The 144,179-nt window shown below is 42.0% G+C and overlaps 5 protein-coding genes across 8 annotated transcripts in view; 3 read left to right on the plus strand and 2 right to left on the minus strand.

Moving 5' to 3' along the window:
• The first annotated feature begins 5,596 nt into the window (after window positions 1-5,596).
• On the plus strand, window positions 5,597-45,675 carry LOC143039439 (uncharacterized). Of its 2 annotated transcripts, XM_076209487.1 has the most exons (11): window positions 5,597-5,677; window positions 10,376-10,552; window positions 16,435-16,560; window positions 21,582-21,683; window positions 30,279-30,378; window positions 30,901-31,090; window positions 31,979-32,114; window positions 33,399-33,765; window positions 35,555-35,835; window positions 39,038-39,124; window positions 44,277-45,667. In XM_076209487.1, the coding sequence occupies exons 2-11, from the start codon at window positions 10,448-10,450 to the stop codon at window positions 44,436-44,438; spliced, it is 1,656 nt and encodes a 551-aa protein (XP_076065602.1). In that variant the 5' UTR covers window positions 5,597-5,677; window positions 10,376-10,447; the 3' UTR covers window positions 44,439-45,667. The 2 variants fall into 2 exon arrangements, with proteins under 2 accessions (XP_076065602.1, XP_076065601.1); XM_076209486.1 differs by lacking the exons at window positions 5,597-5,677; window positions 10,376-10,552; window positions 16,435-16,560; window positions 21,582-21,683 and adding an exon at window positions 27,763-28,387 and having other exon boundaries at window positions 44,277-45,675.
• Window positions 45,676-54,000: 8,325 nt separating this feature from the next.
• LOC143039443 (HAUS augmin-like complex subunit 1) lies at window positions 54,001-77,838 on the plus strand. 2 transcript variants are annotated; one of them, XM_076209490.1, is made up of 10 exons: window positions 54,001-54,090; window positions 59,741-59,790; window positions 60,546-60,720; window positions 62,226-62,326; window positions 64,745-64,819; window positions 67,526-67,617; window positions 72,199-72,322; window positions 74,455-74,544; window positions 74,985-75,136; window positions 77,332-77,838. In XM_076209490.1, the coding sequence occupies exons 2-9, from the start codon at window positions 59,770-59,772 to the stop codon at window positions 75,117-75,119; spliced, it is 813 nt and encodes a 270-aa protein (XP_076065605.1). In that variant the 5' UTR covers window positions 54,001-54,090; window positions 59,741-59,769; the 3' UTR covers window positions 75,120-75,136; window positions 77,332-77,838. The 2 variants fall into 2 exon arrangements, with proteins under 2 accessions (XP_076065605.1, XP_076065607.1); XM_076209492.1 differs by having other exon boundaries at window positions 54,074-54,095.
• Window positions 54,128-58,550, plus strand: LOC143039444 (GTP-binding nuclear protein Ran-like). 2 transcript variants are annotated; one of them, XM_076209494.1, is made up of 2 exons: window positions 54,128-54,245; window positions 57,314-58,550. In XM_076209494.1, exons 1-2 carry the CDS (start codon window positions 54,218-54,220, stop codon window positions 58,000-58,002), a joined length of 717 nt encoding a protein of 238 aa, XP_076065609.1. In that variant the 5' UTR covers window positions 54,128-54,217; the 3' UTR covers window positions 58,003-58,550. The 2 variants fall into 2 exon arrangements, with proteins under 2 accessions (XP_076065609.1, XP_076065608.1); XM_076209493.1 differs by having other exon boundaries at window positions 54,157-54,260.
• Window positions 77,839-83,677: 5,839 nt separating the features above from the next.
• Window positions 83,678-105,685, minus strand: LOC143039441 (uncharacterized). Its single transcript, XM_076209488.1, has 6 exons — window positions 103,139-105,685; window positions 95,382-95,662; window positions 89,422-89,539; window positions 88,286-88,519; window positions 85,300-85,582; window positions 83,678-84,144 (listed from the first exon to the last, which is right to left on the minus strand). Exons 1-6 carry the CDS (start codon window positions 105,476-105,478, stop codon window positions 83,909-83,911), a joined length of 3,492 nt encoding a protein of 1,163 aa, XP_076065603.1. The 5' UTR covers window positions 105,479-105,685; the 3' UTR covers window positions 83,678-83,908.
• The window catches only part of LOC143039442 (uncharacterized), a 138,605-nt gene continuing 99,946 nt past the window's right edge, over window positions 105,521-144,179 (minus strand). The window contains exon 2 of the mRNA XM_076209489.1: window positions 105,521-107,503. Within this exon, the coding sequence (XP_076065604.1) occupies window positions 105,714-107,492 (1,779 nt within the window). The 5' untranslated portion in view covers window positions 107,493-107,503 and the 3' untranslated portion in view covers window positions 105,521-105,713. The remainder of the gene's footprint in view (window positions 107,504-144,179) is intronic.

Genomic DNA, 144,179 nt, shown 5'->3' on the forward strand with positions numbered 1-144,179 from the left:
CCCGTTCGTGATGCTGCAGGCAGGATTTTTAGGGTTGATTCACACTATCGGTCCGGTCGCGCTCCACTCTCGCTCCGCTCTCGGTTCTGAGGTATTCAGGGTTGATTCACACTATCGGTCCGGTCGCGCTCCGCTCTCGGTTCTGAGGTATTCACACTATCGGTCTGCTCTCGTTCCCGTCATTCCCCCTCCCTCGACACCAGTAGAAGTCTTACCATCAGTTACGAAGGATGTATGACTTTTCTGACGCCGAGTTGGCAATAATCGCTATTGCACTTGATGAAGAAGAAGAAGGAAAACAAAATAGAAAAAGAAAGAAATTGTGGGTTCATCCTATGTTGCAAGATAGGAAGACTGTTATAGTGACGACGTTACAAAACTTGAGTTGTGACTACACACCATAGTAGGATGAAATTTGTTTGGATTTAAGTCATAAAGGCGACTCGAACTTGAGACATCACTACTACCTCACGAGTCTTTTACCGGTAAAGTACCGGTAATACCGGTAATACCGGTAATGGCATTGTTGTTTACCGGTAATTCCGGTACTGAAATTAGCGGTATTTGCCTAGCACTACCACTTGCACAGTGCCGAAGTGAACTGACTTTCTCAAACGTATGTACGAAAACGTATAGAGGTGATGAACTTTTATTGTTCGACTCTGGGCCAACTGAAAATCGCATATTGATTTTTGCTACCACACGGAACATTCATCTTTTGGCAAATAGTGACCATTGGTATGGTGATGGAACGTTCAAAACCGTCCCACTGTTATTCTATCAGCTCTTTACATTTCATAGATTCAAGGGAAATATTGCAATTCCGCTCGTCTATGCCTTACTACCCGATGAATCGGAAACAACTTATAGTACACTACTAGAGAAAATTAAGATCAATACACATTTTTCGTCTCCTTCCACGATAACTTGATTTTGAACCCGCATTGATGAAGGAATGCAAACAAGAATTCCCAAGCGTAGTATTAAAAGGATGTTTCTTCCATTTTTCTCAGTGTATCATTCGTGTCATATAAGCTAATGGACTAAAAACAAGATATGAAGCGGATACAGATTTCGCTCTGAATCTCCGTTATTTGCTGGCATTAGCATATATGCCTGTTAATACAGTTGTCAGTGCATTTGAGTTACTATGCGATACTGAAGTCTTTACGCGTGGAGCTCAAGCTGTAGTGGATTATTTTGAAGGTACGTTTTACATTCTTTACCAAAAATAGATAATATATATATAATATACAAAGATGGTATGTGGAACAAGGAGGGTGGGAGGAAATAGAAGGAAGGGTAGTGAGTGGTGGGATGAGGAAACAAAGAAGCGTGTAGAAGAGAAGAAACAGGATTTCATAGACTGGCTACAAATTAGGACGAGGGAATCGTATGAGAGGTACAAAGTAAAGAGAAGGGAAGTTAAGCATAATATAAAGGAAGCAAAGAGGAGAGCAGATGTGAAATGGGGTAAGAGTATGACAGAAAATTCTGAAAGTAATAAAAAGATGTTTTGGAAAGAAATTAAAAAAGAGGAGGTAAACCAAGTAGAAAAGAAAAAGTAAAAGGTTCAGATGGAGAGATGATAATGGAAGAGAAGGCAGTGAGAGGAAGGTGGGCAGAGTATTTTAGGGAGTTACTAAATGTGAAGGAGGATAGGGAGGGAAAGGTAGTTGCAGTGGGAAGCGCTAAGAAAATGAGAGTGATGAGTGAGGAAAATGGAGGAAAAAAAAATGAAGTGAAAGCAGCTGTTAAGATGATGAGAGCAGTTAAGGCACCTGGGTTGGATGGATGCCATGCGGAATGTCTGAAGAAAGGAGGTACATTTATGGTGGACTGGCTGGTGAGGTTATTTGATGTTTGTTTAAGAGAGAGTAGAGTGCTGGAGGAAAAGAGGACAAGTGTGAGTGTAGTAGTTTCAAAGGGACCAGCTTGTTGAGTGTAGTTGAGAAGGCTTATGGGAGGGTCTTGATTGAGAGGATTAGGAGAGGAACAGAGGGAGCAATTGGTGGGAAACATTGTGATTTTAGGGCAGGTAGGGGTTGTGTAGATCAGATTTTTGTGGTAAGACAGATATGTGAGAAAGCTATAGGAAAAGGTAAGGATGTTTTTTGGGTCTTTATGGATTCGGAAAAGGCTTACGACAGGGTAGACAGGAAGGCACTGTGGGAGATATTGCAGATATATGGGATAGGAGGAAAGCTGTTAAGAGCAGTCAAGAGTTTTTACGAGAGTAGCAGAGCATGTGTTAGGATTAGAAATGGAGAGAGTGAGTGGTTTGAGGTAAAGGTGGGACTTTGTCAGGGATGTGTTATGTCGCCCTGGCTGTTCAATCTACATGGATGGGGTGGTGCGAGAGGTGAATGCAAGGGTAGTGGGTCAGGGGTTGGAGATGGTTAAAGAAAATGGAGAAATGTGGGAAATAAGCCAGTTGTTATTTGCTGACGGAAGTTAGTGACAGAGTTTGAGGTGTGAGAAAGAAGGAAGCTGAAGATAAATGTGGGCAAAAATAAGGTGATGAGATGTACAAGGGGAGAGAGTGACAGCATGCTGGAAGTGAGCATTAAGGAAGAGAGACTGGAGAAAGTGGATAGTTTTAGATACCTGGGTGCGAATGTGGCAGGAAAGGGAGGAGTGGGGGTGGAGGTAGAATATAGATTGAGAGAAGCAAGTAAATGCCTTGGTGGATTGAAAAGTGTAATGAAAAATAGACATCTGGAAATGGATGCTAAGAGGAGGTTATATGAAGGAGTGATTGTGCAAACAGCACTGTATGGGGCAGAAATATGGAACATAAGAGAGGAAGAGAGAAGGAGTTTGAATGTGTTTGAGATGAAATGTCTGAAAAGTATGATAGGGGTTACTAGGGTAGATAGAGTGAGAAATGAGGAGGTGAGGAGGAGAACGGGGGTGGAAAGGGAGTTGGGGATAGGGTTAATGAAAGAGTATTAGGATGGTTTGGACACATGGAAAGAATGAGTGAAGAAATACTAGTAAAAGAGGTATGGAAGGCAAAGGTGGAAGGAGTGAATATGAGGGGGCGTCCTGGGATGAGATGGATGGATGGGGTAAAAGGGGCATTACAAAAGAGTGGAATGTCTGTTGAGGAAGAAAGGGAGAGGACAGAAGATTGTACTGTGCCTCACTGCAGAGTGTTCGAATATCTGTAAGCAAACAAGATGCAAAGGAACTAACTGGAAGGGTACATATATGCGATATGGACCAAAAGGTCTCCTGTCGGCATGCTCCGCCTTTGTAAATACAACTATAATTCGACTGCATATGAAACAGGAAAATATCGAGTAATGATTGCAGAAAGGTGATATTTGAAGTATTTACAGCGTGTTTGAAAAATATTTTCAGATTTGATTTGGGAAGGAATAGATTTAAACACCAACGGGGAATATTTCAGTCACCTTGGATCTGTGGGTAACGTTGTTCATATTTCAGATACAGCGCAAAACTTGCAATATATAATGAGCAATCTGTACAAGGAAAGTCTTAAAATCAGATTTGAAGGTGAATAAAAGTAAAATAGAAATATATTTAAACTCCAGTGTTCAAAGCAAAGGAATTATGATATATGGTAAGAATCTTGATAAGACATAATTATTTAGGTCAACAACAACAACAACGAAAAAACTAACGATAATGAAAATTAGATTTGAAAAAAGGTGTGTCACAATTGGAAAATTGGAAAATATTTAGTAAATGTAGTAACATCAGAAGAGGATATCTACATCTATGTCTGAATCGCAAAGTTTACAATAAGTCTGTAATACCTATGGAGCGATGGAGACGAATGTGAGGAATACACGGGAGAAAAGTGTTCAAAGTTGGGAACAACAACAAAAACAACAACAACAACAACAATGATAGTAATAATAATAATAATAATAATAATAATAATAATAATAATAATAATAATAATAATAATAATAATAATAATAATAATAATAATAATAATAATAATAATAATAATAATAATAATAATAATAATAATAATAATAATAATAATAATAATAATAATAATAATAATAATAATAATAATAATAACAATGATAAAAATACTAATAATAATAATAAAAAAACGGTGAAATGAGCGAGAAAACAGACAGGAATGGTATATACTGTAGATGCGATAAAAAAGAAGAGTGGCTACCTCCCTTATAATGGTGAAGAAGCCCTTGGTATATAGATACATAGATAAATAAAAGTCGAATTGGGCAGGAAACTTAGCCAAAAAAGAGGATGGGAGCTGGAGGGATTACGTTGTTGACTGGACGCCTCGAGACAGGAAGTTTGCAAAGGGAAAACCAGATAAGTGGAGAGACGAGATAGAGAAGTTTGCAAGAGTGACGTGGCAGATGTTTGCGAGAGCCTTATGCTGCAGTGGACTACGAATGGTTGATTGATTAATTGATTGATTGATTGATCGATCGATTGACTAATTGATTAGTTGACTGATATAGTGCACTGTACTGTACAAACATGTAGGGTGGAGAGGAGTCATTTGAGTGTTACGGCATCCTATATTTCGTCGAGATAAAGAAATGATAAGGACAGAGAGATATGTGCTGGAGCACAGTGCACGTTCACAATGTACCAACATGGTCCGTTGGGGCGCGACCTCGCCTCTCTATCTGAGTAACGTATATGTACTCAGCTGATTCATGCACTTCTTCAACCACCTGCATCCTTCCAGACGGGGCTGGGGGGAGGGGGGGGAGTTAACGATAAACTTACACCATTTTCCTGTTTTCTTTACGTGAAATCTAGTTTCACAGTTGTTGTTTTTTTCTATCAGAATATTTTATATTGTGCATCTCTTTCGCCGTAATGTTGAGACGTATTTTGTATCATAATCTGCCACGGCAGTGGCGATACTCTCGTCTAAATCACATATACATGCAGACTCCATTATGATTCTACTTTAATTAAGAATATTTGTGGGCTGTATATACAGTATATATATATATGTGTGCTAATAAGAACACGGGTACGTGTGTTCACTTATGCAAAGTAGACCACTTGGAAAAAGAAACTAACGAAGCAGAGCGCTTTCGTATATTACACCTAATGTCGCCCGACCATCGTAAGATAATTGACAATGACCTTCCGCTCTCTTTGCGACTGTGACCTGATGTCGCCCGACCATCGTAAGATAATTGACAATGACCTTCCGCTCTCCTTGGCGACTGTGACCTGATGCCGCCCGACCATCGTAAGATAATTGACAATGACCTTCCGCTCTCTAGGGGGTAATTGGTCGGTATGCTTATTCAAAACTGTCCTGGTTCCTTTGTATTATGTATATATTGTCTATGTATTCCTATCACTATGTACTTGTTGCACTGAAGATGTAATATACGAAAGCGCTCTGCTTCGTTAGTTTATTTTTCCAAGTGGTCTACTTTGCATATATATATATATATATATATATATATATATATATATATATATATATATATATATATATATATGTATGTATGTATGCATGTATGTATGTATGTATACTAAAGTATCTTGATCACAAAATAAAAAAAATGAAGAAAAATAATGGTCATTCCTCAAGGTTTTCTTTTGTAAATCCCTCTGGTGTCTCTTCCCGACACTTCAGTTGTAAACACCGTCTCCAATAGGTACTTTGCTCGAAGGACTAGTTTCTAACAAGGTAAATCCGTGGTAGTGCAATTATTTATCATTGTATTTTAGGTTTTCAGTGTGAGGAGGTGAATGTATGTGGAATGTTTTCAGAATAATATTGAATAAAAAGGAAAGGGCGTGGATTACCAAGAAATTTCCTAGCCGAGCCTCCACTAGCGGAAGTGGGTCATACATATGTTAAACATAATGTTTCGATAGTTAATTTTTGCGTCAGTAGTGACAGTTGAATTAGTTTACTTCGATAATGTGATCTACTGTTTTTATTTTTTATTTTACAAAGCCAGTCACAATTATGACGAGGCACTTGATTGGCAGATTGCTCCATTTAATTGGACTCCATGACATGAAATGATAAATCACGTCTCAAATTAAGAAACAAATTACATTATTAGTGAATCATGTTCATGATAACTTTGATAAGGTGACCATAATAAAACCAAGGGATATTTGTTCAAATATTCCCAATTTGCCCTTTAAATATGAGTGCAAAAGAAAAGGGCACTATGACTGTGACTCTCACTTGTCAAAATTGATATAACCAGCAGAGGAATTCTTAGAGTGAATACAACCTTACAAAGGTGGAACCTCTCATGTAAGAATAAATAAATAGTAAGACCTGTATTTTCAGCCCTTGATTTGTAATAATGGGCTGTGATTCATAAGTGCAAGATTCATTTTAGAGCGAGGGAATTAATAAACTAGAAAGGTGATAATCATAATGGGTTTTGTGAGATGTCATAATGATGATTTTACTTACAAAACATGAATAGATTTTATAGGAGCTTGCATACTAACATGGTAAAGAAAAGTAAGATTTTTTCTTCATGCATTGCTGAAAAGAATGTATACAGTAGGTTATTGGTAAATATAGGGTTTGAGACTAATTATGCATATCAATTATATATGTATTGCTTATGTGAAATCTTTTTTTTTCAAGAAAATATATTTAAAAAAAAAAATCAGGTATAATTTTATTTGTGCACACCTATGCGACATAGTATTAAAAAGTTAAGTATTAATTTCGTAAATCATAATACACAAATGTAAGATTTTCTTTTCTTGGCAGAAATAAAACACAAAACATTTACTAGCAAATTTACTAATGAATGAAGCTGCTAGGACATGGTCCAGATGCCATGCCAGTCCAGTCATTATCAATGTCTTTCACGTTGTGGACTGAGTGTTCATCAACTCCAGGTGATGTTAATGAGCACTGTTACAAAGACAATAGGGCTTCCTTGGACTTTATGGAGGAACATGGAGTTCTGCTGTTGTCTGTTAATTGTCTGAGGTACAATAATAATCAGGGTGTTAGCATCCATGATGATGACGACTCAGATGATATTTAGAATTTGAGGTACGGAATTACTAAATATTAGGTAAGTAGGTTATGTTAGAATAGACTAATTCATCCTTTCATTTCTTTGGTCTCGACATCTATCAAAACAAACATGGCATATCATTCAACCGCCACGACTTCGTTCGCTAATACAGACGCTCCTCTACTAACGTTCATTCATTTTACGTTTGAACTGACAGTAATTTTTTTTTTTTTTAATTTGTTTTTGAGTGAATTTTTTAGTTCACCGCGCTCTCCGTAGTTCAAACGATACTTGCGCACGACGCTGCGTCCATTGTTTACATTGCACAGACAACAAACTGAAAATGCCTTGACTCCTCCACCATCTCAATTTATGTTGCTTGAATTTAATCTATTTGAAATTAATGTTATTATTTTACAATGTTATGTGTTTAATTAATGATTTAGGGGTGTTTTATAAGATATGGTAATAGAATTTACCGATGTATAGTACAGTAACAATTTAAGTTCATTTTCAACTTACGTTTGGCCGTTCGGAACGTAACTAAAATGTAAGTTGAGGAGCGTCTGTAGATAAGTTTGATCAGCATTTTTGTTACTGATTGCCACCAAGAAAATCACATATGTTGATGTATTATAATTTACAAAATAATTAATTTTCTATTGCTATATCGCATAGGTGTGCACAACTAAAATTTTACCCTTTCCTCTTCACTGCCATCATGTTTACTTGGATTGACATACATTGTATAAAATTATACAGCCAAAGAAAATTTATATCATGAATATCATGCATATACAGAAGATCTTTGTACAAGAAAAGTTGGTGTAATTGATGAGGTGAGGTGATCTGGAATAAAAAGAGATGATGAGGGATGTGGTTGACCTCTGCAGAAATAATGCCCTAAAACTTGGTAGTGAAATAAAAAAAGAAAATTATAGGAAAAAATATTGCATGTTTGATGGTCCTTTGACCTTAAAATTATGAAATTACAGTGGAAAATGAATATAAAAGCAAAGCTGTTTGGTATAAAAGATTGTCAAATATGGTGATTTCATGTGAATGATGTACAGAATTTATTTTAAAGATCAGTAGCCCTGTTGTTATTAGTTTCTGGCACTATGTTATTTAATTTGTTTTTGATGATGATATGGTGTAACGTCACAAACTCCTCCCTACCAGAAGGCTAGGACAGTGCCCCTCATGGAGGGCTTTGTAGCTTTGTAGTTTTTAGGAAATCAATTATTGAGAGCAAAACAAATGGTGAAAAAAATTCCCATTCAAGACACTATACATACCGTTCACCAAGTAGGTTACATGTATTTTGTTTTTAAGATACAATTTTTCATTAGATTTTTTGCTGATTTGAACAGTTCTGACATTTACCTCAATTGGAAATCACTCCTGTTGTAGGAATCCCTTTTTGTTTTGTAGGAAGTTGTTGAAGGATGGTATTAGTGTTTTATTGTTTTAAGATTTTATGTCAATCAATCAATCAATCAATCTGTTGCCCCTGGTCTTGTTTGCAGAAGACTCCTGGCTTCCCAAGAAACTGGCAGTAGCACCCTCTCATGACCATAAGTTGCTTAAAGAAGAGATACAATGTTGTCTGGGGATTGCTAGTGTGGGGTATTGTAGTATGAGGTATTCTGTATCTTCTGTATGGTGGTTGCATCAAGGGAGTTTGAATCTGACCAGATCTATTCTGTGTTAGTACTGTTTTATTGATGAATGGTGTCCTGAGCTCAGGCATACTAGTGTAGTTCTTGTCAATTATGGGGGGAGTTTTTCTCTTTGGAGCTTAAATCTGTGGGTAGATGTTGGGTTATTGAGTTTGGTGGTCTTTCTGAAAGAGCTTGTTTAGTTATCTGGGTGTGGATGTTTTGTGTGGTTTGGATGGAAGGTTGTGGTACATTTTTGAGTAGTATGCTGCAGATGTAATTATTTTTTGTTCTGTTGGTGGTGCTTGTGATATGTATTGTGAATGGTGGGTGATGTTGACGGTTCTTGCATAGAATTATGCATCTGTTATTTTCAAGTGGTCTTCTATTGGGATGATTATGGGTTCTGCATGTAGGTGTCCTTTAGGGATGGTTTTGGTGCATCTTCTTATTATTCTCAGTTTCTGCAGTGTTAGTAAATTTTTAGTGTTCCAATCATGTATAGATAATTATTTTATGCAATTGAATGCCACTGGACACCTTTGGACACTACTGGATGCATTTTAGGATGACTGGTTTCAGTCTATATTCAACTGAAATTCTTTAAGGTGCCAGAAGTGTTTTGTGAACAACTTCACATACTTGCACATTAGGGGGACAATATAAAGATGAGATAACAGCTCCCAACAACACACCGGCTACAACAGGTTCATCCACACTACTATTCAGGTCAGACAACCCTAGTTGCCCTTTTTGAGAAATGAAGAAAGGGATAAAGGCAGACTTGAAAACTAACTAAGAGTTTTAGAGATTGCTCTTGGCTACTCTTGCGAGGGAGAATGGACTGACTTGGTCGACTTGGGCCCAGCCACTAGCTAGCCAGAGACTAGATGATATTCTGGACCTCTTTTCAAAAACAGATAAACATGAATTACCTTTGACTTGATGATAATAGAAAACACAATATATATTGTCCTTACAGAAGCACACTTAAGGAATGAAGTACATACATATACCAAAGGCTTTTTCCCCCTACATGGTGGGGGAAGAGAATACTACCACCACGTCTTTCCACTTGAGTCGTAAGAGGCGACAAAAAACGGGACGGGGATGGGATTAGGAGTCCTACTACCTGTAGCCCCGAAAGGGGACATTCCTAAAAAGAAAAGGAATGAAGTGATAGACTGAAATAATTATAGACAACTTCAACCTATACATAGCAGACAGGAAACACAAGAAGTGCAGCAGTGTATTAGAAATAACCTTGAATGTGATGCATAATGTCAGATGGTCAAGTAGAAGCAGATGCCATTCTAGTTAAGTTAGAATAACCTGCTATTACCCACCTCAATGTGATCCTATGAACTTCAAGACAACTTTAATCTTCTACATCAGTGATCCAGTTTTCTAATCTCAAGTTTAGCATACCTAGCCTCAAATTAATATTTATTTCCATCTTGGTTTATGTATTTAATTTCTAATTACCATATTTAGATTTTAATTCATGTATTGTTCTAGCTTGGGCTATATCACCTTCTAACCTATGCCAAGTATTATGTATCAATTTGGAAGATTGTATTTCTTCACAACCTCTAGCCATGCAGTCTTTCTTAATTTGTTGTAGACCTCGTGAAGTTCTCCTAACCCAAATCAAGAGATATCATTGTGTGTGTGTGTGTATAATGTATTTTTGTTGATTATTGTTTCTTTATTGTGTTTCAGTGTTCCTTCAAAGTGTTGATGGGAGGCACACTGTAGTTTAGAACAGCTTGAAGAACAAGCAAGACAGCAAGAATGAATGCATCTGTAAAGAAGCCCGTTCCGAACAACAAGTCTTCCACCCTTCTCACCAATGAGGAAAATGACACCATCTTTCGTCTTCTGGGCAACAGATGCGTGGTGAGGAAGTGTTTGCATTTGTTCTGGCTGCTCCATTGTTCCTTTCTTCATTTTCTCCTTCAGGAACTAATGGCTTGTAGTGAGAATGCTAGATGGATGTTGTGGAGAATAATTTCCTAGCCACTTGTGTTCAGCTCCCATAAACAACAACTCCCTTCTTCAGGAGGTGTGCATTCTGTCCTCCAGACTGCTTCATATATATATATATTCTATAAATTATGAATTTCCATCACTTTTTCTCATAAACAACTGACAGCCAGCAACAGCTGATCTGCTGGTTCTCCACCCCAACCTCCTCCTCCTCCCTTTCTTTCCCCTCTCCTCTCTCTTCCCACTCCACCTCCTCTCCTTTTCCTTCTTCCACATTCTCTTCCCCGTCATCCCTCTCCCCTCGCGTCCTTTGGCCCACTTTCTCTCCACCTCTCTCCCTTTCCCTCTCCTCACCCCTTCTCTCCTTACCCATCTACTCCCCATTCCTCCGTGTTCCCAGCCTTTCCCTCCCCTCCCTTCACAAAGGCCTAGCATCCGGACGGGTTAAGAGATATCAGTTGACATCCTCCAATTTTTCTACAGCTTTCCTCCATGTTAGGAGCTGACAACGGGCGACAGCTCTATCTCATACGAGCCGGCGAGTACAGAAACACCTCCGTTTTATACACATCATATTCCAGCACTACTTCCTGGAGAGATGTATGGAAGGGTCCGTTGACGGCTGGCGTGGGGCTGGGGGCGGGGGAGACAGCATGTTAGCTCTTCATACGCCCCCGTCTCCTACTTTGGAAAAACAAAACAATTTTCTGTCACGTACTACAAAGAAAGAAAGAACCTGCTTCCTTGCATTGTTCTTACGTCCACGTTATCAGCTTCATCATAACGCTTTTATCTGTTCCCCTCACCTACGTCCTCTTCTCTATCCACTCTCCCTTCCCATTTTCACTTCCGCTCCCCCTTCCCTTCTTTCGCCTCCCATCATGGCCCAAGTTATGAATGTTCAACCACAAAGTATGCGCTCCAGTTAGACGCCGCCAGCATGTGTGACAAGCGGGACGAGAGGACGCACTGGCTGACGTGACGACTCGTGAAGAGGTTATCATTCTGGGCTATTTTCCCTCCCACATACTACCTCCAACTTCCATTTGAATACCTAGAATATGACTTCGCTCTTAGAAATCTAGACTTCTCTAAGAACATTAAATTTCAACAGTATGTCCAGCATTCTTATAGCACATTGTCTTGGTTCAGTATTTAGCTTTGCTGTTTATAACGGGAATATATAATTTGATATTTGGAGAGTTGAGAAATGAAATATTATAACCGAAGTCTTTTTTACACAAAGTCCAATGTGATTACCCACTGTCGCAGAAACATTTAAAAATGTAGCAAAATAATGCATTTCTAATTGCTTTTGCGACTTCGACTACTAAGGTGACATTACTCTGAATTCCGTAAGAACATATCGGTGTCAAATATTCGTTAATTTAATTTTCTCTTAGTACTTCATTCAGCTTCTCACCATATGACGGAAAAGTTATTTGACATTTGAAAATTTTAAAAACGAAAGATCGTAACCGAAGTCGTTTCTGCTCAAATGAAATAGCCAAAGAAAGTAGCATGCTAGCTAGCGAGAAATGCCAGTCTGCGAGTAAAATGTCCAGTTTGAAAACGACGCAGTAGTCAGCAAAGCAGTGGACAGGATGTCTTATCATAATTGTAATAATTAAAATTATTTTTGTTATTATTATTATTATTACTTATGATGATGATAATTATAATAATAATGAGAACAATAAAATAATGATATTTGTTGCAATTATTATATACATTCCGACCTAATATATATATCTGCGTGGTCCACTGACGGAAAGGAGTGGAATGTGTTAGAGTACTTGACCTTTGATTTGACTACCTCTCTTGTAAGGGAGGAAAACCTTGGTAAATAATAATTATTATTATTATTATTGTTGTTCTTGTTTCCAGTTTGACTTACAGGAAACCTATTGGACTGATGTTGATCTTATTAGTAAGTCCCTCCACTGCCTAATTTCCTCACCCTCCTATTTGGGCTCCAGTCGAAATGCCAAGTACTGTCCTGCCTCCCTCTCGACTCCCACCTCCACTTCCTGTCCGTCCATATTACCCAGTATGACTCGTATCGCACATCGACTTTTAGCCGTACGCCGTCCACGACAGGACGTCGTACTATAAAATAACTATGGGTGTCTGTGGACGCTTTCACACTTTTCGACCACGACGGCGTGTGAAAGCGTCCATAGACCCTGGTTACTTGAGAGTACGACGTCATGTCGTGGACGGCGCACGGCGAAAAGTCGATGCGTGGGTAAGAGGCAGTAACGATGTCGACCTTTTCTCAGAAAGTCCAGTGAAACCTAGCCGTTTTTCGTCGGAGAAAGTTCGTGGTTCCCACGTAGTTCAGTAACATTGGCAAATAAACCGTCGAGGTTACGCAGGGAGGAGCTGAGAAAGAACATGCGCAGTCGCCTTTGCCTGGCCATGAATATTTTTGTGATCAGTTCTCAAGTTCGACCATTGACGAACAAAACCACCTGACGACATCAGTAATATATATGTACAGTACTTCAGTCTATACACACGACAGAAACTATGGAGTGTGAGGGACGTCCCTGGCAACGTTCAAAATAACGATGGGTCCCTATCAAAATTTTAGTTATAACTGGATCTTATATCCGTTGCTATAATGACATGTAAATATTTTATTTTGAATAATACTAGGCGATTTTATTTTAGAAAATTGTGTGAATGTGAATAAACACCGAAGAAGTGTACCTGACGTCATCACCAGTGGTTGGCGCCATCACTGTGACGTAGTAGTTTGTTGAGTCCAAAAGGGTATACCACTATACCAGCAGTAATTACGCCCAGTTTATGACAGTAATATATATATATATATATATATATATATATATATATATATATATATATATATATATACACATATGTATATATACATATATAATATGCACTCACGCACACACACAACATGACAGAATAAACTGGATGCGGGAAGATACAACAGCGGATAACTACGAGCATAGCTCTCCTCCCACAACATCACGATCACGATCACGAATCCCTTAACCCCCCTGGGTCGTAGGGGCACTGCATCGATGAACAATTCAGTAGTGACCTCCATCTTTCACGGTCGTGGGCGCCTGGGCCTCTGCAGATTTCTTCCTTGTCCATTCCGTGATATTGTCTACCCACTTCTTCCTCTGCCTGCCTCGTCTCCTCTTCCCCTGAACTGTCCCTTGGAGGATGGTTTTTGATAGTCCGCTGGACCGTGTCACATGTCCATACCACTTCAGCTTTCTCTTCTTCACTGTGGTCAGGAGGTCTTCATAGTGCTTCACATGCTGTGAGATCGTCTTGCGCACTTCTTCGTTTGTGATGTGATCTGTGTATGAGATGCCAACATACAACTAGGTAAATGCATACATAGGGATGACTTACTAAATCGGGACGAGATAAACACAAGAGGACATGATATAAAAACTCAAAAAGGGTAGTTACAGAAGAGACCTGAAAAAGTTTTTCAGAGTGGTAGACATCTGGAACAAACTGGACAAAACAATAGTGTGTGCAAAAAACATACACAAATTTTGAACAAACTGCGAGCTCCATTTCACGTAAGATACAACTAGGTAAAGGCTTCTTGCTCCAGGAAAGAGGGTATCCATCCAAGGCATGTAACCCCCCCATCCCACTCCCATCTATTACCCATTTTTCCCTTTCATTTTAGCTCCATGTGGAGAAATATGCCTGCCCCCCCACAAACTGCGTGCAGTGTGTGTATATAAGCGCTACAATGGAAGTTCAGATTTTTTTTCAATGTGAACATACTGATTTTACAAATAGATTCTGTTCAACTTCCAATATAATTGTCTTCACATGGATCGTGTTAAGATTGGCCATGACGTCCCAGGCTCGCGTAACAAAGATGGCGACGTCGACAGTAGCTTAGCCCGATGTTGAAGCCGAGGTTTCACCTTACGGAAGTCGTAGGTGACGCGTTCATTAGGGTTGAGAGCGGCAACAAGCATATATATATATATATATATATATATATATATATATATATATATATATATATATATATATATATATATATATATATATATCTATATATATATATAATTGTGTACAATAAAAACACTAGAAACGTGCGTTCACAAATGCTGGAGTAATCACCAGGAAAGATGAACTAACGAAGCATAACACTATATTTAGATCTGCAGCGTTTCTAGTACAACAAAGAAAATACAATAGTAAGCATACAAAAATGCTCTGCTTCGTTAGTTTATCTTTGCGGTTATTTCCGCATATATGTATATATATATATATATATATATATATTATATATATATATATATATATATATATAAATATATATATATATACACACACATGTGTGTGTGTGTGTATAAAGTGTGATTAAGTGAACTAAATAAAGATACGTTAAATGTCATCTGTGTCTTGACCAAGCGACTTTCTCCTGCCTTCTCCCTCCTTCGTCCTACCTCCTACCTCCTCCGTCCTCCCTCCTTCCTCCATTCTCCCACCTTCCTTATTCTACCTTCCTCCTCCCTCTTCTAGTCATCCTCCCCTATGCCTCCTCCTCCTCCTCTCCCACTCCTTACCCTATACCTTTTCCTTCTCCTCTCCTCCTCCTGCTCCCCACCCATCTTTCTCTTCTACTCTTCCTTTGCCTCCTCCTCCTCCTCCTCCCCTCTTCCCTCCCCTTCCTCCCCACCCCTCCCATTCACCTCCTCCTCCTCCTCCCCCTCCCTCGCTGCTTCCTCCTCCTTCTTCTCCTACTTTCCATTTCTTCCTCATTCTCCCCTCCCTTGCTCCAACTGTTTCCCTCTTCCTCCTCATCTTCCTTCTCTTCCACCTCTTCCTCCACCCTCTGTACTCCACCCACCTTACACTCCTCTTCCCATTCATCCTCCTCCTCCTTCCTCCCTTCCCCTCTCTCTGTTCAATTTCTTGGTCCTTATTCTCATAAACTCAACCTTTTGTTTCATGACGTAATCTTCCTTTTTCTCCTCCTCCTCCTCCTCCTCCTCCTCCTCCTCCTCCTCCTCCTCATCTTCCTTGTCCTCAACCTCCTCCTCTTCAACTTCATCCTCCTCCACCTCTTCCTGCTTGGTTTTTTACAGGTACCTTCTGTACTTTTTAACCTTATGTATTTTTATCTTTTCTTCATAGTTTTAGATATTCCACATTTTACTTATGTTTTTGTTGTATTTTTCCTCAAGTTGATTGTTTTGATGAGGTGTAAGGGTAAAATGAAACAGTCTTGCTGTGAATGTGCTGTGTCTTGCTGCGTTGCTTCTGACCCAGGGCAATGGGTGAGATGCAGGAGGAGGCAAGAAAAGAGGGAGGGAAGGGTGGAGGGTAGTGGAGTATGTGGGGATGAAATTATGCCTTTTTGCTTTGGCTACAATGAGTCCTCCTTATATGGTAATTCTTTAGCCGGTAAATTCACAGTTACGGTATTTGGTAATTACTACCCTTGATTCTAATTATGGTAAGAAAAATTCACAGATACGGTATCCGCTCGTGTTTTGGAGGTAAATTTAGATATTTTGAAGAGTAAAGAGCATGGAGAAACTTGGGTTCGGTATACGGTAATTTCAATTTGTGGTAAGGTTTTTCAGGAACGCATATGTACCGTGTAACGAGGACTCACTGTACCTCCTTTGTAGAGGGGAAAGAGCCTATGGTATATGTATGATTAAGGGTAAAAGTGCTTGACCTTGTTTTTGTGTCGAGACTTGCCACGGCAACTTTTGTAACTTCTTTACGGCCATCTTGGTTTACTCATGTTCTTTCCTCTACAGACCTTGGCCACAGCTGTTGTCCAAATGTATGGAACTGAGCCGCCACGACACAACCAGTGGCATAAGCGACATTGTGGTGTTGTCACTTTTACCAAAGACAATGTGCGGAGATCATACTTTATACAGGTAAGGAAATTGAAAAAAAAGGTGAGATATATATATATATATATATATATATATATATATATATATATATATATATATATATATATATATATATATATATATATATATATATATCATCAGACTGATGTCACATGATTCTGTGCAACAAGACGGTGTCTTTAAAAGTCAGGACCTATTTTTCACAATTTACAACTAAATAGCATTATTTGCCAGTAACTAGAAAACTTATGCAGTATAGTTTAATGGTGAAGGAATAAATTAATTTGGCTATTAAAGTTAATTTGACCATCTTGCAACAGATAAAATTCTTTTATTAGTAATGAAAACTTAGGTCATGATTCAGGGCTGAACAAAAATCCTCATAGTTGCACTGCAAGGCGGCACTGCAAGTGTGGTGGTCAATGGAGACATGTGGAGTCAACACGATGTGTGGTGTAGTGGTAGAGTTCTCGGCTGCCACGACGGTGGTCTGGGTTTGAATCCCGCCCAGGGCTGAAATAATTTCAGTATTGCTAAGCTGCGAGTTGTTACTCCAGCTCTTGTGGGTGGGGAGTTGGGGTGCGTGTGTGTAAAGTCACAGCATTACCCATAGATTGGCCATATATGAGCTCTGAGCTCTCTTCCAGGAGGGAAATAGCTGTTGATTATTTGTCCAACATGTGATCCAAGACCCTGGGGTGAATCTCTCTCTCTCTCTCTCTCTCTCTCTCTCTCTCTCTCTCTCTCTCTCTCTCACACACACACACACACACACACACACACACTTCAACGAACGGACGGCGTAGAAGACGTTCTGAAGAAAAAGTGAAAATTCGAAGATACTAAACCAAAGGAAGTACCTATTGTATTTACAGGGCGGGGGGGGGAAATTGCTCGTGGGGTAGTGGGAAAGTAGGGAAAGAGGAGAAGGGGAGGGATTACTGAGGGAAATGGAAGGAGAAGACTTGGCCCCGGCAGACAGACGTAATGGAAACATGAAACGGCCCCCCGACCAGCTGAGTGACAACGAAATGTCTAATAAAAATGTAAAGATCAGAAACATAGATAAAAGCAGTTCAATGGAAGGTGAGGAGGATAATTTCAAAGGATTTAATGAAAGGGGGGCGGATACCAACCTCCCCCGACTGAAAAAACTGGAGGAAAAACTTGAACAAATGTCTGACAACTGGGAAGTTAGGTTTGGCAAGATGACTAAAATTGCTGAGAGGTTTGAAAAATTGGAAAAACTAGAGAAGGCGAACAAAAACTTAACTGATGAAATAGAAGACCTAAAAAGACAGTTAAGAGAAGTAAAGGTGGAGAATGAGGAATTGAAGAGGAATAGTAAAGAAAACAGAGAAACCATAACTAAAGAAGCTAAAAATTGGAAGACAACCCAAGAAGAAAACAAAGTTTCATTCACTGACATAATCAAACAGCAATTGAAAGAACATACTGAAGACTCAGTTATTAAAGTGATGAGACAAAAGGAGAATATAGTAAGAGATTTAGCAGACAAGAAGAAATGTATAATTATATTAGGAATGGAAGAGAAACACAACCCAGATAGAACCACAAGAATCAAAGAAGAAAACGAAAAAGTAAGCCAATTACTAGAATCAGTACAGGAAGATGAACCAGAAATTATGAAGCAAATCGAAGAGAAATTTAGACTTGGAAAGTATAGCACAGACAAGACCAGACCAATTAAGATTAAATTCAAGTCACAAACGACGGCAGAGAATATCTTATCCAAAACAGGGAAACTAGCAATAAGTGATCAATATAAAAAGGTATGGATAAAAAGGGAAATGAATAAAGAGGAAAGAGAGGAAGAAAAACAGAAAAGACTTGAAGCTAAGGAAAAAAACGAGAACAGAACGGAGTCAGAAAAAGAGATTCTATTGGAGAGTAGTGAATATGAAACTAAAGAAAGTCGACATACAAGAGAAAAACAAAAGAGAAACAGAGAACACAATGGAAGTGGCAGAAAACTAAGAGTGTCTTACACAAATATAGATGGATTGATAACAGGATTGAATGAGCTGAATGATTATTTGAAGGAAAAAGAACCAGACATAATGGGAATTGTAGAAACAAAATTAAAAGGTCCACTACCACCCAACAGTGTAGGACATGATGCATATAATTATTGGATTAGAAACAGAGAGAAAAAGCAAGGGGGTGGAGTTATGTTCCTGACTAAGAAGGATATAAACGTGAAGGGTGTCACATATGGAAAGAATACAGTAGAGATGATAATGATGGAAGTAGAAGACAGAGATAAGAAGAGCAGAAAGTTTGTGATAAATTATGTGCCCCCGAAAACAGCCTCATGGGAAGAGAGTGAACATAAAAGTATGTTAGAGAACACAAAGATAGCATTAAATAAGATAATGGAAGATGGAGGAAAAATAGTTATGATGGGTGACTTTAATTGCAAAGAAATCTGCTGGGAAGAAATGACAGTAAAGGGTGGAGACGGCTCATGGGGAAACGCTCTACTTGAGATGATTACTGACTATACAATGATACAATGGATACAGGAGAACACTAGGTATAGAAATGAAGAAGAGCCATCGAGACTAGACCTAATAATTACATCTGAACCTAGAATAGTGGACAAGATTGAATATAAAACACCAATAAGTAAAAGTGACCACATATTGATTGAACTGGAACTTAATGATGAAAAATATATGAAAAGAAATTAACAATATAGAAAAGGAAGAATGTATGAAAAAACAAACTTTGATAAAATAAGAGAATTCTTTCAAAAAGAAAACTGGGAAGAAATATACAAAGAAGAAACAACAGTAGAAGAGAAATGGAATATTTTGACAAAAATATACAAAAAAGGAGTGGAAAAGTATGTCCCAAGACAAAAACAAGAAAAAGAATATGTAAAATGCTGGTACAACAAAAGTTGTAGGGAGTTAAAAGACAAAAGAGACAAAGCCTGGACCAAATGGAAAAAAGACAGACCTGAAAAATGGAAAATATATACCTGTTATAGAAATGAATATGTACAAACGTGCAGAGAGGAAAAGAGAAAATATGAAAAAGATGTCATAGAAAAGTGTAAAGATCAACCAAAACTATTCTACAGATTTGTAAACAATAAACTGAAAAACAAACAAGACTTGGAGAAATTAAGACAAGGGGGAGTTGAATACACTGAGGAAATGGAAATGGCGGAAATTATGAACAAACATTTTCAATCAGTGTTTACAAGGGAGAACATACAACCTGAAGAGAACGAATGGAAAGAGAAAGTCCCCCCTATGGAAGAAATAGAAGTAACAAAGAATGAAATATTAACACACTTGAGTAATCTTGATGTCAGAAAATCGCATGGACCAGATGAAATAGCAAACTGGATTCTGAAAGAATGCAGGAATGAACTGGCAGACAAAATACATAGCATACTAAACAGTTCCTTGAAAGAAGGAAAAGTTCCAGAAGATTGGAAAAAAGCAAATATAGTACCTATATATAAAGGAGGAAATAAAGAAGAACCTACCAACTATAGACCAGTCTCTCTAACAAGTACAATAGCAAAAATTTGTGAAAGAATTATCAAAAGTAGATGGGTAAAATATTTAGAAAAAAACAAAGTGTTAAATCCAAGGCAATTTGGATTCAGACAAGGACGATCATGCGTCACCAATTTAATATGTTTCTATTCAAGGTTTAATAGATATAATACAAAAAAGAGATGGATGGGCGGACTGTGCATTTCTAGACCTAAAGAAAGCTTTTGACAAAGTACCACATAAGAAGTTGCTTAAGAAATTAGAAACTGAAGGAGGAATACAGGGAAAACTACTAAATTGGATGGAAGACTTTTTACAAGAAAGAAAAATGAGAGTAGTGATAAGAAACCAGCACTCAAAATGGGATGAAGTAATAAGCGGTGTTCCGCAGGGAACAGTTCTGGCCCCAATAATGTTTGCTATATATATTAATGATGTGGATGAAGGAATTGAAAGCTATATGAGCTTCTTTGCAGATGATGCAAAACTACTGAAAAGAGTGAAAACTGAAGAAGATTGTGAATCACTACAGAAAGATCTAAATAAAGTACAGGAATCGAGTAGGAAGTGGGAAATGGAGTTCAATACAAAAAAGTGTAGTATAATGGAGTTTGGAAAAAGCAAAAACAGAATAACAGGAGCATATAAATTGGGAGAAGAAGGAATAAAAAAAGTAGAAAATGAGAAGGACCTGGGAGTCATTGTTATGAATAATATGTCACCTGAGAAACATATAAATAAGATTTTTGGAGAAACTTATAATTTAATAAGAACAATCAAAGTTGCATTTACATACCTGGATGAAGAAATGGTGAAGAAAATCCTAATCACCCTGATATGACCAAGATTGGAATATGCAGCAACGATATGGTCACCAAGTACAAAAAAAATGTATAAAAAAACTTGAAAGAATACAAAGAGCAATTACAAAATTGGCACCAACACTCTCAAAACTATCATATGAAGAGAGACTAGAAAAACTTGAACTACAGACACTAGAGCAAAGAAGAGAGAGAGGAGATTTGATAGCTATTTACAGAATCATGAAAGGCATGGAAATTACTGATAGAGAGAATCTGATAAAATGGGATGACAGAAATACAAGAGGACACGGAAATAAAATAAAAAAAGACAGCTATAGAAGAGATTTGAAAAAGAACAGCTTTCCTCACAGAGTAATAAACAGTTGGAACAAGTTAGATGAGAAAGTGGTGTGTGCAAAAACAATACATGAATTTAAAAATAGTTTAGATAAAATGAGATATGAAGACGGGACCCCACGAGCATAGCTCCCCTTCCCATAAAATACAACTAGGTAAATACACACACACACACACACACACAGTTCAAGATTTTAAGAAAAAACTTGATGCTGAAAGATACAAAGACGGGTCACCACGAGCATAGCTCCCTTCCCGTATAATACAGCTAGGTAAATACACATATAATGCTACTAATAATGAAATTGCATTGTTGTAATCAAAAGTGGTATTTCTTGTTCATCAGGTATGGGATCTTATGGCTGGTCAGAAGGTGTTTGAGCAGGAACAATACAACCAGTTCACCTACCATGACTCCAAGTCCTTTTTTCATCAATTTGAAGCTGAGGTGAGTGACTGCAAAGTGAAGCTGCTTTTTGAATGTTTACCTTTATTGGCACTATTCACAGAGAGTGGTGGTCTTGGAGGACAAATGTCAGAAAAGATCATCCCTTAGCTGCCTGTGTGGTACACCCTTGGACAATACCCCATTCTGCTAGAATGCTCAACCTGTACAACTCCTGGCAGCAACCTCCTACTCTCCTACTTCTCTTCTTAGAAAATAATCACACTGCACCTGAAACAACATCCCTCCATAATTTGCTAAAGAGACTGGAATCTTTTCCAAACTATATTAAAACTGTCTAACATGACACATTAATATCCACAAAGCTTAAGAATTGTGTACACTCGTATATGCTTTTGACTTCAAAAGTCCATCTTTCATTAACAAGCTATATGAATCGTTAGTTCGTCCACATTTGGAATATGCGGTTTCCGTATGGTCACCGAATCTCATTAAAACATTGACAGATTGGAAAATGTACAACGGCGAGACACAAAATTATTCCAAATATCAAAAATAAATCATACGAAAATCAACTAAAACATATGAATCTGTTTTCCCTAAAAAAGCGTAGACTCAGAGGTGACTTGATACTTTAAGATTCTAAAGGGAATTGACAACATCAGAAGTGACAAAATTATTACACTGAATGAGAATCCGACAAAAAATAATGGCCTAAAACTGTCAGGAAATAGATTTAATTTGGAAGTGGGTAGAAACAATTTTGCCAACCGTGTAGTAAATGAATGGAATAAACTTCTGCAGAGGGAGTGCAATGTAGTTCAGTTCGAAGCTTTAAGACTCGTTTAGATATATACCTAAACAATATGCTGTAATACCTGCCATTTATTTTATATTATTTGTTTTTTTGTTATTATTTGTCTGTTTATTATTATTTTCTTGATTTTAATTTATTATTATTTATCTGCCAATTTATTACTATTCACTATTTTTCTGTTTGTTTATCGATTAATCATTCCTATTCACTTATTTTGTTTACTATTATTTATGCTGTTATCATTTTTTTTTCGCATCCGACCTAGTTATGGACCAAAAGGTCTACTGTCGGCATGCTCCTCCTTTGTAATCCTTTGTGATCCTTTGCTTGTAAGATCCAAACCAACACAAATTATGTAAAATATCTCGGCAGTAGTGAGGTAATGTACCATGTTGGATGCTTGATGATATACTGACAATTCAGATGATTCACAGTTAACACAGAAAGGCATCACTTTAATATGAGTAATACTGGTAATCACTCAATATATGATACACACAACTTTCACATAAAAAAAGATGTTACTGCAACAGATGGTAATCTACAAATGGCATTACCATATCATGTGCTAGATAGCTTGCACACAATTGAAGTGATCTAGTGGTAATGCATGAAATCACTTTACTTTGGATGATACTGGTAACCACTCAAAATGCGACACATGTAGCAGCACGTTTTGTGAAACAAAATTGGTCACAACTTCATGAAACTGCCATTGCAGATATTAATCAACACATGGTCTATCTATCTAGCTACCTACCAAGAGCCTCTTTCCTCTTATAAAGGATTAAGCCAGCCAAGGCAGACACCCATTCCTATCCATTCTGCTATCCACCACCCACTTGTTTCCCTCACATCTCTGCCCTTGATGGATGAAGGGTCCTCACCATCCCTGGGTCAGAAGTAATACAGCAAAACACAGCACATCTAGAGTAGGGCCTAGTAACCCTTCCTCCTTGTCCCCTAATGTGGAAAATAGAGGAAACAGGGTCAGCCCTTCAGGCTGTGTCAAGATATCATCTATACACAACCATTCTCCACTTACACCTTTCCCCTGCCTTTTCCCTTCCCTGCTCAACAGGCATTCCTCCCTAGCACAGAGCCCCTTTCACCATATCCATCCATCTCATTTTTTGTCATCCCTTCAGTTTCACTCCATCCACGTCTCCCCTTCACGCAACTTTCCACATCAGAAACTGCTTATGTAATAATAATATGTGAATGTTAAAAGAAATAAGCTATCATAACAAGAAAAAGACAGCTTCAGCAACAAGATTATGATATCACAAATAAAAAAAAAAAAACAGGAAAAATTGTTATTAAAAAAAAAAGAGAAAAAAGATGGAGTACAGTAGGAAAAAAAATAAGAAATAAAAACCAGTAACATTAATCCTCCACACAATGATGATGCAGTTGAATTAATACCAAACAAAATGCCATCACCAAAACAATAATGCACTATCATAAAGAAGTATTTCTCCAAAACAAGCTTCAAACACATACATCAGAAAACAAGAAAACCAATAAAAAATATGTAGATAAAACTAGATATAGAAGCTACCCCAACTCTTCTCTAGCAGAGGCACAGAAAATGCCATCAAGAAACAAAAGCTCACGCACAGAGGACCCAGATAAGATAACAGACTACTATCGGAAACATATGGGATCAGTAACAATAAAAGCCCTAACAGATATATGTAACAATTCCGTGTTACACAGTAGCATCCCAGCAATCTAGAAGAGAGCATACATATCCTCATCTTGAAACCAAATAAACCACTAGAGAACACAGCATCTTACATCTCTCCTCTCCATTATCTCGTCTGTGATGATGATATGGTTTAACGTCACAATTCCCACCATCCCCCCTTTTTTTGAGGGGGAGGCTAGGACTGCCCCATACAGAAAACTTTGTGCCATGGTATTTTATGAACCTTGCCCTTGATTCAACTTTACCTGTGGCAGGGTTCAAACTGCCAACCCCTCAACCTTCACTGCAAGTAACAGCACACCAACCCTCGTCCAGCGAGCTTCCTTCTACCATCTAAATTGGTGGAAAGAATCAGAACACTTACATCTATTTCACTAAATTAGTATGGATTCAAAGGCCACTCCATCACACTGTTCACAAACCTTACCCAACAAATATTGGCAGTACAGTAATACTGGTAGTAGATATTATTGAGGCATTTGACAGTCTCTAGACATAACCTGTCTAAAAAGATCATCTATTTATCTAAATGCCAAGTGCGTCTTCCCCTTTATAAGGGAGGTAGCCAAGTCAGAAGTACAGACCCACTCCCACCCATTTCACCCCCATCCACAACCCTTTCCTCCCTCTCATCTTAGCTCCTCATGGATGAAGGGTCATCTCTGTATCCTGCCTACTGCCAAGGTCAGAGGCAGTGCAGCAGGACACAGTACCTCCACAGCAAGGCCGCTTTAATCGGCAATCCTCCCCCTGTCCCCTCATATAGAAGATGGGGGAGAAATCCCTTCATACACAATCATTCTCCACTTACTTGTATCTCCTGCCTTCTTCCTTCATTGCTCAACAGTCATTCCCCTCTTGCTTGAAGCCTTTTTCACACCCATCAAAAATCAAAGAAAATGAAATGTTCAGCAATGACAAAAAATGGTTGACAAACTTTGGAGCTGGCAGAGAATGTAGTGTATCTCAAAACAACTATCTGTTGGGAATCAAAAGATGGTACAATGGAGTCCTCCAAGGTGTAGTACTGTACTGTCAGCAATGCTATTTGATCTATTCACACATGATCTGTCCCACCACAAACCCAGAGCAATATATATAATTTCTCACATATACAGATGACTTAACAATAATATCCTTGCACTGCAACTACAATATATCAGCCAGAAACACATGACTTTACCTCAGTAAGCTAGAATTATGGCTGACTTAAAACATATCTCCATCATCCAGTCTTCAGTGATGTTGCTTACCTCAGATTACCATGAATCTAAAGAACACCCAACAGTCATATTAAATGGTTAACTTCTATAGTTCTACTTTACAAGGGAAGAGGGAAGAAGTAGTGTAGTTGGGAAGGCTTTTAGGAGGGTCTTGATTGAGAGGATTAGGAGAGGAACAGAGGGAGTAATTGGTGATGAACAATGTGGGTTTAGGACAGGTAGGGGTTGCATAGATCAGATTTTTGTGGTAAGACAGATATGTGAGAAAGCTATAGGAAAAGGTAAGGATGTTTTTTTGGCTTTTATGGATCTGGAAAATGCTTATGACAGGGTAGACAAGAAGGCACTGTGGGAGGTATTGTAAATATATGGGATAGGAGGAAAGCTTTTAAGAACAGTCAAGAGTTTTTACAAGAGCAGTAGAGGTAAAGGTGTGACTTTGTCAGGAATGTGTTATGTCACCCTGGCTGTTCAATTTATATATGGATGGGGTGGTGCGAGAGGTGAATGCAAGGGTAGTGGGTCAGGGATTAGAGATGGTTAAAGAAAATGGAGAAAAGTGGGAGATAAGCCAGTTGTTGTTTGCGGACCATACTGCGTATCTAGCAGAATTAAAGGAGGGATTGAGGAAGTTAATGACAGAGTTTGGGAAGGTGTGTGAAAGAAGGAAGTTGAAGATAAATGTGGGTAAAAGTAAGGAGATGAGATGTACAAGGGGAAAAAGTGACAACAGACTGGAAATGAGTATTAAGGGAGAGAGACTGGAGGAAGTGGATAGTTTTAGATACTTGGGTGTGAATGTGGCAGGAAAGGGAGGAGTGGGGGAGGAGGTAGAATGTAGATTGAGAGGAGCGAGTAAATACCTTGGGGGATTAAAAAGTCTAATATGAAATAGACATTTGGAAATGGATACTAAGAGGAGATTGTATGAAGGAGTGATTGTGCTGACATCACTGTATGGGGGAGAAATATGGAACATAAGAGAGGAGGAGTTTGAATGTGTTTGAGATGAGGTGCCTGAGAAGTATGATGGGGGTTACTAGGCTGGATAGCGTGAGAAATGAGGAGGTGAGGAGGAGAATGGGAGTGGAGAGGAGTTGGGAGATAGGGTTGATGAGTGTTTTGATGGTTTGGACACATGGAAAGAATGAGTGAAGAAAGATTAGTAAAAGAGGTGTGGAAGGAGTGAACATGAGGAGTCAACCTAGGATGAGATGGATGGATGGGGTAAAAGGAGCATTGGGAAAGAGAGGAATGCCTGTTGGGGAAGGATGAGAGAGGACAGAAGATAGGGGTGAATGGAGAATAGTTGTGTATAGATGATGCTGTGATGTATGAAGGGAGTGGCTGGGGTATAGAGGGTGAGGTAGTATGTGTGAGAAATAATTTGACTCAGCCCAAAGGGATTTCTCCCCATCTTCTCCTTTTCTGTATGAGTGGAAGGAGAGGGGTGGTTGCAGATTTAATGAAGTGGCCTTGCTGTGGATGTGCTGTGTCTTGCGACACTGCTTCTGACCCAGGGTAGTGGGCAAGGTGCAGGGATGACCTGTCATCCAGGAGGTGCCAAGATAAGAGTTGAGGGGAGTGGAGTAGGTTGGGGATGGAATGGGTGGGAGTGGTTTCTATTCCTTTGTTTTTTGGCTGGCTATCTCCCTTGTAAGGGGGAAAAAGCCTATATATATGTAACTTCTATAGGACAAAAACCCAAAAGTACTTGGCATGACATTTGATTCACACTTAACCTTCATCAGTTACATTAAAGACCTCACAGCTTGAAGGTATAAACTGAACATGTTTGTAACAGTGGCAGACAGGATTTGGACAGCAGAAAAAATGCTATTATTGTATATAAAACAATTGTAAGAGTATGCTTAACTATGTATCCAAAGCTTGGTATCAAACAAGAAAACAAAGACATCCTAGAAGCAACACAAACTAAAGCATTAAGAATAATAACTGGCTGCATTAGAATGATACTAATAGAACATCTATATTCAGCAACCAAAGTCCATCCCATAGAGCAGCACATGAGAATGTTAAGCAGTTTGATGGAAGAGCCCTCACATCCACCTACACCTTCACATCACGTCATATAAACTATACCTAGTAAATGTGGCATGAAAACAACCCCAGCAGTATTTTACAACTTTCCATCCGTACTTTACAATACATCCATATAATAATCACTGTAGCACCTTTTTGATTACATTATCTGGATATTGTTTGTGTGCATTGTGAAACAATGAGGAAGGACCACACAGATAATATGTAGGTGATAATGTCAGCAGGTCAAATTAGTCTGGTGATAAGCATATAAGAGAATCATATTTCAGATATTGATTTGGCATTACTGAATGAGTGTTTGTGAAGGATACAACTCATAATATGGAAGTGAATAATTTGTGAACATATTGGTATTGTGCATAGTATTAAAACACTAAATAACTTCAGGGTTATTTGAGAAGGATTTGCATTCACTGGAGAGGAGCAAATTAAATTGTTCAAGATGCAGAGATCAAAAAGTGACAGTTCTTTAGCTTCTAAAAATGAGGCTTTGGATATTATTGATGGTGCAAAATTCCAGTTTGTTGTAGATGATGTGATCCAGTGGCAGGTAGATGTGGAAGAGAATTCCAAAGATGGAAATGCAAACAGTTTTACCCACACTTGCCATAAAGAGCAAGAGAAATTTGGCACATTCCAGAACTGCGAGTGCACATGCGTGTGTGAAACCTGTAAACCTGTTTATACTATACCTTGCACTGATGCTGGTCCAGATATGAAGACTGCAAAGCATAGGGCAAGACACCACACCATAAGAATGTCACGGGAAAAAAGTTCAAGTATGGATAGTGTACTTAAGTGTGGGGGTTGCTTTCCTCTGCTGTCAGGAACTAGAAGATGGGCAGAGATGCAGAAGAACTGGGAAATTGATGGGAACCTTGAAGGTTCATGGAAGTTTGGCCGCAAGGTCAAAGTCCAGTACTCAGAAATGGTAAATACAAGTACTTATTAATTCAAGATATAAAACAGCACATGAAAAGGATAGGTACAGTTCTACACAAGAGCTGTCAAACCTAACCATCTTTCTCAATGCATTACATAAGCACAGCTAACTGAATTAAACAAGAGAAAAAATCATAGTATTACTCCAACATCTACAGCACCCCTCACAACATGTCCATTAAAAAAACATAGATCACAAAGTAGCCATCACTCCAGCAGAGAAATCCCATCCACAAGCAAGAAATACACTGGCATTACATTCAGTCTATCACCCAGCATTGAAATGGTACTAACACAGAATAGCCCACATACTTTAATTGCCATAGATGGGATCACCACACAAAAGACACACAGTACCTCATCCTGCACTGCTCCACTCTCTCTACCAAGACACCTAACACATTATCTCTTCTAAAGTGACTTATGGGCCAATCTGATGGCCATTGGGGCAGTGGAGTGATTGATGGTACATGTATTATTTCATGTAGTGATACATATACTAAAGACTTTTTTCCCCCTTACAAGGGAGGTAGCCAATGTCAAAAAGGCATAATTCCTCTCCCACTCATTACATCCCCATCCACTCCACTACCATTCACCACCCCTCCCTCCCTCCCTCCCTCTTTTCTTGGCTCCTCATGGATAATGGGTCATCCCTGCATCTTGCCCATTGCCCTGGGTCAGAAGCAATGCAGCAAGACACAGCTAAGCTGCTTCATTTAATTGGTGACCCCTCCCTTTCTGTCCCCTCATGCAGAAAAAGAGAAGATGGGGAGAAATCCCTTCAGGCTGCGTCAAAATATCATTCATGTATAACCACTCCCTCCCCTTTCCCCCCATTTCCTTCATGTATCACAGCATCATTCATACACAACCATTCTCCATTCACCCCTGTCTTCTGTTTTCTCCCTTCCTTCCTCAACAGATATCCTTTATTTCTCCTCCTTTTTTATATGAGAAGAACTGATAGCTGACAACTGCTTTCCTACCTCCTATCTTAATACTACTTTCAGCTGGTGACAGAAACAGTTCTACACAAATACAACACAGACAGTCCAGATTTTCCTCCCAGAGAGATATATGGGAGTTCTTGAGAGCTGTTACTAGTAACTATGGTGCTGCAGGGTTTGCATTAATGAAATTATTATTGATAATAGTAACTGTTGGCCAAGTTTTACTGTGCTTGAAACTTATAGTCTTGCAGTTGCCAGGAGTGGTCCTTGCACCCACAGTACCCTGCTGGAATCTTCAGGCCCTCAGATAGATTTCTCTCAGAATAAACACTGGTTGTCCCAATGTATCAAGCTCATTGTAGGAATGGGGGAAAGAAAAGGGGAACATCTTTTCACTTGCAAAAGGTGGGGTGGGGGGAGATAGTTTAATTTCATAGAAAGATATCCAGGGCCTAGTCTGGAAATAGAAAGTTTCATGGATTCTCCCAACCATCTTGTAGAACCACCATATGCAGCTACTGTTGGTGTCTCTTGGGAAAGAAAGGATGGCTGATGTCTGTTGTGTATTTGTGTGGGTATGTGTATGTTTCACTAATTAGTAGGAAGAGGAGAACAGTTGCTGGTTGTCAGTTTTCATGATGTGAAAAAAAAGGAGGAAAAATGTTTGTTCAAATTGGTGGAGAGATATCTTGAACTCTGTCCAGAGACTGAATACCAGTCCCTTCAGATGGAGTTTAGTGTTGGAGGTAGAAGATTCTCTCAGATTCCTTTCCATAAGACCATCACTTTCAGGTACCTGTTGTTGATACCTAGCCCACTCCCCCCCAGAAAAAAAAAAATAAAGCAAGAAAAATGCTAAAAGATGAAGCACTGAATTGAATGTAGATGTATGGAAGGTAACCTTATAAAATGTACTTCATATTTCAGGATCAGATGATTGGGTTGAATTTTGCTAATGAACAGGAGGCAAAGTTATTCCATTCAGCCATCCAGGAACGAATTGGTGCTAAACAGCGAAAGAAAGAAGGTAAGGGGTAACTAGTGATAAAAATGAGCATTCAATATTTGTATCAAATTGCAGGTTGCAAAGGTAATAGTACAGGGATGCACTTGAGCTTGATGGGGAGTAGCCTCAGAAGGATAATGAAATAGATAAATGAAAAATGAAATGAATAAAAGATAAATGAAATAGTGAAAATATATGCATTTTTCTGTTGAAATAAAGAGGAGATACGAAGAACATTGAAAGTGGTGAAAGCTGGTAAGGTGTCCGGGTGAGATTGGTGTCACATGGAGTGGATTGACTTGTCAGATTGTTAAATGGATGCCTCAGGAAGAGGAGTTTGCCAAAGGACTGGAGGAGTTCTGCTATGCAAAGGAATGAGAGGCAAATATGAGTGTAGTAGCTTTAGAAGGATCAGTCTGTTAAATGTAGTTGGAAAGGTATATGGGATGGTGTTAATCAAAATTATTAGGAAATTAAAAGCATTGAACATGCTTCTCTTATCAGCATCTTGTTGCTCTATGTTTTGTGCTTTTACTTATACAGAACGACGTAGACAACAGCAGCAGCAACAGCAGCAGCACCAGCAGCAGCATTCTCCACTTCCACAACAACAAAAGCCACAGTTCCAGCTGCCTCAAACACAGAATCAGGCATACCAATCCCAGGGAGATCTTGAACCCAACAAAAGCAAAAAGAGTACTAAAGGAAAGAACAAAGGAAGAGCTAAGCTCAGGTAAAACATTCAGGATGTTTTTCTGAATATATTGAAAGGTACATACATATACCAAGGGCTTTTCCCCCTTTACAAGGGAGGTAGCCAAAGTCAAAAGGCATAATTCCATTTCCACTTGTTTCATCCCCACCCACTCCACTCCCATCCATCACCCCTCCCTGGCTCCTCCTGGATGACGGGTCATCCCTGCATCTTGCCCATTGCTCTGGGTCAGAAGCAATGCAGCAAGACACAGTACATCTGTAGCAAGGCTGCTTCATTTATTCAGTGACCCCACCCCCCCTCCATCCCCCTCATGTAGAAACCTCATGTTTATTAAAAGGTAATCATGGAAATTTATATGTACATTTTGCACCATTTCCACACTATATATGTATGTATGGAACTTGGGGATGCAGTTGTACAAGGAAAGAAGTTACAGAGAGTAGATATTTGGTCATTTATTTCATTGTCATTCACGGGTTGTATATGGATGATGTTGTGACTGCATGAGGAGGAATGGGCGGGGGGGTGGGGTAGTATGTGTGAGTAAATTTTGACGCAGCCCGAAGGGATTTCTCCCCGTCCTCGCCTTATATGCAAAGGGGGACGGAGAGGGGGGGTCGCCGATTAAATGAAGCGGCCTTGCTGTGGATGTGCTGTGTCTTGCGACACTGCTTCTGACCCAGGGCGGTGGGCAGGGTGCAGGGATGACCCGTCATCCAGGAGGTGCTCAGATGAGAGGAAAGGTGGGAGGGGTGTGGAGGGTATTTAGGGATGAAATGGGTGGGAGTGTTTTTATGCCTTTCCCTTTTTGGCTACCTCCCTTGGAAGGGGGAAAAAGCCTTGGTATATGTATGTATTCACGGGTTGAATTTTCTTTAATTCATTGTATTATTTCATTTACAGCAAGGATCAGATTGGTATGCCAACTGATTTCAAACATGTTACACATGTTGGATTTGACCCTGACACAGGATTCTCTCAATTCAACACAGGATCCTCACAGTTCACAGATGACAAACTGAAGGTCTTTTTCAATATGGTGAGTGTGTTATAGTGTAACGTATACTGTTATATATTAGTTATATATAGTATTATATGTGTTATATTGAGTGGTTTATATGTGAATATTAAGAAATAGTCATTGACAGTACTATTTTAAGTACTGGAAGCTTGCTGGCTGAATGGGTTAAGGCGTTGTTACTTGTGGTGAAGGTCGACGGGATAGCGGTTCGAATCTTGACACTGGCGAGTTGAACCAAGGGCATGGTTCATTAAATTCCACACTACAAAGTCCTCTGTGAGGGGCACTGTCATAGCCCTCTAATATGGGAGAGTTTGTGATGTTAAACCATATCATTTAATATTTGTTCATAGTTGTGATATATCTTCTTGTGTTGCTTCTGACCCAGCAGTGGGCAGGAGACATTGATGACCCTTTATCCACATGGTTGGGGTTAGGTATATGCCTTGGCTGGCTACCTCTCTTACTAGGGGAGAGGGGAAATATTTATAGCCAAACTGAAATAAACTGGCTTAAAGTATCACTTTATAATTTCTTAGCAAAACCAGTTACCTCATCAACAGAGGGTTCTTGATGATGATGATGATTTGGTTTAACGTCACAAACTACCCCCCTATCGGGAGGCTAGGATGATGCCCCTCACAGAGGACTTTTTAGCTTAGAATTTAAAGAACCATGCCCTTGGTTCAACTTTGCTGGTGGCAGGATTCGAACCACCATCGCCACAGGTAATGATGCCCAAACCCACTTGGCCAGTGAGTTTCCAACAGAAGGTTCTTACTTTGCTATAATGGGCATGGAGGAGCGTCATTTAGGTCAGTGATCCACCCGACCCAACTTGAAACATGGACAAAGGAGTCTAACAAGTGTGCAAGTCGTTGGGCATACTAAACTCGAAGGGGAAATGAAAAGGAAAGGCCTCCTCTAAGTTGGTGATTCATTTGACAACAGGGGTTCATTGGTTAAATTATGGCTGAGCAGGTTAGGGCATTGTTACATGTGGCGAAGGTCGAGAGAATTGTGGTTTGAACCCTGTCACCGGCAAAGTTGAACCAAGGGCATGGTTCATTAAATTCCAAGCTACAAAGTCCTCTGTGAGGGGCACCATCCTAGCCTTCTGATAGGGGGGAGTTTGTGACGTTAAACCATATCATCATCAATCATAACGATTCCAGAGTATATTTGTACATTATTTGACTTGTCATAAGATTTGCATAGTTGAACCCAGGAAGGGCAACAGAACTTTTGTCTTTCAGACACAGAGAATCATCAGTTTTGTAATGATTCTTGTACAATTTCCAGGTGGGTGTCAGCCAGCAACAGCTGTCCGACTCCAGAACACGAGAATTTATTTACGACTTCATAGAGAAGCATGGAGGTATAGAAGCGGCAGTAAGAGAGACGGAAGCCCAACGGAGTCTTTCCACAAACTCATCAAGTGCGTTACCAACACCCCAGAGCAGTGGGTCTCCCGCTGTTACACCACCCACACTACCTTCAAGAAATGCTCCAGTTCGTGCTGGTGCTCCGCCTCCACCACCCAGAACAACTGGTGCCCATCCACCTCTGCCACCCACCTCGGCTCCACCTCTGCCTAGTGCTGCCGCACCTCCTACATCAACATACCACAGGGCTCCAGTTCCTCCGCCACCAGGAGTAGTTTCTGCACGTAAGAAACATCTATTAGTATATATATATATATATATATATATATATATATATATATGTATATATGTATATATATATATATATATATATATATATATATATATATCACATGAAAACCACTGTTGGAGTAAAAAAGACTGGAGACGGGGAATCTATATATTTCGATTGCAAGCTGCAATCCTCTTCAGTAGATACAAAATTGGAATATATACATGTATGCATGTATATACACATATATACATGCATACATACCAAGGGGTTATTCCCCTTTATAAGGGAGGTAGCTAAGTCAAGGCAGTCACCCACTGCCACCCATTCTGCTCCCCTCCATCATCCTCGTTTCCTTCCTGTCTTATTGCTAATAGTGTTTGCCTGGAGTAAATATTGTTACCATTGATTTCTGACGTGAGGCTTTCAGTATTTTGTTTCTGGACTATTGTTTTAATTTGTCTAAGTATGTGTAGGTGAAGAAATATGGCAGGTGTAACAAGGGTGGGTATAATGGGAAATGTGGAAGTGAGGTGGAGAGCAGGGTTGGAAAGAGAGTTGACAAGGTAGATCAGACAGTGCACAATGGTTTAACCTTGTGCAAGAGTAAAGACTAGCAAAAAGAGTACGGAAAGTGGAATTGGATAGAGGGAACTTAAAGTGAAGACCAAGAATAAAGTGGATGGACAGAACAAAGGCAGTATTGGATGCAAGGGGAATGTCTGTTGGGCAAGAAAGTGAGATGGCAAAAGATAGGAGGGAATGGAGGGGTTGTGAAGGGATGAAGAAATGGAATGAACCAAAGGATTATTCTTCTTGTCAGCTATGTAAATTAGGCAGGTCCCTCACAGAAATTTTAGGGGAAGACGCTCCTCTGTAGTGGGTATATGAGTTTTTATTTTTATTTTTTTTTTTTTTTATGAATTTTAAATCTAACAAGAACTTATTTTAACAGTATTTATATTTTAACCATATTTATACTCTTAACCATATATCATGACTCCTCTATATCAATAAATTCAATACTTCTTTGTGCTCAGTGGTCTCCCAACTCCGGCACTCTGCTTTGTGCTGTGAAGTTCATAAATTCACTCATTCAGCTATGATTGCTCGATTGGATGAGTGGGGGAATAACTTGTCATAGAATGAAGCTGTGGAGTTAGTTCAGTTCCAGCTGTCAGGCTTTGGTGTGGAAGTGCTCTAAATTGTTGCATTACTTTTGATCTGAGCCTTGTGGTTGGAGACAGATGACCTTTCTTCCACAAGGCACTAAGATGGGAGGGATAATGAATGGGTTTTGGACAAGTATAGGGTGGTTGTAGGGTGTGTATGCTTTGACTTGAACACTTCTCTTATATAGCGAAGAACCCCTTTTTTACATACATACATACATATACCAAGGCTTTTTCCCCCTTACAAGGGGGGTAGCCAAAAAGAAAAAGGCATAAAATCATTCCCACCCATTCCATCCCTGAATACACTCCACACCCCTCCACCCTCCCTCTTATCTTAGCACCTCCTGAATGACAGGTCATCCCTGCACCTTGTCCACTGCCCTGGGTCAGAAGCAGTGTCGCAAGACACAGCTTTTTACTTTTATATATTTATTTTTTGTTGATGTATATAAAACCAGTGTTATTCAAACATTTTTATCATGACCATACATCATGAAAAAATTTGTCTTCTCTTGCTTTACTCTTTTTGAATTCTGCATCCATCTCTGGCTTTTTCTGCAAACACATGATGTTTTCCATATAATCTGTTTTAATGGCAATGACATTTCTTTTCCTGTTCTACCACAGATTCTCCAGTAAGTCATAAGGCTGCTCCACCACCACCACAATCATCGAGTTTAGGTGCTCCACCACCACCACCGCCGCCTCCTACAAACACTATACCTTCCCATCCTAAGGGTAGGGGGGCCCCACCTCCCCCTCCCCCACCACCACCTTCCTCTTCAGTTCCTCCTCCTCCTCCACCTCCATCCACTATGCCCAAGCAATCCAATGGTCCCGCCCTTCCTACAGTGCCAAGTAACAGGGCTGCGCTAATGGATGAAATCAGAATAGGAGCTAACCTGAAGGTACAGTATCTATTTATTTATCTACCTTAACTATTTATTTATCTATCCATATTTTTATTGTTGATCAATGATGGGTACATGAAGTTGTGGTTCTGGAAGACAGACAATATCAGAGGAAGTCTCCGTGCTTCCCACTTCTAAAACCCGCCCTCCCATCCCAAATTAAGAGACCACCTCTGTCACTGTAGTCCACCCCTTTTAGAGACTTCACCACTGGAATTCGGTTGCTTCTTTCTCTTCAGTCTGTCAGTGTTGGCAGATCCAGTGGTTTTAGTGCTTCATCATATGGCTTCTCTGACAGACTGGGAACCAGTTGTTGTTGTTGTTGTTGTCGTTCCCTAGACTGTCTGTCCGAGCAGTCCCGTCTCCCCAAGGAAGGCCACAGCCGAAACTGGGTTTTCCCACAAATCCTTTATAGAGTGTATGTTGTGTTGTTTACGTGCATGATTGTGTATAATGCAGTCTTCCATTATGTGTTGTATGGTATGGGGTGAAGTGTTACATCCTGGGCAGCTGTTCACAACACGGTCGTCCAGCCTCTTCTGGTAGCTTAGAAGTGCTGGGTGGTGACCGCATCGCAGTCTGGCCAAGTGGACTCTGTCCTTTCGTGGGAGAGAGGATTCAGAAGGGTGGATATCAGGGGGTCTGGCATGCAGCAGTGTGTTGTCTTTCAGTGTGTTAATGGAGCGGTGAGTGATATGATTATGAATATGTTTCCGGAGGCTGGTATTTGGTGGTTGTGGAGGAAGAGAAGAGATTATCTGTGGGTAATAAAGGTCTTTGGGTGTAGTTTTAATGTTTCTTGGTGTGTGGGTGTTCTGCTATGTAGTGTAGCGGGTGTGATGTGTTTGTGGTGGCTGCAGCAAGTGTTTGTGTGCCTCTCATGTCGAGGTGGTCCTTGACTTTGAGGACTTTTGTTTCATGGTGTAAATGGTCTGTAGGTGTTGTATTTGTGCAGCCTGTAATTGTTTTGAGGGCTTTGTTTTGTATGATTTGAAGGGTGTTGTGGTGTGTCTCACTGAGATTAGGAGCCCATGCAGGACTCGCATAATTCATCACTGAGCGTATGCATTGTTTGTATATTGTTATATTAGTTTCTTTGTTTTGTCCAAATGTTGTTCCAGTGATTGACTTAAGTGCGTTAAGTCTAGGTGTGCATTTGTTTTTTATGTTTGTGAGGTGTTGTTTGAAAGACATGGATGTATCGTATGTTACACCAAGAATTTTCGGTGTGTTTGTGTGTGGTATTAGAGTGTTGTTGATGTAGAGATGAGGTATGTATTTGTGTTCTTTTGTCCAGTTGGTGAGAAGTGTTGCTGTAGATTTGGTTGGAGCTATTTTGAGTCTGTTTGTGATGAACCATGTGTTGAGTGTGTCAAGGTAAGGCTGGATTATTTCTGCAGCTTTGTCTGTGTTACGATGTGTGCATGTGATTGTTATGTCATCTGCGTAGGAAGAGATTTGTATTTCTGAGGTGTCTGGTGTGGGTAAGTCATGCATGTATAGATTAAATAATGTGGGGGATAGAACTGAGCCCTGTGGTACTCCGTTCTTAATGTTTCTGATGTGCGATGATTGGCCATTATATGACACATGAGCATTCCTGCCTGCCAGATAATTGGCCAGCCATCTTTTGGTGTTATTGTGCATGTCTGTGTTATATATTTTATTTGTTAGGTTGTGGCGGGGGATAGCATCAAAAGCTTTACTAATGTCCAATGTTATAAGAAGTGTTCTGTGGTGGGGCCTATCTGAATTGATGCCATCTAAAATTCTTTGTGTGAGGTTTGTCAGAAGAGTGTTTGTGGAGTGTAGTGGCCTAAAACCGTGTTGTGAGTCAGCAAGGGGAATATATGGTGTGACAAGTTTAAGTATTAGGCGTTCAATGACTTTAGAGGGGATGCAGAGAAGTGTGATTGGGCGGTGCGATGTTGGGATTGTTGGGTCTTTGTTCGGTTTTGGAATGGTGATTATTTTACCATGCTTCCAGATGTCGGGTATAGTGTTGTGTGAATAGCTGTAGTTTGCAATGTTTGTGAGTGCGTGTATACCTTGTGGTCCAATGTGTTTTAGGTGGATGTTGCTTATGTTATCAGGGCCACAGGCAGATGAGTGCTTGAGATTATGCATTATGAGTTTTGTCTGACTGTCTATGAAGGGTGTATAGTCTGAGTCTGTGGGGAAGTCTTTCTTACGTCGAATGGTGCGTCGGTCGTCAGGGTGAGATGTAAGATGGCTCGTCTGTGCAAAATGACATATGAGTGCGTTTGCTTGTTGTCTGTTTGAGGGTAGATTATCTGTTGTTGTGATTATTGCTGCGTGAGAGCGTGTAGTGTTAGTGTTGGATAGTGTGATGCTGTTGAGTGTTTTGTACAATTTGCTGGTGTTTGTTTTGTGATCAAGTGTATTGATAAAGTTTTGCCAATTTTGTGTTTTTTGTTCATGTATTTTATTGGCAATCACAGTGTTTAGTGTTTGTATTTGGTCTGCTATGTTTTGAGGGATAGGTGTGGGGGTATCGTGTTTAAGTGTGTCACGTTGTCTGATGAGGCCTTGAATTTCTGGTGTGAAGTTGGGGTTGTGTGATTTTCTGTTGCCTCTAGGGATGTATCTCTTGTCTGCGTTTTGTATGATTGTATTAAAAGCGTGCACAGCATTGTTTATGTTTGTGATTGGTGTACTGTTAAGTGTTTCAAAATGTTGTTCTGTCTCTTCAGTAAAAGCTTCCCAGTTAGCTCTCTTGTAATTGGTGTAAGTGTGTCTGTGGCCAGCTGGGGTGCATCTTGTTTTGGTGGTGATGATGATTGGAAGGTGGTCAGAGCCAAGGGCTCCGACCACTCTCCATGATGTTGTTGGGGTTAGGCAGGGGGAGCAAAAGGTGATATCAGGAGAGGAGGGAGTGTAGAGGGCTTGGTATGGGATATGTGTATGATTATGCGTGTCGTTCATGATAGTCAATGAGTCGAATTGAGTCTGTATATCAAGCCCTCTGTCTGTGACTGGGAACCAGTTTAGTTGGTCTCCTGTGGTTGAAGTCTGTACTAAGATTGTACATACATACATAAACCAAAGGCTTTTTCCCCCTTACACAGGGGGTAGCCAAAAAGAAAAAGGCATAGAAACCACTCCCACCCATTCCATTCCCTATATGTTTAACTAAGATTGTATAGATATATAATGAAATTTGTTCTTTGATTTGCAGAAAGTTTCTCCAATTGAGCAGACAGCCCCAGTGGATTCACACGACAAGTTGCTCTCAGAAATTCGAGAGGGGATTCAACTTAAAGCTGTAAGTGTTTCATAATGGAAGTGCACATATTCATGGCTGACTCAGTATGTGTTGCTGAAAACCCTTTGAATTGCTTTAACTCATTCAGTATGATAATGTATCCTGGATTTTATCATACATATACCAATACAGTGAGTCCTCCTTATACAGTAATTCTTTATCCACTAAATTCACAGTTACAGTATTTGGTAATTACTACCCTCGATTCTATTTACGGTAAGAAAAATTCACAGATACAGTATCCGCTAGGTATTTTAAAGAGGAAAGAGCAGGGAGAATGTACGTCTGCCATATCCTATTATTACATGTTATAATGGGTTTGGTATATGGTAATTTCAATTTGCAGTAAGGTTTTCAGGAACGCATATGTAGTGTATAACGAGGACTTACTGTAACTTTTTCCCTCTTACAAGGGAGGTAGCCAAAATCAAAGGCATAAATCCACTCCCACCCATTTCATCCTCTCATACTCCACTCCCATTCACCACCCCTCCCTCCCTCTTTTCTTGGCTCCTCCTGGATGACAGGTCATTCCAGCATCTTGCCCACTGCACTGGTCAAAAACAGTGTAGCAAGACACAGCATGTCCACAGCAAGGCTGCTTCATTTAATCAGTGACCCCCCCCCCCCTTCTCCTCTCCGTCACTAATGCAAAAAAAATTTGTTTAGCTAAGGGAGGTACTGTAGCAGAGATTTAGACCAACCTGTCAGTGTCACTCCTCTTGTTGGGGTCTGTGAGCTGCTCTGAGCAGTGCCTTGGTACATACATACATACATACATACATATACCAAGGCTTTTTCCCCCTTCCAAAGGAGGTAGCCAAAAAGGGAAAGGCATAAAAACATTCCCACCCATTTCATCCCCAAATACACTCCACACACCTCCCACCCTCCCTCTCATCTGAGCACCTCCTGGATGATGGGTCATCCCTGCACCCTGCCCACTGCCCTGGGTCAGAAGCAGTGTCGCAAGACACAGCACATCCACAGCAAGGCCGCTTCATTTAATCGGCGACCCCCCCTCTCCGTCCCCCCTTGCATATAAGGAGAGGACGGGGAGAAATCCCTTCGGGCTGCGTCAAAATTTACTCACACATACTACCCCACCCCCCACCCCCCCCACCCATTCCTCCTCACACAATCACAACATCATCCATATACAACCATTCTCCATTCACCTCTGTCTTCCGTCCTCTCCCTTCCTTCCTCAACAGACATTCCCCTCTTCCCCAAAGCCCCCTTCACCCCATCCATCCACCTCACCATAGGACGTCCCCTCATGTTCACTCCCTCCACATCTGCCTTCCATACCTCTTTTACTAGTCTTTCTTCACTCATTCTTTCCATGTGTCCAAACCATCCTAATATTCTTTCATCAACCCTATCTCCCAAATCCTTTTTCACCCCTGTTCTCCTCCTCACCTCCTCATTTCTCACTCTATCCAGCCTAGTAACCCCCACCATACTTCTCAGACACCTCATCTCAAACACATTCAAACTCCTTCTCTCTTCTTCTCTTATGTTCCACGTTTCTGCCCCATACAGTGCTGTTGGCACAATCACTCCTTCATACAGTCTCCTCTTCGCATCCATTCCCAAATGTCTATTCCTCATTACACTCTTTAATCCACCAAGGCATTTACTCGCTTCTCTCAATCTACATTCTACCTCCACCTTCACTCCACCTTTTCCTGCTACACTTGCACCCAAGTATCTAAAACTATCCACTTCCTCCAGTCGCTCTCCCTTAATGTTCACTTCCAGTCTACTGCCACTTTCACACCTTGTACATCTCATCACCTTACTCTTACCCACATTTATCTTTAGCTTTCTTCTATCACATACTCTCCCAAACTCTGCCACCAGCTTCCTCAATCCCTCCTCTGACCCTGCCACAAGCGCAGTGTCGTCCGCAAACAACAGCTGGCTCACCTCCCACTTTTCTCCATTTTCTTTAACCATCTCCAATCCCTGACCCACTATCCTAGCATTCACCTCTCGCACCACCCCATCCATGTATAAGTTGAACAGCCAGGGCGACATAATGCATCCTTGACGAAGTCCCACCTTTACTTCAAACCACTCACTCTCTCCATTTCTAATCCTGACACAAGCTCTACTACTCTCATAAAAACTCTTGACAGCTCCCAAAAGCTTTCCTCCTATCCCATAAATCTGCATAACCTCCCACAGTGCCTTTCTGTCTACCCTATCATAAGCCTTTTCCAGATCCATAAAAGCCCAAAAAACATCCTTCCCCTTTCCTATAGCTTTCTCACATATCTGTCTTACCACAAAGATCTGATCTACACAACCTCTACCTGTCCTAAATCCACACTGTTCCTCACCAATTACTCCTTCTGTTCCTCTCCTAATCCTCTCAATTAAGATCCTCCCATAAGCCTTCCCTACTACACTTAACAGCCATCTTTTGGTGTTATTGTGCATGTCTGTGTTATATATTTTATTTGTTAGGTTGTGGCGGGGGATAGCATCAAAAGCTTTACTAATGTCCAATGTTATAAGAAGTGTTCTGTGGTGGGGCCTATCTGAATTGATGCCATCTAAAATTCTTTGTGTGAGGTTTGTCAGAAGAGTGTTTGTGGAGTGTAGTGGCCTAAAGCCGTGTTGTGAGTCAGCAAGGGGAATATATGGTGTGACAAGTTTAAGTATTAGGCGTTCAATGACTTTAGAGGGGGTGCAGAGAAGTGTGATTGGGCGGTGCGATGTTGGGGTTGTTGGGTCTTTGTTCGGTTTTGGAATGGTGATTATTTTACCATGCTTCCAGATGTCGGGTATAGTGTTGTGTGAATAGCTGTAGTTTGCAATGTTTGTGAGTGCGTGTATACCTTGAATGCTCATGTGTCATATAATGGCCAATCATCGCACATCAGAAACATCAAGAACGGAGTACCACAGGGCTCAGTTCTATCCCCCACATTATTTAATCTATACATGCATGACTTACCCACGCCAGACACCTCAGAAATACAAATCTCTTCCTACGCAGACGACATAACAATCACATGCACACATTGTAACACAGACAAAGCTGCAGAAATAATCCAGCCTTACCTTGACACACTCAACACATGGTTCATCACAAACAGACTCAAAATAGCTCCAACCAAATCTACAGCAACACTTCTCACCAACTGGACAAAAGAACACAAATACATACCTCATCTCTACATCAACAACACTCTAATACCACACACACAAACACACCGAAAATTCTTGGTGTAACATACGATACATCCATGTCTTTCAAACAACACCTCACAAACATAAAAAACAAATGCACACCTAGACTTAACGCACTTAAGTCAATCACAGGAACAACATTTGGACAAAACAAAGAAACTAATATAACAATATACAAACAATGCATACGCTCAGTGATGAATTATGCGAGTCCTGCATGGGCTCCTAATCTCAGTGAGACACACCACAACACCCTTCAAATCATACAAAACAAAGCCCTAAAAACAATTACAGGCTGCACAAATACATCACCTACAGACCATTTACACCATGAAACAAAAGTCCTCAAAGTCAAGGACCACCTCGACATGAGAGGCACACAAACACTTGCTGCAGCCACCACAAACACATCACACCCGCTACACTACATAGCAGAACACCCACACACACCAAGAAACATTAAAACTACACCCAAAGACCTTTATTACGCACAGATACTCTCTTCTCTTCCTCCACAACCACCAAATACCAGCCTCCGGAAACATATTCATAATCATATCACTCACCGCTCCATTAACACACTGAAAGACAACACACTGCTGCATGCCAGACCCCCTGATATCCACCCTGATATCCAAGCAGTCCCGTCTCCCCAAGGAAGGCCACAGCCGAAACTGGGTTTTCCCACAAATCCTTTATAGAGTGTATGTTGTGTTGTTTGCGTGCATGATTGTGTATAATGCAGTCTTCCATTATGTGTTGTATGGTATGGGGTGAAGTGTTACATCCTGGGCAGCTGTTCACAACACGGTCGTCCAGCCTCTTCTGGTAGCTTAGAAGTGCTGGGTGGTGACCGCATCGCAGTCTGGCCAAGTGGACTCTGTCCTTTCGTGGGAGAGAGGATTCAGAAGGGTGGATATCAGGGGGTCTGGCATGCAGCAGTGTGTTGTCTTTCAGTGTGTTAATGGAGCGGTGAGTGATATGATTATGAATATGTTTCCGGAGGCTGGTATTTGGTGGTTGTGGAGGAAGAGAAGAGATTATCTGTGGGTAATAAAGGTCTTTGGGTGTAGTTTTAATGTTTCTTGGTGTGTGTGGGTGTTCTGCTATGTAGTGTAGCGGGTGTGATGTGTTTGTGGTGGCTGCAGCAAGTGTTTGTGTGCCTTTCATGTCGAGGTGGTCCTTGACTTTGAGGACTTTTGTTTCATGGTGTAAATGGTCTGTAGGTGTTGTATTTGTGCAGCCTGTAATTGTTTTGAGGGCTTTGTTTTGTATGATTTGAAGGGTGTTGTGGTGTGTCTCACTGAGATTAGGAGCCCATGCAGGACTCGCATAATTCATCACTGAGCGTATGCATTGTTTGTATATTGTTATATTAGTTTCTTTGTTTTGTCCAAATGTTGTTCCAGTGATTGACTTAAGTGCGTTAAGTCTAGGTGTGCATTTGTTTTTTATGTTTGTGAGGTGTTGTTTGAAAGACATGGATGTATCGTATGTTTCACCAAGAATTTTCGGTGTGTTTGTGTGTGGTATTAGAGTGTTGTTGATGTAGAGATGAGGTATGTATTTGTGTTCTTTTTTCCAGTTGGTGAGAAGTGTTGCTGTAGATTTGGTTGGAGCTATTTTGAGTCTGTTTGTGATGAACCATCTGGAAAGTAGTGGTGCATAATGGATGCTATGCTCTTTTATTTAGTTGAGGTTGAAAACCTCGAGTCATTAACTACAAAGCAGAATGGATAGAACCAATTCGTATGATGCCCCATGTCTCTCGTGACTGGGATTTGTAAGAGGTTGGCAAACTCCTCTTTACAACTTGATCTTCAAATGCTAAGATGCAGGGTGAATTTTTGAGGATAAAAAGTATGCCATGGATTTTACGAAAATTAAAATCTGATAGTCCAGTATGATTTTGCTCTTTTTAACTTGTCTTTTTACCTGTATATTTCAGGTGTCAGAGACACAGCGTGATGCACCACTGAAGATGGAAGAAACTGGTGGCATGGCTCTTCTATTAGCAAAAGCCCTGGAGGACAGAGCCAAGTTTATTCAGAATGAATCTGACTCTGACGCAACTAGTGATAACTCTGATGATGAAGATTGGGAATATTGAAAGTAGACCAGATAATTCCACTAGCAAAGAATGTAGCATGTTTGTTTTTATATTTGAGTATATAGATATATATATATATATGAATATATTATATATATTTTTTCTGATTTAGGGAATGTGGAGACAATATATTGTGTGGGTGTGGAGTTTTTCCCAACCAAAAGGTTGATATTGTTATGGAGGCTTCTGATAAGTTAAGAAGCACTAGAGTGAATTTGTATGTACGAAATTATTATAGAAGCTCCTCTTGACCATTGAAGCACTAGTGAATTCTCATGATGTATGAAAATATTGTCGTATTTTTTTTTACACGACGACTTGTGAAGGACTAGACGAACTCCCATTAAACTCTAGAAACTTCTCTTGACTTGTGGACCACTAGGGTGAATTTTTGTGAGCCATGAACTACTGTAGTAGTTTTCTCATGATATTTTAAGTACTAGTGAAATCTCTTGTGTACAACTAGTATTTTCCTTTGACTTAGTGAAATCCCTTGTATGAAACTATTACATTTTCATCTTTTGACTAGTGAATCTTTACAAGGAATTTTTGTGATTTATGAAACTGCTGTAGTAGTTTCTTCAAGATGCTTTTAAGTAAATACAGTGTAAGTTTTCTCTAGTGCTTCACAAGTCTAAACTTGTTAAAGCAGAGCTTTGCTGAGAGAAGCTACCACAGTAGTTTCATACAAGAAAGTTTACTCAAGTTTATAAATGTCCTCTAGTCTGTTCTGTAAATTCTTGAGTGTATGATGGGGGGAGGGCTATGCATGTAACAGAATGATGGAGTGAAATTGGCTTCGGTTTTCAGGCCTTCTGTGAAGGTGGTGTGCCTTGCTGCATTGCTTTTGACCTGAACAGTGGGCATGGTGGGGGGGGGGAGGTCAAGTATGGACCTTCACTTGCAAGGAGCTAAGGTAAAATGGACAATGAATAGGTGTTGGATGGATGAAGGGTAGGTGTTTGCCTCACTGGGCCACCCCCTTACAAGGAACCCCCCCACCCCACAAAAAAAAAAAAGGGAGGGAGGGATGGTGAATGGGAGTGGAGTATGTGGAGATGAAATGGGTAGGAGTGGATTTATGCCTTTGACTTTGGCTACCTCCTTTGTAATGGGGAAAAAGCCCTTGGTATATGTACTATATGTATGATATACATACATACACACATAGCTAGGTAAATAAATACACACATATATATATATATATATATATATATATATATATATATATATATATAAATATATATATATATATATATATATATATATATATATATATATACATATATATATATATATATAGATACCTATGTATATATATGAATATATATATATATATATATATATATATATATATATACATAAATAAATGATATATATAAATAAATACATTATGTGGAAGAAAGATCAGGGGAAGCAGATTGAGTGATTGAATATATATATAATTGTTTACCTAAATGTAATATACAGGAAAGGAGCAATATTCATGGGGTCCTCTCTTACTCTGCAATTTATCATACATGTCTTCAAAAGCTAGTGTGTGTTTGTGTGCATGCATGTGTGTACATATATACAGTCATCCCTTATCATGTATAGCTTTGTAAATACATGGATTATCACAGGGAAGAGTATAGATGGTTTTGAATACATATGAGTCACCACAGGGAAGGATATACTCTACATGATACAGAACAGCCATAGGTTACTGCCAAGATTCAGTCACTCTGGTTTGTCACCCCATACACTGCAAACGATCTGCCACAACATCCACATTCTTCCTCTCCTTTTATCTCCCTGTGACCCTGCCTGTTTTATCACCAAGAGTACATTTTCTTGCCCTGTTTATTATCAGTAATGACACACATTACAATATAAAGGACAGTGCAAGTACAGAAGAAGTAGGGGATGTGGTTATTCACAAAACATTTACTTTTGTTGTTGGCGTTGGTGAAGATGTGGAGACAGGAGTAGGGAGCAGGGACAAGTGGAGTGAGAGTCCACCTAATTTCATAGTACAGTATGTTGTACTTTACTGTACATTATTCAGTTTGTAGCTCTTTTTTTTTTGTTTAATATTGAATAAAGTGTTTATGAACATGTTCATAGGATTTTTCTTTACTTAAATAGGGAAATTGGGAACCAGGGGTGTTTTTAGGGGAAGGCAGCAAAATTACATGGATTTTCAATATAAATAGATGTCTCTGTTACCTAACTCCTGTGTATGTTAAGGGATGACTGTATACACTTACACACACATACACATATACTCACACACGCATGAAAAAAAAAAAGATAAGCAAAGTTTAGATAGTAAGATTTTTCCTGTTGCACCCTATATATACAGGGAAGGTATGTGGGAACCTATGAACTAGGTTGTGATCTGACCTTGCTGTTCTGTAGCATCTGATATTAATCAAGAGTGAATTGTGGCTAATTGTTTTTTATAAGCTGTACTACTTATGTTTCTGTGTGTTGTCTGAAGGAGTAATACATGAATAATCTTCAGCAATCCCTCCCATATCTGAACTAATTGGGGGTACATGGTGTCTGGATTTGGAGAGTATTTGGATGTGCAAGACAAATTTACAAAAAAAAAAAAAAAAAAAAAAAGATGATATGGTTTAACGTCACAAACTCCCCCTGACTGGAAGGCTAGGATGGTGCCCCTCACAGAGGGCTTTGTAGCGTGGAATTTAATGAACCATGCCCTTGGTTCAACTTCGCTGCTGGCAGGATTTGAACTGCCATCCCCTCAACCTTCGCCACAAATAACAACGCCTTAACCCGCTCAGCCAGCAAGCTTCCTAAAAAAAAAATAATAATAATAGATAAAAAATAATAAAAAACTTGCCCCTCCATCTCCACTTCCTACAGAATGTTGAAAGAACCACTCCTTAAACATTCTTCCAACGAGTCAGGCTTTCAAAGAATTATCACAAACTGGTTTGGATAATGGCAGTTTGATAGAAATGTGTGTGTGTGTATATATATATATTTATATACACATTTTAACAACCACAATGCACTTTTATTCTAAGCCATCAACATCGAGAGACAAATGGAGGCCACAACCAGAAATTGAAATGTGGTACTGCCGAGGACTTGAACTCAGCTATCACATGACAAGTGACGCAGTGACATACCAACTACACTATCTGGTTGTGGCCTCCATTGGGTCTCCCAATGTTGATGGCTTAGAATTAAAGTGCATTGTGGTTGTTAAAATGTATCTCTAATCACTGGGACCCATTCAGTGTTGTACATATATATACATATATATATATATGTATATATATAATTGTGCGTGTGTGTAAATTTTTTTGTATGAAGCTACTATAGTAGCTTCTGTCAGTGTAATTGGGTGTATTTACATGACTTGTGAAGCAGTAGTAATTTTCCATGGTTCATGAAACTCCTGTATTAGTTTTTCCACAATTTTCAATGTCGGTGAACTCATTCATGTGGAACTACAGTAGTAACTTTTCTTGGTTTATTGATCAATACAGGGATTTTTCATGATCTATGAAATTGCTTCAGTAGTTTTTTTTAAAGATGCTTCAAGCACTAGTGAACTTGTTCGTATGAAACTGCTATACAGTACTACCTCTCATTAACGGACTAAAAGGAGGGTAACGGTGTCCGTTGATGTGAATAATCCGTTGATTTGGAGTGGTTTTTGGGTGGCATAGTGATTGCACGCACTAAACAACAGCACTAAAAACACAGCGAAAACACAGCTAATTAATGTCCGTTAATGAGAGGTCTCACTGTAGTAGCTAAATTGGGCTTGTGAACCACTGAGTAAACTTTCATGATGTATGAAACCCTACTGTAGTAATTTTTCTTATGATTTGAAGCACTTGAACAATTTCGTATCATGCTATACCCCCAATATCCATCCCTATGAATCCTGTCTTCACTGAAAGGACATATGAAGCTGGATGATCCACATTGCAGATACAACACATTATGGAAGACTATTGTACACAATATCACACATCCCAACAGCATAATATACACTCTATAAAGGATTTCTATGTCTTGCGACACTGCTTCTGACCCAGGGCAGTTGGCGAGATGCAGGGATGACCCGTCATCCAGGAACCAAGAGGGAGGGAGGTGGGTCAATGGGAATGGAGTATGTGGGGATGGAATGGGTGGGAGTGGATTTTATGTCTTTGTTTTTTAGCTATCTCCCTTGTGAGGGAGAAAAAGCCTTTGGTATATGTATGTATGTATGTATGTATGTATAAAGGATTTCTGGGAAAACCCCATTCCAGCTGTGGCATTCTCCAGGAAGATGGAACTGCTCAGCTAGACAGTCTAGGAAATGACAACAACAACAACAAAAACAACTTATATCTGAAGCTATACTGTAATAGGTTTTGATGTACAAAACTTGACAGTAGTAGTTCTCTCATGATTGGTGTAGCATTCATGTGGATATTGTATGAAGCCTTATTGTAGTTGTTTCTAATTCCTGACTTGTGAACCCTGAGAGAACACCCTAATGAGATCTGAACCTATACAGTAGGAGCTTCTTTATGAAATGTTAAACTCTGGTGTGAACTGCTGTAACAGTTAACCCCTTGAGTACCGGATGTGTGTTTTGCAGGTGTCACGGCTGAGTGCACCCGCCAGGAACCGAGCTTGCTCCCAGTGACATGCACGTGTCACAGTTATAAGCTGTGTGTATTGAGGGCTCTCAAGGCTTCGGTTTCTGGGTTATTTCTACTCACGTGGTGGCAAGTGTCTGTGTTTACAAACATAAAGCTCCAGCCATTCATGGGACGGTTTGAAACGTTTGTTTACGTAGGGTTGACGGGTCGGAAATGGAGGGGTTAACTGTTTATAAAGTCTTGAAGTAACCATATTTGACATATGAAGTTTTTATTATGGCTCTAGTGGTTCTCAGCATGAAACCATATAGGAATGTTTCATTATATGTGAAGCATTGCCAATGTCTTCTTGTTATGAGTCAACAGAACCCCACACAAGGGGGCTATGACCCCCCATGTAAGGGTGTGTGTCTGAATAATTATGAGAAGCTCTGCAAAGACTTTTCACAACTTGTTAATGAACTTTAGAAGAAAGGCTGTGACAGCCCTCATGTTGGTTACGTGTGCATCAAAATAAACTGGTATGTACAGTGCAGTAAATTTATGTCAATATTATGTAGAGATTGTATATGTTGTACAGATCAAAATGGATATTTTATTTAATTCACATAAAGAAAGTTACTTGTATCACTTAAGTAGAAAGAATATTAGTTGTTGAAATTATGCAAATTGTGAAGGGCTACATTACTGCTGACCTAGAAGGAGGATGTATCATTGTTCTTGGTTTGATCATGTGAAGCTTTAACATTATTGTACTGGCACCAGAGGCTGGGGTTGACTTCTTTCTCCCCACCACTTGTTTACCAAAGCAAGTAGGATTTATCCACAACATTGTTTCTTGAACATTGTTACACGTATCATTGACTTTTACATTTTGTAAGAAACCATGTTCTAGGTACTGGAGCCTTGCTTAGGTTTAAGAATGAGATGCCTTATTAAAATGGAATTATTATTTAATCCTTTTCACATCGTTTTCAAAGGCAGTATTGCCATTTTGGGGTCTTTTATTAGACCTTGGTTATGTGTCTTCATAAGAGGGTGGCAGGATCTCAAGATGGAATAAGAAAGTGAATTGGAAAAAAAAAAAAAAATGGCTACTGTATTGCCACCTCCCTGTGGCGTCCTCGAGTTATACTCCTGTCTGGGAGTTGATGCCAAGAGAGAGGCAGTGACTCTCATAGTATATATAATTATTGTCAAGCATGTTTCCCACTACCTAGCAATAACTTCATTCATTCCATTTACATACATATGCCAAAGGCTTTTTTTCCCCTTACATGGGAAGTAGCCAAAAAGCAAAGGCATAGAAACCACTCCCACCCATTCTATCCCCTACATACTCCACTCCCCTGTACCCTCTTCCCTCCCTCTTATCATGGCACCTCCTGGATGACAGGTCATCCCTGCATCGTGTCCACTGCCCTGGGTCAGAAGCAGTGTTGCAAGATACAGCACATCCACAGCAAGGCCGCTTTATTAAATTGGTGACCCCCCTCTCTGTCTTATCTTATGCATTACTTCCCTTTTCTTTGTACCTCTTACATGATTCCCTCATCCTATTTTGTAACCAATCTGTGAAAGCATGCTTGTTTCTACAACCTTCTTTGCTTCCTCATCCCACCTCTCGCTACCCTTCCTTCTATTTCTTCCCATCCTCCTTGTTCAACACACCATCTTTGCACACTGTGACTCCCTCCTTGAACCATTCCCATTCCTCCTCCACTCCTAGTTCTACTCTATCCTTCATTCCTTCCCACTCCTCTCTCAGCTTCTTCTTATACTCCTCCTTTTCTTTCTTATTTAAGCAGTTCACTCTAAGTACCTCCCTACCTTCTGCCCTTTTCCTCTTTCTCCACATATCTTCAACTTGCCTTCCACCAAAAAATGATCTGATATTCCTCTACTCTGTCCCCTAAGAACATGTACATCCTTAACTCTTCCTATCATAGTCCTATTTACCACTACATAATACATCAATGCTCTATCTACCACCCTTCCATCCACCACCCTCTCCCATGTGTACTATGCTTGACTTTCTTCCTAAACACTGTATTTGTTATTATCAACTCTAGACACATCACCATCAACTCTTCACTACAATTCTTTCCTCAAACTCCACACTTCCCAATCACTCCGTCTATTGGTTCATTTCCTACCCTAGCATTAAGGTCACCCAATACAACTACATTGACATTTCTTTCTAATCCCTCTATACACTCATTTAAATCCATCAAAAAAGCCTCCCTTTCCTCTACACTCTTCTCACTACCAGGCCCATATGCACTTACAAAAACCCACATCTTCCTTCCCAGTTTCACCTTTATCCACATTAACCTTGAAGAAGCCTTCCACTCCACTACACGCTTACCTATCTCTTCACTTACTAGTGTAGCCATGCCTTCCCTCCCTCGCCCTCTCTTCACTCCTGAGAACCTCCCAACTACACTCCCAATCTCACACTCGCCCCTCCCTCTCAACTTAGTTTCACTCACTGGCAACACATCCATCTTCTCACAAACATACTGCCTATCTCTTCCCTTTTACTCTCATTTGTACCACATCTGTGCACATTAAAAGACCCAAACCTTAGGGTACTGGTTGGAAAACTCCTAGACCCTCTTATGCCTTTACTTTTTTTAGGAATGTCCCCTGTGGGGCTACAGGGAGAAGGATTTCTTGTCCTATCCCCATCCCATCTTAGTTGCCTCTGACAATTCAAGTGGGAAGACTTGGTGGCAGTGTTCTTTCCCCCCACCAATATGCTTTATTACAAAATTGACAATCATAATTATCATCTACTAGGAGAGTGATTTTTTTTTTTTTTATTCAGATTCATTACATTATATAAAACGGTGTAACTTGTAAGAGCAGGTCTTGGTGTCCCTAGATTCTTGTCCTGCCTCCATTGGTGGCCCTCATGGCCCCAAATTTGAGAACCACAAGTAGTGAGCGATGAAAATGTTGGTTGTTTCATGTTAAAGAGATTAGATAACTTTATGGATGGAGATGGTAGGTGGTATGGACATGGGACTGCCTAGTGTAGACCTTATGTTCTTGTTATATTTCAGATGGATAGGGTAAAAGGGCCATTTAGGAAGGACGGGAGAAGACAGAATATAGGGGTGAATGGAGAATAGTTGTGTATGGATGATGCTGTGATGCATGGAAGGGAGTGCCTGGGGGTGAGGGTGAGAGAGTATGTTTGAAAAATAATTTGACGCAGCCCGAAGGGATTTCTCCCCTTCTCTTTTTCTGCATGAGGGGACGGAGAGGGGTGGTCACCAATTTAATGAAGCAGCCTTGCTGTGGATGTGCTGTGTCTTGCGACACAACTCTTGACCCAAGTAGGCGAGATGCAGGGATGACTGGTCATCCAGGAGGAGCCAAGAGGGAGGGAAGGTGGGTGAATGGGAGTGGGGTATGTGGGGATGGAATGGGTGAGAGTGGATTTTATGCCTTTGTGTGTGTGTATTTACCTAGTTGTATTTTGCGGGAAGGGGAGCTATGCTCGTGTTGTCCCGCCATTGTATCTCGCAGTGTCTAGTTTGTTTTTAAACTCATGAATGGTTTTTGCGCATACTATTTCATTATCCAGTTTGTTCCAAGTGTCCAAAACTCTATGTGGAAAACTGTTTTTCTTCAGTTCTCTTCTATAGCTATGTTTTTCTATTTTCTTTCCATGTCCTCTTGTGTTTCTTTTGTCCCAGTTAAGTTCTCTCTCTCAAGTATCTCTGTGCCTTTCATGATTCTGTAGATGGTCAATAGGTCACCTCTCTCTCTTCTTTGCTCCAGTGTCGGTAACTCCAGTTTAGCCAATCTCTCCTCGTATGATAGGTTTGCAAGTGCAGGTGCCATTTTTGTAGCTGCTCTTTGGATTCTTTCTATTTTCTTTATATTCTTTTTGGTACTGGGGGACCACAATGTCGCCGCATACTCTAATCTAGGCCTTATCAATGTAACCAATATTTTTTTTATCATGTCTTCGTCCAAGTATGTAAATGCCACTTTTATTGATCTTAGCAAGTTGTAAGTCTCCCCGACAATTTTGTTAATCTGTATATTATAGGCCAAGTCGTTCGTGATAATTACACCCAAATCTTTTTCGGATCCTACTTTCTTTACTTCCTTGGTTCCAATTGTATATTTTCCTGATATTCTGTTTTTGCTTTTTCCAAACTCCATTATGCTACACTTCTTAGTATTAAAGTCCACTTCCCATTTCCGACTCCAGTTCCATACCCTATTTAGGTCTTCTTGCAGTGCTTCACAGTCCTCATCAGTTTCTACTTTCTTTTAACAGTTTGGCGTCATCAGCAAAGAAGCTCATGTAGCAGTTCACGTCCTCGTCCATGTCATTCATATAGATAGCAAACATTATTGGTGCCAGTACAGATCCTTGCGGTACTTCAGTGATCACCTCTTTCCAATCTGAATATTTTTCTCTGAGCACTACTCTCATCTTTCTACCAGTCAGAAAGTCCTCCATCCATTTTAGTAGGTTTCCTTGTATTCCTCCTATGTGTTCCAGTTTGTTTTAGTAATTTTCTGTGTGGTACTTTGTCAAAGGCTTTTTGCAAGTCTAGGAATGCACAATCAGCCTATCCATTTCTTTCTTGCACTATGACTATTAGTCTTGAGTAAAAGCATATTAAGTTTGTGGTGCATGATCTTCCTTGTCTGAACCCGAATGGTCTTGGGTGTATGTATGTATGTATGTATGTATATATATATATATATATATATATATATATATATATATATATATATATATATATATATATATATATATATATATATATATATATACACCAGCTCACGATGAAAAATACAAATGTCGTGTGATAGGTCTCCACTATTTTTTATATATCACCCTTTATTCTTTTTTATTTATTATTTTTCTAATGAATCAATGTTGATGGTGAATTGATATATGTATGTATATATGTCGACATTTTAAGTTGGGAATCGAATCGCTTGTGCCGTCACAACATTGTCAAGTCGCGGGAGATCTTCAAAATATTCGCACACAGAAGGTAAGGTAATTTGTTGACATTTTACTCTTGAGTCTATCTTTGACATTAACAAATCACATTTGTACATATTAATTTTGATGGACGAAAGCGATTTGCCAAAACTTCGAAAGTGTTAATTAAGGATTATATGAGTGATAGGCTGAAATTAAGAAATGGTAGTACAGTAAATGGTATTACGAATAGGCTAAAACACTTTTAACTTTACAAATGAAATGAGATGCAAACAGCAACAGACTTATTGTTCATTATGGGTGTGCTTACGATTTGTAGATAGTGTAAACAGTGGAAACGGTTAAGAACAAAGTACTTAAAGTTAAATTATGTATGAGATCAATGCTGTTTTTTTTTTTTTTTTTGTCTTTTATTTGAACTTGCAGCATGAACAGGTAGTTTGTTCCAAACATTTACAATGCTATTAAAGAAAAAAAAAATTATTCAGTGGTGTTTGATCTCATAGAATATAGACTATTTTGTAACCATTATTTCTGGTTACATTTTTTATGATTTTGTGCTCTTATGATCCTTTTCATGACTTATGATTATGACTTATTGTTGGAGTATAGACAGTTACCGCCCCCTGGGCTTACCTTGGTCTCTTCTTATTGATGCCTTTGTTGCAGTTTCACTATATTTTGATAGTGTTTCACAGTTGATTTTAATTTTTCATAATTTCCAGTACAAGATCAAATTATAAATAATTTTTTTCATGATTGTTCAATTTTGAGTGTCATCTGCAAGCATATTCTGAATAGTCGTTCTCAAATATTTTATCTATATTATTATTGGATTGTGCCTGTGGTTCAGACATTGGATATATATCTGATGCATTTCTTACTTTAGCATTAGCCAAAGGTTTAAATGTGTTTCCCAGATTGACTTGTTGTAAGTGAGAAGGCATATCCTATATGATCCTTGCTATTAATGGTAACCAGGGGAGAAATTAGTTTATTCGTTCATTTATTAGTGTGCAAAAATATACAAAAATGTATATGGAAAGAACACCTTGAACATAAAGAATGAAATACAAAAATATAAAATACATATCATGCAGTGAATCTCCAGAGGTGCACACCTTAGTGATGTATCAATAGAAAATTAGATATTAATTTCGTAAATTATGATGCATCAATGTAATATACATTTTTAGTGGCAGAAATCCATATCAAAAGTTTTTAATTGTGATACACAAGCTGGAATTCAGACGTTAGTGAGTTTTGTTTGTTGTCGAAGACGAACTAATGGAAGTCTGATAAATTGGTCTAGTCTAACATAACCTAACCTAACTTCCTATGGAATATGCATTTAGCATCCCCAGAGGTCATCAGACTAGACTAATTTATTAGACTTTTCTTTGTCTTTGACACTAAACATGACATCTCGAAGCTCACCAACATTTGAGTTGTATCTAATGTATTGCTTTTAGTAGCTGTTTTGATATTGATTTCTGCCACTAAAACGTATGTGACATTGATGTATTTTGATGTATTTTTTATTGATATATTGCTTTGGTGTGCACTTCTGGAGTAATATCCATAATACAAAAGTATAAAATATGTGAACATAGTACAAAATATATAGAAATAATACAAGAGTACATAAAAGCACACATTGTACATACATACATACTTACACCAGTGGCTTTTTCCCCCCCTTACAAGGAAGGTAGCCAAAGTCAAAGGCATAAATCCACTCCCACTCATTTCATCCCCACATACTCCACTCCCATTCACCACCCCTCCCTCCCTCTTTTCTTGGCTCCTTCTGGATGATGGGTCATCCCTGCATCTCGCGCATTGCCCTTAGTCAGAAATGATGTAGGAAGGTACAGCACATTGTACACAGAGCAAAATGTAAAAAAAAGGTATACAAAAGCATTACAAATGAGTCAAAAAGAAGTACAATTGGCTATGCCACAATAAATATTGTAGTTATTATAAGAATTAATATCTCTTGAAAGAACAGTATACTCAGGAAGGATATTCCACAAGCAAACATCTTTGTTGCTAACCCAGTGCACCGTGACATTTGGTTGTGATCTGTTAACAACAATTCATTTCCTTTAAGTCCCTCATTCTTTGTTTATTCAAAGAAAATTTTATTATTCAAGGATTCAGAGCAATGCATTAATATGTACCATACATTTTCATCATGTCCCCACTAAATCTTCTATTTTCTAAAATTATTAATTGTCATTCTGTTGACCTAACCTCATATGAGACATGACTTATGGTTCCACCCTTAGGCTCTTGCCATTCACTTGAAAGCATCAACAAGAGAAAGAACAATTTGCGCAGCTAAATAAAAACATCACAAAACAGACAAAAAAAAAAGAAAATTGGAGAAGCATGCGAGTTCCCTTGGTGGAAGAACAAAAACTATAGAAGTAATAGATTCTTGTCTCCATTTTGTCTCATTGTAACATGAATTACTCGAGATAATATCCTGAAATCCTTTTATTCCTTGAAAAGTGGACTAAAAGCTAGGATTACAAGTTTGTTCATAGCATTATGACTTTGTATTGTTTTTTCTACACAAGAAGGCATAGTCATTAACTTACAACAAGAATATTTTTGTCTTCAATGAAAACAGCTGAATATATATATACTCAATTGCCTGGTTTCCTGGAACAATGGGCATTTTCCATGAATAAACGAAGTTAAAGGACATTAGCCAGAAACGTGTATATAAATGATCACTTATGTATGGGTCAATCAAAATAGGTTTATATATCAAAAAGCTTCTTTCCCCTTATAAGGGAGGTAGCCAAAATAGGCTTAAACCCTTAAATGATGGATGGGTCCCTTAAATGAATGACATTGTTCAACAGTATCCAGGAAAGCTAAGAATGATAACTATCTTGTGCTCATTGAAAATGATGCCCCATATATAGATATTTTGGCTTGGGGATTGTTTATTAAATCTTAAATTAGGAGTGTATTAAGTAATAGATCTGTCATGATGATTATACAAAACTTTGCATACAAGTTCAGGTTTGTCCAAAAATATATTTTGAAAATGCATTGTTCATTGGAGTATGTGTTATGCATGTGATTGTTCATGTATGTTTTGAATGGTGCTCTACTAAAGCTTCCGTAGATTATTCTGAAGAAAAGACATACCAGGAAGATTTTTTTTGATCTTGAAAAAGAGATAAGACATAGAAAAGATAGGTATCATAGTGAATAATTAGATTATATCTTCTTCATTCTTGGTTCTGTTGCAGTTGGAAGTGATTTGAATCACCTTTTGGACTTGTATATCGAAGTACGTGTAGTTGAGGAGATGAACCCAGAAGGAAAAGAACAGGGAAAAGTTTCAGAAGCAGACTCTTCAACCACCAACAAACAGACAAGATTCAAAATTGTTGTAGTCGGTGATGGAGCCACTGGCAAAACAAGTTTCATTGCACGACATGACAGTGAAGACTTTATGAAGGAATATGTTGCCACAATGGGAGTTGAGAAAACAGAAGTTACAGTTGAAAGTACACATGGAGAATTTACGTTAGTGTTTTGGGACACTGCAGGCCAGGAGAAAGTTGGTCCTTTGAGAGATGGATACTATAAAGAGGCTGATGCAGCAATCATTATGTTTGATATGACGTCTCGAACAACATATAAAAATGTCCCTAATTGGCATAGAGATATAACCAAAGTATGTGAAAGCATTCCCATTGTACTGTGTGCTAACAAGACAGATGTCAAGGAGAAAAAACTGAAAAGCAAAAATCTAACGTATGCAGCTAAAAATGGATTAGGTCTCTATGAAATTAGTGTTAAAGATCGTGTTAACTTAGTGGAACCTCTTAATTTCCTCTTGCAGAGGTTAGTTTTAGAACCAGAGCTAAAGATACACAAGTCACTTGATACTAGTTTTCTAACCACTATTGATAAGATGGGTATTCAGTGTTAATGACTTGCTAGGTGGTCATAATATGTAAAGATACTTAAAAACTAAAATGAAGTCTTGTGCAGATGCCCCTCATAATTGCTGTTTTTTAAATTGTGGCTTATGACCATTCACAGTTGAACATTGAAAAAGTAATAATGAAACATTTATTGTTATACTGACAAGAGGGAGGGAGGAGGGTGAATGGGAGTGGAGTATGTGGGGATGGAATGGGTGGGAGTGGATTTTATGCCTTTGTTTTTTGGCTACCTCCTTTGTAAAGGGGAAAGAGCCTTTGGTATATGTATGTATACTGATAATAATGAATATGTATACAAGTTTAAAATTGGTGTATGTAATACAGGTAACTTCCCTAATGTGATAGTATTGAATTAACTACAGCACATTATACAATAAAAGTGTTGGAGTTTGAACTATCCCTGGGATGGGAGGAGAGGGAGTAAAGGGTTATAAAATGCTTGTATGATTTCATATCTAACATAACATGGTTGACTCAAAATAACCATGATTAGGTAGATATCTGTAAATTGTTTGAATAAATTTGGCATACACATGCTATTTATCTATATATCAATAGTTTTCTTCCCCCTTATAAAGGAAGGAGCCAGCCAAGGCATGTGCCTATGTCTGCCTATCCCACACCCACCTGTCAATAATTTCCCGATACAGTACAACAAAAAGAAGATGAAGAGAACATTGTGACTCAGAATACCAGAGAGAGACTAGCTGTGTGCTTCTTCCATTATTTTAAAACTACATTTATATGCCAATGTTGTTGGCATGCACATGCAGTTTTAGAATAATGGCAGAAGCATACCGCCATTCTTTCCATGGTACTTTTGAGTCAAAAAGTTCTCTTAATATTGTTTTTTGTATTGTAACTTCTTGTAGGATAATTTTACCAAGACTAGGATGCCTAGTCCCATCACTGTCTCACTTTGTTGCCTTTTGTGATTCATATGGAAAACACGGTGGTAGTGCATAGATAGTTTTTAAAAGTAAATGTTGATGAAAGGAGGAATAGAAGTCAAATGATCAGCATTCTTTTTTGTGTTAAGATTAGTTGTTTATCATCAAAGAATGGGACATGATTGTGGTCTGTATGTATGTCACCAAAGTGCTCAGTGTTGGCTGCATAACTGATGCTGTCAGTGCCTAATACAGAGTAAAGAAAGATAATATCTTAACAGTTTGATATACCATAATTTTTTTTAATGATTTTATTGCTTGTGATCAGTTCTATATCTAGGTGGCTTTGGTTGTTATTCCAAATGGTGGTTGGCACTTGTAAGAGTATTTTGTAGGTTTTAGTATCATTGAGTTCTACGTGGTGAACAAATTTGCTGTATAATGGAAAAAATAGTCTGGTGGCATCCAGAATTAAAGGGTAAATGCCACTTGACACATGAGTTGAGATATATTCAACTCCTTCACCACTAAGAGGATATCGTGCCACTAAGTTCCATGATTTCCTAGCAGCAGTCAGATTAAGAGGATAAGTATCACTCAGTATGGAAAGTGTTGAAATTAGTGTTATGATTTCAGTAAAAACGTAGTACTCCCTGAAAATGAATAATTTTTTTTTTTTATAGCCTGCATGCATATTTGTTCATTGAAACCACTCCTTAGTAGTTAGATTGAGACAGTCGTTACAATTTAGCTTAAGACTGTCATAGGTGTATTCTGTTAGGCATTTCATTGTATTATTGATAGTTTATTATTATTTTTTTTCTTATTCCAGTCTGGAGCAGTTGCTGTAATTTCTTTGCAATGGATCTCAAGTACAGTGAAGTAAGTATGAACTTGTGTAATAGGTTTCTATTTGTCTCATTATATAGAATGGAATATCATTAAGGTTAGAGAAAGGAGAGATATGTACGTCCATTTTGATTTATTGAATGAAGGAGAAAAGATATTGAGATGAGGGTTAACCACTTCGGTATGATGACGTCTACATAGGTGTCATGAGATGTGAGTGGGTTCACGAGGATGCCAGCATCAGCGTCTTGATTTTATATATATTTTTTTTGTAGTTGTACACGAGTTACCCCCGGATTCTGTGAACTGGTTTGATCATATTTTCTGTGTTTATTATTACTCAGAGTAAAAGAGAATGAGTAATACAGCAGTGATTTTATATTTTACAATGCAACTAGTGTGATGCATTGTACATATGGCATCCAATGCTGCATAGAGAATTTGACTTGTACTGAAGTGGTTAATAAGGTTCACACGAAGTTATGAATTGTCACATGGTCACTATGGAAGTGTGTTATTGGAAGATATCAATGATTAGATAGTTTTGATTTTGATAGACAAAATATTGACCTGATAAAGAAAACAAGTTATGAAAATTATTTTGGGCATGAACAGGTAGAGTTTCCTGAAGCATTTGCAAGCTACAGGAACATGTCTTAGAATTGAGTTGATTTCTTTTGAAACTGTCAGTGCAAATAATCTTACAGATGTGTAAGAAAAATGCAGTTTACATGTTTTAGTTTAAAGTATACTTTATTTTACTTTCTAAAAATCAATGTTTCAAACAGGTTGTGACTTGGTTGAAAGGCATATATGGTAATGAAAAGGTTCCACCATTTGAGAAAACGGCACAGAGTATAAACCTACTTCATCAGCTTATGATTACTGCCAAGGAAGCTGAAGAAAATAGTAAGGTGCTCATAGAAGACTATTCCAGGAAGACGGAAGAATACTCTGCCCAAGGTACGGTACTACCTCTCATTAACGGACTAAAAGGGGGGTAACGGTGTCTGTTGATGTGAATTATCCATTGATTTGGATTTGTTTTTGGGTGGCATAGTGATTGCACGCATTAAACAACAGCACCAAAAACACCGCAAACACAGCTAATTAATGTCCGGTAATGAGAGGTCTCACTGTAGTATGCAATTAATACTTTTTATTGCAGGGTGTATTTACCTAAATGTAAAATGCAAGAACAGCTGAGGAGCTTCACTTTCTTGTGGTGGCACCAAATTTACAGACAGAGGATGGACTAGAACAAATATCACCAACCAGGCTTTGAATTAAAAAGCTCACCACACAGAGGATACAATATACCTCATTCTACAGTGCCCTACACTGACAATCCCCAGACAACAACACAATATATCTTTTCTGAGCGACTTGTGGACCCACCTGGAGGTCATTGCCAGTTACCTTAAGGTTGTTGGTCTTCTGCGAGAGAGACCTAGGGTAATGGATTGATTGATTGAATGTTGTACATGATAGGTGGAACTGGAGTACCATATTTTGTGTATAATGGACATATTAGTGTATGGACCTGGGTTGGTTTCTGTGCCACCGGCTGATAGGAGGAGTGGGAGGGCAGGTGCTGGGATCCTGACCTCATTGTATGAAAAACAGGAATTACAGAAAGCAGAGATAGTTGGAGTTGAGTGGGAGGATGAATGGACTGAGGTTCTAGCCCTTTAGGGCTGCACGTCCTCATGGAGGTGGGATGTTTATGTAATGGTTCTGGAGATCAGTGAGGTGGTGTGGTTGTTTGAAGTTCAGTGGTATTGTGATGTATCTTCTTCCATCTTTTGTCCCCTATTCAGGTCTTGCAGTGCATCAATGGGTAGGACCAGCATGGCATTATCTTATTGTTATTATTACCACAGTATTCATTTATTATTTGATAGTTGTCTTTCAAAACCTGAGTGTATCATCAGCAACACATAAAGTACCAGTTGTATTTCAGGGGGAAGGAGTGATGGGTACCTGCATGAGTAAGTGGTGGTGCTGCAAGATGAATGGCAGATAATGATCTCACGGCTGCCAATTTCTAACACCCCTCAACATCCCCTCAGTCCGATCTGGAGGTGCAACCATGAGGGGCTGACACTCAATCCATGCTAGGCCCAAGATAATCCGCATTAACTGTTTTCCCTCCATGAGAGCAGGTAACTGGTGATGGCTCCCATCCTACTAATTTCAGAGCCAGTAACATAGAAACAATCTCTCACTAATACAACAATGACAACAGTCCATTGTTTCTACCCAGAGATCTATGGGTGGTTCCAAGGACCATTGCCAAACATTGTGGGGCTGGAAACTTCCAGTCATCAAAAGAAGAAACAAACATGATTATTATGTTTTCAGGAACAGTGTGTTAATGTTCAGATTTTTTTCCAACAGGATTTATTTAGTCTTATGGTAATGAATATCACATTTTATGGAAAATTGAAGGGGTTGTATTTTTTCAGCACAACAGATGGACCAGTGGCACAATAAAGTTGGAATTACAAAAGATGAACTCTCCAAAAGAGGGAAGGATATTTTGGAAGCTTATGCACAAACTTCTGAGGTAAACAGAAATACTGTACATTAGCAGATGTACCTGGGGGTTGCTGATTAAGTGAAGTGGCCTTGCTGTGGATGTACTGTGTCTTGCTACATTGCTTCTGACCCAGGGCAGTTGGCAGGAGACAGGATGACCCATCATCCATGAGTAGCTAAGATGAGAGGGAGGAAAGGGTGGTGGAGGGGAGTGGAATGGGTGGGAGTAGGTAAGTACCTTTGCCTTGGCTACCTCTCTTATAATGGGAAAAAAAGCTCTTGGTGTATCGATAGATGAATATTGTAAGGGATTAATGATGGGAAATTGGTTCCCATTTTTAAAACACGTCATCCATGCAGTCCTGAGGGACTGGTGCTCAGTCTTTGAACTGGACTGAAGGTCTTTAACAGCTTCAATTGTATTTCTTCCACTTTTCACATATGGAAAGCTGAAAACTAGTGACTGATCCCTTTCTCCCATTGCTTTCAGTTGGTGAGATGGAAATGACTGTATCCTTGTATTATATATTTTATTCAAGTCTTCATCATGAGATGCATGACTACTTTCACAATTAGGGAGCAAGTTCCAGTATTGAAAGAGCCTTACAGCTTAAGCATCATCTGATTAAGTGCTTGCTAAGCATCAGCTGATGTAATACTGAGTGATGAAGGTGAATCAAGTTGAATGCTGATGATGATATGGTTTAATGTCACACACTCCCCCCTATTGGGAGGCTAGGATGGTGCCCCTCACAGAGGGCTGTGTAGCGTGGAATTTAATGAGCCATGTCCTTGGTTCAACTTTGCCGGTGGCAGGATTCGAACCACCCTCACCTCGACCTTCGCTGTAACGACGTCCTAACCCGCTACTTTCTATATAATGTAACCATTGAAACCAATGGGATTTACATGTCCACCACACCAAGATTTCAGTCCTCGTTAACCCTCCTAACAGGTAGTCCTACAGGGATACGCAATCCCACACCAATGCAATACAGACAAAAGTCCAAAGTTTTCTCCAATAGAGTTCTGTGGGAGGGTCTGATGTTTGTGGGAATGCAAGTTTTCATACATGCATATACCAAGGGCTTTTCCCCTTACAAAGGAGGTAGCCAAAGTCAAAAGGCATAATTCCACTCCCTCCCATTTCATCCCCACTTACCCAGGTTTTCAGTCGACAATAATCAGAGGAGGGTATGAAGTAGCCAGTGGCAGAGTTCAGGAGGGAAAAAGCTAAAAGTGCATGTAGCCAAAAGGAAGGTGAGTCAGATGTACAAGGAGAGAAGATGGTGGTGAATTGAATTCAAGTTTTAAAGGAGAGAGGCAAGGAAGTGAAGGTTTCTTAAGTATTTAGGGTAATAGGTAGCAAGGAATGGAGGATTTGGATGAGTAAGGGAAGCAACTAAATGTCTTTGAACAATGGAAAGTGTCATGAGAACTTGTTATTTAAGGATGAATGCAAAGAAAAGACTGTACAACTTGGAAGTTAATAGTTGGGAAAGAAAAGCCTAAATGTATTTACCTACTTGTTTATCTGTCTATATACCAAGAGCTTTTTCCACATTATAAAGGAGATAGCCAAGTCAAAGCCAATCACATACTCTCACCCATTCCACTCCCATCCACCACCCTTTCCCCCCTTCTCATCTTAGCTCTTCTGGGTCAGAATGATGATTGCAGGAGAATGAAGGATGAATGCAAAGAAAAGACTGTACAATGTGGAAGGAACATCCTAAATGTATTTACCTAATTGTGATACACAGGAAAGGAGGAACACTTTTTGGATCCCATCTCCTACTCTCCAATTTATCATACCTAGCCTCAAATTCATGTACAGTTCCAACTTAATCTATATCCTTGATTTCTAATTATCATATTTAGATTTGAATTCAAGTATTGTTTGAGCTTGGGCTATATCTCCTAAGCCATTCCAAGCATTCAAGCATCGAAGTGGAAAATGTGTGAATGATATTTTGATGCAGCCTAATGGGATTGTTCCCCGTCTTCTATTTTTCTACATGAGGGGACATAGAGGGGTGGTGGTCACTGATTAAGTGAAGCAGCCTTGCTGTGGATGTGCTGTGTCTTGTTGCAATGCTTCTGACCCAAGGCAGTGGGTAGGATACAGGGATGACCCATCATCCATGAGGAGCTAAGATGAGAGGGAGGAAAGGGTGGTGGATGGGAGCAGGTATATGCCTTTTGAGTTTGGCTACCTACCTGGTAAGGGGGAAAAAGCCCTAAGTACATAGATGATAGGCATGGAAAGCTGTATTTTCATACTTTTTATGATCTTGGTGTCATCTGCAAATAAGTTATAGCTAGCTATTCCATTCAATTCACTGATGTCAAGAACATTACTGGTGCTAGCACTAAGTTGTGTTGCACCTCACTTGTCACTCTTCTCAAAGCTTATAACTTGTGATATAAATTGTTTTGTTTTCAGATACTGAATGTGCAGAAACCAGCATTCTGTGATGTCCTCCTTGCCTTCAGTAAAATGGAAATGGAGCATTTAGAGGTAGGAAAAGAAAATTTCCTTTCATTCTTTCCATCTTTCTTCCTTTTTGGATGTATTCTTATAACTTGAGAAGCCTCAGTAACTTTCATAAACTTAACCAAGTCCAAACTAGAAAAAATCCATGGAAATATCACAAGATCCCATCTTGTGTGCTTACCTAGTTGTAGGGTATGGAGTTGGAGCAATGCTCATTGGGTCCCATCTCTTTTCCTCCATATGTCAAACCTTGCCTTGAATTCTTTTATAGTATTGACTTGGGTTATATTTTCATCTAACTTATTCCACAAATCTACACTTCTTTGTGGAAGGCTATACATCCTGACATCATTATAACATATATATATATATATTTAAACACACATACATATTCCCCTGTGGTGGGGAGAGAGAATACTGCCACCAAGTCTTCCCACTTGAATCGTAAGAGGTGACTAAAACGGGATGGGAATTAGGACTAGGCATCCTTCTCGCTGTAGCCCCACAGGGGACATTCCTATGAAATGTAAAGGCATAAGAGGGTCTAGGAGTTTTCCAACCAGTACCCTAAGGTTTGGGTCTTTTAATGTGCATGGATGTGGTACAGATGAGAGTAAAAAGGAAGAGATGGGCAGTATGTTTGTGAGAAGAAACTGAAATGAAATGGAGGGGCGAGTGTGAGTTTGGGAGTGTAGTTGGGAGGTTCTCAGGAGTGAAGAGAGGATGAGGGAGAGAATGGGTGGCTATACTAGTAAGTGAAAAGATAGGTAAGCATGTAGTGGAGTGGAAGGAGGTTTCTTCAAGGTTAATGTGGATGAAGTTGAAACTGGGAAGGGAGATGTTGGTTTTGTAAGTGCGTATGGGCCTGGTAGTGAGAAGAGTGTAGAGGAAAGGGAGGCATTTTTGATGTATATAAATGGGTGTATAGAGGGATTAGGGAGAAATGTCAATGTAGTTGTATTGGGTGACCTTAATACTAGGGTAGGAAATGAACTAATAGACGGGGTGATTGGGAAGTGTGGAGTTCCAGAAAAAAATCATAGTGGAGAGTTGATGGTGGAAATGTGTCTAGAAAGAGAGTTGATTATAGCAAATACAGTGTTTAGGAAGAAAGTCAAGCGTAAGTATGCATGGGAGGGGTGGTGGATGGAAGGGTGGTAGATTGAGCGTTAATGGATTATATAGTGGTAACCAGGAGTATAGTAGGAAGAGTCGGGGATGTACATGTTCTAAAGGGAGAGAGTGGGGGAATATCAGATCAGAGTGGAGAAAGAGGAAAAGGGCAGAAGGTAGGGAGTTACTTAGAGTGAACTGCTTGTACTCCTTTTCCTTTTCATTCTCATTTAAGCTGTTCACTCTAAGCACCTCCCTACCATTTGTCTTTTTCCTCTTTCTCCATCTGTTCTCCACTCTCAAGTTACCTTCCACCAGAAAATGATCCGATATCTCCCCACTCTCTCCCCTTAGAACATGTACATCCTTAGCTTTTCCTATTCTACTCCTATTTATCACTACATATATATAAATATATATATATATATGTATATATATAGCAGGTTTATAATGTAGGACTTTCCTTCTTAATCCAGATTGATTGTTTATTGATATCCCTTTGATTATAAACCAGAAACTATAGTGGAAGAGAAATCCTCTTCAATGTTTACTTTCACTCTCACAGTTTCCTCACTTAAATGCATTACCTTTTTCATGCCTGATTGGGAATACATGGGCAACCATAGTGTTGTATGTGGTAGGCTGTAATATACCAGTGTTGCTGAGTAAATGCTGAATTAGTGGTCAAGAGCAGTACCACTGCACAATGTGTGTGTGTGTGTGTGAACTGCAGAATCATTTAGTTCTTAGAACCCATGGAATCTATTCTGAAATTGGTACATACATACACCAAAGGCTTTTTTCCCCTTACAAGGAAGGTAGCCAAAAAGAAAAATGCATAAAAACCATTCCCACCCATTCCATCCCCATCACACTCCACTCCCCTCCTGGTACATGTGTAAAAATATGGAGTTTGTATCTGTTTTGGAAGCTCGCTGGCTGAGCGGGTTAGGGCGTCATTACTTGGGGCGAAGGTCGAGGTGAGGGCGGTTCGAATCCTGCCACCAGCGTAGTTGAGCCAAGGGCATGGTTCATTAAATTCCACGCTACAAAGCCCTCTATGAGGGGCACCATCCTAGCCTCCCGATAGGGGGGGGGGGGGAGTGTGTGACGTTGAACCATATCATCATATCATGTATCTGTTTTGTAAGTGGTATTTTCTTAAAGTTCTCTATGTTCATTAAAATCATGCTATGAAGTCCTCTGTAAGGGGCACCATCCTAGCCTCCTGATTGGCGAAAGTTTGTGACGGTAAACCATATCATCACTCTAGTTTTGGGTGGGAATGTCATATCATGTATCTGTTTTGTAAGTGGTATTTTCTTAAAGTTCTCTATGTTCATTAAAATCATGCTATGAAGTCCTCTGTAAGGGGCACCATCCTAGCCTCCTGATTGGCGAAAGTTTGTGACGGTAAACCATATCATCACTCTAGTTTTGGGTGGGAATGGGTGTGTGCCTTTGACTTGTATACCTCCCTTGTAAGGTGGGAAGAAGTCCTTGGTACATAGATACACTCTAGTTTTGTAGTTGTGTAATTAGTTCGTTACTCACAGTCAAGGTGTAAGTAGCTCATACATTTGTTAATATTCTTATTTTTCTTTTTCCTTTTCCAAGGCATGTTCTGAGCACCAACAGGAAGTTGAGCGTACAGCTACATTGCAACATCTAAATCAACAATTGGCTCTAAAACTCAATAAAGTGACGAGGTAAAGAAATAATTATTTTCTCTTGATAATGTTTATATGTACTCCATTTTTGTCTTGAACGCGAGAAAAATGAGGGTGGTACTAAGAGACAAAAACTCAAACTGGGAAGAAATGATAAGTGGAGTCCCACAAGGTTCTGCATTAGCTCCAATAATGTTTTCCATATATATAAATGACATGGATGAAGGTGTAGAATGTTGTATGAACTTCTTTGCAGATGACGTAAAGCTACTAAAGAAAGTAAGTACAGAAAAAGACTGTGAATCACTACAGAGAGACCTGAATAAAATTTGGGAATGGAGCTAAAAGTGGGAAGTGAACTTCAACATAAAAAATGTAGTATAATGGAGTTTGGAAAAAGTAAAAATAGAATATCAGTGCAATATAAAATTGGTACAAAAGAAGTAACAAAGACATGTCTCCAGACAAACATATTAACAAAATAGTCGGAGAAACCTTCAATTTACTAAGATTGATGAAGGTGGCCTTTGACTACTTGGATGAGGTTATAGTAAAGAAAATATTAGTAACACTTATAAGAACAAGATTGTAGTACGCTGCAACGCTATGGACAACCAGCATAAAAAAAGAATATAAAGAAATTAGAAAGAATCCAAAGATGGCACCAACACGTTCTAAATTGACATACAAAGATTGTCTAAACTGGAACTACCAACCCTGGAACATGAACTTGAACACTTTCTTAAACAACACAACATACACATTGCAATTATACAAGAAACAAAACTAAGACACTCACACAAAACACCATCATTTCATAATTACACCACCATCAGACAAGACTGGACCGACGGCAATGGCGGTGGACTCATCACCCTGATCCATCACTCCATCTGTTTTGTGGACACAAGTGCCACAACCAAAATTCTCCTCCCTACCACAGATAACACAACAGAAATCCAATCCATTCGAATCCGCACAGGCAACAAATCAACACTGACAATAGTTAACATGTACATTTCCCCACAATCATCCCCCACAGTTCCAAACACCTTCAGGCCTCAATTTAGCCAACTAGCCTCAATCCCCAACCTGATCATGGGTGGTGACTTCAACGCCAAGTCGTCTGCCTGGTATGTCGACAACTCTGACACAGACAGAGGGCTTGATATACAGACTCAGTTTGACACATTGACTATCATGAACAACACACATAATCATACACATATCCCACACCAAGCCCTGTACACTCCCTCCTCTCCTGATATCACCTTCTGCTCCCCCTGCCTAACCCCAACAACATCATGGAGAGTGGTCGGAACCCTTGGTTCTGACCACCTTCCAATCATCATCACCACCAAAACAAGATGCACCCCAGTTGGCCACAGACACACATACACCAATTACAAGAGAGCTAACTGGGAAGCTTTTACTAAAGAGACAGAACAACATTTTGAAACACTTAACAGTACACCAATCACAAACATAAACAATGCTGTGCACACTTTTAATACAATCATACAAAACGCAGACAAGAGATACATCCCTAGAGGCAACAGAAAATCACACAACCCCAACTTCACACCAGAAATCCAAGACCTCATCAGACAACGTGACACACTTAAACACGATACCCCCACACCTATCCCTCAAAACATAGCAGACCAAATAAAAACACTAAACACTGTGATTGCTAATAAAATACACGAACAAAAAACACAAAATTGGCAAAACTTTATCAATGCAGTTGATCACAAAACAAACACCAGCAAATTGTACAAAACACTCAACAGCATTACACTATCCAACAGTAACACTACACGCTCTCACGCAGCAATAATCACAACAACAGATAATCTACCCTCAAACAGACAACAAGCAAACACACTCATATGTCATTTTGCACAGACAAGCCATCTCACTTCTCACCCTGACGACTGACGCACCATTCGACGTAAGAAAGACTTCCCCACAGACTCAGACTATACACCCTTCATAGACAGTCAGACAAAACTCATAATACATAATCTCAAGCACTCATCTGCCTGTGGCCCAGATAACATAAGCAACATCCACCTAAAACACATCGGACCACAAGGTATACACGCACTCACAAACATTGCAAACTACAGCTATTCACACAACACTATACCTGACATCTGGAAGCATGGTAAAATAATCACCATTCCAAAACTGAACAAAGACCCAACAATCCCAACATCGCACCGCCCAATCACACTTCTCTGCACCCCCTCTAAAGTCATTGAACACCTAATACTTAAACTTGTCACACCACATATTCCCCTTGCTGACTCACAACATGGTTTTAGGCCACTACACTCCACAAACACTCTTCTGATAAACCTCACACAAAGAATTTTAGATGGCATCATTTCAGATAGGCCCCACTAAAGAACACTTCTCATAACATTAGACATTAGTAAAGCTTTTGATGCTATCCCCCGCCACAACCTAACAAATAAAATATATAACACAGACACGCACAATAACACCAAAAGATGGCTGGCCAATTATCTGGCAGGTAGGAATGCTTGCGTGTCATATAATGGCCAATCATCGCACATCAGAAACATTAAGAACGGAGTACCACAGGGCTCAGTTCTATCCCCCACACTATTTAATCTATACATGCATGACTTACCCACACCAGACACCTCAGAAATACAAATCCCTTCTTACGCAGACGACATAACAATCACATGCACACATCGTAACACAGACAAAGCTGCAGAAATAATCCAGCCATAACTTGATACACTCAACACATGGTTCATCACAAACAGACTCAAAATAGCTCCAACAAAATCTACAGCAACACTTCTCACCAACTGGACAATAGAACACAAATACATACCTCATCTCTACATCAACAACACTAATACCACACACAAACACACCGAAAATTCTTGGTGTAACATACAATACATCCATGTCTTTCAAACAACACTTCACAAACATAAAAAACAAATGCACACCTAGACTTAATGCACTTAAGTCAATCACAGGAACAACATTTGGACAAAACAAAGAAACTATTATAACAATATACAAACAATGCATACGCTCAGTGTTGAATTATGTGAGTCCTGCATGGACTCCTAATCTCAGTGAGACACACCACAACACCCTTCAAATCATACAAAACAAAGCCCTAAAAACAATTACAGGCTGCACAAATACAACACCCACAGACCATTTACACCATGAAACAAAAGTCCTTCAAGTCAAGGACCACCTCGACATGAGAGGCACACAAACACTTGCCGCAGCCACCACAAACACATCACACCCGCTACACTACATAGCAGAACACACACACACACCAAGAAACATTAAAACAACACCCAAAGACCTTTATTACGCACAAATACTCTCTTCTCTTCCTCCACAACCACCAAATACCAGCCTCCGGAAACATATTCATAATCATATCACACACCACTCCATTAACACACTGAAAGACAACACAGTGCTGCATACCAGACCCCCTGATATCCACCCTTCTGAATCCTCTCTCCCACGAAAGGACAGAGTCCACTTGGCCAGACTGCGGTGTGGCCACCACCCAGCACTTCTAAGCTACCAGAAGAGGCTGGATGACCGCATTGTGAACAGCTGCCCAGGATGTAACACTTCACCCCATACCATACAACACATAATGGAAGACTGCATTATACATAATCATGCACGCAAACAACACAACATACACTCTATAAAGGATTTGTGGGAAAACCCAGTTTCAGCAGTAGCATCCCTTGGGGAGACGGGACTGCTCGGACAGACAGTCTAGGGAACGACAACAACAACAACAACAACCCTGGAACAAAGAAGAGAAAGAGGAGATCCACTGGCCATTTACAGAATTATGAAAGGCATGGAAGACCTTGACAGAGAAGATCTGTTAAAGTGGGATAAAAGAAAAACAAGAGGATATGAAAAGAACAAACTATACAAGAATTTAAGAACAAACTAGATGCTGAAAGATACAAAGATGGGTGACTACAAGCATAGCTCCCTTCCTGTCTAATACAACTAGGTAAATACACACACACACACACACACACACACACACACACACACACACACATTTGAAAAAGAATAGTTTTCCACTCAGAGTGATAGATGTCTGGAAGAAATTGGATGAAAAAATAGTGTGCAGAAACCATACAAGAATTTAAGAACAAACTAGATGCTGAGAGATAAAGACGGGTCACTACGAGCATAGCTTCCTTCCCACATAACACAACTAGGTAAATACACACACACAGCCAAGGTATGCACCCATCGACCACCCATTTATTTTCCCATTTTCTTATTTCCTTGTGGATGAAGAGTCATCCTTGTCCCTCACCCACTACCTGGGTCAATGCAGTAAGACACAGCACCTGATAGCTGAAATTGGTTTAATCCCACTGCTTTATTATAGTGACCCTCCTGTCTTGTCCATTTGCAAGTAGTCAGAGAATACAAGGAGAAATCCCTTTGGGCTTCATCCATTTATCATCCATTCACAATCCCTCTCCACTCACACCTATCTCTTACCCTCTCCACCCACAACAGTATTTTATGACTGAAAAGGTGAATTCATATATCTTACAGTGTAAAAAAGCAAGCAGAGGATAGTGCTGAAGCGGAGAAGAAAGAAATACGACAGAAAAAGCAACAGTCCAAATTCCTTAATGAAAAATGTAAAAATTATGAAATGGATATTGGTAAACTGCAGGTTTGTTATCTGAGTTTTAGCATGGTCTTTATCTAGTGACAATAGTTATGATTTATTCTTGTGTAAGCAATATGTAACTTGTTCATTTTATTATTCATAATTTTATCTTGTTTATTTTCATTTTAAATGGAATGGGGATAGGACTAGTCATCCTACTCTCTATAGCCCCAAAGGGGACATTCCTTTAAAAAAAAAAAAAAAAAAAAAAAAAAATCCATAAGAGGGTGTGGGTGTATGTATGTATTTTTATTTTCTATTCTTTGTTTTTTCTTATATTTTATTTCGTTATTTATTTTTATTTCATTAGTATAGGTATTATATATTGTCTTATGGTAGGGGTTACAAGCTTTTCATTATCCCATCCATCCATTTCATCTTCAGTTGTCGCCTCAAGATCACTCCATCCACCTCAGTCTTCCACACCTTTTTTTGTTCATCTTTTTTTTTTCACCCATTCTTTCCATGTGTCCAAACCATCCCAATAATCTTTCATCAACCCTATCTCCCAACTCCTTTTCCACCCCATTCTTCTACATGAAAAGTATGTACAGGTAGTCCTCGATTTATACGGTAGATGCATTCCAGAAGGGACCGTATAAAGCAAAAATCGTATAAAGTAAGGAGTGCATACTCAACCCCTTAGACTTTGAATACCCAATCCCCCAGTACCCCTTTGAAGGATGTGTTCGAAATAAAATAATCTCTCACTGCATACGTTTTGCATTAAACATATTAATGGTTGTATATGGATGATGTTGTGAGTGCAGGGGGGGGAATGGGGAGGGGGGTGTGGGGTGGGGTAGTATGTGTGATGAGGAATAGACATTTGGGAATGGATGCGAAGAGGAGACTGTATGAAGGAGTGATTGTGCCAACAGCACTGTATGGGGCAGAAACGTGGAACATAAGAGAAGAAGAGAGAAGGAGTTTGATTGTGTTTGAGATGAGGTGTCTGAGAAGTATGGTGGGGGTTACTAGGCTGGATAGAGTGAGAAATGAGGTGAGGAGGAGAACAGGGGTGAAAAAGGATTTGGGAGATAGGGTTGATGAAAGAATATTAGGATGGTTTGGACACATGGAAAGAATGAGTGAAGAAAGACTAGTAAAAGAGGTATGGAAGGCAGATGTGGAGGGAGTGAACATGAGGGGACGTCCTAGGATGAGGTGGATGGATGGGGTGAAGGGGGCTTTGGGGAAGAGGGGAATGTCTGTTGAGGAAGGAAGGGAGAGGACGGAAGACAGAGGTGAGTGGAGAATGGTTGTATATGGATGATGTTGTGATTGCATGAGGAGGAATGGGCAGGGGGTGGGGTAGTATGTGTGAGTAAATTTTGACGCAGCCCGAAGGGATTTCTCCCCGTCCTCTCCTTATATGCAAGGGGGGACGGAGAGGGGGGGGTCGCCGATTAAATGAAGCGGCCTTGCTGTGGATGTGCTGTGTCTTGCAACACTGCTTCTGACCCAGGGCGGTGGGCAGGGTGCAGGGATGACCCGTCATCCAGGAGGTGCTCAGATGAGAGGGAGGGTGGGAGGGGTGTGGAGTGTATGTGGGAATGAAATGGGTGGGAGTGTTTTAATGCCTTTCCCTTTTTGGCTACCTCCCTTGTAAGGGGGAAAAAGCCTTGGTATATGTATGTATGTATGTAATGCTTTTATTAAAAGACTGTACTTACAACTACATAAAAATGACAATGACTATGGGAAACCGTTTATTTCAGAGGAATTGTACAATGTGATGAATAACCCCTATTTTTGGACACCGTATAACTCTGAATTCGTATAAACTCGTATAAATCGAGGACTGCCTGTACATACATATCCCAAGGGCTTTTTTCCCCCAGCAAAGGGAGGTAGCCAAAGTGAAAAGGCATAATTCCATTCCCACCTATTTCATCCCCACCCAATCCACTTCAATTCACCCCCACCCAATCCACTCCCACCCAATCCACTCCCATTCACCCCACCCTCCCTCTTTTCTTGGCTCCTCCTGGATGATGTATACAAAAAGGATGTAAGTGAAAGTATATATATGTATGATATATATGATTATGTAAGTGAAAATATATATAATTTGTTGTTGCTTGAGCCATACTGTACTAAAGCCAGGTATTTACAAAATTGGAAATTTTTAGGGAAAACTTGACCATGTAAACCTCAAACCAGAGATAATGCAGTTGTCAGTGGTTGCTCAAAAGGAGAAATTGGATTGCTTGAAAAAGCAGGTCAGTAAATCTTATGCTATTTATAACTTCCATTTGTAAAGTTAGTATATGCATTTTTTGATCAACTTTTTGTGAAAAAGGGGAAGTAACTTTAGATATGATTTTATTAGTTGTTAGATTTATAACTTCCATTTGTAACGAACTTGTACCATAGGGTTAATTTGTGGGTCTTGGGTTGTATTTCCTAGAATAGACATAATCAACAAGTAGACATCACTTCAAAAACTGATACATTGGTGAAACTTGAATTCCTCTGCATAACCCAAATCCTTAGTATTTACCTAGTTGTATTATACGGGAAGGGGAGCTATGCTCGTGGTGACCTGTTTTTGTATTTCGCAAGATCAAGTTTGTTCTTAAATTGGTGAGCATCACCATTTGTATTCATAGCTGTGAGTTCAGGTTTATACCAGTGAATGTCGTTCTAATGCACATTTCAGATTGAGGATTTGGAGAAAAAACAGGCCACATTGATTCTTCCTCCTGACGTGACACAAGCCCAGATTTTGGTGGAAGGAGCACGGCAACAACATGCAAATCTCATGAGGCAGATTAGTGCAGTCTCAGACTACTAACAAAGATGAGAGGACAGGTCCTGTTTAATAGTTCAATAATGTCTTAATAAGTATATATACCACCACTAATTTGTACACATTTTCATAGCCACCTACACAACTCATGGTGCAGTTGGTGGAGTTCCTGGGTGCCACTACAGAGGTCTGGGTTCGAATCCTGCCCGGGGCTGAAATTATTTCAGTATCGCTATGCTGCCGGTTGTTACTCCAACTCTTGTGTGTGGGGAGTTGGGGGTGTGGGTGGGTGTAAGGTCACAGCATTACCCATAGATTGGTCATATATGGGCTCTGAGCTCTCTTCCAGGAGGGAAATAACTGTCGATCACGAAGCTATAGCAAACCAGCTAAAATACTACACTACACATTCTTAGTTTCTTTCATATTTTGGCATTAAGTACTTTTTAAAGTTAACTGTGTAAGCAAGGAACTACAAGGTAAAACAAAAGACAATAATGAAGGCATGGAGTCATTTGAAAAAAGAATTATATATATATATATATAAATATATATGTATATATATAAATATATATGTATATATATATATATAAATATATATATATATACATATACCAAGGCTTTTTCCCCCTTACAAGGGAGGTAGCCAAAAAGGAAAAGGCATAAAATCATTCCTACCCGTTCCATCCCTGAATACACTCCACACCCCTCCACCCTCCCTCTCATCTTAGCACCTCCTGGATGATGGGTCATCCCTGCACCTTGTCCACTGCCCTGGGTCAGAAGCAGTGTTGCAAGACACAGCACATCCACAGCAAGGCTGCTTCATTAAATCAGCGACCCCCCCTCCCTGTCCCCCCATGCATAAAGGAGAAGACGGATGGAAATCCCTTTGGGCATCGCCCCGCCCATTCCACCTCATGCATCATAACATCATCCATATACAACCATTCTCCATTCACCCCTGTCTTCTGTCCTCTCCCGTCCTTCCTCAACAGACATTCCCCTCTTCCCCAAAGCCCCCTTCACCCCATCTCTCCACCTCATCCTAGGACGTCCCTTCATGTTCACTCCCTCCACATCCGCCTTCCATACCTCTTTTACTAGTCTCTCTTCACTCATTCTTTCCATGTGTCCAAACCATCCTAATACAGATGCTCCTCTACTTACGTTCATTCGTTTTACGTTTTTTCGATTTTACGTTTGAACTGACTGTAATTTTTTTTTTTTTTTTTTTTTTTTGTAAATTTTTGAGTTTAGCGCACTCTCTGTAGTACGAGACGTTCAAACGATACTTACGCATGATGCTGCGTCCATTGTTTACATGGCACAAACGACATACTGAACGTGCCTTGCCTCCACCTCCTCCTCCTCCATCTTACTTTATGTTGCTTGAATTTAATTTATTTGAAATTAATGTTATTATTTTACAATGTTATGTTTATAATTAATGTTTTAGGGGTGTTTTATAAGATATGGTAATAGAATTTATGGATGTATAGTACAGTATGAACGGTCATACATTACTGGAACGTACAGTAACAACTTGCGTTCATTTTCACGTTACGTTTGGCCGTTCGGAACGTAACTAAAACGTAAGTTGAGGAGCGTCTGTACTCTTTCATCAACCCTATCTCCCAACCCCCTTTCCACCCCTATTCTCCTCCTCATCTCCTCATTTCTCACTATCCAGCCTAGTAACCCCCATCATACTTCTCAGACACCTCATCTCAAACACAATCAAACTCCTTCTCTCTTCCTCTCTTATGTTTCATGTTTCTGCCCCATACAGTGCTGTTGGCACAATCACTCCTTCATATAGTCTCCTCTTAGCATCCATTCGCAAATGTCTATTCCTCATTACACTTTTTAATCCACCAAGGCATTTACTCGCTTCTCTCAATCTACATTCTACCTCCACCTTCACTCCACCTTTTCCTGCCATATATATATATTTATATATTATCATGAGAAAGAATTGATAGGAACGGCCATTTTAATGGTGTCCTAATAGGCACAAACGAATTGAAGCTGTTGAATTACCAGTGGAGGTTAGATAAATTCAAGAAGAAAACTATGTAGAAGTAAGAGTATGTTTTCATAGAAGGCAAAAGATCAACATATAGATGATCCAAAAGAAGCATACAGAGTTCAGAGTTACAGCTTAGTGCTAGACAAAACTATTCAGTCTTTACAGTTTAGATTTAAGCAGCCAAAAATCCATGTGAAATGACTTGGAATTTTATATAAATTTCAGGGCTTACAAAAAGTGGAAACAAGGAAACGCCATGCAGACCTTGAACCAGCTTTAGCGGACAACATACTAAAACACAGCACTGATGGAGTGGTAGTTACTGAAACAATCAAAGAAATGGACAGCTATCTGTTGGTCGATGAACTTGAAGCTCTGAAAACTTTTCTTACCTTCATTGTTGTTAAGCCTCAAGTTCTGAATACTTGATAGTAAACAATCAATTTATAGCATTTAATAAAGTTTTTATTACTTTGAAGATATACTTAGCAATGCCACTAGCAATCGCATTGAGTGAAAGTTTTTCAAAACTAAAAGTATAAAACACACTTACGATCAGCAATTTCACAAGAGACTAAACAATTTGGCGATGCTATAAAAAATGACATTACTAACATCAATGACTTTGTAAGATTTTGGAAAAAAAAAAAGCAGAAAAGGTTTTCTTCTTAAAGACCTGTGGATAATCATTATCTGTAATTGTCTTAAGTTGCATTAAAGAACTAAAGCTTTTATATTGTCTTTCATTACTGTATCAAGCATCTAATGGTTTTTGGCCAAGAAAGGCATACTACATGAAAATAAAACATCAACTTCAAACTTTTGTAGAGTAGAGGCCCTGCTATCAATTTTCTAATTGGGCCTACCATAAGCACCTGCCCTGGCAGCACATTACTAGTTAGCTGCATGCTAAGGGGACAGAGAGGGGGGTCGGCGAGTTAATGAAACGGCCTTGCTATAGATGTGCTGTGTCTTGGGACACTGCCTCTGACCCAGGGCAGTGGACAAGATGCAGGGAGGACCTATCATCCAGGAGGTGCCAAGATAAGAGGGAGGGTAGAGGGGAGTGGAATGTATTAGGGATGAAATGGGTGGGGATGGTATTTATGCCTTTTTCTTTTTGGATACCTCCCTTGTAAGGGGGAAAAAGCCTTTGGTATATGTATGTATGTATGCATGCTAAGGTCATGAAGTCCACATTTGGGGTAGTACTACATAGATACATCTACAAAAAGTCAGAAAAATTAAATTTTTAAGGTGGAACAGGTGCACTGAGAACTCTGTAATACTAATGATAGTTCTTCTCTTACTCATTCCTTTATCTAAGTTTACCATTAGAAAGTTTATTTTTATATGATGTTATTCTAACCAACTTTTTCTTAAGCAAAGATGAACATATACTTGTAGAGCCACATGCTCAAGAAACTTGATGTCGGATACATTATGGTTATTGTTGGCTTTTCCAGTGGCTTCTCCACACTGTTACATACACCTTGTGCCACACAAGGTTTGCTGGCAATATGTTTATATTTGGCCTTACCCATGTCTTGCGCCTCTCCTCACCGAGGCACATGAGGAAACTATTCTGTTCACCTGGGGCATCAACTAAAGGTTTCTCAGAGGGTGCCAGGCAAACTATTTCATTTTGTACTCAACTTCAAGTCATTCGAACTTCACTTTTGCTCGAATTTGTGCTCCTTCACCGCTGTGAACTGTTGGGCACTATGCTCTCCTATGCAGGTTGGTTTATCTAACACAATTTTGACACAAGACCCGTGATTGACCCCGTAGTTTCTATTATATTTTTGCTTGATATGTAACCATTAACGATACAATATGGATAGATGGTAGATATTATTTAAGTGATCAAAAAATGATAACAGTGGGCGGCAATATGACTCCCGCCCCAGGTGGCATTTCAGCACACTACCCCACTGGACAGAATTTAATTAATTTTTTTTTGTCTCATTTTATTTAGTTAACAAATTATAATACTGTACATATAGCCGTTGTTTTTCAATGACTTAACAAATATATTTCCAATAAGCATGGTGAAATAAATTGCATATAACAATACAATATAAAACTGTAGTACATAAACATTGAAACCAATGAAACTTATCAAACAAAAATCGATATAGACTGTTTTAGGTATCAATTGATATCTTCGGTATTGAACCCTTGTCAATAATGTGGGACTGCTGAACCACAATTAAGTAAAAACATACAGGCTATACAATCATGTTTTTTAGATGATGGACTGTGAGAAGAGTAGGAGATAAAGACTGAATTATTACAAGACCTAAATAGTATATATACATGGAGTCATACATGGAAAATGAACTTTCACAAAAAGTAAAGAAAAAGAAAAAAGAGCAAAGTATTGGAGATGGGTAAGAATTCAAAATGATCATCAGTTAGTGGGAAATGATTCACATACAAAAGCAAATGATGAGGAAGATCTAGGAGTGTTGGTGATTTACCTCGTCACTTGGCAGACATTAATAAAATGATGTGAAACATAAGAGGCATTTAATGAATTTAAAAGTAACTTCATGATGAGATGACAAGAGATCATAGAATACTTGATATAACCTATATTGAAATATGCCGCTATTGTGTGCTCTCCTCATAAAGTCTATAGAATTAACAAGATTATAAGAATTGAGCAACAGCTAAATTGGTCTAAGCTTTGTAGATGAAATGAATAAAGAATTATTCAAAGAACTTAACCTGCCATCAGTGAAAGAGGAAAAAAAAAAGGGACTTTAGTGTTCAGGTCATTAAAGAGGGTAGATAAAATGGATAAAATTGATCTTTTGGCCTAGAACGAAAGGCAAGAGGTAATGGGAAATTGAAAAAAAGGGGCATTGAAAGGATCTCATAAGAATTTTTGTTTAAATGTTAATGCATCAACTAGAATAACTTAGAGGCTTAAATGACCCAGTATGCTCCAATTTTCACAGGAATTGATTGTAAGGTATTTTATTGAAGACCTCTAGATCAAAGTACAGACAATTCACCCAGCCCTCTCTAGTAACACATCAGTCACCCCCAAAGTAGATGCTTTAAAGGTTTGATAAACATGAACTTCTGAATCTGAAGCAGAATTAATTGTCCATCAAAATGTTAAGCTCTTGAAGATACTTAACCTCCAAATCTTTCAAGATTCTCTTACACAATCTATCATGCTGGTTAGTTACACCAGTTTATAATTTACTGGCATCTCTTTACTTCCTCCCCTATGAATTGGTACCTGTTCCAGTCCTGTGGCACCATTCATATTAATAAACACATGGATCATGAATCTTGTCTACCAATTACTTCCTGCAGTCTTAAAATATCTAATTTGAGGTCCTATCAGGCCCTGAGGCTTTTCTTACATTGTGATTCTTCACTGATGTATTTATATCCTCTAACCCATTATTATTGTTCACTCCTCCTTCCTCAACAAAATTATTCATTAGTAGTCCAAGTTGATGCTCCTCAAAAACTTCACTATTAACTATTAACTTGGAGATCCTCTATTTGTGCCTGAGGTTATTGTTGATAAACCAATAGAACACTTTCAGTCTATCTTTACATTTGTCAATGATACCCTTTTCCATATCCTTTTCCACCTTTCTTCAGGTTTTTGTGTAATACAGCTTATTTGTATTCTTCCTTTGTTTTATTGGTACCTATTTTGCTCCCATTTTACCCAAGTCACATCTCTTTCTGACTTAGATCAGTCTTTATTAAGTCAATCATGTTCACAATTTTGTTTCTCATCCTCAGCATATGTGCATTCACACCAAGTTAAGGAGAGGTAGAAAGAATTCTCATTTTTTCTTAGTGTTGGTAGTATTCATAAATTTTCTCCAGGTAGCTTCTTCAAAGATTCTTCCAAACCTATGAAATTCAACTCCCCAAAACAGTCTGCCTATCTTATTGACTCATTCCTCAGCTCTATTATACATAGGAATACAAAGGAGATGCAAACAGCAACAGACCAATGGGTTCTTACAGGGCTGTCTGCAAATTGAAAGGGTGTGTAAACTGGAAATAGTAAGAAACACCTGGAAATCAAGTATTACATGGTGCATTTTCCCTATAGGGCAAAGGTATTTCAATGAGCCAGTAACGTCTTTACCCATTGTGTCATTATGTTAACTATTGTTATATTCAACAACCCATTGTCCCTGGTCTCCCTTGCAGAGGATCCACAGCCCCTCAGGTAACTGGCAACTCCCTCTTGTTTGGCCCACATATCACACAAGGAAGGTACATTGTGTTAATCTGGATAGGGCGAGATATTCAGTATACTGTATTTGGTTCTTACATATGGGGTCTCCTCCTGGATGACAGGTCATCCCTACACCCTGCCCACCGCCCTGGGTCAGATGAGAGGAAGGGTGGGAGGGGTGTGGAGTGTATTTAGGGATGAAATGGGTGGGAGTGTTTTTATGCCTTTCCCTTTTTGGCTACCTCCCTTGGAAGGGGGAAAAAGCCTTGGTATATGTATGTATGTACATATGGGGTAGGTAAAGTTTTATTAGTACTGATTCTATGTTGCTATTATTTCACCACTAGATGGTGGCTTTAATCCAGTCATGCATACGTGATTCTTGCTCGTCAAGGGAGTGATTTCTTAGTAGAATTAATATTTTGGAGAGTTTGGTGGAGTGCTGGGTTTGGTAGGTTAATCTCGTAGTGTTTGCTTTGTGTGTACGTGTTTTTTTTTAGGATGTGTTCTGGGGTACCTTTGGGAGATTGTTATAGATATCTTAGTCAGGAATGTTCATGAACACTTGTTTCCCATTCCTCCCAATTGGCCTTTTTGCAATCAAAGTCTAACACAAGGATTATATTATCACTTTATTCAATAGGTTTTTCTAAGGAGGAAAATTGGGTTTGACAATTTTTTCTGGTAATCAGCTTCATTCCAAGCCCTTGTCTTGGGGGAATGTATGCTATGTACTCTTCTCTTTTTCTCATTTTCATATTAATTACTTCAACCCTCCCTCCCCATTGTCATTTCTCACAACAATCATCACTTTACCCCTGTCTTGCCTGAAGATGGAATATTTATTATTCTGCAGCTGTGGATCAACATTTCCTGGGACTTGAGTCTCTACTAACCACAAAATATCAGGTTTATTAAACATCAAATGGTCATTTACTTCTCATTTAGATGAAACTTAGTCATATGCATTAGCATAAGCTACTTTTAATTTCCTTACACTGCCTCATCCATTATCTTGCTCTCTAGTCTTTTTTACACAATTTTCAGTCTGATATACAACTGTCTAGAAAACTTTCTTCCCCTCTTCTCATTCTCTTACAAGCTCCCATATCTTTGTCCATTCTCATTAGCACCTCTTCTGACCCAAATATTCTTAAACTTGTTACTGTTTGCCAAGTTGTAAAACCTGGTGATTATCTTGTTTGCTGTGGATCATGATTTGAACTTTACTTTTAACAGATGTGATCTGTCCTTCTTGTACTGATCCAAACTAAATGCACCTTTGATCTGAACAGTCAATTTTGAGTCATTTTCCATAATTATATAATTAATTTCGCTAACATTCTACAACTCATGTTCCTGATGTTTCCTCCAGGACATCATGCAATTGTCTTTTCAATTACACAATTGGACTTGTCCACTACATCCCTAACAATACATACATACATATGTATGTGGCAGTAAAGCCAAGTGTACTTCTTCCACTACCTTTCTGAATTCCTTCTTCACCATGTCTCATTCAATCATATATTCTGTATGTTCTTTCTTCCTTTTATAATTCCTTCTTTGCATTAGCAATGAAGTGTAATTATACAAAAGTGTTCTGCTTTGTTAATTTATTTTTTCCTGATGATTACTTCCACATTTGTGAAAACACATTCCCAGTGTTTTTATTGCATATATATGTATATGTGTGTGTATATATATATATATATATATGAACAACATTCATCAGATTTTCCAATGATTTTGGTGCAATTTGTCTTAATTCTACTGAGATGTTGATTGTTTTCCTTTGACAGTGTTATTTTTTCTTTTAGGCTAAAAAAATTCTGGTTTCTAAGTAAGGTTGTTTGGTTTCTGTTCAAGCTTGTTCTCCAAATAATGAATCACAGTTCTGTGAAATAAGATTACCTTGTTCAATACTTAAATTTCAATTGAAAATACACTCACCTTCTTAGAAAGTCCTCTAATCTTGGGGGATATCCTCACCAGTTCTTACCAATTTGTCTCTTCCTGAACTTGACCAGGAATCAGATTCATTGAATCTTTAGTTTGGAAACTAATGAAGTCTGCTTTGCACTTCAGTGTATGTGTATTCTTGCTGATTTTGAATTCTCTTGTAAGTCCATCAATCTTAATCTCAATCTCTCTCTCTCTCTCTCTCTTTCTCTGTATGACTCAGATGTTCATCACACACACTGAATTACACAAGCTGATTTTGAATTCTCTTGCAAGTCCATCAATCTCAATCTCTCTCTCTCTCTCTCTCTGTATGACTCAGATGTTCATCACATTCACTGGATTACATACAAAAAAAAAGAATGAAGGCAAATATCTTTCAGGGTTATTACAAAATGATTTATGTAAAGAGCAAAATAACATTAAATTTACTATATAAGATCACTGTTACAAGACCAAGATGTTCTCAACTTTTCTAAAAAGTCACATCAAATATAGATCATTAATCCTTCTGTTTCCCTTTCATGAATCAAGGTCCAAAGAGTTCCCTTTCTTTTGCATAAAGGATTTAGTACAGCCCCAAGGCATCACAGTATTACACAACACACGCCACAGCTACACTTCTATCCTTTTTTCCCCCTTGCTCCTGACAGAGTGGAATGGGGAGTTCCGCTGGGGTGTGGTGGAAGAGGAAGAGGCAGGATCACCCCGGCTGCTTGAGGGAGAGGCATAACGTCCTTCACAATGTTTCACAAGGGGAATGAGGTTGAGGAGAAGCCCACAGCACACAATGAAGATTCCTGAGACTAGGAAGGGCACAAGGTAAGCGCCAGTTGCATCTGCCAAGAAACCTGCAACAACAAAAATACGATATTAGGAGTTGGCAGATTGCTTGTGAAGGGACTGAATAGTATAGATCAGTCATTCTCAACAGGGGCGATTTTTGAGCTCAGGGGAGTGAAAAACGTCACGGGTATTGCTTCTAACTGACAAATTTTAAGCCTAATATAAAAGATCTAGCAGCAAAGCACCAGGCCCAAGGATCTCATTAAAACACGTGAGTAGAACATTTTAAATTAGTTGTCTATCATTGTTGCAATAATTTTTACTATCATTTTCCAATTAAGGGGGGGGGGATTTTTTTTTTTTTTTTTTTTTAAGGGGGCGATATGGCTAAAAAGGTTGAGAAACCCTGGTATAGTTGATGAAAAAATTACAAGGGAGCTTAATCTACCCTAGATTGTAATATGAAGCAGTGATATGATCCCCACACAAAGTGAAGGATATAAATAATGTAAATACTACATTGCCCTACACTTGCTCTTTCCAAAAGTACCACAAACTCTATTAACCCCTTCGATATGATGACGCCTACGTAGGCGTCATGAGGAGCAAGTGGGTACGCGAGGATGCCGATGTCGGTGTCTTGATTATATATATTGTAGTTGTACCTGCATGACCCCCATACTCTGTAAACTGGCTTTATCATATTTTCTATGGTTATCAAAATTCACGGGTGAAAGAGAATGAGCAATACAGCAGTAACTTTATTTTTTATAATGCGAGTATTATGACGCAACATCACACGTCTGGCAGCTAATGCTGCCCGTGAGATTTTGGCCCGTAGTGAAGGGGTTAAGTGGTTATACCAGTGGTTGTGGCTACCCCCCATGTAGGGGGAAAAAGCCTTTGGTATAAATATGTATGTACCAGTGGTTGTGACCAACTACCCAGGAGTCATGAATACCCTACAAGAGAGAACTGGTGGCAAGAGATTGATCTTTCTCCATCTTTCCTTGCTCTTTCTCTTCTCTTCCTTCCTTGCCCTATCCATTTTCCCCCTTCCTCTACTTAGACCCATCCTTTCCCTGCCTCCCTCCTACTCTTCTGTCTTTTCCTCCCCTACCTAGTGTTCCTTTCCTCCTTTCACACCAATTCCTCCTCCCTTACACACTCACCTGAAGCATTATTGTTTAAAAAGTTATTTTTCAATAAGGGTCACTTACCAACAAGGGGTGGTCCTATAAGATTAGCCACACCCTGGATGAGCAGCAACATTCCATATGCTTGACTGAAGGCTTCAAGGCTTATCAGCTCCACCAGTATCACAGATGTGAGGGCATAGTTGGCCGAGATGAAAAAGCCAAAGAATCCTGAGAACCCCGCAAGAATCCAGTAGTCAGCAATGAAGGGCATGAGTGCACAGGCTAGTCCACACAGAAGCATGGATATATTGTACATGAGCAGTGGGGATCCCCAGGTCTGATCACCTACATAGCCCATAACGATCTGCAAACAACAACATTTATACATTTTAAACACATGGCCTGCAATTTGTCATAATTTCATTTTATCACCAATTGCCTGTACTACTGCTCACAATATGATTTTTCATACAGATTCAAACCTTAACTTTATACAAATTTCAAACAATTAACCAGTTTCAAACCATCCAATCAATGAATGAAGTTCCTGATGCATATTATAATGTATTTACTTAATTGTATTTTACATTATAAGTGCTGTGATTATGGGGTCCCTCACATGGGATATTGACTGTACAAGATTTATACAACTGTCTACATATTAAAAGGTTACAGTGAGTCTTTGTTATACGGTACATATGCGTTCCTGAAAACCTTACCGCAAATTGAAATTACCATATACCGAACCCAAGTTTCGACTTATGGTAGACGTACCTTCTCCCTGCTCTTTCCTCTTCAAAATATCTAATTTTACCTCCAAAACATGAGCGAATACCGTATCTGTGAATTTTTCTTACCGTAAATAGAATTGAGGGTAGTAATTACCAAATAATGTAACTGTGAATTTACCGGATAAAGAATTACCGTATAAGGAGGACTCACTGTACTTTCATCTTATAAGGGAGGTAGCTGGCCAAGGCATGCATTCACCTTTCACCTATCTAATTTCCATTTGTTTCCCTTCCATCTTAGCTCCTTGTGGATGAAGGTCCTTCACTGTCTCCTGCCTACTGCTGAGGCAATGCGTATGTATGTATCATACTAACATGTAACAAAAATAAATAAATAAAAATAATTTTTTTCCTTAAAGGGAGAGCAACTCCCCATAAGCTTTGCTTCATGCTCTCCCTTTTCAACTACTAATTTTGTAAAAATTTTGTATATATGTATGTCTAAATTGTATTTTATATTGTTGAATAAACCTTAACCAACTATAAAAAAAAAAAAAAATGCAGTAAGAAACAGAACCTCCAAAGCCGGGACCCACAGCTGAAGTTGGTTTACCCCCACTACTTCATTTACATGGGGCCCTCTCTCCTTGTCCACTTGTGTGTCAATAGAGAAGGTCTTCAGGCCATGTCAATTCATTGTTTATTGACAACCATTTTCCACTTCTACAGTGAGACCTCTCATTATCGGACGTTAATTAGCCGTGTTTGCGGTGTTTTCGCTGTGTTTTCGGTGTTTTTGGTGCTGTTGTTTAGTGCTGTGCAATCACTGCCACCCAAAAGCCACTCCAAATCAACGGATCATTCACATCAACGGATACCGTTACCTCCCTTTTAGTCTGTTAATGAGAGGTAGTACTGTACCTAGCTTTTGCCTTCTCCTTTCTCTGCTCAAACATTCCCTTTTTACTCAGTGCTCCTTTCACCCCATCCATCCATCTCATTCTTGATCTTTCACTCAAGTTCACTTGAGTCGAGAAGTGAGCATACGAGGTAGCACATGAATAGTATCAGTAAGAAATAAAACATAAGGTAAGGAAGGCAGAGAGGGCAGCTGTAAGATGGGGGTAGAAGTGTGACAGAATTTTAAAAACAATAAAAAGATGTTTTGGAAAGAAATGAAGAGAGTGAGGGTGGGGGTGATTCAGGTAGAAAGAAAAAGGTAAAGGATCCAGATGAATAGACTTCAGTGGAAGTGAAGGCAGTAAGGGGAAGACAGGTGGAGTATTTTAGAGAGTTGTTGAATGTGGAGGAGGTTTGAGGGGGACTGATTGTGGTAGTGAGTGGATCTAGGAAAGACCGATAGAGAGGAAAATGACAAGGATAGACTTACAGTATACTGTACATACACATAACAAAAAGCTTTTTCCTCTTTATAACAGAGAAGGCAGAGTTGAAGCATACATCCACCCTACATCCATCTCACACCCACCCATAAATCCATTCATTTTCTCCCCCATCTTAGCACCTCATGGATGAAGGGTCATCCCTGTCCCCCGTCACACTGCTCAGGTCAATGGGGATACAGAATTATCAGTTCCACAGTAGTTCCTATCACTCCATTTTATGGTTATCCCTCCCTTTATCCACTCAAGAAATTTGCAGAGCTGATAAAGACATTCCTTTGGCCCGTGTCATTTCATCGTCCATTTACAAACACTCCCCATTCACTTCTATCTTTTATATTCTCTCTTCTTTGCTTGATATACACATTCCTTTTGCATCCAATGCTGCCCATCCACCTTTTTGTCTTTCCCTGAAGTGTATACAAGTGAGTGATGTATGTCAGGAATTTTTCTATACATGTGTGTAAACTTTTGGAATAGCCTAGGGATGAAATGATAAGCTGAAACCATACACAACTTTCAAAACAAGTTATGATAATTGGAGAGAAAGAACCAGAACCCTATGAGCATAACTTCCTTAGTGTATACTACAATTAGGTAAATAAATCAGGCAAGCACTTATTCAAGACCCTATCAATCTTGGGTCCACATACAATTACATAAAATACATACTACTATGGTTTAGAAGGGGTTAATGTGAACAAACTATTACATATCTTCACATTAATCATGCAACTAATGGAATGACTAGGCACTTGATGGTCCCATTTCCTTTCCTATGAAACCATTACTTGTATGTCATTACTGACATAACCCACTGATTCTTGGGGTCCCAAATTACCTAGTTGTGGCTTACCACCCTATTCTGTTTGGTCACTATGTTCCCAAAATGGCTCATTAATTATATAACTAAAGGAATGGGCTGATACTTACCATGCCAACACAGTTTAGAATTCCAATAACTGAGATAAGATTAGCTGAACTTTCTGCTGATACTTGCAGATCTTCCTTGGCATAGTCAGTGAGGTACATGTACACTGTGTCGTAGAACACATACAGGATAAAGTTGGAGAGTGCGAAGATATGGAACGATGGTATAGAACAGTAGGAGCCTCCCATACATGTTGTCACCATGGCCCGTACATCATCCAAGCAAGGACACTGTGTCTGCAGAAAACAAAATGGAAGGCATTCATACATATACCAAAGGCATTCATACAATATTTAATATGTGTACATGTGTATATATGAGAATATGAGTATACATGTGCATGTATATATGAGAAATATGGTAGTGGTTACAAGGCTGGATAGAGTGAGAAATGAGAAGGAGAGTAGGGGTGGAAAGGAAACTGGCAGACAGGGCTCATGAAAGATTACTGGGATGGTTTGGACACATGGAAATGGGTGAAGAAAGATTGTTAAAAGAGGGGTGGGAAGTAGAGGTGAATGGAGTAAACTTGAGGGAATGACTGAAAATGAGATGGATGGATGGGGTGAAAGGGGCTTTGAGCAAGAGAGGAATGCCTGTTCAGCAGGGAAGGGAGAAGGCAGGGGATAGGGGTGAGTGGAGGATGGTTGTGTATGGATGATATTTTGATGCAGCTCTTTGTGAAAAAGGGCCATCCGTACCCTTCATCTGCTGCCTGGATGAATGCAGTATTTTCTACATTGCACCTAGATTGCACAAAGCACCTAAACAGCAGGACTGCAAAAGGGCAGGTTAGAAAAATAAAGCAGACGAGTGCATTGGGGGAAACTTCCACCACCCACACACACACACATACTACTGTAGTAATTCAGTGCATCATCTGATTGATTCAACTTCCACCCAATTTATGGAACAGACTTAGTAACCATGGACTGAATGCTGGAACTATTGGTTGTTTTAAGAGAAAATTAGACAACTTTTTGGATGGGGATGATAGGTGGCAGTGGACATGGGACTGCCTAGTACATGGCTTAAGGTTTCTTGCACTCTCTTCCATTCCTAAGTTCTTATGATGTGAGTGAGACAAAATTGTTACTCATGTAGGTAGTTTTGAAAACAAAAGGAAGGGAATCTGTACCTGGTCTCTGTTGTTGGCCAGGGTCAGGATTGAGTTGCGATAGATGTCTGGACACGACGAAGCCTTCAGTCTATATCGGTGGATGTTGAGCATGGCGCCTCGGTACATCATTGATTGTCTGCAAAGTACACGATATGCAATACAAAAATACCATATGGCAAATTAAAAATCACCTTGTAAAAGCTGATTTATCAATGAGGTCAATTACTCGGTGCAACTATAGCGTGAGGTCTACGGCCATATGTCGCCTTCCCAGGTGCAGCCGCGTGACCCGCGTTCCTCCGGGAGGCTCTCCGCACCTGTCCATCAAATATGTGGAGGCGCGGATCCAGGAATGTTATGGGGGGGGGGGGGCGAACCGATAACCGATACTTGAAACCCCAAGATTAATGCTGTTGGCTTAGAAATTGGTCCAGAAACCTAAGTCTGTTTTGATCGTAATTGTATAATCATATATAATTCACAAATATAATTCAAATAATAAATTCGCACTAAAAAGTGTTTATCTAAGGAGAATCAAACTCGAGATGAGTGTACCATACTCGGGGCGTTGGGGTGGGGGGGTGCCCAGGCCCCCCCCCCCCGCCCTTGTATCCGCGCCTGAATATGTCCTGCCCAAATGCATCAAAAACGTGACCTGTCCACATGACCTGACCTAACCTATTGTGTCATTCTTAGAAGATGTACCAAGTGTGTATCGCTAGAATAAATGTATGGAAATATATGATAACATGTTTATCTTTACATTTCTTCCTTTAATATGAATGTAATTAGAATTCCAATTATCTAAGTCATTCCTAGGATATGTACAAAATATGTGTTTATCGATAAAATAAATGTATAGAAATGGTAGACCTCACGCTATAGTGCTAACGGGAGGTAGATCTCAACTATAGTAGCACCAATTACTCTGTATTATTAGTAGTTTTGTTATGAGACCTTATTCAGCTTCAGCAATATGGCAGAAATAAATTAACATCCCGCTATTTTGAATCAATAGGCAAAAATCCGCACGGCGAAATGCCCAGTATTTGTCGCTCCGCTGGCTAGCGAACCGTGAGAGCCGGGTTCGGGTAAACAGCGTGAGTTTTGAAGCCATCATGTGACGTCACGTGTTCCCGACACAACCACTATAAACAATATTATATGTATGCTCCAAAGGAGTCCGTTCAGGATTAGGCATACGTCGTCCTTTACTACTGGCCAGTCTGCCAAATCAACCTTAGTGCATGCCTGCCTCCCTCCCTCTCTCTCTCTCTCTCCCTCCCTCTCTCTCTCTCTCTCTTATTTCCCATCTATGTGAATATAGTACAGGAAACTTTACAGTACAATGAGCATCACTTTTTAGGATTATAGCAACGGTTTGAATCAATTCTATGACATAATGTGGCACAGCGCTTTTTCTTCCCATGTTGACACGCCGAGGCACGGTTGCCAGATTGGGCTACTTTTGAAAGCTCGGCGCGACTTAAATTTGAGTTTTGCGACTTGCGACATTTTGGGCTACTTTTGAAGTAAGTTGGGCTACTTTTGGGCTACTAATGAGAAGACTGGTAGTTATTATTTCTGCATTCATGAAGACTAATAGAGTAGTGATTATTTCTGCATTCAGGAAGTAATTTTGGCATAATTTGTCATATTTTTGGCGACAGTTGGCATTTTTTTCTTGGTAAAACCAACCAGGCAACCCTAGTCCGATTTGAGACTGCTACGTAGGATGAAAATTAACAGGAACGTATTCAACGTGCTAGATCGTCCCGCTCGCTTCTCGGCCCGCAGACGCACAGTACGAAATGTATATATTCGAATATGAAAATTAACAGGAACGTATTCAACGTGCTAGATCGTCCCGCTCGCTTCTCGGCCCGCAGACGCACAGTACGAAATGTATGTATTCGAATATGAAAATTAACAGGAACGTATTCAACGTGCTAGATCATCCCGCTCGCATCTCGGCCCGCAGAGGCTCAGTACGAAATGTACGTATTCGATTAGTCAGCCTATGTGACGGTCGATTGAGGATCATAGTGTTGTGGGCTCCACAGATCTAGAAATGAAGAGGTGGTCAAACTACGCGAAAATGTTTCAGTCTGCCTGGCTAAAGGATCCCCTGTTTGAAAAACGGTCAGCGGAAGTGAAAGAGGATGGAAATAAGGCACGTTGTAAAGTTTGTAGAACGAACATGAGAGCTCACAGAACGGATTAAAAAAAACACAGTGAGCCGTTAAAACACAAAATGTATCGAAAGTAAGTGACAAGCAGATGAGCATCAAGTCTGTTCTATCAAAGAAGGAAGATAAACTTAGTAAATTTGAAATTCGTCTCTGTATATGCAGCATGTCATTCTTCTATTCAGTCAATTGATCATCTGAGTGACCTCTTGAAAGTAGAAATGCCACCAACATCAAGCGCGAGCTCCTGCAATTTGCGGTTACATAGAACGAAGTACAGTGCTCTAATAGAAAGTCATATCACCAACCCTGCTTAATGAACAAGTTGAGGATCTAAAAATGTCTCCATTCTCTGTCATCATGGATGAGTCAACTGACATTGCCTGTGAGAAGCATTTGTGTGTTTATGTTAGATATTATAATGCTATATGCAATAGGACTTCATCTCAGTTTCTAGGACTAATTTCAGTCACAAGCACAACTTCTGAAGCCTTGTATCAACACCTCAAAAATTATTTTAGTAGTATTGGAGTTGATTTGAGGCAGTGTTTTGCCATTGGCACAGACGGGGCATCAAATCTGTGTGAGTTCATCACTTACTTAACACTCTGATGAAGAAGGACATTCCACATTTGATTCTTATCAAATGCACATGTCACTCGTTGCACTTGGCCTGTTCTCATGCATCTGATGAATTGCCTTCCAGCATCGATTTCATGATTAGAGAAAGCTACAGCTGGTTCCACAGGTCCTCACTAAGGAGAGAAAGTTATCTAGAGATTTACAGACTGATAAATGATGGAAAAGATCCCTTACAGCTGATCCCTTTGTCAAGAACACGATGGTTAGCAAGGAGTAATAGTGTAATGCGGCTTTTAGATCAGTGGGATTCTTTAAAAACTCATTTCGAAATGGCTTCATCTTCCTGTGATAGATATGTTGCGAGACAGCTATTTTCAATGTATTCTGACCCTACCAACAAGCTTTATTTCACATTCCTGAAACCAGTCCTAAATGATTTTGAAAGGATCAATTTACTGTATCAAAAAGATGAAGTAGTTCAGTGCAGCCTCCACACTGAGTTGGAAAACTTTACTCTTGGTATGCTTGGAAGAATTTTGCATCCTGAGCATGGGCTTTATGCTAATTTGAATTTTAGCTCCATTTATTTGCCCCTAGAGAAAGTACACTTTGGCTACGAGTTTACTAAATTTCTGACCATTAATAGACAAAACAATGCTGTAACCGGAGAAAACCTTCAATATGTTCAACAGAGGCACCACAATTTTTTAGTGAGAGCTTGCAAAGAGCTCCTTGTTCGCATTCCTAATAATGCTGAAACTTTGAGAACGGTGAAGTACTTGTCACCTTGCCACACACGGCCACCATTTTCAAAACTTCCATTAGTATTAGCTGACCAAGCAAAGCTTAGTGCGATTGAAAGCCAGTGGCGTCTACTGTTGACCCTTGACTGGGACAGAATTTGTGAAGGACAAGTTCCAATATCCGGATCGCCATTTTGGACCAAAGCTATAATTGTCAAGAATGCTGTTGGAGTACCCATGCTGTTTGATCTCGCTAAATTTGCGCTGAAAGTATACAGCTTACCAGTCAGTAATGCTCTGGTTGAACGGGAATTTTCGTGAGTAACCTCGGCTAAAACTAAACTAAGAAATCGAATGGGACTTGAGCTTTTGATATCAATCTAGAATTAAAAGTTACCTTGAAGAAAACGGGACTAGTTGCTCATCATTTGAACCACCCTTGTCTATGATGAAGTTGTGGGTGTAGATGAGGAAGAATGATTTGATAACCTGTCACTGTAAAGACATGTTATGCGTACGGGGAAGGTCACAAGAGTGAAGACACTTTGAGCCAATCGATAGAAGATTAACATGGTATGTGGACTCAGTATGGGGCCCTCATGGGGGACATTTGTGTTTCTTTGAGGGGAGAATAAGAAAATTACCACTCTAGAAGTTGATTGTGGGTAATTATATATATATATATATATATATATATATATATATATATATTCATATATATATATATTTATATATATATATTCATATATATATTCATATATATATATATATACGTACATATATATGTATATATATATATATATTCATATACATATCTATATATTTACACACACACACACACATATATATATATATATATATGTATATGTATACTTATATATTGGGCTACTTTTGTCAGAAATTTGCGACTTTTAGTCCTGCAGCTCGCGACTTTCGGCAGTTTACATCTGGCAACCCTGCGCCGAGGGAGTGTCACAGATGAGACAGGTGGGATTTGTGGATGATGATCGTTGTTATATTCATAAATAGTGATACTCATTGAGCTTATACAACTTCATTTACTATAAACAGGATAAAATAAAATCTAATAGTGCGTGGATGGGAACTGAGAGAGAGAGAGAGAAAGGCATTCACTAAGGTTGATTTGGCAGAATGGCTGGTTGTAATTCACGACGTAAGCCACACCCTGAACGGACTACTTGTGGCGCACAAACTATAGCCAGCCAATGGTTGTGTCGGGAACACGTGACGTCATATGACGGTTCTCAAAACTCAAGCTGGTGGAATGACGAATACGGGCCATAATAACAATCAAACATATGTAACAATCTAACATCCTGTTACACACAAAACAACCACACGAATACATGAAAACAGTTTAGATAAAATGAGATATGAAGACGGGACGCTACGAGCATAGCTCCCCTTCCCGTAAAATACAACTAGGTAAATACACACACACTTGATGCTGAGAGATACAAAGACGGGTCACTACGAGCATAGCTCCCTTCCCGTATAATACAACTAGGTAAACTAGGTAAATACACTAAGGTCACTAACCAAGCCCTACAAGATAAACTCCAAACTCCGTACTCCACCATACCCCCTAGACATAAAGCCCACAAAAAAGTAGGGGTAAAACTGGGCATTGTTACATACCTAATTATGTTTGTCAACAAAGTAAAGAGAGGAATTATACAAAACACATAGTAGTAGTTGGTAGTTTTATTTCCCTGTCTATCTGTCATAATTAGGTGTGTAACAAAAACAATGGCCAGTTTTCCCCCATGTGGCTACTTTTGCCCCCCTTCCAATGGCACCATATTTGCTGAGAATAACACTAACACCCTTGCGCTCAGGACATCATTCAGCATTGAAACTTTATCAGCAGATAATAGGCCTGGGCATAGATTCTAACTGTCCCAGATGTTGCGTTCCGGCCAAGGACCGAAAGCTCAACAAACTCTACAAGCTGTGTTCCCCTTGATGGTTGTATCAGAAGTGCTCAATGTCACAACAATGCTCATATGAACTCTCACCCACAGGACAGTTGCTGGTAAAAGATTCCAGCATGTGATTTAAAAACATGGTCAATTCAACATACATTTGTGTGAGTGTGTGTCTGTCTGTTTGTCCAATCCTTCCCTGTCCACTTATTAGGCCGGCTACACACGTGCAGTTTAAACTGACAGTTACAACTGTTCAGTTATACCTGTCAGTTGAAACTGCACGTGTGTGGGTATCTCAGTATCACTGAGATACCCACACACGTGCAGTTTCAACTGACAGTTATAACTGAACAGTTGTAACTGTCAGTTTAAACTGCACGTGTGTGGCCGGCCTTTGCATAGCTCTGTCCACCTGTTTAATCCCGCTCGCTCCCACTCCCTTCTTGTCTTTGCTATGCACAAATACACCCAGGACTCAATCGGACCCTATCGACTTGGCGGCACCCCCAACTCACTTGTTAATCTTCATGTTACGAAGTACTGCAGCAGGGAGGTGCGAGGTGGACCCCATGCACCCGCCTGAAATCCTCCTCATCGCTGCCTTGGAGGATGAGGAATAGGTGAGGAACGCCTCGCCCCTGGGGCGAATCGCGCCCACGACCATCTGGTTCCCGAGCTCGTTCATGGGCGTCGTCAACGAGGCACAGGTCTCCTCCTCGTCCTCGCCGTCGTCCTCGTCGTCGCCCTCTTGCCCCGTCTCGTCCTCGTCCCCTCGACGTCCGAGTTGTAGACACATCTGCGTAGGTGGAATAGAAGGTTAATGGGGCGTCTGGTCGAGGCATCGTCGTCGCTGTTGCAAGTCAAATAGAATATCAGACACTCCGTGCAGTCGAGTTGCCAAATCCGACTTTTGGCGCCGGGAATGGATTCCCTAAACTCTATTCAATTTTATACTCTAGATTATTTCAAACTTCAAGTTTGAGGGTAAGATGTTCCCTCTATATAACCAATGCGCGCGCGCACATACACACACATACAAACAAACACACACACACACACATACACACGAAAGGGGAATGGAAATCCTAGATAGGAATGATTTATTAAAATGGGACAATGGAAAAACAAGAGGACACGAAAAGAAACCCAAAAAGGATAACTATAGAAGAGATCTGAAAAAAAAAATAGCTTCCCACATAGAGTACTGGATACCTGGAATAATTTAGATAAAGAAACAGTATGTGCAAACACTATTCAATATTTTAAGAGAAAAATCGATGCTGAGAGATACAAAGACGGGTCATCACGAGCATAGCTCCCTTCCCGTATAATACAACTAGGAAAATACAACTAGATAAATACACACACACGCACATGCACGTGCGCATGCACTTTCTGAAACCAGACAAATAGCATGTTTTATGAGTGGAGACTACATTCATGAGAGAGTACTACATTTCAGCATCTACCAACCTCCTCTTGCTACACTCCTTAAATTTCTCCATCTCCTCTACTCATCACTATCCGGGGCCCCGACATGGGTAAGTGTCGGCCCGGGGCGAATCGAAAAGTGCCCCCCCTCCCCCCTCCCACACACACACCACCACTACCACCACCTTCCACATCTGATGGTCACTAGCACGATTCACATGTAACATTCATCCACAAAACAACGTTTACCCACACATCATTCATACACACAACTCATGATAAATGAATCATGCATTAAAAGTACATTAGGGGGAATTTACTTTACCTACTTTTCACCAAAAGTGCCGCCCCCCCCCAAAAAAAAAGTGCCACCCCAGGGCATTACCCCCCCCCACCCTGCCCCTCCCCTTGTCGGGGCCCTGTCACTATCTCCATTACCCAATACTATCCACCACCACCATTACGACTACCCACATCCTCCATCCTTTTGAAGAACCTAAGAACCCTTTGAGTTGGCAAATATTTTTTCTTTTCTTTAAAAGCTGAACGAAGTCACCTGGCGACAGTCAATAGTCAAATTTGACCGAAAGTTCGCCGAGAAACTTTTAACCAGCCCAGTCCTCCTTCGAGATTTTGTTCTAGTTAAGGCTAGACGACTCTATTCAGCTTAAGAGGACTATTTTTGGGTCCTAAGAGGGTTCAATTAAGAAATCCTTCGAGTTTCACCTCTGCCCTGCGACAAACTAAGCCTGTTTCCGACCACCTTCGACGGTGGCAATTTTGTTTCTCTCATGATTAGCGCCAGATGACTATTTTATATTCATCTTTATGACGGAGGAGATTCGTTCCAATTGCAGCATTGTCTTGAATTATTTTTATAAATCGAGGAACAGCACAAACCAGCCTTGTCGCCGGTGGTTGGAAATAGGTCGTAAGCTTGATGAGACTGGGCCCTGAAGGTCACGTCACACTACGCGTCATTTGAATCAGGGTAGCCTGGCGCGGGGGAGACAGGCGCGCGGATTTTAACCGTCCTGTGTTCAAACAGTGACTCATTGCCCTGGGTGAATGACGCATGCTACTCAGTTCATCCTTGGCATTTCTGTCTTTGCACAGGTGGTGTTTCCCTTGCCACAGACACACGTTATAGTTTTATCAGATGAATAATGTCCTCACGACGCCAGTAGATCTGCGACTTCTGTGACGTAATGAGTAAGAAGGTTAGGTGGATCTTCTCTTGTGCGTCACCAATCCACCAATACTGGGAGGACAATGGCGCGAGTCAAGTGCCTCGCGCGTCTCAATCTGAGTGTGTTGCGGGGACCGCCGGGATCAGTTCCCCAGTTAGAGGATCACATTTGGTAGTCCAAGTGCTCACCCTTTCGGGCGAACATCTTTCCACAACTGAATGAAATCGCTTAGCGGCACACACAACAACTAGCAGAATTGCATCTTTCAAAGGGCAAAGTCCGCGACTGAAATGGAGGATTTTATGCCGTTCTGTCCCGAGGCCGCACTGCGGGGGAGGGGTGGCGTCGCCAATTTCCTCCCCCTAATTTAGGAAAGTTTACTTAATTGAATCTGTGGCAGTAGCAAGTTGAAGGTCGGACGCCTCTGCTTCAGGTTCAGGTTCGAAATGCTTTGCTTTTGTAGTATCATACCTCGTATGCAATATTCTATTTACTTCCCTCCCCAACTGTCGATAACGCGCTTCGTTTTTGTTTCGTTTGCTTTGTTTACATCGTCTATACTCAATTTTCTCCGTTCACTTCCTTCATCACATCTCTTTTTTATCCACATTTCGTTTACATCCTCTATATTTAGTTTTTTTCCGTTCACTTCCTCCATTATCATCTCTCTCTTTTTATCCATATTTTGCGCAGTTCTTTTCTATCTTCTTTATGTTTACTTTTTGGAAGACAATTTCCTGAAACTTGTTCATTGCTTCCGCCTCCGTCGCTGCTGCCACCGCGGGAGAAGATTGTTGTTTTTTGTTGAAGATTATTGTTATTGTTACTATGTTAGTAATGATATTGTTGGTGGTGCTGCTTATGTTGATGTTGACTTTGGTGTTGATGATATTCTGTTGGTTTCGGTGTTGATGCTGGAGTTGTGGACGGTGTTGATGATATTATTGGTGTCTGCGTTGGTGGTATGTGTGTGTTGGCGGTGTTTACAATGTTTCATGTGGTGTTTTCGTGCTGCTGCTGTCCGTGCGTCTACTCGTCCGGTCGGCTACGCCCATTCTCTCCATCTTCGTGGTCCGTCCCACGTTTTTATTTATCCATTTATTTATTTATTTGTTTACATATATTTTTCATTATGTATTTGTTTGTTTATTTATTGAAGGTTTGTGGGGCTGTCACCCACCCGAACCTCAATCATGCCCTGGTACGGAACAGTTCACACGAACGCAGGTGATGTCCACGTGATACCACACGATATCCCCGGGGAGATCAGGAAGGGAGGGAGGGCACCCCTCCACCTCAGGGGAGGGTGTGCCCCCAAGAAGCAGACTCCCATGTTTCACTGGTCACAACCCGTTGCATCCCAGCTTCCCCAAGTTCAACAGTATTCCCCAGCCTGGCCAAGTTCAACCCCGTCATTGGGGGAAGTATTGAAGCATCTTTCCAATTCTCCTCAGTATCATGACGTTGGTCCTTTAATATCTCTGTCCCTTATTGCAACGTGATTTTATTGTTGTTACAGCGAAGCGTGTACCGTTATCTTGTCCCTACAGTCTTTCTGCTTTTATTTTAGTTCGTTGTTCTTACGAACCAAGTTCACGCGCTGCCACGCTATTCCCGTTCTTGGCGTCTGTGGTATTTAGGGTCCAACTTCAATGCGACCGTTAATGACTTCCCATTGTTGACAATTGTTTTGCTACTTTGTCTGGGTGATCCCCCCCCCCCCTCCGACACACACACTTTTTTGCTGGCATTTTCCTGCTGTCTCACCTTGCTGCTAACGTTGGCGTCGGGAACGTCTGTTTGTTTGTTTTGTTGCAGAACTGGTGTGATGGTAAACGTTAATGTTCAAAGTGTTTGGTGCAGAACCTGTTAGACGGTAATTCATTTATTCATTGTTTCTGCTTCGGGGGGGGGGTTACCACAGACTTCTCTTTCTCCTCTTTGTACTATTTATTGTTTCTGCTTTTGGGGGGATTGCCACAGACTTTTCTGCCTCCTCTTTGTACTTCTCTTGATGCTTACGCCGACATTCTTTGCCCAGGCCATGACCTCAATTAGTCCAAAATCGTTCCTGGTAAACTTTCATTATCCTTCAAAGTCTTGTAATATCAATTGCGCGATGTTAAGTGACACCTTTTACTCTGAATTTCCTTATTCACTCCTGACAAACACTGGAAACCCGCACTCATCAAGGCCAGAATTAGAGGTATTCAAATGGGTCAAGGGCTTTAACAAGGATTGATGCAGGCAAGGTCATCATATTAAGACAGCAAGGGAGGACTCGTAGTAACGTCTTTAAATTGGACACATTTAGATTTAAGAGGGAAATGGCCAATAACTGGTTTACCAATAGGGTGGTTAACGAATGGATTGGACTTAGTAACCAGGTAGTGAACGCTGAAACTATTAGTTGTTTAAAGAGGTTAGGTAACTTTATATATAGGGACGATGGGTGGTAATGGACATGGAACTGCCTAGTGTAGGCCTTATGGTTTCTTGCAGTCACCTTCATTCTTAAGTTATGTTTCTTCCTGGATGGATCTCTGGAGGAGCACAAGGACCGTTGCTGTTTCCTGTGAGCCTGCGGTCTTCCGGTCAGTGAAACAAAGGAAGAGCATGTCGACTGGAGACCTCTTGGTCCATAAATAGGTGGGAAACTCGAAGTTACAAGATTCTTATTTGAACAGGCGCTTGGATACAGGTCGTTGCTCCCTTTGTCCTGTGTGCTAAGCTTTCCAGGGCTAAGCCTCCCAGAGCTAAGCCTTCCAGGTCTAAGCTTTCCAGGGCTAAGCCTTTCAGAACTAAGTTTTCCAGGGCTAAGCCTTCCAGTGCTAAACTTTCCAGGGCTAAGCCTTCCAGAGCTAAACCTTCCAGGGCTAAGACTTCCAGGGCTAAACCTGCCGGGGCTAAGCCTTCCAGGGCTAAGCCTTCCTGGACTAAACTTTCCAGGGCTAAGCTTTCCAGGTCTAGGGCTTCCAGGGCTAAACTTTACAGGGCTAAGCCTTCCAGGACTAAACATTCCAGGGCTAAACCTTCCAGGACTAAACCTTCCAGGGCTAAGTCTTCCAGGACTACACCTTCCAGGACTAAACATTCCAGGGCTAAGCCTTCCAAGACTTAACCTTCCAGAGCTAAACTTTCCAGGTCTAACCCTTCCAGGGTTAATCGTTCCAGGACTAAGGCTTCCAGGGCTAAACCTTCCAGGGCTCAGCCTTCTAGGACTAAGCTTTCCAGGGCTAAGCCTTTCAGGGCTAAGCTTTCCAGGGCTAAGCCTTTCAGGGCTAAGCTTTCCAGGGCTAAGTCTTCCAGGGCTAAGCTTTCCAGGGCTAAGCCGAAGTCGAGGGGACCTATTGGGATTTGGTCGCAGCTCCGCGAGTAGAGTGGAGCTTAATCGAAACGAACCCGCCACTCAACACAAATCCCAACAGCTCAGTTAGAAAAACACAGAGGTAATTAATTAGTTAATTTATTTGTTTGTTTATTATTATTATCATTATTTTTTAAAGTCGTTTCGAAGGGGAGGCAAGGGGGAAGACGCCCCCCCTTTTTATTTATTTATTTTCATTTTATTTTATTTCATTTTATTTTTTTTTACAGATCACACTTGAAATAGGTTTCGTTGCATGACTTCGGAACTTTCCAATCATGGGTGAATTTACAATCTTTAACATGTGAAGAGAAAGCCAGGCCAGTAGATATATAGATCATTGAGTGAATAAATTATTCATCAAATTGGGAAACTAAACAAATAAACATATAAATAGATAAACGAACAAATAAAATGGGCCACAAAGGATGAACAGAAATAATACTAACAAAAACAATGGTGATACTAAAGTATTTGATAAAAAAAAAAAAAATAATAAAATAAAGTAGTTATGACAACACATATTTTAGCCGTTGTTATTATTACTAATAATATAACCAGCAAATGTTCCCTCTCACGCCCTTCGATTGAAGACGTAGGAAGGTCTTCGGAAGTCTTCGGAAGTCTACGGAAGCTTCACAAAGGCACCGCGGAAGCCCCGGAGGATTAGCTCGTGGATTCAATGGAGCCTCAATGGAGCCTGAAAGGAGGCTCTTCCCATGCCTTTACCGAGGAGAATGGACATCGGTAAGACTGCTGCCGACTGTACATTGCACACACCGCACACATGCAAGCACTCGTTCGCATACACGCGTAAATACGTACACTAGTAAACAGACATGCACACACACGTGCGTGCGCATACGCTTACACACACACACACACACACACACACACACACACGACTCGTGGCGCAGTGGTTAGAGTTCCCAGCTGCCACTACGGCGGTCCGGGTTCGAATCCCGCCCAGGCCTGAAATAATTTCAGTATCGCTGCGCTGCGAGTCCTTACTCCAACTCTCGTGGGCGGGGAGTTGGGGTGTGTGTGCGTGTAAGATCACAACATTATCCATAGATTGGTCATATATGGGCTCTGAGCTCTCTTACGGGAGGGAAATAGATTACCTCGAGTCCGACACGTGATCCAAGACCATGGTGAATCACACACACACACAACTCGTGGCGCAGTTGGTAGAGTTCCTGGCTGCCACTACGGCGGTCCGGGTTCGAATCCCGCCCAGGCCTGAAATAATTTCAGCATCACTGTGCTACGAGTAGTTACTACAACTCTCGTGGGCGGGGAGTTGGGGTGTGTGTGCGTGTAAGATCGGTCATATATGAGCTCTGAGCTCTCTTCCGGGAGGGAAATAGCTGTCGATCACGAGTCAGACACGTGATCCAAGACCATGGTGAATCTCACACACACACACACGAATTTGAGGCTAGTTATTACAAATTGGAGAGCAAGAGACGGGACCCAACGAGCGTCGAGTTGTTCCTTCCCTGTATACTACAGTTGGGTAAAAACAGATCGGTTTCGTCTGAGTGACTTATACAAAACAGTCCAGAGAAAGTAACTGGGTATGAAATGGATTTGACGGTGCGGGAGAAATAACATCAGGTGACGAGAAAAAGAAGTTGGTTACATACTGGGTGGAGAAGCCGATTTATCCACATTATAACGCGAGGGGCGACTAGGCAGACTATGTATGACTGGATCTAGACAAAAGCCATCGACTAACTCCTGACGACTTGTGTCAACGCTGATTAGAATCGTCGTGGAGCATTCACTAAATCAGACTAGTTCTTGGTTCGTGACCTCAGTGTGAAGAGGTTGACTGTGTGGAACTGGTACAAGATCGTCAACGACGGAGAGGTTTGGGAACTGGCGGTGTAAGTTAAAGTAAGAGGGTCTCAGTGTGGAACTCTTCGAGCTCCCTCACGGACACACAACTCACGGTCTGAGAGCCACTGGATCATACATTGTTCTGGAATGGGAAGGCAGAGAGACATTCTAGGTAACTGCTGGACTGGATGGATGACTTGCTGACTGAGAAACGGAAACCCTGAGAGGGAGTGGTGATGGGGGGAGTTCTCAAGATGGAGGAGGAGTGTGGTGAGCAGAGAACCTGCATCACCCGTACATTACAGGGACTTTTTGATTCCTGACCGTCGCCTGACAATTTCACTCCAATGAGAACCCCCGTCCCCATTCCCTCGTCGTTTCTGGGTTTAGCGATGGGTTGTCCTTCTTGACCCACAAATCAAACAGATAATAGTCTTACCTTGTTGGAGCATCCTTCAGCGAGCGAGGGCAGAGACGACCCGAAGGACGTGGGCGTGGGCAGGGTCAGGGTCACGACTTCGGTGTTGCACTCGTCGGGCGAGGCGACTTCGAAGGCCCCGGGGAGTTTGTCGGGAGAGAGGAACTGGAGAGGTTCCTTAAGGGAAGAGACCGTGGGTGGCGGAGGCGGCGGTGAGGACGCTGCAGGGGACGCGGGAGTGTTGGTGATGGAGGCGAGAAGCTGCTCCGAGAGCGAGGAGGAGAGGAGGTGAGGGTAGAGTTGGGACACGACTTCGTAGACATTCCTGTGGGAGTGGAGGCAGGAGGCCAGGTCGGGGGGGAACTCCTCGTGTGCCTTGAGGAAAGTGGGCAGGTTCAGGAGGGAGTTGCACAGGCGGAGTTGCACCTCGGGGGTTTCGTCGGGGGACATGAGGGCCGCCACGTCCCCGGACTGCACCAGGCGTCGAAGCTCGTCCAAGGACGGGAGCGCGTTGGCTCCGACGCTGCTCTTCGGGAGCGTGTCCGAGGAGGACCTCGAGTCGGCCGTCGACCTGTGGCCGTAGTTCTCCGTCCCGCTGCAGCCCTTCCTTCGCGTGCGGCTCCGGCTGCGGCTGCGGGTCCGTGTCCGGCTCCTCTTGGTCCACTCGAGATCCCGCATGAGGGCGCCGCAGAGGGCCATGTTGAGGAAAATGCCGGCAAGGATGATGAGCGTGCACCGCCAGCCCCACTCCTCGATGAGGTACTGGATGAAGGGCGCGAAGAGAAAGGTCCCGATGCCGCTGCCGGCGACAGCGATCCCCGTGGCCAGAGATCTCTTCTTCTCGAAGTAGAAGGCGACGATGACGATGGCCGCCACGTAGCAGACGGCCAAACCCATGCCCGTGATGATGCCCACCGTTAGGAGGAGGACCAGGATGGAGTTGGCGAAGGCGCTGACGAAGAAGCCGAGGCAGGCGACGATAGAGCCGTAGATGGTGACCGTCCTGCACCCGTAGCGGTCGGTGAGCATGGAAGCGACAGGCCCTGCCAGGAGTGGTATGGCCATGAAGAGACTCCCGATCCAGGACGTGAGGCTCTTGCCCTCCTGGAAGTAGTCCAGGAACTCGACGAACAGCACGCCGAAAGACATGGTCACCCCGTCCGCGATGCAGTGCACGAAGAAGGACGCCATCACCACCACCCACCCCCAGCCTCCGTCGGGCGCTTTCCGCTCGAATTCGGTCTCGTCCTCCGAGTCGGAGCAGCTGGTGCTCGACATGGAACCGATGCTGTAACTGCTCGTCTCCGAGATGTGCCGTCGCCGTTTGCGGGTCCATACTGTGGCTGTCGTGTCCCCCGGGGACACGGTCGAGTAGTAGTCGGGAAGGAGACGCGCCCACACGCGACCCAGCGTCGTGGCACTGCCGTCATTCCCGTTGTTGTCGTCCTCGTTCTCGTCCCGGAGGACCACGCGCCCGTCCTGGAGGAGGACCGTCTCCTTCGCGGCGTTCCGGTCGCGGCACACGTCTTCCTTGCTGTTCGTCAAGCTCGGGTCCGGGCTCTCGAACTGCACCCGGAGGTTGTGGGTGCTCGACCCGCCGCCGCCGCCACTTCGACTCGGAGACCTTGTCCCGTTCCCCGCGTCCCGAACGGGCGTTTTCAGGCAGCCGTTGAGCGTCGGTGGCGCGACGTTCGCCCTCTCCAGATCCGGACAAGTCGCGGGTCTGAGGAAGTGGGACACCGTCTGCGGTCTCTTCGGGCTTTGTTCCGTGGGCGAGGCTCTGGATGGTGACACGGGTCTGCTGCTAGTCGTCGTCGTCGTCTTCTTCGGGGAGCTTGCGGGCGGGGAAGCGGGGTCATACCTGGGAGGGGAAGTGGGAGGAGTCTCGGGGCTCCACGGCCTCTTGCCGCAGTGCACGCAAGTGTCACAGTCCCGGGTCTTCGTGTCGGGGTGACCACTTCTCTCCTCGGGTTCACTTTGAGAAGACTCGAGCAAAGGCTTGGCCGCCCCGCCTTCCCCGTCATCATCGTGAACTTCGTCTCCAAGTCTGCTGTAGGTAGGGTACTCCGTGTCCGAGAGTTCCCCGGACTTCTTGACCGCGACGTCCTTCTCGTGGATTTCGGTGGGCACGAAGGACCCGGAACTGTGCCCTATAGGGTCGCGGGGCTGCCCCAGGGCGTCCTCGGGCAGCGAGTGAATCACTACGACCGAAGGGGCACTGCAGTCCGCTAACAATGGTTCTGTCTCTTGGGTGTCGTCGCCCAGATCCTGGAGATCACTGCCACCTCCCCCACCACCTCCCCCACCACCACCACCACCACCACTGCAACCACGCGATAGCGCGTGCGCATTCGAAGTCATTTTCTTTTAAATTATTGGATTAGAAAGTGGGGACCCCACAGAGATTGAGCACGCAAACTGAACGTACCAGTGCGAAATGCAACTATAACATGTGATTTGTGTTTTTTTTTCTTCGCTCACATCGCCCCTTTGCTTCGTATGGCTTTATTCACTTGCACACGAACAGACACACACACACACGAGAATGTAACAATCAACAACTTGTACAGGTTGAACAAGTGGCCTGAGAATAAATCTAGACCACTACAACGGTATAACCACTAGATATAACAGGGACTAAAACTCGATGCCCTAAATTCGAAAGGGACTTCAATAAACAACAGGAAATATTTAGGTAGACATTAAACCACACTAAATAATTGTCATCGGTGTCCAGTGGTTTCTTTCTAGAAATGTTTGTGTATATAGTTCTTGAAATGAGTTTTTGTGACATGGGAGCTTCTTTCCGATCACCAATCACGCAGATATTCACTTTGTGAATTTTCTTCGGAGTCCGAGCGATCCTCCACACCTTTTCGAAAAAATTGCTCGATGTTTCTAAACACGCCTTAGTTTGAATCCTCTTACTAGTGTCTGATGTTATGTAGGTTGCTGTGCCGTCGGTTCCGGCGGGCACTTGCGTCCAATCGTAATGGACCTGTGGCAATACAAACGGCTCACAGATTTCAGCAAGGCTCCTTCGTCTAAGAACCCTCGGTCTCAGTCGTTGATCCAACACAACTGGGAAAGAGTTAAAGGCGACGGTATTTGGATTGTCGGAAGGTTTGTTCTTGCTCCAAGATGATCTAATATTCCCAGAAACTCTCTGTTCACCTGCCCAAGTGTTCTGGGTAAACACCTTCTGGTTTATGAGGTGAGGGACACGTAGGGAGACTTGAAGGAGTTTCCTTGCTTCGTGTTGGCAGACGCAACCTCTGTACCTGAGAAGTATAGTGAGGGTGTTCAAGAAATGCAATAAGATAAAAAAGCAATTATCTATAAGTGGGAGGTCAGATGAAGGAAAGTTTTTAAGGTCAGATGAAGGAAACTTTTTAAGGTTAGATGAAGTAGATTTCTTAAGGTCAGATGAAATAGGCTTCTTAAGGTCAGATGAAGGAGACCTTTTGAGGTCAGATGAAGGAGACTTCTTAAGGTCAGATGAAGGAGACCTCTTAAGGTCAGATGAAGGAGACTTTTTAAGGTCAGATGAAGGAAACTTCTTGAGGTCAGATGAAGGAGGGTTACCAACAGGAGCTAGTACTTTTATGCCAGAAATTGCGACCGAAACTTTCTTTGAGGAACCGCAAGTTATTGTTCCTGCTGACCTTGCTCCTGTCCCACTGGCAGTGCAGTTCTTATGGCAGTCTTTCAACGAGACGATTACGATGAGGACGACGACGAAGACGAGGGCGGGGGAGATGTAAATAGTGTCACAATCATGCCAAAAAGAGGACAGGACGACGTGGGAGACCGAAAGAACTTGGATTATCGTGCAGACGATGAGTAAAATGCTCACAACAAACTGGTATCTACAAGTGTCTGTCCCGACACTGCGTAGGCATTGAGTTGTACTGCTGTTGAGACCTACGCGGCAGCTACTGGATAAACTAGAGCCTGTGGTCGACCAAGGAGAGCTCCTGACATGCGATAGCAGGGAGCTCCTAAAGACGAATTGGGCGACCTTGCTTGTCTTGTCCAAAGTGCAGGTGGGGATGGGAGGGGAGTATTGATGAAAGTGGTGATGGGGGAAGCTCTGGCGGTGAGGAGAATGGGCCGGAGATCCGGAAGAAAGGTCGCCGAAGAGGAAGAAGAGTCTGATCTCGAGGATGGGTTCCCGATCCCGATGATTACGCGGAACTTGTTCTCTCTTCAGTGATGATGATACGCTTACAGTCGTTCTGATATCAGTGTGATGATGACGAACGTTGAGGTGATGACTTTGGTGACGGTGGTGATGACTACGCTGGTAGTGATGACTATCGAGTCTCTTTCGGTAGCGGTGATCAACGGGAGGCTTGCATTGACAGTCACCCATCACACAAAACCCTGAAAAGAAATACAAGAAATAAATAATAATCTCCAAATAAAGTTGAAATTTAAGTGTACAAATAATGTCACTTAACGTGCAAAAACATGCTAATACATTATCATTTGAAACATTCACTCACACAAACCTACCCATCTACTCATCCAAACAAACACACGCACACACATACAAGAGAGAAGTAAAAAGAATAGAAATTAATAAACAAAAGAAAAAAAAATTGTTGACCAACGTAATATCCATTTCTTCTACTGTTCTGGATGGGGTTGACATGGAATAGAGAATATTATAGTCACCCCTCTCATTTACGTTTTCTTAGATTCCCAAGTTACATTTTCTCATTTCCATACCTTCAATCCAAATTTGCTGTGGGAGATTAAGTGGTGTAAACTATAGTAAACGTTTAGGTGTAAGGGGTGCAAGAAGCCCAACCCGATGGAATAAACACCACCACAATTGTAACCCTACACAAGATTGGGGACAACATTTCCTGTGACAACTTTCGAGGTATGTCGCTGTTCACCACAATCTACAAAACCATTGCTAGGTTAATATACAAACGGCTCCTACAGTGAACCCTTGTTAGGAGAGTAACATACTCGGTTCAGGCTAAACAAATCATCATCAGACCAGATCTTCACGCTCTGTGCACTTAAACAGAGATGGGAGAGCGCTCAGGTTTATCATATAGTATTTGTTGATTTCAACGGGCGGATGACAGCACCGGGAAAAGAAGAAGTAACAAAAAGAAGATGTAGAAGTAAAAGAAGAACTAAAAGAAGAAGAAAAGGAAGTAAAAGAAGAACTAAAAGAAGAGAAAGAAGTAAAAGAAAAGTAAAAGAAATGAAGGAGAGAAAGAAGTAAAAGAAGAATAAGACAAAGAAGAAGTAAAAGAAGAGAAAAAAGAAGAGAAAGAAGAAAAGAAAAAGTAAAAGAAGAGGAAGTAAATGAAGACGACGAAGAAGTAAAAGAAGTAAAAAGAAGAAGTAAAAGAAGAAGAAGTAAAAGAAGATGAAGAAGAAGAGAAGGAAGAGAAAGAAGTAAAAAATAAGAAGAGAAAGAAGAAGTAAAAAAAAAAAGAGAGAAAGAAAAAGAAGTAAAAGAAGAAGAAAAATAATAATAAGAAGAAAGGCGTACGATTGTATTTACAGAGGTCTTTGGAAAGACTTGACCTTCTTCGGAATCCCATCCAAGCTTACAAGACTCGTCCAAACCTTCTACGAAAACGCAGCTTCCCGTGGAAGGACCTCTGGAAACTCCGGTAAGGCTTTCCAGATTACGTCTGGTGTAAGGCAGGGATACCTTTTAGGTCTACGTCTCTTCAATATGGTCCTGGAATGGGTGTTCCAGAAAATAGTGAGGTATAACAATAGTGTTGTGATGGGCAGTTGAAGGCTGAAAGAACTCACTTGTGCTGACGACGTGGGCATTCTTGCAGCAGATATGAGATCCCGAGGTCTGGAATTTTGTGACCTTGTGAGAGCCGCTGAAATAGGTCTAAGAGTAACGGAACTAAGAACAAAGCGTATGTATGTTCAAAAGACCATTTTGTTAATGGACATGAACTTGGAGCTCGTTGACAGATTCACGTACCGTAGGAAGGGTCAAAAGTAGCCACATGGGGTAAAACTAGCCATCGTCTTTATTACATACTTAATAATGACAGATTGACGGGGAAATAAAACCACCAACAACTCTTGTGTTTTGTATAATTCCTCCCTTTATTTTGTTGACGAAAATAATTAGGTATGTAGCAAAGACAATGGCCAGTTTTACCCAATGTGGCTACTTTTGACCCTTCCTACCTTAGCTCCAAACTGCCCCCAGAAAATGATATACATCTCGAAGTGGACGAGCGTACCAGATCCACAAGGAGAACATTCCACGGCTTAAGGTCTTTGTTCAAGTCGAATCTTCTGTTTAGGAAAACAAAGACAAAGCTCCATTGAACCATGATACATCCTGTTCTCACACAAGGAGACGAAACTTGGAGCATCAATCAACTTACAAAGACGAAATTGCTCAGATTCGAGAACAATACTCTCAAATAAATTTGTGGCCCGATATATGATGGAGAGCTAGATATATGGAGAAGACTATGTATACGTCAAGTCCGGGACCTGATGCTTATGCCTCACTGTGACCTAATACATTAGATCATCGAGGCTGAGGTGGCTTGGACATATTCTCAGATCAGGACCAGACAGATTTACGCGACGTGTTTTCACCAAGATCATGGCGGAAAGAAGACCTCGAGGTCGTCCTTGCATTAGATGGAAAAAAGCTGGAGAACAGCGTTCGAGGCATGGATGTCGACTTCGACCATATAGAGACGTTTCCAGGAAACCGGAGAGTCTGGAGGCTCCTTCTTGTGGAGTCCACGGGCCTCAATACTTCAAGCACCAGCGGTGTTGGAGTGAGCGGGTAGAAACCTTATACTTGATGGACATGTGCTAGAGACTATGTATGTATGTTTATCCAATTTGTGTTGGTAACCACCAATAGGCGGCCATCCTAGAACTTTGTTTGCAAAGGAGAAAGAGAGAAAGGTTAGTCTGTTTTGTTGAAAAGACTAGACGTCTGCTGCGTCTAATCTGTTATTTCCCGTCCAACATCTACAAGAGGCTGAGAAGCACTAGCAAAATGGTTATTATTAGTGTTTTAGTGGTGTGAATATCATGCGTGAAGGAGTGATGTGAAATGTACAGTTAATGGATATCATTTCACTAGAAACAGTAGAGGATAATGACCAAAATGATACATGGGATAAGAAATTTACCTTACTAGGACAGGCTTTGGCACCTTAACTTACACTTTCTGGAAAGACGCAGAGTGCGGGGTGATCTTATGGAGGTGTTCAAGTGGATCAAAAGCTTTAACAAGGGCGACGCAAGGTCATCATATTAACCCTTTAAACTCCGATGACAAGATTCTTGTCATTTGGTCAAATAAAAAGAAAAAAATCATAAAACACCAAAATGTTTTATCAAACACCAGAAAAATATGACGTCAGTCCTCGCGCGGTCAAGCCGCATCAGATGATATTCGGATGTACGGGCCGGCGCGAGGCCTACCATATCCGGTTTTTCGTATCTACACCACAAGCGGCTGATATGAGTTGAATGGGTTAAGAAAACAGGGCAGTACTCACAGTAATGGGTTTAAATTGGACAAACTTAGATCTAAGAAGGAAATAGACAAGAACTGGTTTACTACTAATAGAGTGGTCAACGAATGGAACAGGCTTAGTAACCATGTAGTAGTGAGCGCTGAAACTATCGGTTGTTTTAAGGAAAGGTTAGACAACTTTATGAATGGGGATGACAGGTGGTAATGGACATGGAACTGCCTGGTGTAGGCCTTATGGTCTTTTGCAGTCTCCTTCAATCTTATGTTCTTATGTAATGTTGAGTTAGATTATATTGAACTACTTCAAGATTCAACAATTTTATCACGCGTTTACGAGTTTTCACGATTTAATCATAATTTAAGAATTCACCACAATTTTACAAAAAATTGCTACATAATTCAGAGCAGTTACAAGACTTGTAGTTTGTGCTTGCAAGAGCTCGACGTTTTGAACTTTTGAAATAAAGTTTCGAGTTTATCAAGCAAGGATGTGCGTTGCATGCCAACAGGCCTGCGAAAAATATTTTAGGACATTAGACCGTGCATCTAGAAATGAAAATCATGTAGAAATTAGTTGCTTCACTACGACTACTGGTAGTTCAAGTCTATCCAGTCATTGTACGCATGCTCTGTCACCTCGAATATGCTACTCTTTGATGAATTTTCTCTTTATTTTATTTATAAATTTTGTGGGGACCACACCAATACAGCATGCTCCAATAGGGAGAATATCAGGTTTTTGCTGAACATTACTTTAATCAAATGCTCATCTATGTTATGGATTGCTGTTCTCGCGTTCTTCATTTTTTCAATTCATAAGACGCCCTGTATTTTTTTTCCTAATTCAGTGACAAATTTCCTAAACCCATCACTACCAGGTCCATTTCCTTCTTTGCATTTACAAAAATTTGCTTCATTTCCAATTCTATAGTTTAATGATGGTCTTTTATTTTAGCATTTCTTTACAATGAAATTGATTTTCCAATTTTGGCTTCATTCATACATCTTGTATAGATCTTCTCATAATCACTTGTAGTCCTCCTCGTTGATTGTTTTAAGAAAAGATCAGATAACTTTATGGGTAGGGAGGACATATGGTAAGGGACATGAAACTGCCTAGTGTAGGCCTTATGGTTTCTTGCAGTCTCCTCCAATCTTATGTTCTTGTATTTCTAACTCTCCTGATCCTGATGCCTGATCCACCCGTTGACGTAAAACAAGAAGGTTATTTGTGCCAAATCTGATCCTTACGGCACTCCACTCATCACTTCCATACAATCTGACATATTATCCTTCAAAGCAGCCCTTACTGTAGTTTAATCAGAGAAACGAAGAATGCGGAGTGATCCAATAGAGATATTCAAATGGATGAAGGGCTTCAACAAGGGTGATACAGGCAAGGTCATCATATTAAGACAGCAGTGCAGGACTCGTAGTAATGGGTTTAAACTGGACAAATTTTGGTTTAAGAAGGAAATGGGTAATAACTGTTTCATCAACAGATTGGTTAACGAATGGAACAGACTTATTAGTAACCAGGCAGTGAGTGCCTGCGGAAACAATTGGTTGTTTTAGAAGATTAGATAACTTTATGGATACGGATGCAAGGTGGTAAGGGACATGGAACTCTCTAGTGTAGGCCTTATAGTCTCTCTCAGTCTCCTTCATTCTTATGTTCTTATGGAGGCCTTCATTAATTCAAGTGGACTCCCCGAGTCTTACAGAATGTCCGTGCGTGCGCGTGCGTGCGCGTGCGCTTGTGCTAGTAATTATGTGTGTAAATGCAATGCACTGGTTCAATGTGACAATCAGTCATTACTTTCACGTGTGACAGCGAGCAATGTTGTGAAAGCCTTTGCCGCGTTGACTACGGTCTAACAAAAGACGTCATAAAAGCAGAAAAAAATGAAGCGAGCCTTAGATCCAAGTGTGTACAAACATGCAACCGCTCTCGAGAAGCCATACGTCCCACTCCCCAGTGTTGTGTCGTCAAGGCTTGTGCTCTGCAACTATAAAATAGTTAATTCTCTCTTCCTGCCCCCCCACCTCCCTAACCACCAATAATATCGCTGATCTCGTCAAATCACGGCGACAACGATAAGGTAGTGCAACTTCTAAGCGAGAAGTCACTTCCGTGTTTATACTCTTGGCCTCGGAAGTCGTCCGGGACGGACTGCTGGAGCTGAGTAAGCAAATACCCGTCGGCTCTGAACTGCTGCTCCGCCGCCGAAGGTCTATCAAGTGCTGCTATTGCTGTCGGTGCTGCTGTCGATACGTCACTTTATAACGGGCCTGTTGCAATCACCTGCCTTCCTTCATTCCTTCCTTCATTCATTCATCCATTCTCCCCTTCTTTCCTCTCTTTAAAGTCATCATCTTGGCGCACGATGACTGACTGGCTGACTCACTCACTCACTCACTCACGTACACACACACACACACACACACACACACACACACACACACACACACACACACACACACACACACACAACCTCGTGGCGCAGTGGTTAGAGTTTTCGCCTGCCACTAGGGCGGTCCGGATTCGTATCCCGCCCAGGGCTGAAATAATTTCAGCATCGCTGCACTGCGGGTTGTTACTCCAACTCTCGTGGGCGGGGATTTGGGTGTGTGTGCGCGTGTAAGGACACAGTATTACCCATCGATCAGTCATGCGAGCTCTGGGCTCTCATCCGGGAGGTTAATAACTGTCGATTATGAGTCCAAACACGTGATCCAAGACAATGGACAATGGTGAATCACACATACAACTCGACGGCGCAGTGGTAGCGTTCGCAACCGCTGCTGCAGCGGTCCGAGTTCGAATCCGCCCAGGGCTGAAATAATCTCAGTATCGCTGTGGCTGCGAGTCGTTACTCCAACACTCATGGGCGGGGAGTTGGGTGTGTGTGTGTGCGTGTAATGTCACAGCATTACCCATAGATCGGTCATATATGAGCTCTGAGATATCTTCCAGGAGGGTAATAGCTGTCGATCACGAGTCCAACACGTGATCAAAGACCATGGTGAATCACACACACACACGCGCGCGCACACACACACACACACACACACACACACACACACACACACACACACACACACACACACACACACACACACACACACACACACACACACACACACTATTCCTGTATTCTTCTCGACAAGCTGCCTTGTGTCACCGATACACAGTGATATTGAGAGAACGAAGGAAGACAATATCTTTTGTGTGCTGTTCAACATCGGACATTCGCATCAAGTGGCCCATGACGAATCCGAGCTACACTGACATACCCTACATTGTCGAGTACTTTATAATCTTCGACATGCAGTAGTTCTCTTGTACTGAACGGGACGGAAAGAAACGCGTCAGCGCAAATAGAATGAATGATGGATTTGCATCGATCCGAAACATGAAGGACCAGGGAGAATCCTGCCTCAGAGGTTTGGTCTCTCTCTCTCCCTGTCCCTTTCTCCGTCGCTTTCTCCTTGCTCCTCTCTATCTGCCCGTCGCTCTCTGTCCCTCGCCCTATTCCTCAGTACTCTCTTTTCTCGCTCTTTTCCATCCCATTTCTCTCTTTCTACACTTCACTCTCTTCCCCTTCTCTTTCACACTTCATACCCATATTAAAAAGTGTCGATTCGAATGAATGTGACTTGGCCAAATACAATCGCACACAATGATGACACCATGTGGAACTCAACACTCCCCCTTCCCTCCCTGCCCATTCTGAGTCGACATCAAACAAGCCAACATCAGACAGAACGATCCACCATAACACAGCACGCGCCAATGACAACATCTATTCAGAGGGCTTACCACTCACAACACGCAGACTAAAGGCTGCTGTTGTGGACGAGCGGAAAATATACCCGAGGGAGGGAAAAAAAAAAATCATCTACCCAATACTTGTTATTTTGCATACAGGTATACGTATCGAAAACACGAATACATCTACATAAGCGGACAGCTGCACACAGTCATGACGCGGAACTACATAAAGTGCAGAGAGAACAGCACAAAATCACAACACAGTTTCATGTCCATGTTCAGCTTGAAATGTTTTGACTTTGTGGCAGCAGCCCACCTATGCAATGTCCTATTTACTTCCCTAAGAATCTATAACGCGATTCGTTTTTGTTTTGTTTCCTTCGTCTATACTCTGTATTCTCCATTCTCTTCCTTCATAGTCTTTTCTCTTTTTCCACAATCTGTGCAGTTTTCTCCTTTTCTATGCTTACTTTTTTCGAATAGAAAATTTCCTACAACTTGCTCTTCATCAAACGCAGCATCAAAACACAGCAGAGCACATCACAAGCTACGCAGCATCAAAACACAGCAGAGCACATCACAAGCTACGCAGCATCAAAACACAGCAGAGCACATCACAAGCTACGCAGCATCAAAACACAGCAGAGCACATCACAAGCTACGCAGCATCAAAACACAGCAGAGCACATCACAAGCTACGCAGCATCAACACACAGCAGAGCACATCACAAGCTACGCAGCATCAAAACACAGCAGAGCACATCACAAGCTACGCAGCATCAAAACACAGCAGAGCACATCACAAGCTACGCAGCATCAAAACACAGCAGAGCACATCACAAGCTACGCAGCATCAACACACAGCAGAGCACATCACAAGCTACGCAGCATCAACACACAACAGAGCACATCACAAGCTACGCAGCATCAACACACAGCAGAACACATCACAAGCTACGCAGCATCAAAACACAGCAGAGCACATCACAAGCTACGCAGCATCAAAACACAGCAGAGCACATCACAAGCTACGCAGCATCAAAACACAACAGAGCACATCACGAGCTACGCAGCATCAACACACAGCAGAGCACATCACAAGCTACGCAGCATCAAAACACAGCAGAACACATCATAAGCTACGCAACATCAAAACACAGCAGAGCACATCACTAGCTACGCAGCATCAACACACAGCAGAGCACATCACAAGCTACGCAGCATCAAAACACAGCAGAGCACATCACAAGCTACGCAGCATCAACACACAGCAGAGCACATCACAAGCTACGCAGCATCAACACACAGTAGAGCACATCACAAGCTACGCAGCATCAAAACACAGCAGAGCACATCACAAGCTACGCAGCATCAACACACAGCAGAGCACATCACAAGCTACGCAGCATCAACACACAGCAGAGCACATCACAAGCTACGCAGCATCAACACACAGCAGAGCACATCACAAGCTACGCAGCATCAAAACACAGCAGAGCACATCACAAGCTACGCAGCATCAAAACACAGCAGAGCACATCACAAGCTATGCAGCATCAACACACAACAGAGCACATCACAAGCTACGCAGCATCAAAACACAGCAGAGCACATCACAAGCTACGCAGCATCAAAACACAGCAGAGCACATCACAAGCTACGCAGCATCAAAACACAGCAGAGCACATCACAAGCTACGCAGCATCAACACACAGCAGAGCACATCACAAGCTACGCAGCATCAAAACACAGCAGAGCACATCACAAGCTACGCAGCATCAACACACAGCAGAGCACATCATAAGCTACGCAGCATCAACACACAGCAGAGCACATCATAAGCTACGCAGCATCAAAACACAGCAGAGCACATCACAAGCTACGCAGCATCAAAATACAGCAGAGCACATCATAAGCTACGCAGAATCAAAACACAGCAGAGCACATCACAAGCTATGCAGCATCAAAACACAGCAGAACACATCATAAGCTACGCAGCATCAAAACACAGCAGAGCACATCACAAGCTATGCAGCATCAAAACACAGCAGAACACATCATAAGCTACGCAGCATCAAAACACAGCAGAGCACATCACAAGCTTGCTTTCTCATCACGCGTACATCACAAATGTCTTTCATCTCACAGATGGGACATCCGCGCCTCCCACACATCAACGCCCACGGCCAATTTCGCTTATACGCCGGGAGGCGATTTACCTGCAGTTGAAGTTGTCACCTATGGGGTATGTGAGAATCGCCGGCAGCTGTTAGGGATCGAACCTACGCCTTTGTGGTCACGTGATGGGAACGAAGACGAACGTGCCACAGTGAAAGACACATGCACACACGCACGCACACATACACACAAACACATCGATACATACATACATATATATATATATATATATATATATATATATATATATATTTTTTTTTTTTTTTTTTTTTTTTTTTTTTTACGGCCATAGGTCAAATTCGTTCCGGCTGTAGTCCGCGTGGACTCGTCCTCGACCAAACTCCATACCGTTCTCCCGAGGATTCGAACGGGAGGCGGGGACTCTGGCCAGCAAATGCAGCCTCAGGTGTTCGGCACAGGCCCTCTTCCATCCTTCAGAAACATTGTCGTGGTGAAGCTGCCGCTCACCGCACACAACACCGCTTACGGTTGTATTCTTACACAAATTCTTTTCCGTCCAAGGATTTATACAAGATTTATATAAGGAAATATACAAGGGAATATCTTTTTTAAAAAATACCACCGTAAGATTCTTGTGGTAGTATTCTTAAAAAAATTATTTTTCTTCCAAGGATTTACACAAGATTATGAGGAAAGATTTATAAAAGAAATATTTTTTTTAAGAATACCACTGTCACGACTCGGTACCCAGCTGGCCACAAGTCCAGATTTAAGAAGGAAATAGGCAAAAGATGGTTTAAGAATAGAGTAGTTAACGAATGGAACTGGGTTACTAATAGTTATTGAGTGGAATTGGTTTATTAAGATTTGTTATCGAATGGAATTGGTTTACAAACAGAGTTGTTATCGAATGGAATTGGTTTATTAAGAGTTGTTATCGAATGGAATTGGTTTACAAACAGAGTTGTTATCGAATGAAATTGGTATACCGACAGAGTTGTTATCGAATGAAATTGGTTTACAAACAGAGTTGTTATCGAATGAAATTGGTTTATTAAGAGTTGTTATCGAATGGAATTGGTTTACAAACAGAGTTGTTATCGAATGAAATTGGTTTACCGACAGAGTTGTTATCGAATGAAATTGGTTTACAAACAGAGTTGTTATCGAATGAAATTGGTTTATTAAGAGTTGTTATCGAATGGAATTGGTTTACAAACAGAGTTGTTATCGAATGAAATTGGTTTATTAAAAGTTGTTATCGAATGGAATTGGTTTACAAACAGAGTTGTTATCGAATGAAATTGGTTTACCGACAGAGTTGTTATCGAATGAAATAGATTTAGTAACCATGTAGTGAGCGCTGAAACTATCAGTTGTTTTGAGAGAAAATTAGACAACTTTAAGGACGGGGAGGATAGGTGGTCATGGGCTTGGTACTACCTAGTGTAGGTCTTAGGGTCTCTTGCAGTCTCTTTAGTTGTTACGTTCCCCATGCATCAGGAACTCTCATGCTGAGGCACGCCCTCACCTGCATCACTGACGAAAACAAAACAAGAGGCTCACGTACTGACAGTAACCTGTTCACAACATACAAGACTCGTTCCCGGCATGAGGCTCGTTCTCCATACAAACACTCGTTCCCGACATGAGGCTCGTTCTTCATGCAAACACTCGTTCCCAACATGATACTCGTTCTCCATACAAACACTCGTTCCCAAGACTCGTTCTCCATACAAACACTCGTTCCCAAGACTCGTTCTCCATACAAACACTCGTTCCCGAGACTCGTTCCCGGCATGAGGCTCGTTCTTCATACAAACACTCGTTCCCAAGTCTCGTTCTTCATACATACACTCGTTCCCAAGACTCGTTCTCCATACAGACACTCGTTTCCAAGACTCGTTCTCCATACAAACACTCGTTCCCGAGACTCGTTCCCGACCTGAGGCTCGTTCTCCATACAAACACTCGTTCCCGGCATGAGGCTCGTTCTCCATACAAACACTCGTTCCCAAGACTCGTTCCCGGCATGAGGCTCGTTCTCCATATAAACACTCGTTCCACAAGACTCGTTTGGAACGTACTATCTCGTCCACGGAAATAATGACTTGTTTACTATTACGCCGTATTCCCCGGGCGCAAATTTCTGTGGATGTGTATCCTACGTGGTGGGTGTGTGGGCATTCGTTCGAACCCTGAGCGCGCTGCAGGGGTTGGGAAGGGCATCCAATCTGGGCAATGACCCCCCGACCAATGTTGACCTCTGACCTAAGGTGACCTGGGCGGCACTACATCAGCTTCCTCCTGGGGTCGTTATAGAAGGAGAAGAAGAATAAGGAGAAAAAACAAGAGGAAAAACAAGAAGAAAAATAAGAAAAATAAGAAAGAAAAATAAGAATTAGAAGAAAAATAAGAAAAAAAAAAAGGAAGGATAATAATAACAAGACAAATAAGAAGAAAAATAAGAAAGAATAAGAAGAAAAGAAGGAAAAGAAGAATAAGAAAAATAAGAAGAAAAAGAAGAAGAAAACGAAAAAAAAAAAGTTTGCGAGTCAACGAGTGATTTGGGTAAAGAGGGTGGATGGAATTACCGGTGTGCTCGTACTCGCTCCCCGCGTGCGGAATCGATCGCGCACCACACCACAGCCATGGAACAGGAGACACCCCCAAGGAAAGCGGGGCCGTAGGGGGAAAGAAAAGGAAGAAAGCGAGGGTGAAAGAAATGAAGGAAAAGGAAGAAGGGAGGAGGGGAGGAGGCAGTGGAGGAGACAATAGAAGAAAAGAGGAAGAGAAGAGGAGGAGAAAAGAGAGGGAGAGAAGAGGAGGAGGAGAAAAGAAGAGGAGGAGGAGGAGGAGAGAAGAAGAGAAGGAGGAGGAGGAGGAGAGAAGAAGAGAAGGAGGAGGAGAGAAGAAGAAGGGAAGGATGAGGATGAGGAGGTGGAGGAGGAGGAGAGAAGAGAAGAGGAAGAGATAAGAGGTGAAATGAGGAAAGAAGAGAAAAGATAAGATAAGGAAAGAGGAGGAGGAGGTGGAGGAGGTGATGGAGAGAAGAGGAGAAAAGGAGGAGAGAAGAGGAGGGCTAGAGAAGAAAAAGAGAAGAGGAGAGAGGAGGTGGAGGAGAGAAGAGGAGAAAAGGAGGAGAGAAGAGGAGAACAGGAGGAGAGAAGAGGAAGAGAGAGAAGAGAAGAGAGGAGGTGATGGAGAGAAGAGGAGAAAAGAGGGAGAGAAGAGGAGGGCTAGAGAAGAGAGAAGAGGAGGGCTAGAGAAGAGAGAAGAGGAGAGAGGTGATGGAGAGAAGAGGAGAAAAGGAGGAGAGAAGAGGAGGGCTAGAGAAGAGAGAAGAGGCGAGAGGAGGTGATGGAGAGAAGAGGAGAAAAGGAAGAGAGAAGAGGAGGGCTAGAGAAGAGGAAGGGGAGAGAAGAGAAGACGAGGAGGGAAGAGGAGAGAGGAGAGGTAGAGAAGAGGAGAGGAAGAGAAGAGGAGGAGAGGAAGAGAAGAGGAGGAGAGGAAGAGAAGAGAAGAGGAGAGGAAGAGAAGAGGAGGACAAGGGGAGGTGGAGGAAAGAAAAGGAGCAGATGGAGAGAGGAGGAGGACTAGAGAAGAGCAGAAGAGAAGGAGGAGAGAAGAGAAAAGAAGAAGAGAGGAAGAAGAGAAAAAGGAGGAGAGAAGAAGAGGTGAAGAGGAGGAGAGAAGATGAGGAGGAGAGAAGAGGAGGAGAAAAGAGGAGGAGGAGAGAAGAGGAGGAGGAGAGAAGAGGAGGAGGAGAGAAGAGGAGGAGGAGAGAAGAGGAGGAGGACGAGGTGGAGGAGAGAATAGGAGGAAGAGAGACGAAGAAGACTGGAGAAGAGGAGGAGGAGTGAAGAGGAGGAGGAGAGAAGAGGAGGAGGAGAGAAGAGGAGGACGAGATAAGAGGAGGAGGACGAGGTGGAGGAGAGAATAGGAGAAAGAGAGAAGAAGAAGACTGGAGAAGAGGAGGGGGATAGAAGAGGTGAGGATAGGAGGAGGAGTTGAAGGAGGAGAAAGAAGAGGAGAGGAGAGGAGAGGAGGAGAGAAAGCGAAGGAGAAGAAAAGAGGATTCAGTAACTATAGAAAAAGATCTAGGAGTTTTAATATCAAACGGCTTGAAGCCAAGTCAACATTGCTCAGAAGTTGTTAAAACAGCAAATAAATTGGTTGGCTTCATCGGAAGTCTTCGAAAATAAAACAGGAAAAAATATTGCTAAACCTTTATAATTCCTTGGTCCGTCCCCATCTCGAATACTGTGTACAATTTTGCTCCCCATACTACCAGAAAAATATTAGTAAAATAGAGTGCAACGGAGAATGACTAAAATTATACCAAGGCTGAGAAATTTGCCGTATGAAGAAAGACTTAAAAGTCTAAACTTATTCTCACTTTCAAAAAGGAGAATGCGAGGATATTTAATCGAGGTTTTTAAAATGTTCAAAGGCTTTGACAACATCAATGTCGAAGATTACTTCTTATTAGACCAATCAAATTCAAGAAGACATCACGATTTTAAAGTAATTGGTAAAATATTTTCTTCGAATGAAAGTAAGCACTTCTTTAACGGGTTGTTAATGTATGGAATTTGTTACCTTCCATTGTCGTTGAAAGTAATACAATAAGAACATTTGAAAATCGCTTAGATAAATATTTGGACTCTAATCCGCAAATGAAATATTATCCCTTGCAATAAAAGATCTGACAACCCGGCATTTAATTGTAATTGGATAGGATAGTGGTAGCAGTAGTGTTAGTTCATCTTCTGCCCTGTTTTCTTAACTGTAGCTTAATTTAGTAAAAACAAACAGCCTCGTTAGGGCCAGTAGGCCTGATGTTGCTTGTTCTTCCTTTGTGTTCCTTTGTGTTGAGGGAATAGGAGGAGGAGGAGGAGGAGTGAATAGGAGGAGGAGGAGAGAATAGGAGAAGGAGAGGAGAGGAGAGAGAGGGGGAGGAGGAGGAAGAGAAGGAGGAGGGAATAGGAGGAGGAGGGAATAGGAGGAGGAGAGAAGAGAAGGAGGAGAGAGAGAGGGGAGGAGGAGGAGGAGGGAATAGGAGGAGAGAATAAGAGAGAAGAGAGAGGAGGAGGAGGAGGAGGAGAGAAGAGAGAGGAGGAGGAGAGAAGAGAGTTGGAGGAGGAGGAGGAGGAGGAGGAGAGAAGAGAGAGGAGGAGAGAAGGGAGAGGAGGAAGAGGAGAGAAGAGAGAGGAGGAGGAGGAGAGAGGAAAAGGAAGAGGAGAGAAGAGGAGTAGGGAAGGAATGAGGGAAGGAATGAGGGAAGGAATGAGGGAAGGAAGTTGGAGAGGAAGGAAGTTGGGGAGGAAGAAAGTTGGGGAGGAAGGAAGGAAGACAGGAAGAAAGGGGGAAGGAAATTGTTACATCTCCCCCCCCCCTAAAAAAAAAGAAAAAACAAAAAAAAGCGTGTGATTCTGCTTTGCTCAGCAATCTTCCTTTCGGATTCCGTACACTTCTGTACCTCTGCAGGGAAGATCCATTATTGCCAGTGGCCTCTTCTTTCCTCCTTCGGCCAACAGCAGCAGCAAATTCCATTCGGTGGTTATAACCTCAAGTCGCTTCTGTGTCTGATATCGCAAGAATAAGGGTCTAGTAGCGTCTGCCTAGCTGGCCAAGGTCTCCTTCCTCCCCGTGCCTGCGCACACACACACGCACACACACACACACACACACACACACACACACACACACACACACACACACACACACACACACACACACACACACCTCCAACACGAGCAAGCACCAGCTGAAACAATGGAAACAAACGTGACGACACATATGTGCGTCAGCTCGCAGACACTTTAGTGAGTTCACAAACCCCCTACATCACAGTCATGCGAATGAAGACATACACAGGAACGCTTAAAAATATATATTTATATAAATGTGTGCACTATTATGGGTGTCAGTGCAAGCACGGTCGCACACGGCTCGGTGGCGCGGTTGATAGAGTCTCAGACTGTCAGTACGGAGGTATCGGCGGTACCTGGTTCATATCCTGCCCTGGGCTGAAATGATTTCAGTATCGCTGCGCTTCGAGTCGTTACTCCAACTCTCGTGGGCGGGGAGTTGGGTGTGTGTGTGCGTGTAAGGTCATAACATTACCCATAGATCGGACATACGAGCCATGAACTCTCTTCCGGGAGGGAAATAGCTGTCGATCAGGAGTCCAACACGTGATCCAAAAGACCAAGGTGAATCACACACACACGGACGCGCGTATATACACACGACACAAATAATACAGCGGTTGCAGTAAGTGAATAGTTGTAACGACAGTAAATAACGGAGCGAGCGAGAGGGAGTGAAAATGGGAGTGGATACAATTCTTCCTGCTTTCCTTGTTGGCCTGGTGGTTCCGTTGCCCCGTTCGCCTTTAAGAGGATTGTCCGTCTTTGCTCGACTCCCCCCCCCCTCCCACCCTTCCTGTGGTCTCCTGTTCTTCTCTACACGGGAGCCGTGCACCGCGCACATACATTCCTTCCCAAACAACGAAGAAAGTCCCCTCGCTTATCTGTGCACCATCCGCCGATAGGTTTAACCCTTGAACCTCAGATAGCATGATGAAAAAGGACATATTTGAAAAAAAAAACTATTATCACCGAAGAGTAAATCTCATTTTCGTTATGTATCGGTTTATAGCAAAGGGTAGCATGGACAACATGGAAAATAGGCAACGTAGTGAGCTCTCAGAAAATAATTGGTTGTTTTAGAAAAGACTAGATACCCTTACGGACAGGGATGACAGGTGGAAGGGAACATGAAACTTTCTAGTGTAGGCCTTATGGTCTCTTGTAGTCTCCTCCATTCTTATGTTCTCGTCGACAGGTTAGGCTTCGTTAACCTCTCGCGGGTCAAACCCCCTCCCCCCCACCGGGACAATCCCGACGGTCATCAGTGACCGTCACTTGCCTAGGGACAGACTCGGCTGAAGCAATTTTTCTAGTAGACGCTTTTAATCCTGGGTGCAGTTCTTATTCATTCATCTCATCGTTTATCTACTCATTAATTCATTCACTTGTTTATTAATTCATTTGTGTGTATATATATATATATATATATATATATATATATATATATATATATATACTGTATATATATATATATATATATATATATACACACATTTTTTGTACAACACTGAATGGGTCCCAGTGATTAGAGACACATTTTAACAACCACAATGCACTTTAATTCTAAGCCATCAACATCGGGAGACACAATGGGGCCACTTATATATATATATATATATATATATATATATATATATATATATATATATATATATATATATATATATATATATATATATATATATATATCGATATACTTTCCTTAAAAAAATAGACTACTCCTGGGCAGGGAAGGGTTCAAACTCATCCCAATTAACTCTTCCTTAGCTCTTCAAGTCTTACACATCCACTCTACCGAAAGACCCCCTTCTACCCACTCACTCACCCATCGAGTGGGGATTCCGGGCGTGTGCTCGAATCCTGGCCACGGCGCAGAGTTAAGGAAGGGCATTCACTCTGAGAAATAGCCCCTAACCGCCACTCACCTCGAACTCTTCCGAGGTGACTTCAGGTTCCTCTGGGTACCGTCACTGCAAGAATGGCTTGCCGAAGATTTCGTTTCCTGAGTTTATGTGGGATCTGTTCCAGACCAACGCTGAGATCCGCAAACCACGAAGAAAGGAGAATGGAGGCTTCATGTATTACACCGCAGGTTGTCCGATGCACTGCCTAAAGGACCATTTACATGGTAAAACGGTTTGTCAAACCCAGTTTGTCAAGTGTTTGAAATGATGTTTGACCGTGTGAATGGGGTATTTGGTTGTCAAACACGTTTGACAAACTTGTCTGACAACCAAATGCCCCATTTACACGGTCAAACTTCACTTCAAACATTTGTTTGACAAATCGGGCTTGACAAACCGTTTGATCGTGTAAATGGCCTTTTACACCTACTGAGTCACGGACAAGGCGGATACCAGGATCCCAATAAGGGGACTCTGGTGTAAAGCTTAGAGAACTTATAGGAGGTATTTAGGAGACCTATAGGAGACCTGACCTTTGGAGATTTGACGATGGTCAACATCAACTTTGGAGACTCGAACCTTTGGAGACTCGGGCCCTTCGAGACTCGGGCCCTCGGAGACTCGGGCCCTCGAAGACTCGGACGCTCGGAGACTCGACGCTCGGAGACTCGGACCCTCGGACCTTTGGGGACTCGGACCCTTGGGGACATGGACCCTTGGGGACTTGGGCCCTTGGGGACTCGGGCCCTTGGGGACTCGGGCCCTTGGGGACTCGGACGCTCGGAGACTCGGACGCTCGGAGACTCGGGCCCTCGGAGACTCGGGCCCTTCAAGACTCGGGCCCTTCGGGACTCGAGCCCTTCGGGATTCGAGCCCTTGGGGACTCGAGCCCTTGGGGACTCGAGCCCTTGGGGACTCGAGCCCTTGGGGACTCGAGCCCTTGGGGACTCGAGCCCTTGGGGACTCGAGCCCTTGGGGACTCGAGCCCTTGGGGACTCGAGCCCTTGGGGACTCGAGCCCTTGGGGACTCGGGCCCTCGGGGGCTCGGGCCCTCGGGGGCTCGGGCCCTCGGGGACTCGGATCCTCGGGGATTCGGATCCTTGGGGACTCGGATCCTTGGGGACTCGGGCCCTCGGGGGCTCGGGCCCTCGGGGGCTCGGGCCCTCGGGGACTCGGATCCTCGGGGACTCGGATCCTTGGGGACTCGGATCCTTGGGGACTCGGACCCTTGGGGACTCGGACCCTTGGGGACTCGGATCCTTGGGGACTCGGATCCTTGGGGACTCGGACCCTTGGGGACTCGGATCCTTGGGGACTCGGATCCTTGGGGACTCGGATCCTTGGGGACTCGGATCCTTGGGGACTCGGATCCTTGGGGACTCGGATCCTTGGGGACTCGGATCCTTGGGGACTCGGATCCTTGGGGACTCGGATCCTTGGGGACTCGGATCCTTGGGGACTCCGATCCTTGGGGACTCCGATACTTAGGGACTCCGATACTTAGGGACTCCGATCCTTGGGGACTCCGATCCTTGGGGACTCGGATCTTTGAGGGCTCGGATCTTTGGGGACTCGGATCCTTGGAGACTCGGACCCTCGGAGACTCGAGCCCTTCGAGCCTCGGGCCCTTCGAGACTCGGGCCCTTCAGGACTCGGGCCCTTCGAAACTCAGGCCCTTCAGGACTCGGGCCCTTCGAGACTCGGGCCCTCGGAGACTCCGGCCCTCGGACTCTTGGAGACTCTGACCCTTGGAGACCCGGGCTCTTGGAGACTCGGACCCTTGGAGACTCTGTTGGTTGGTTGGTTCATAGTATTCAACGTCTCGAGAAATGACACATTTCCACTGTGTCAGGCCGCCACACACACACACACACACACACACACACACACACACACACACACACACACACACACACACACACACACACGCACACGCACACGCACACGCACAGAGGCATAAACGACCACAACAACTGTGGTGGGGGGGACTGACTATATTTAACCGTAACAACCACAACAAGGGTAAGTGAGCGAGTGACAGACTACGGGGGCTTTCGAAGGACTTCGAGAGACGCTCTCGAGGACGCGAGGACCTCAGAGAGCCCCACAAGATCGATGCTAGGAGTTCGTCTTACGTCACAGAGTTCCTATTACGTCACTGGATTTTCAATTACGTCACCGGACTTTCAACTTTCCTCAGCGATGTCATAGAATAAACGCCAGTAGGGGTCTCGGGACTGGTCCATTTCTCCCATGAAGAAATATGACAAAAAAAAAAAAAAGCTACCGCTTCCAACTACCGGGGCCAGTTCCAGTTCCCGGTTGGGAGGCCCTGGGGATGAAGGAGAAGAGAAGCCACACCACACGAGGACCACTTCGTCAGCGGATGACACCAGAAACCCCTCCCGTTCCTGTTGGCACTTTCCCTCCCATCCCAGCTGGCGCCAGACGATTCCGTCCGTCTCCTCCGATCCGGAATGACGTCAGACAATGTCTTGTAGGTGTCTGAGGCGTCCCCCCTCCCCCCCCTCCTCCTCCTCCTCCTCCTCCTCCTCCTCCTCCTCCTCCTCCTCCTCCTCCTCCTCCTCCTCCTCCTCCTCCTCCTCCTCCTCCTCCTCCTCCTCCTCCTCCTCCTCCTCCTCCTCCTCCTCCTCCTCCTCCTCCTCCTCCTCCTCCTCCTCCTCCTCCTCCTCCTCGGCGTTGTTGACTCGATCGAAGACCGGAGCGACGAACCGCCCACGGAAAGGCGTCTTCTTCGGCGAAGGCAAAAGAGTTCTACTCGTAGGCGGTGTAGACGTTGTTGCGTGCGCGCGTGCTATACACACACACACTTGTATATTTTGAACTATTTATCTCTTTTGTTTTCCTAGACGTCTTTCGACCTGAATCGGTCATCCTCAACAACCTCACACCTGCCCAGAAACTCGTCATTTGAGACAAAGAAAAGCCTCAGTAAAAGCTCAGCAATACCATTGTCGCTGTTGACTTTTTCAAATCACACATTCAATATGGCCTTCTACCGAAATATACGTTTCAATTTCAAACAGATGCCTCCTTCGAGCGATTCTGTCTCGTTTGCGATGGTATGGAATTAAAGGTGATATGTGGTTGAAAAAAGATTAATTGATCACTGGGAACCATTCAGTGTGTATGTACACACACACACACACACACACACACACACACACACACACACACACACACACACACACACACACACACACACAAGGATGTGAATGTTCTAATACATTGGTATGGACTGGGACAAGGCTGATATAATTTACAAATCACACTGTAACTACAGAAGAAAAATTGAGTGTTCCCTGATCAAACAACTACCCAATTTTAATACTTCAAAAGGACAATGGTCACCCTACGCCATTACCAATTTGGCCGTCAATATTATACGTCAAGTTGTCGCCCCAGACCTGAACCTGCTACCTGTCGCGCAAACATTTGACCCGGGGTCAGTTTGACCTTGGGGTCATCACGAATTGGGATCAAACGGACCACCCATTAGTATGCTTACCTCCCCATGTCCTCTCTATGTATCCTCTCTTAGCATATACAAGTCAAACCCATCCTTTGTAAAACCACGCTGAAGAGAATCACAGTCGCAATATACCTATCTCCAAATATTTTTTTTCTATGATGGGACAGTCTATATACACAGAAATATATATATATATATACATACATATATATATATATATTGTATATAAATATATATATATATATATATGTATAGATATATATATATATATATATACATTATATATATATATACATACATATATATATATATATTGTATATGTTTTATCACCGATTCATCTTCATCCGGCCGCTATGCTGTACCTGGCCAGTCATCAATCATGCTGTGCTCAGATCGACCATCTCTCGTTGTCTCCAGATTCAAGATGTCTCTGATCGTTTGTGGAACGATTTGCTCCCGTCATGGTTCATATCTATGGATGCATAGAACACTCTCCTCCAAGAAAATCAATATTCACTTGTATGGTAACACCTCCAGCCGAAGCTGTTGCCATATAAGTGAGTAACACATTTTTTTTTGGAGCAGCTGAAACTGAGTACGGACAAGCTCTTTGCCGCCGGTATATAGTTTTACTTTGGATTTACGGGTGAGCAAAAATAAACAAGTAAATGAAAAAAAATAATAAAGAATAGATAATAATGATAATAATAATAATAATAATAATAATAATAATAATAATAATAATAATAATAATAATAATTAAATAAAAATAAATAAACGAATAAATTAATAAATTAACAAAGAAATAAAATATATATATATCAAATAAATTAGAAATACCGGGTAAAATAGACAAATAAACAGATAAATGAAATTAAGACCTTTTGGTCCACAAGAGTGTCGGATGTGAAACAAAAAGAAACAAAGTGAACAAGGCAGAAATGAAATAAAGCAAAGTAGATAAAGACACAAGATGTGGACACACTAAGGCGTGTTTCACTTTGTGTTTTGAAACTTGGCACAGACCACCACCGCCACCGCCCGCTTCATTCAGGAACTACGCGATTGGCGACAATTCTTTCTTCTTCTTCTTCTTCTTCTTCTTCCTCTTCCTCCTCTCCCCTTTTCTCTTCCTCATCTTCTTCTTCATCTTTTTCTTCTTCCTCTTCCTCATCTTTTTCTTCTTCCTCTTCTTTCGCTTCTTCCTCTTCCTCTTCTTCTTTCTCTTCTTCCCTTTTTCTTCCTCTTCTTCCCATCTTCTTCTTCTTCTTCCTCCCTGGAGGCGCTGATTGCGTCATCAGAAGCACGCTGGTCATCTCGCACTCGCTCGGCTGTGGGTTCGAATCCCGCACTCCTCCCAGATTCCCAGCAGTGACTTCTACACACCCTAATAGTACCCAGAGTGCATCATAGGGCAAAGGTGACGCCTTCGGCCGCAGTTACTCAGCGTCTCCTGTCGTAGGCTACCTACCTACCTTAACGTCCAATTTAAATCCTTTGTTCTGGTTAGTATTTAGTGTGTACAACGTCTCAGTTCCTTTAAAGGTGTTTTTACACGGTCAAACGGTTTGTCAAACAAGGTGTCTGAAATGATGTTTGGAGTATTTGCTTGTCAAACGTGTTTGACAACCAAATACCCCGTTCACACGGTCAAACACCACTTCAAACAATTCTTTGACAAACCGGGTTTGACAAACCGTTTGACCATGTAAATGGCCCTTAAGGCAAAGGTCACAAAACTATGGAACGAGAGGTCAACCATCCAGCCCACCGAAGCACTGTGCGTGTAAGATAAAACACTACATATTTTTCTAAAACTTTTTGCTAGAATACAATGTGAAAGTTAACAATTGTTATGCGGGTCGCGATTATCATTATCTCAGTTATCTGGCCCACTGTGGAGAGAGAGAGGTGGAGAGAGAGAGAGAGAGAGAGAGAGAGAGAGAGAGAGAGAGAGAGAGAGAGAGAGAGAGAGAGAGAGAGAGAGAGAGAGAGAGAGAGAGAGAGAGAGAGAGAGAGAGAGAGAGAGAGAGAGAGAGAGAGAGAGAGAGAGAGAGAGAGAGAGAGAGAGAGAGAGAGAGAGAGAGAGAGAGAGAGAGAGAGAGAGAGAGAGAGAGAGTGTTTGCTGACACCCTGCTTTAAGAAGAGGAGAGGGTAGGGAAGAAGAGGAGGGAGCAGAGGAGGAGAGGAGGGGGGCAGAGGAGGAGAGAGGGGGAGGGGGCTGATCTCCATTGTCACCCTCCCCGTTATGACGTCACACTAATGCGATTACCCCGTGGGAATCCTGTCCACTTGTACATAATGAAAACATTCCTTTCGTTTGCTCCGTTAGTCGTATTTTATGAAAATAATAGTGATATGGAAGAATAGTTGCCATTACGTCCTCGGCAAGAGGAGGAAGAGGAATAAGAGGAGGAAGAGGAGGATGAGGAGGAGGAGGAGGAGGAGGAGGAGGAGGAGGAGGAGGAGGAGGAGGAGGAGGAGGAGGAGGAGGAGGAGGAGGAGGAGGAGGAGGAGGAGGAGGAGGAGGAGGAGGAGGAGGAGGAGGAGGAGGAGGAGCCGGGACTATTTGTGTAATAACGGTACGAGTAGGCAAGCGGCCTTAAAGCTCATGACGTCACAGCGTCCTTGCCCCGCCCGCTTGCCCCGCCCCTAGCCTGACCCAAGGCGGTCAAGGCTCACTGCAAGTAAGAAGAATGCTGCTCCTGTTTCTGTTTTTTTCTGGACTCTTACAGAAGTCTCTGTCTATCACTTGCATACATTAACTATCACTATATATATATATACATATATATATATATATATGAGAGAAATTTCCTAGTAACAGCGACATCAATCCGATAATTTTCTGACAGTCGCATGCAGGATTCGAACCCACTGGGATCTTACGGGAGGCAGATAGCAGTGGGTTCGAATCCTGCATGCGACTGTCAGAAAATTATCGGATATATATATACACCAAAGGCTTTTTCTCCCCTTACAAGGGAGGTAGTAAAAAAAACAAAGGCATAGAATCCGCTCCCACCCATTTCATCCACACCCATTCCACCCCCATTCACCGCCGCTCCTTCCCTCCCTCTTATCTGAGCACCTCCTGGATGACGGGTCATCCCTGCATCTCGCCCACTGCCCTGGGTCTGAAGCAGTGTCGCAAGACACAGCACATCTACAGCAAGGCCGCTTCATTAAATCGGATACACCCCTCTTCGTTTCCTCATGCAGAAAAAAGAGAAGACTATTATTGTAAGTTACAATAAACACAAAAACATATACAGGAAAGAGCTGGTCAAGATGTCGCCTGACGATGTCGAAACGTACACACACAACATTAACAGAATTATAGAACTTTAGTAAGTGGATTCATCTCGTTCTCTTCTTAGTGTCTGGAATGCCGCAAGTGGAGGTGCAAGTGGAGGTGCATGTGGAAGGAGTGTGCATAGAGATAACGTGCCCTCTCAGACACACACACACGCCATTTCACATACAAATATGTGTTCTATCAGTGTATTTTGAAGCAGATTATCATAATACCTCTTCACCTGGGGCTGTATGGCCGTAAAATATGGACACGGAATGCTGACTTGAAGAGGCGTCTCTATATCTTTGGTATTTAGTGCTTTCGGGGATTCACGGGGTATTCTAAGAGCACCGTGCAAGGACCCAGTGAAGCACTCTTAGACGGGGCACTGCTATCAAGACGCAAATGGTCCGCTCTAAATTGAGGAAGATCCAGAGTCTCCAGAAGTGGTGACAATCTGGTTAAATGGAGCCTCAAAACCGATCCCTACTGCAAGTAGTGCGGAGAAATTGAACAGAACACTGACCATGTCTTAAGCTCGTACCCGCTTTCAATCAATTTAGCCAACACTGATCTAATCAAGATTAACCGAGGAACACTTGAATGGCTGGCTATCTGCCGTGACCAACTATGATGATGACTTCATATCAAACCAGAGACTGGACTGTAAGACTCAGTCTAGGCCGATTACAAACATAATTCGTGGACGTCAACTTCGGCTATATTTGGGCATCATGTGGCCTCACGTTTCCCTTATGTTGATCCTACTCACAAGGTTGTTCCTGTCTTCTCCACAAGAGAATCAACCCTCGATGGAGGAGGAGGAGACGAAGAAGGGGAGAGACGCCCACAGAAAAATTCATGGCTGGAGGGGCAATTTGATCGAACCTGTCGAAAGTTGTTTGGAGTGGGATGGGAGGGCGTCTGCATGGAAGCTTGCTCGGAGAAACCTTGGAGGGATCTGGCGCCGGCGTGAGTGAAGTAACGCGCTCCCTGGCGTATGACGCCCCCAACTGATGAGTGTGGTGGGGATATTTCGACCAAATCGGATGCGACTGCGGCCCCGGTAGGTAGTTCTTGATGCATCCCGACAGGAGGATTCTGGTGGGGTCTCTTTGTCCTTGTCCTTCTCCCCCTCTCCCCCTTCGAACATGCCACACGTTTGTGTTGCCTGTGTAGCAACGTTCTTGTGAAGGGGGAACTTGTCAAGGAGTTATTTGGATTAATTATATTTGTTGCCTGTCTGGGCTTTGTTCTTGTGGCGTCATCGGAAGCGTGCTGCTCTCTCATTCACTTAGTTGTGCGTTCGAATCCCGCACCAGTAATCCAAGAGGATAGGGCAAATGTGACTACTTCGGCCCGCAGCTACTCAGCGCCTCTTGACGTAGGCTCTTCACCACTTTCTGGGTTTTGCCTGTTGGTGGCGCCCCGCATGAGGAGGGTTCGAATCCGGGTATCGTCATCACGTCACTGCTGGCGCCAGGCGATTTTATTCGGTTGAGGGGAGATGAGACGGGGACAAATATTCCAGTACGACAGTTTGCACATCGTCTTATGCGCTTTCACGATTCGAGCCCAGTTCGAAATCAGTAAAAGTGGCGAGGGTGCCCCTCTGTTTCTGGACGCCTCAGATGACCAAAGTTCAGGGAGAGAGTGTGGGAGAAAGGAGCGGTTTACACAAACATTCCGAGCCTTTCCAACCTCATGAATCATGTCTGGAAATGGCGCGGATGGATCGGGTGTTTCCTCGAGAGCTTTCCAAGGGTGACCCAACGGGACCCCGAGGCGAAGGGTGGGTGCGGTTCTGCGACGTCACGGCGCTCACCCTTTCCCTTCCACACCCTAATCCCTCAAGGATTGGCGGATTGATTGATTGACAGGCAATTAGGGGTTAACACACGAGGTCCGTGTTATCTGATAACGAGCGATTCTCATTAGGGGTCACCTTCAAGTGTCTCGCGACAACGTGGGGGGGGGGAGTGGCACTCTCCGCTTCCACCGGCGGGTGGGGGAGGGGGGGGAGGGAGAGGGGGGAATGGTGCCACCGAGGGAGGAAAGAGGGGGATGGTTCCACCGAGGGGGGGAGGAAGGGGGGATGGTTCCACCGAGGGAGGAAGGAATGGGGGGATGGTACCTCTGAGGGGGACGGGGGGGGCGCCTAATTAGGTCAGGAGACGACGCCGAGATTCTGCAGGAGTATTTTTACAAATTATTCATATGGTCGGTGAAATGGCAAATGGACTTCAATATCTTTAAGTATAGCGTGTTAAACGTAGGGCTACACAACCCCGAAAATAGATATAGCTTAGATAACACGTTTTTTGAGAAAATTGAGTGCGAGTTCTAGTGAGTCCTGACCTTAAATCCAGGTAACAGTGCATTAACGCCAGAAATAAAGCTAACAAATCATTAGGTTTCATTGCTAGGACGGTTACGAACAGAAGTGCAGACGTAATTATCAAACTCTATCTAGCGTTAGTTAGACCCATCCTTGACTATGCGGTACATTTTTGGTCTCCGTCTTATAGAATGGACATCAATTCACTAGAATCAGTACAGAGGAGAATGACCAAAATGATACATGGGATAAGAAATTTGCCTTACGTAGAGAGGCTTAGGCACCTTAACTTACACTCTCTGGAAAGACGCAGAGTGCGGGGTGATCTAATAGAGGTGTTCAAGTGGATCAAGGACTTTAACAAGGGGTGTGCAGAGAAGGTCATCATATTAAGACAACAGGGCAGGACTCGCAGGAATGGATTCAAATTGGACAAATTTAGATTTAAGAAGGAAATAGGCAAGAACTGGTTTACTATTAATAGAGTGGACAACGAATGGAATAGACTTAGTAACCAAGACGATGAGAAAGAAGGATGGGGAGGGGAAAGGGAAGTGGGGGAGGAGGAGGGGGATGGGAAGGAGAAGAGGACGGGAAACATATGGGAAGAGGAGGGGTAGGGGGATGGGAAGGTTAGGGGAGGGAAGGGGAAAGGTGAGGGGAAAGGGGAGGAAAGGAGGAGGGGAGGGAAGGGGAGGGAAGGGGGAAGTTGGGGAGGGGAATGGAAATGGAAGGGTATGGGGAAAAGAGGGGGGTGGAGGTTGAGGTAGAGGGGGAGGGGAGGGGAGGGAAAGGGTGGTGGGGAATGGGAAAATAGGGGGGAGGGGAAAGAGTAGGGGAAGTGGGAATGGGAGGGGGAGAGGAAATGGAAGAGGCGAGGGGAAGGGGAAGGGGAAGGGGAAGGGGAATGGAAGACGGAAGAAGGAGAGTGGGAGGGGAAGAGTGAATGGAAGGGAGAAGGAAAGGGGAGGGAAGGGGAGGGGAAGGGGAAGGGGTAGGGAAGGGGTAGGGGAGGGAAAAGGAGAGGGTAGAGGAGGGGAGAGGAATGGAGAGGGAAGGGAGGAGAAGGGAAAGGGAAGGGAAAGGGAAGGGAAAGGGACAGGTGAGGGGAAGGGAGAGGGGAGGGGAAGGGAGAGGGGAGGGGAAGGGAAAGGAGAGGGGAGGGGAAGGGAAAGGGGAGGGGGAGGGGGGAGGGGAAGGGAGGAGTAGGTGAAGGGGGGTAGGGGAGGGGAGAGGGGAGGGGAAAGGAGAAGGGAGGGGAAAGGAGAAGGGAGGGGAAGAGAGATGGGAGGGGAAGGGAGAAGGGAGATGGGAGGGGGGAGGGGAGAGGGGAGAAGAGGGGAGGGGAAGGGAGAGGGGAAGGGAGAGGGGAGAAGAAAGAGGGGAGAGGAAGGGGGAGAGGAAGGGGGAGAGGAAGGGGGAGAGGAAGGGGGAGAGGAAGGGAGAGAGAAAGGGAATGGACGTGATGCGAGAGGGGAGGGGAGGGGAAGGGAGAGGAGAGGAGAGGAAGAGGGGGGAAGGAGAGGAGAAGGAGAGGGAGTGGAGGAAGAGGAAGGGAGAAGAAGGAACAGAGGAGAAACAGGAAGAAAAGGAAGGGGAGGAGGAAGGGGAGGAAGAGGAGGAGGAGGAGGGGGATGGGGATGGGGAGGAGGATGGGGAGGAGGAGGAGGAGGAGGAGGGGGGGGAGGCGGAGGAGGAGGGGGAGGAGTAGTAGGAGGGGAGGAGGAGGAGGAGGAGGGGGAAGAGGAGGAAGAGGAGGAGGAGGAGGAGTGGTGGTTCGGCACGTTGCGAGCAGGTAGTCGACACATCACCAGGACCACTTGCCAAGACAAAGACCAACAGCAGCAGCAGCAGCAGCGGCGGCGGCGGCGGCGGCGGCGGCGGAGGAGGAGGAGGAGGAGGAGGAGGAGGAGGAGGAGGAGGAGGAGGAGGAGGAGGAGGAGGAGGAGGAGGAGGAGGAGGAGGAGGAGGAGGAGGAGGAGGCGGCGGCGGAGGAGGAGGAGGAGGAGGCGGCGGCGGAGGAGGCGGCGGCGGAGGAGGAGGAGGAGGAGGAGGAGGAGGAGGAGGAGGGGGGGGGCTATACCGCTGTAAGCTTGCTCACACGTCGCGCGCGGCCGCAAATCACCGCACGCGGGACACAAAAAACAAGGTCACATACACAACCTTGCACGGGCTCAAACAAAGCCAGTGGGAGTGACTTCACTCCCAAATTAATAAAAAAAAAAAAAAAAAAAAATAGATAAAATAAAATAAAATAAAAACCGTCCCCCCACCCCAACTTTTGACTTTTACCTCCCCCCCCTGTTGCCCTTCCTAAGTCTCTTCTTTACCGCCTCTGTATGGCTCTCTCCGTGTGAAGGGGGGTACTTGCTCTATTCTAGCGGTCGCCAGTTGAGGAAGCCCTGGGGCCGTCTCGTTTGCCGTCAGACGATTTTATTCAGTTACGTGTCATCCCTCCGGAAACGAGGTGGTTGAGGTTGGGCTGGGAGTTAACGGTACCACAGCCGGCCGCAGGTGGCTGGGATAAAGAGGTATGCAAGCCCCACAGGAAGAAGAAGAAAACGGGGAAGGGGAATGGTCAAAAGATGAACAAGAACGGGTCAGTTCTGTGGGTGTGTGGGGGGGAGGGGTGCCACCTCATCTCTGACTGTCTCCCCATCTCCCCCCATGACGTCGTTTACCTTAACGGAACCCTTGCACGTGTTTGGCACCCCTGCAGACCCAGGAGACGGGAGTTCTGTGGATTGAGTGATGTCCCGGCACTGTGGTTGCATTGAGGTGTCCCTCTAGGACTAGTGACACGCTACTTTGGTCATCTGTGCACAGGTAGTGCAATGTAGTTCAGTTCGAAGCTTTAAGAATCATTTAGATAAACACCTAAGCAAGATGCTGTAATGATTATAATTTATTTTATATTATTTGTTTTTGTTCTGTTATCATTTGTCTGATTTCCATTTATTATGTTATATGTCAATTTATTATTATTTACTATTTACCTGTTTGTTTATTATTTAACCATACCTATGCATTTATGTATTTTATTTGTTATTTACATGATTATAGTTTTCATTTATTATTCTATTATTATTTTTTTTTCGCATCCGACCTAGATATGGACCAAAAGGTCTCCTGTCGGCATGCTCCGCCTTTGTAATCCTTTGTAATCCTCGATGGAGGAGGAGACGAAGAAGTGGGCACCCCCCAACATAATTGATCGAACTTGTCTTGAGCTGTTTGGAGTGGGAAGGAAGGGTGACTGCATGGGAGCTTGGTCGGATAATAAACCCTTCCGTACCAGGGGACAGGAAGAACTTTGAAGATTTTATTCTGGCTGACATCGGGCTATTTATTTCCGTGGCGTCTTTTCATTAAAGTACGAAATATAAAGTAATGTAACAACAACAACAGCTAAACACACAACTACAACCACAACAAAAACAAGGAAAACAAGAAACAAAAACAACAAAACAACATCAAAATAAAAAAAACAAGCACAAAACAAAAAACAACAACCTCCCTGGTAACGATGGGTAAGGTTATATAATTAACTGGAGACTCCGGCAGCCACCGCAGCCCGTTTTCTTTGTTGACAAGGTCCGAAGGTGGCGTGGACGCGAGCCAAACTTGCATGAAACATTGTGTCCACGATGCCAAAAGGTAACGCCCACGCACGCCCGTACCCCCCACACCCCACCTTCCGACTCGTCCTTTCGCCGCAAAAAAAAAAAAAAAAAAAAAAAAATCCAGATTGAAACTGTCCTTAGACTCTCCCAGAATCCTTAACTGAAAGAAATTTTGATTTTTTTTCCGTATGGCATAGGCTCGGTTTTGGAAATACTGACGGGGGGAGGGGGGTAGAGATTGCAAGACACCATAAAGCCTACACTAGGCAGCTCCATGTCCCTTACCACCTGACATCCCTATCCATAAACTTCTCATTTCCTCTTAAAAAACATCCAATTAATTCAGCGTTAACTACATGGTTACCAAGTGAATTCCATTCGTGAACCAGTTTGTTGGTAAACCAGTTCTTGCTTACTTCCTTCTTAAACCTAAATTAGCCCAATGCAACACTTGGCTGTGCGTTTAAGATCACAAATCCGTCAATATCAAAAGTTCACCAAGGCCGCAGGCATGTAGCCTTGTGGGGGGGGGGAGGGCGCCCTGTATATTTAGGGGTGGGTGGGTGAACGTAATATTTGGGGAGGGGGCTGAGCGCAATATTTGAGGGGGCTTCCTGCATATTTTGGGGGCTGAACGTAAGATTTGGGGAGGGGTGAACGTAAGATTTGGGGAGGGGGCTGAACGTAATATTTGGGGAGGGGGCTAAACGTAATATTTGGGGAGGGGGCTGAACGTAGTATTTGGGGGGCTGAACGTTATATTTGGGGGGCTGAACGTTATATTTGGGGGGCTGAACGTTATATTTGGGGGGCTGAGCGTAATATTTGGGGAGGGGGCTGAACGTAATATTTGGGGGGGCTTCCGGCATATTTGGTGGGCTGAACGTAATATTTGGGGAGGGAACTGAACGTAATATTTGGGGGCTGAACGTAATATTTTGGAGGCTGGGCGTAATATTTTGGGAGGGGATTGAACGTAATAGTTGGGGGGGGGGCTGAGCGTAATATTTGGGGAGGGTGTTAAACTTAATATTTGGGGGCTGAGCGTAATATTTTGGAGGGTGGTTGAATGTAAAATTTGGGGGGGGCTGAGCGAATATTTTGGGGAGGGGGCTGAACGTAATATTTTGGGGGCTGAACGTAATATTTGGGGGGCTGAACGTAATATTTCGGGGAGGGGGGGTTGAACGTAATATTTCGGGGGCTGAGCGTAATATTTTGGGGCCTGAGTGTAGTATTTGGGGCCTGAGCGTAATATTTGGGGGGTGGGGGTGAACGTAATAAAAATCATTAATCTTTTATGGCACTTACGGAAACAGTAACACAGCAGTGTTGTGACATCACTGCTGAACCATCAGACATTAAATGACTATGATCATCAGTCAGGGATAACAGGGTATTGGGCATCATGCACGCGTCACGCAGTGCAAGCATGTGGGGCCAAGTTGCAAGATAATGAATTAAGGACATATGTTCACAGCAAAGAATATTCTCGAAATCCACTAGTACGCACTGAACTGCAAACTGACCTGCATTTTTATTCTGACAATCAACGTATACGGAAAAATGACTGAAAAATAAAAATATACGAGCTTGAGAGTTTGGGGTAGGGTTGGGGGGGGGTTACTGAGAAAGACTTCGTAGAGATAGAACGAGACAAAAACCATCGTAATCTCTGTTTTCGTATCTATCCGGCTCTCGAGTCGCGAGAGTTGTCCTGTCCACACGCACAAGGAAACGTGAGTTCCTGTGGACACTATTTTGTTGTTTACAGCCACCAGCACGGGTGGAGTAGTGTACCACGTGCGGACTCGTCACGTCCACTGACCCCGGGCAATTTCTTCCAAAAGATAGCCGGAGGAGGTATGCAGCCACGGATTGTTATCGTACCAAGCAGGACGGGACTCCTCAGGTCTTTATCTCTCATGATTGCTTTGATTCGCCGCGTCAAGCCTCTTCTGTCCCGGGCGAAGGGAAACTTTCACTTAATATTTTGCCTGCGCTCAGGACATGCCATGCTTCCCCCTTGCGCGGTTGGTAGAGTCCCAGACTGTCAGTATGGCGGTACCGGCGGTACCTGGTTCGAATCCTGCCCAGGGCTGAAATTATTTCAGTATCGCTGCGCTTCGAGTCGTTACTCCAACTCTCGTGGGCGGGGAGTTGGGTGTGTGTGTGTGCGTGTAAGGTCATAGCATTACCCATAGATCGGTCATACGAACTCTGAGCTCTCTTCCGGGAAGGAAATAGCTGTCGGTCACGAGTCCAACACGTGATCCAAATACCAAGGTGAACCTCCCCATCAAGTTTGATGAATTTCCTCGTAAATCGCCTCCTCGCCCTCCCTCCCACTCCCTTCATACCGCGGCACACTTCAGCGATCACTGAAGGCTGCAATTATTCGATAGAGGGTTCCGTGGACCCTGTCCTGAACGACCACAACCATCGACCGAGACCCCATTCAAGACGAAGGTCACTCCAGAGACGAATAAAGCCGTCTGGAGTGCGTGCACACACACACACACACACACACACACACACACACACACACACACACACACACACACACACACACACACACACACACACACACACACACACACACACACACACACACACGTAAACACACACACTCGTGCATGCAGGCAAACTGTATTCTGAAATGCAGATTTTATTAAAGCCCATATGGTTTATCTGTCGTTCACTATTTTCTTTTCCTTTTTCAACTTTCCCTTCAGTTTGTTTAACTCACGGAGATATATTATATATATATATATATATATATATATATATATATATATATATATATATATATATATATATATATATATATATATATATATTGTATATAACCTCCATTTCCTGCCCTTTCCCCTCACCCTGGCATTTCCCCTCAACCTGGCTTATCAATCTCTCCCCTTCTCCCTCCCTTCCCTCTCTCTCTCTTTCCTCCCTTTCTCTCTCCCTCCCCTTCTCCCTCCCTCTCTCTCTCTTTCCCTTCTCTCTCTCTCTCTCTTTCTTTCCTCTCTCTCTCTCTCCCTCTCCCTCTCCCTCTTTTTCTCTCTCCTCTCTCCCTCTCTGTCTCCTCTGTCTGTCTCCTCTCTGTTTGTCTCCTCTCTCTCTCTCCTCTTTCCCCTATCTCCCCCCTCTCTCTCCGCTCTTTCTCTCCCTCTCTCTTTCTCCCCCCTCTCTCTATCTCTCTATCTCTCCTCTTTTTCTCTTCCCTCTCTCTTTCTCTCCTCTCTTTCTCTTTCCCCCCTTACTCCCTCCCCACCTCTCTCTCTTATCCAAATTAATTCCCTCTGCAGCATTTCAGCTTTTCATATTTTGATTTGGCAAAAGAAATTTAATTTAGCTTTCAGAAACCTTTCTGCTTCAAAGGTTAAAAAGGCAAGTATTGGCTATCACTCTTCGTCTTTATTTATTTATTTATTTATTTGTATAATTTTCATTATTTTTATCATTTATTATTACTTTTATTTCAATATTATTATTATTATTATTATTATTATTATCATTGTTGTTATTATTTACATTACGAGTATTCTTGTGGCCAAGGATTAGTTCTACTTGGTGAACTACACGAATGTCTGGATTCGAACTCATGTCTTTCAAACGCCGTTGCAGACCCCCCTGTCCCTCGTCGTGGAATAGTAATAATAGTCCCTGGTTCGATTCCCGCGAAAGGTAGTATTTAATAATACATACAAATACTAAGGCTTTTTCCCCCTTACCAGGGGGGTAGCCAAAAAGGACAAGGCACAAAAACATTCCTACCCATTTCATCCCCGAAAACACTCCACACCCCTCCACCCTCCCTCCCATCTTAGCACCTCCTAGATGACGGGTCATCCCTGCACCCTGTCCACTGCCCTGGGTCAGAAGCAGTGTCGCAGGACACAGCACATCCACAGCAAGGCCGCTTCATTAAATCGGCGACCCCCCCTCTCCGTCCCCCCATATAAAGGAGAGGACGGGGAGAAATCCCTTCGGGCTGCGTCAAAAATTTTTGCTCACACACACTACCTCACCCCCATTCCCCCGTCCAATCCACCTCCTGCATCACAACATTTTCCATATACAACCATTCTCCATTCACCCCTGTCTTCTGTCCTCTCCCGTCCTTCCTCAACCGACATTCCCCTCTTCCCCAAAGCCCCCTTCACCCCATCCATCCATCTCATCCTAGGACGTCCCCTCATGTTCACTCCCTCCACATCTGCCTTCCATACCTCCTTTACTAGTCTTTCTTCACTCATTCTTTCCATGTGTCCAAACCATCCTAATACTCTTTCATCCACCCTATCTCCCAGCTCCCTTTCCACTCCTGTTCTCCTCCTCACTTCCTCATTTCTCACTCTATCTAGCTTAGTAAACCCCATCATACTTCTCAGACACTTCATCTCAAACACATTCAAGTTCCTTCTCTATTCCTCTCTCATGTTCCATGTTTCTGCTCCATACAGTGCTGTTGGCACAATCACTCCTTCATACAGTCTCCTCTTAGCATCCATTCCCAGATTCCTATTCCTCATTACATTTTTTAAACCACCAAGGCATTTACTCGCTTCTCTCAATCTACATTCTACCTCCACCTTCACTCCACCCTTTCCTGCCACATTTGCACCCAAATATCTAAAACTATCCACTTCCTCCAATTGCTCTCCCTTAATGCTCACTTCCAGATTACTGCCACTTTCACCCCTTGTACATCTCATCACCTTACTTTTACCCACATTTATCTTCAGCTTTCTTCTATCACACACTCTCCCAAACTCTGTCACCAGCTTCCTCAGTCCCTCCTCCGATCCTGCCACAAGCGCAGTGTCGTCCGCAAACAACAGCTGGCTCACCTCCCACTTTTCTCCATTTTCCTTAACCATCTCCAATCCCTGACCCACTACCCTTGCATTCACCTCTCGCACCACCCCATCCATGTATAAGTTGAACAGCCAGGGTGACATAACGCATCCCTGACTAAGTCCCACCTTTACCTCAAACCACTCACTCTCTCTCATAAAAACTCTTGACAGCTCCCAGAAGCTTTCCTCCTATCCCGTATATCCGCATAACCCCCCACAGTGCCTTTCTGTCTACCCTGTCGTAAGCCTTTTCCAGATCCATAAAGGCCCAGAAAACATCCTTCCCCTTACCTATAGCTTTCTCACATATCTGTCTTACCACAAAAATCTGATCTACACAACCTCTACCTGTCCTAAATCCACACTGTTCCTCACCAGTTACTCCCTCTGTTCCTCTCCTAATCCTCTCAATCAAGATCCTCCCATAAGCCTTCCCTACTACACTTAACAAGCAGATCCCTCTGAAACTACTATTCACACTTGTCCCCCTTTCCCTTGTAAAGAGGAACTATACAGGTACTCCTCCAGTCCTCTGGCACTCTACCTTCTCTCCAGCAAACATTAAATAACCTCACCAACCAGTCCACCATCACTATACCTTCTTTTTTAAGACATTCTGCATGGGATCCATCCAGACCAGGTGCCTTACCTGCTTTCATCATCTTAACAACTGCCTTCACCTCATCCTTCCTTATTTCTCCTCCATTTTCCTCACTCATCACTCTCATTTTCTTAGCATTTCCCACTGCAGCTATCTTTCCCTCCCTATCCTCCTTCACATTAAGCAACTCCCTAAAATATTCTGCCCATCTTCCCCTTACTGCCTTCTTCTCCATTATTTTCTCTCCATCTGCACCTTTGCCCTTCACTTTTGTACTTGACTCATCTCCCCTTCTTCTCTTAATTTCCTTCCAAAACATCTTCCTATTGCTTCCAATTTTTTTCTGTCATACTCTTCCCCTATTTTACATCTGCTCTTCTATTTGCCTCCTTTACCTTTTTCTTTACTTCTCTTTTCTTTTCCCTGTACGTCTCATATGACTCCCTCGTCCTACTTTGTAACCAATCTGTGAAAGCTCGCTTCTTCTCTTCTACAACCTTCTTCATTTCCTCATCCCACCATTCACTACCCTTCCTTCTATTTCCTCCCGACCTTCTTGTTCCACACACCATCCTTGCACACTTTGTGACTCCCTCCTTGAACCATCCCCATTCCTCCTCCACACCTACCTCCACTCTATCCTTCACTCCCTCCCACTCCTCCTTCAGCTTCCTCTTGTACTCCTTCTCCTTTTCCTCTTCGTTTAGAGAGTTCACTCTAAGCACCTCCCTACCTTTTGTCCCTTTCCTCTTCCTAAAAAAAAAAAAAAAAAAAAAAAAAAATCAAGCCCTGCTGTAGTGAGCTTTGAATTCGGGTCCCTCTAAGGTTGAGTCCCAAGCGTTACCACTCCGCCACCCAGATCTGAGTGTCAGAGTGGTAACGCTTGGGACTTAACCTTAGAGGTACCCGAGTTTAAAGCTCGCGACGACCGGGCTTGTTTGAATTACATAGCTGTTACTGGTATTTTTTATTATACATCCACACACACACACACACACACACACACACACACACACACACACACACACACACACACACACACACACACAATATATATATATATTGTTCCCCGCTTGAAAAAAAGAAAGAATGCTTCCAGAATTACTTTTTTGTTTCTGTAGGGACTATCCTCGCTGGGGATACAAGAAAAATTTAAGATTTATTGATTGATTATTTATTTTTTTATTTTTTTCCCCTCAATCGTCGTTACGCACTATTCCACGCAAGTAGTGAGTTTCATTTCCTGACTCTTTGTTATCTCGTGTCTAACGACTTGTCCCTCTATTTCATCATTTACGATTAAGATTTTTTTTTCAAACAAGTACCGGCTTCGCCGTTTCGGCTACGGCAGGGGTCCTTGGCCTTCGGCGGTACTCGCTTAGCTCGCGGGCGCTTCACCATTTTTATGAATAGATTTTTGTGGAAAATGAAAGAGTGGCAAAAATACGTCTTGTAGTGTATAGAAAATGTCTAACGTAATAGAAAACGGCATTCTCAGTGCTGACTTGGACACCATCGTCGTCAGTGTCGTCATTATATTCCTTATAACTCGAAAATCTCTTCCGGGATCAGCCAAAAACCCTTATTACGCGGTTCGGGACCGAAATGTCACCAAAAGTGTCCCCTAAACCCTGACTCTTGACCTCTGACCCATCAAAGACTTGAAGATTTCTAAAAAAAAAAAAAAAAAAAAAAAAAGTAAATAAATGAATAAATGAAAAATAAAAATCCAGTCTGAACTCTGGAACTCCTATTTCCGTAACAGGACGATCTATCGTGTTGATCATGGTTAAGTTATCCACAGAGGATTCTATTCACCCGAGGGGCGGGAGTAAGGGGGGTCTCGACCGGTGGCGGTCCC

The sequence above is a fragment of the Oratosquilla oratoria genome, chromosome 26 (genome assembly GCF_046742065.1).
Source record: "Oratosquilla oratoria isolate Oo_2021 chromosome 26, ASM4674206v1, whole genome shotgun sequence".
Lineage (NCBI taxonomy): Eukaryota > Metazoa > Arthropoda > Malacostraca > Stomatopoda > Squillidae > Oratosquilla > Oratosquilla oratoria.

Excerpts from the sequence above, each read along its gene's own strand:
- LOC143039439 (XM_076209486.1), top strand. The coding sequence starts at position 27,899 with ATGCAGAGATCAAAAAGTGACAGTTCTTTAGCTTCTAAAAATGAGGCT. Across the intron at positions 31,091-31,978 it reads AAAGGAAGAGCTAAGCTCAG|CAAGGATCAGATTGGTATGC; the intron begins GTAAAACATTCA and ends TTTCATTTACAG. Across the intron at positions 39,125-44,276 it reads AGGGGATTCAACTTAAAGCT|GTGTCAGAGACACAGCGTGA; the intron begins GTAAGTGTTTCA and ends TGTATATTTCAG.
- LOC143039444 (XM_076209493.1), top strand. The coding sequence starts at position 54,218 with ATGAGTGATAGGCTGAAATTAAGAAATGGTAGTACAGTAAATG. Across the intron at positions 54,261-57,313 it reads AAATGGTAGTACAGTAAATG|TTGGAAGTGATTTGAATCAC; the intron begins GTATTACGAATA and ends GTTCTGTTGCAG.
- LOC143039443 (XM_076209490.1), top strand. The coding sequence starts at position 59,770 with ATGGATCTCAAGTACAGTGAA. Across the intron at positions 60,721-62,225 it reads GGAAGAATACTCTGCCCAAG|CACAACAGATGGACCAGTGG; the intron begins GTACGGTACTAC and ends GTATTTTTTCAG. Across the intron at positions 62,327-64,744 it reads CTTATGCACAAACTTCTGAG|ATACTGAATGTGCAGAAACC; the intron begins GTAAACAGAAAT and ends TTTTGTTTTCAG.
- LOC143039441 (XM_076209488.1), bottom strand. The coding sequence starts at position 105,478 with ATGACTTCGAATGCGCACGCGCTATCGCGTGGTTGCAGTGGTGGTGGT. Across the intron at positions 95,663-103,138 it reads CTGAAGGATGCTCCAACAAG|ATGTGTCTACAACTCGGACG; the intron begins GTAAGACTATTA and ends CCACCTACGCAG. Across the intron at positions 89,540-95,381 it reads CGTAACATGAAGATTAACAA|ACAATCAATGATGTACCGAG; the intron begins GTGAGTTGGGGG and ends TGTACTTTGCAG.